The sequence below is a fragment of the Hibiscus syriacus genome, unplaced genomic scaffold (assembly GCF_006381635.1).
Source record: "Hibiscus syriacus cultivar Baekdansim isolate YM2019G1 unplaced genomic scaffold, ASM638163v2 tig00110429_pilon, whole genome shotgun sequence".
In the NCBI taxonomy this organism is placed as follows: domain Eukaryota; kingdom Viridiplantae; phylum Streptophyta; class Magnoliopsida; order Malvales; family Malvaceae; genus Hibiscus; species Hibiscus syriacus.
In genome coordinates, this window is record NW_024062733.1 from 1708702 (window position 1) to 1852880 (window position 144179).

The 144179-nt window shown below is 33.5% G+C and overlaps 2 protein-coding genes and 1 pseudogene across 3 annotated transcripts in view; 1 reads left to right on the forward strand and 2 right to left on the reverse strand.

Annotated features, from left to right (window-relative positions):
• The window catches only part of LOC120124760 (UDP-glucose 4-epimerase 2-like), a 1301-nt gene extending 1168 nt beyond the window's left edge, over positions 1–133 (forward strand). The window contains exon 4 of the mRNA XM_039143344.1: positions 59–133. Within this exon, the coding sequence (XP_038999275.1) occupies positions 59–127 (69 nt within the window). The 3' untranslated portion in view covers positions 128–133. The remainder of the gene's footprint in view (positions 1–58) is intronic.
• A 5070-nt stretch (positions 134–5203) lies between these two features.
• LOC120124761 lies at positions 5204–55737 on the reverse strand (annotated as a pseudogene).
• Positions 55738–61305: 5568 nt separating this feature from the next.
• On the reverse strand, positions 61306–63030 carry LOC120124844 (probable pectate lyase 18). 2 transcript variants are annotated; one of them, XM_039143419.1, is made up of 3 exons: positions 62904–63030; positions 62081–62809; positions 61306–61998 (listed from the first exon to the last, which is right to left on the reverse strand). In XM_039143419.1, the coding sequence occupies exons 1-3, from the start codon at positions 63023–63025 to the stop codon at positions 61638–61640; spliced, it is 1212 nt and encodes a 403-aa protein (XP_038999350.1). In that variant the 5' UTR covers positions 63026–63030; the 3' UTR covers positions 61306–61637. The 2 variants fall into 2 exon arrangements, with proteins under 2 accessions (XP_038999350.1, XP_038999349.1); XM_039143418.1 differs by having other exon boundaries at positions 62081–62821.
• Positions 63031–144179: the final 81149 nt, after the last annotated feature.

The following is a 144179-nucleotide window of genomic DNA, read 5'->3' on the forward strand; positions in this document are numbered from 1 at the left end:
TCTGGGTTCTATGTTTTGATCACTTGTGACAAAGTGGCCATTTCTTGGATCTTTTCAGGTTCGTGATTACATCCATGTTGTTGACTTAGCAGATGGCCACATCGCGGCATTAAAAAAAGCTATCTGATCCAAAAAATAGGTATATATATATATATATATATGTATATATATTGTTTACAGGTGCAACTGTTTACCCATTTTGCTACAGGTTGTGAGGTCTACAACCTGGGAACAGGAAAGGGAACATCGGTTTTGGAGATGGTTTCTGCATTTGAAAAGGCATCTGGCAAGGTATTGTTTTCTTGTCTACTGTGTGTTTTGTAATTTTAAACATAGATTTGTACATACTGGTTGGTCTTGCTATTTTAGTTTTAACATACCAATTTTGCCACTTTTTATCAGAAAATCCCTCTTAAAATAGTCGGACGTCGGCCTGGTGATGCCGAAGTCCTTTATGATTCAAAAAAAAAAAAAAAGGCCGAGACTGAACCGAAAAGGAAGTAAGGGTCGGTTACACAGTTATAATAAAATTTTCGGAGCCTTAAATAGTTGTCTTATTGAATTGTGACTTTACAGAGCAAAGTATGGCATTGGGGAATCAATGGAACTGGGCCAGTAAAAACCCACATGGATATGGCTCTTCTCACTCAAAATAGCTCAGCTTCTAACTCATTCATACCCCACAATTCTTTTTATCAGATTATATTTTCCCCCCTAATTCTCTATTGTTAACAAATTTTTTTACACTGTTAAAATGGGCATGCATTTTAATGGCAACATCCTCTCTTGTCATTTTACATATCGAGTTAACGTTTCCTCTCTACTCGTGGTCTTAAATTTGTATCCTTATTTAAATATGATACAAACCAAAATAATCGGCCTACCACCAAACTTGCAAGGATTTGAGGAATCGGAATGATAAATTTAGCATACAATAATAATATAAAAAAAACTGTTACTCGAAGACTAGAAATTGAGATATCTAATTCGGTCGAGAAATTTTTTTAAAAAAATGTAAATGAAATCAAGTATGAAATATAAGTAATTATTTTGATGATTAAAAGATTAGTTAAAGATATTGTTAATCACAAAGTAAATTATAAATTGACTTCAAATTTTTATTATTCGTTCTTGTTTTCTAAAAACGCAATTTAAAAGACGCACATCACACTTTTAAAAGCAAAATGAAAAAAAATAATAGTACTCAAAATAATGACATGTGTATTCTATTCCTTAACGCTTTAAATATTGATCAAAATAAGACTTGTTGAATTGAAATCGATAATTGACTAAAAGTTAGCCGATATTGTTGACGGAATATTTTTACATGTTTAATGGATGTCTTGATAAGTGTCATGTCATATAAATGATGATATATGTCACATCATTTAAAATAATGATGTATCATGTATCATATTATCTAAAATGATTATATGTTACGTACCACGTCACTAAAATAATTATGTAACACATGTCGCATAATCAATTAAACAAATGAAAATGTCTTGTTTTGACCGTTAGCCAATCAACGGTTTCAATTAAACAATGACTGTATTAATTAAAACTTTAGAAATTAAAATATTAAAATTGAAAGAAAAGTCATGCGTTTATTAAGCTCTCCCACCATCTTAAAACCCGCAACTACATAGCGTGTTTGATTAGGGGAATGTGGGATTATGAGGGGAATAGAATCCACATTTCCCCGTTTGGTTGGCCGATAATCTCATTTCCGGTAATGTTTTATTATCAACCGTGAATTTTTTTGGGTATATTACCGGGAATGTCATTACCCTCTTCCCTTAAGTATTATTGGATTACCGGTGTTTTGGACTAAAATGCCCTTAATTTTTTTTTCAAAAATATTCTTATTATGTCATTGAATAATAAAAATTCTACGAAGATTAAATTACAAATTTATCCTTAAACTATTTTAGATTTACAAAAAAAAAAATCTATAATTAAAATTTTATATGAAGTTCAAGGGTTAAAATAAAATTTTACCCTTTCATTAAACTTTTTTATATTTTCAATTTTGTAAAAAAAAACTTATATAAATTTTATGAATTTAAATTTTTTAAAGAAAATATATAAATATCTTATAGTAATATTATAGTAGAATTCAACTTAAAAAAACAAATATATAATAAGGACAATTTGGTCAAATATACATTCCAATAATCTTTTATTCCTTTAATTAAACACGGTAATCTTACATTCATGCTAAACCAACCAAACACAAAATATAACATTCTCAGTAATCCTACTCCCTGAAAATCTTTTATTTCCACTGATAATCTTACATTTCGTTAACCAAATGCACCCTTAGTCTTCTTGTAATAAAGCTCCATTTCTATTACCATTAATTTCTAAGTTGGGGTACTCAGTGGAAAGTTTCAACCTAACAACTCTCTTTGAAACAAATACCAGAATTGTATTACAAAAATATACTCGCTTTGTCCCATTAAAATTGTACCTTTTGCTTTTTAAAATTATTCCATTTATAATGTACAATTAAAAAAATCAATAAACAACAACATTAATATTTTATTTTTTACCCTTTTATGTTTTACTTTTTTACCTCTATCAAAATAAATCTGTCAAGTTTATCAATAATTTCTTAGGTGACGTTTGGTTCGTTGGAATCACTTGGAATTAGTAGGAATTGGAATCCAATTCTATCACTTTCCTATGTTTGGTTCAAGTTTTCAAAGGGGGAATTGGAATCCAATTTCATCAAGGGAGGAAAAATAAATTTCATCCATAACATGATGGAATTTAAATCATTTGGAGGAGAGAATGTGAAATTTGACCATACTACCCTCATCAATCTTTTGGTATTCGGGTCGGATTTTTTTTTTAAATTTCGGGATCGGGTAGGATTTCTTTTTAAAAAAATTTTGGGTTCCGGTCGGGTCGGGTTTTTTTAAAAAAAATTTCGGGATCAAGCAGGATTTTTTTTTAAAAAAAATTTTGGGGTTGGGTTAGGTTTTTTTAAGTGTGATATTCGGGTCAGGTTCGAGTTTAGGGTGAAAAATACCCGACCCGAACCCAAAAAAAAAATTTACCTTATATATTTAGGATTAATTACAATAATAACCCTCTATATATAAGTTTTTTCAATTAAGTCACTGTTTTTATTGAATAAAAATTTTTTTTTTATTTCGAGTCGGGTTTCTAATTCATATATTCGGGTCGGGTCGGGTGAAACTTTATTTTGGTTGGGTCGGGTCTCGGGTGGAGGTTCTCTTGTTCTCGGGTGGAGGTTCCCTTGTTCTCGGATCAGGTGGACCAAAAACCCGACCCAAACCGACCCATGACTATCCCTAATTGGAATGATTTTAACTTATGATGTTTATTAGTATGATTTTTATAATTTATTAAAATGAATAATCAATCAATAAAATGAAAATTTAATATTTTTTAAATTTTTATAATATATTGCTACATGTAAGTTATAAAACAAACTAAAATTAAGCAAAAAAAAAAAAAGAAGGACAATTCTATCATTTTACATTATTGAAATCAAATTCATCTAACATGTCTGCGAACCAAACAGAATATGAAATTGGATTCCAATTCAATTTCCTGCCAACCAAACAAGTTTCAGATTCAGATTCCAATTCCTACAAATTCCAATTCTTTCTCAGATTTCAATTCCCTCATAAACATTCCAGCGAACCAAACGTCACCTTAGGGATAATTTTGTCATTTTCCTCATTCATATAACTTTACATATGGTCAAACTATTCTCCTAGAACTTTGTGTTTTGTCAATACTGGATATAAATTATGAGACGGAGGGAGTACTATAAAACCATTTGCACAAAATCTCTACTTGGTTACTTTCTACATAAGAAGAGCAAGTTTCCTTATGATTGAAAAGAGAAAAAAAATGAGGCTGATAAATGTTTATGTATTCACACACATCTTCGTATCCATACGTCAGACCTGAGCATTATAGTAGGTGATGATATCTTCTGTTGGTTTTCTTCGCTCACTGCATCTTGTAACAATAATTCCGCCTACAAATATAATCGAGTTATTGGTAAATAAAAAAATAGTTTACCTTCAGTTCTGGGTTGCTGTTAGAGCTTAGATTGCTCAATCTATCATTTCCTGCTTCAACCTGGAAATTTTATTACTTTTTTTTTAGTACAACAATCATTTTATTAATATTAAAATATCACTTAAAAGTGGATTACAACAATCATCCAGCCATGAATGACCTATTCATTTCCATCTAAACTGAATCTGCTTTGAGATTAATTATAGTCTAATTTAATACAAACATGAGCACCATGAACCATTAATTGAAACCAACACCACTCTCAAACACATCTCATTTTCCACTGTCAACAACCTCCTATACATCACCTAGGTTTCACTATGACTCATCTATCTCCTTTACCCATAACACCAACCACCTCTCCAATGATTATAGACCTTCCAGCCTCCAATATAACTTCTCGTAATTGTTGGGTGCATGAACGCAAGTCCCAGTCCAAACTGTATGGGAGCTGCTAAGTATGATAATCTTTTGATTGTTACATCGCAAGTTCCTCAATCTTTTTCCTATTCTATCTTTAACACGGGGGCTCCTATAAGATATAAGATTTAACACAGGGAATTCCCGCATCTAAGACTCCTACCGTTTCTAGTTACCCGGCCCTTTGCAATGTCACTGCGAGAGAAGAAGAGTAATCGAAGAAAAATAGCGAAAAGGGAGATTAAAGAAGAGAAGAAAGGGATTCAAAGAACCTCAGATTTCATTCATTCAAATCATAAAAATCTCCCTTTTCCCCTGGTACATGTTTTATTTGTTCACAAGGTACCAATCAGGATGACAGCTCAGCTAATGTTATGATTGTAAAATCATCTTCAATGAATAAATTGGGTTGGAACTTCATTGATATGGCACGAGACAACCAGACATTATCTGTTTTTGGCCTTATACTTGGGACTTTCCCTGTCTATGCTCTCTTCTTACATGTATATGATCAAGATTTTGTTTTATATAATTTACATACAAAAATGGAAAGCCAATGAGACATAGTACTTTTAAGCTTCTAAGAATCATCCACAAACTCGCTGCAAATGTCATATGGCAGGAAACTACTTGGCAGTGGAGCAAGGGAAAACCCAATTTTACAGTATTCCTAGGTTAGAATGTAATTGTTCGAACTGGATTTAGTCTAGAATGTTGTGATGAAACTTCGATAACGTTAGTGTCATTACCTTCTTACAGGGAAATGCAGGGTTTCTGCTGCAATGAACCTCAGAGTTCTACTTCAATCTGCCAAAATGTATAACGATAAAAGTAAATACATTCACCGGAATACCATCATGCATCTTTCCAAAATGAAACAAGTAACATTTCTACACAAATTCTTACCTATTGTCGCTGTTAGAGCCATAGAAATCATAGGATTCATTGAAGCAGAGGGGGTTCTTGAAAGATGACACCCCAGTAATAGATAAAGCAAGTTTATTTTCTTCTTGGTCACTTGATGAAATCATTTTAGTACTGTCGGACAAATGCACCTTCTTCTTAGGCCTCAATGCTTTAGGGAAACAGTTTGGCAGATGATTAGGCTCATGAACAGAAATAATTTGGCATTCATGGCCTGGACCTTGTAATTGTATTTGAAGTCTCGCAAGATAAAGCCAGATCCAGCAAATCAAGCAATTCTTCAACAGAAACAGTTCCAATATGCCCCTCAAAAAAAAAAAAAAAAAAGAAGAAGCAAAACTTCAATGTCATACATTGAAAGCGAAGCACCATTCAAGATAACGAAAAAGAAAACCCCAAAGAACTCACAAGCTCATAGGTTAAGGACACTGTGATCCTTTTACCGAGCAAACTCAAGTGATCAAGCGTCATCTCAGCGTCTCTTAGAGAACCACTGGATTTAGCAGCAATGAAGTTTAAGCAACCTGATCATAGTCCAGACCTTCTTCAACACAGATTTTCTCTAACCTATTTGAAATATCATAATCTTTTATCCTTGGAAAGTGATATCTTTGGGACCAAGAAACTCCACTTCTTGGCAACAAATCGATTTCGGGTGTACTCATAACAAAAACGATATGCTGGGAGAGTTTTTCTAGATTGTTTAAAATAGTTTCCCATGTCTCACCGTGCAGCAACTGGCACTCATTGATGATGAAAATCTTAAACCGTGACGAAACCGGTGGGGCAATGGCATTTTTAACAAAGGACCTTAACCTATCAGTGCGATTGATTTTCAAAGAATCAACCTCCTTAACATCTTTGCTCCTTCCAGAAAAGAACAATATACATTCTCGACATTGATCGCATGGCTTATCAACCTCTACTGACTGACAAGTTAAAGCAGCTGTAAAAATCCTCGAGGCAGTGGTCTTGCCTGTACCACAAGGACCATGATAAAGGTAGAAAGAGGTAACCCTTCAGTTAGAAATGGCACTCAAAAGAGACCTCACAACAATATTTTGTCCTGCCAATTCATCAAAAGATTTTGGCCTGAATTTTTTACTCAAGCTCCTAGGACTGTTCGAATTAATTCCACCATTAATGCATTTCCAAAAACTTCGTCCACGAAGAGATGTGTAGAACTAATATTTTGATATAACAAATAAGGACAAAACATTTTTGGACTAAATTGAATTTATTCAAAGTTTTCATCAAAATAATTCAAAGTTCAATCAAAACCTTAAAATGAGTATTTTAACCAAAAGTTTCGAAATTTCTACAAGATTTTCGAAACTTTCCAAGACAGTTTCACAAAAAGTTTCGATACTTTTCAAGAGTTTCAAAACTTTACCTAAAGTTTTGATACTTTGTGTCCAACGGTCAAATTTTTCCAACGGCTCTTCCGAAGAGTTTCAAACTTTCCCCAGAGTTTCAAAACTTTGTGTACAGAAAGACTTCCAACGGCTCCAAACCTTTCCAAACAGCTAGAAATGGCTAGTAACTCATTCCAACATATAAAAATAAGTTGATGACACTTGAAGAAGGTTACACAACACCTATCCAAGCAATCAAACACAAGAGAAAAACTTTTCATTCTTTATTTTATTTCTCTTGTAAATAATTGTGTTTTTGTGAGCTTTAATTTGTAAACACCTTCCTTTTTAGATGTTTCTTATTTACGATTATTTTCTTTTGTAAAGGGGTTTTGGTTCTAGCTAATTCTTTGAAAAGCTAGGGAGTTTATAAAAGTTCTCTTTATCCTTGAAAAAGAAAGAAAAAATTAGTGGATTTGTTGGAAAATCCTAAGTGATGAGCTTAGGTAGTGGATGTAGACTTCATTTAGGAAGTTGAACAACTATAAATCATTGTGAAAATTTTTCTATCTTTATATTCCTTACTCCATAAATTTCAAAAAGCCAATTCACCCCTCTTGGCATATTTTGGTTGATCGAACGAGCTTCATCGAGCCTAACAATTGGTATCAGAGCAAGTCACGCATCGAAGGTCTAACAACCTTGTGAAGATCTTTGAAGGCTCCTATCAATTAGCTCTAGTTGATTTATAAAGCAATTGAGAAGATGGTTTTTTTCTCCAACGCTTACTATATCAAAGATTCTCAACTGGTTAACAAGCCACCCTATTTCAATGGAGAAAATTATGCTTATTGGAAGATTAGGATGATGCTCTTCATTTAAGCTATCGATCTAGATGCTTGGAGCTCTATCTTGACAGGCCACTCTACTCCAACTAGAGCTATGGCGGAATGAAGTGAAAGATATAAGAAAGAGTTCAAACTCAATGCTAAGGCCATGCACATTTTGTTTTGTGCATTAGGACCGAATGAATATAGAAGAGTCTCCTCTTGTTCAAATGCCAAAGAGATTTGGGACAAACTCCAAATTACTCATGAATGAACCGATGAAGTGAGGAAAACAAAAATTGATCTTCTCAATATAGCTACAAGAATTTCAAGATGAATCCGGATGAAGACATCAAATCTATGACGGATAGATTTTTTGTGATTGTTAACGGTCTCAAAGGATATAGAGAGATTATACCTAACGAGAAGCTTGTTAGGAAGATGATATATTCTTTTACAAAATCTTGGCAATCGAAGAAAACGACGTGTCGAAACGGTCCCTACAGCTTTTTAGGTTTTTTCGAGGATCGATCCAACTTAATATTGGGACACGTCTAGTTTTAAATAAATACATAAATAGACAAATTTGGAGTCGTCATCGACTTTGGGTTATGTAAGTCGAATACTTAAAAATGTCCTTTAAAATAATTTTATGAAAAACAATTTTAAAAGATAAAAAATTGATTTGCGTTTGACCAGAGATACATTTTGAAAAGGGTTCGGGAGTCGGTTACGTGTGGGGAAGGATTAGCACTCCCACAACACCCAAAATGGGTACCTACACGATTATACATCATCTAATTATTGAAATTAGAAAATTCAAATAACATTTAAATTATGACATTTTTAAAAAAAATAAAAAAGGGATATTATTTTATACAAATAATCCTTAGAAACACATCCCTTGTCAGTTAAGGCGTGCTTCTATAAATTACTCAAGTAAAATAACATTTAAACACATTATAATTAATAAAAATTAACAAATATGTAAATATAGAATTAAAATAATAAATATAATAAATTTAGGGATTAAATTATAAAACTAATAAAAGATCAAGGCCACAATTACAAAAGATTAAATATTTTAGGTATTACAATTGTAAATAAACCAATTTTATTATTTAAAATTAAAAATATTAAAATTGGAAGATTAAAATGCAAAACAAACAAAAGTAACGGCCATAGACAGAAACATCACCAAATCGAGGTACTGGGATGGTAATTTAACCATCATCACTATTCGGGATTAAAATATAAACTATTAAAATTCCAAGGACTAAATTGGATATTTACCCAAAATAAATATAAATTTCATTAAAAGGACCTCATTAAAATACACATAAATAAAATTTACCCAAATTAAAATAGAAACTATTAAAATAGTGACTAAAATATAAACAAAATAAAATTTGAAAACCAAATTAAAATACATTGAAATTAATTCAGTGACCAAATCGTAAAGATTACAAATTATAGGGACCTCAGGATAATTTACTTATACACTAAATACGTAGAAAATTCCTCCCCTAAACGACGTCATTTGGGGAAGGGTATTTATACCCTAAAAATCGGCCCTAAAGGCCTTAATCTTTTATTTTCTCTATTTCCCCTTTTTCTAAAAAGATAGAAGAGAAAATGCTCTGCCTTCTCTCTAAAGACCCTCACCGGAGGGAAATCGGCCACCGTCCGTCGGCGTCCTCCGCCGTCGCATATGGTGGTCGGAAATATAAAAACAACTCCAAAACGTAGATCTCCTTACCCTTAACCCGAATCTAACCTCCTTTCTTCCTAAAAACTCTCCGAACACAGTAGATCTATGGTTTTACCTTTGAACCCGGCACTCCGACGATGATTTGTTAACTCCAATGAAGGTAATCTTCTCCCACTCTATTTTCTTTCTTTCGAATGGTTGTTGATTTTTTTCGTTTGCCTCTTTTTTGAATGGATGCTCATGGTTCTGTTGTCATCTATTTGTTTCTATTTTTGTTATTTTTTGTTGTTCTCCGTTCTTCTCTCATTCGAATGGATACTGCTTTGTGGTCTTCTTTTGCAGGTATAATCGAGTCCCTTTTATTGTTCCATTTGAATCACCCTACGAACCGGTCAAAGGAGGGAGGCCCGGTGAGTCACCAGAGCTATGGCGGTGACTCACCTAGGGCCAGCACCGATTTATAGCTGGGTGCATTTAATACACCCATATCTTCTGGATCTGGCTGGTGGTCTTTAACGGTTGTGGCTCACGTGGCGATGATTGGATAGCCCTAGGGTTATGATGAAACCCTAGGGTTTCTAGAATCATTTGGATCGTCCTGGACCGTTGGATCTATCACAGATCTAACAACTGAGGGTTGGGGACTGAAAGTTGAGATAAAACCCTAGGTGTTGGGTTCTGGGCTTCTCTGGCCTATCCTCACTTGTTGGGCCTCTAGGTTTGGGTGTATTGGGCTTCATGGTTTTGTAATTGGGTCCGGTTTGCTGTTTTGGTCTCTGGCCTAGATTTGTTGTAATTGGGCTCCTAGGTTGTTGTTTAGGCTTGTCATAAAATTATTATTTAATAATAATAATGACGATGATTTATGTGGGATGAAATTGACTGTCAACAGCTACCCCTCTTTGCTCATTCTTGTGTTAACAAGAATAAGGCAAAGACGAAAAGACAAGGAATTTTCGTCCAACCAACTTTATGGGAAATCCACTCCACTACTATTTCAGTGTAGATCGGACTTGACATGTTCCTCTCTTTTGGATAGTCTGATCAAATATGGAAAACGAGTTTACGCCACTTTTCTTTTAGGGTGTTAAGACTTGATTTGTTCTTCTTTTTTGGGTAGTCAGATCAAATTTGAAAAATGAGTCCACTTCACTATTCTTTCAGGGGAGATCAGACTTGATTTGTTCCTCTTTTTTGGGTAGTCAGATCAAATTTGGAAGACAAGTTTACTCCACTATTCTTTCAGAGGATATTAGACTTGAAAAATCTTTGGAAAACGAATCTACTCCACTGTTCTTTCAGGGATATAAGATCTAACGGAAGACAAATCTGCTCCACTCTTCTTTCAGGGAGATAAGATCCAACGGAAGACGAATCTGCTCCACTCTTCTTTCAGGGAGATAAGACTCGAGAAATCTTTGGAAAACGGATCTTCTCCACTCTTCCTTCAGGGAGATAAGATCCAAGGGAAGACAAATCTGCTCACTCTTCTTTTAGGGAGATAAGATCCAAGGGAAGAAGAATTTACTCCACTCTTCTTTCAGGGAGATAAGACTCGAGAAATCTTTGTAAAATGGATCAGCTCCACTATTCTTTCAAGGAGATAAGGTCCAATGAAAGACGAATCTGCTCCATTTTTCTGCCAGGGAGATAAGATCTAAGGGAAGATGAATCTACTCCACTCTTCTTTCAGAGAGATAAGACTCGAGAAATCTTTGTAAAACAGATATGCTCCACTCTTCTTTCAGGGAGATAAGATCCAAGGGAAGATGAATCTGCTCCACTCTTCTATCAGGGAGATAAGACTCGAGAAATCTTTGTAAAACGGATCTGCTCCACTCTTCTTTTAGGGAGATAAGATCCAAGGGAAGACAAATCTGCTCTACTCATCTTTCAGGGAGATAAGACTCAATAAATCATTGGAAAATGGATCTCCTCCACTCTTCTTTTAGGGAGATAAGACTCGAGAAATCTTTGTAAAACGAATCTCCTCCACTCTTCTTTGAGGGAGATAATATCCAAGGGAAGACGTATCTGTTCCACTCTTCTTTCAGGGAGATATGACTCGAGAAATCTTCGTAAAATGGATCTGCTCCACTCTTCTTTCAGGGAGATAAGATCCAATGGAAGACGAATCTGCTCCACGCTTCTTTCAGGGAGATAAGACTTGAGACATCTTTGGAAAACGAATCTGCTCCACTCTTTTTTCAGGGAGATAAGATCCAAGGGAAGACGAATCTGCTCCACTCTTCTTTCAGAGAGATAAAACTCGAGAAATCTTTGTAAAAAGGATATGCTCCACTTTTCTTTCTGGGAGATAAGATCCAAGGGAAGACGAATATGCTCCACTGACTCGAGATTGATTTGCTTCCACTACTCTTCCGGGGAGACTGAATCTGAAATAAGAAAATTTGTTCCATTACTCTTCTGTGGAGATCAGACTCGAGATTGATTTGCTTCGCTACACTTTTGGGAAGACTAAATTAAACCTAATTTGCTTCATTTCTTTTCATAAATATCAAATCAGAAAGATTAACTTTTCTTCGTGATTAAGTCAAGGATTGGCTACTCTTCGCGAGGGAGTCAGGAATAACAAAGATTGACTTCTCTTCCCTAGGAAGTCAAGGATAACAAATATTGACTTCTCTTCACGAGGAAGTCAAGGATAACAATTATTGAATTCTCTCACGAGGAAGTCAAGGATAAAAAATATTGACTTCTCTTCATGAGGATGTCAAGGATAACTAATATTGACTTCTCTTCAAGAGAAAGTTAAGGATTGTCTCTTCTTCGTGAGGGAGTCAGGAATAAAAAAAAGTTGACTTCTCTTCACGAGAAAGTTAAGAATAACAAAGATTGACTTCTCTTTACGAGGAAGTCAAAGATTGAAAAAAGTTGACTTCTCTTCACGAGGAAGTCAAGAATAACAAAGATTAACTATTCTTTACGATGGAGTAAGTATTGACTCTGCTGGGGAGTTAGGAATAATAAAGATTGACTTCTCTTCACGAGGAAGTCAAGTATTGACTCTACTAGGAAGTCAGGGATAATAAAGATTGATTTCTCTTCAATATAAAGTCAAAGATTGACTCCTTTGGGGAGTCAAGGATAACAATATTGACTTCTCTTCACTAGGAAGTCAAGGATAACAAAAATTGACTTCTCTTCACGAGGAAGTCAAGGATAACAAATATTGAATTCTCTTCACGAGAAAGTCAAGGATAACAAATATTAACTTCTCTTCACAAGGAAGTCAAGAATAACAAAGATTGAATTCTTTTAACGAGAAAGTCAAGGATTGACTCCTCTTCGCGAGGGAGTCAGGAATAACAAAAGTTGACTTATCTTCACGAGGAAGTCAAGAATAACAAAGGTTAACTTCTCTTCACGAGGAAGTCAAGGATTGACTCTAGGAAAAAAGATTGAGTTTCCTAGAGAACATGTTCCCAGAAGGCCACAATTGAAGTTTCTAGGGAAATCATCTTAAGAAAGACAAAAATTTCTCAAAACATATTTTGCCTACATTATTATGAGGAAGATCCAAATTTATCATGTATGTATGAAATGATGTATGATGCAATGACATGTATCATGTATAAATACATGCTTTCTTGATCCGTTATGGGGACGAAGGTAAGAGCAATCTTCATTCTCTTCCTGATTAAGTTATCTTAACTTTTGTTTGCACCAACATGCACTCTTGCAAGTCTTGAGTTATGTCAATTTTTTTTTACCCCAAACAAATTCTTGCCCCTGATAAGCTTGGCTTTCTTTACTTGAACTTGTGTATAAATCCAATAAAGCTTTTATCTTTGAAAGCAAGATCTATCATATTGAGAGAGCATCATCTGTTCTAATTTGACTTTTAAAACACATCACAAGGATGATTTATCCTAATTCCTTTCGTGTCTCCATATTTAACCAGATTTCAAACAAGGCTATTTATACCACATTATGCTGAGAGGTTTAACAATAACCCATCATCCAACCTTAGTTGGCTCTACTATTTTCTTGCTGTTAAAATTTCACCCCCTTCCATGGAAAGAAATCTTCACCATTTCTCACTTTAGGGTTGTAGAAGGCAACCTTCATCTGGGTAAAAAATTAGAAACACATCTTTATCGTAACATCGGTTCAACACCATAGTTAATGGTTCATAAAACATTTTACAACAAAATCATCTTTTCCTGTGGCTTCTACCTAGATTTTTCAACCAAAGAAGCTCTTTGCATAGTTTTAAGAGTTTTTGTATGGCATTACAAGGAAACCGAAGAACAAAACTCAGTGGGAATACAAGTGGGATGCTTTGGTTCACCAACATTAATGCATGTGAACTCACCAGAATAATGCAACTATATGATGGACAAAATGATCATATATGGTAAGCTTCACTATCACTGTTTCACCATTTTCATTCTTTATATCTTTCTATCTCATTGGACATATGATCTTTCTGCAGGATGATATGGGCCTCCAAAAATGCCCCAACATTAATACTCCTGGCTAATAAAGACCTTCAAAAGTGCCCCAACATTTATCATTTCTTGCTCCAACACTAATTCTAAGCATGAGCTATGTGTTTAAGATGTATGTCAACTACCAAGATCTACTCCTAAGAGATTGTATTGTTCGAAAATGTTTTTCTCCTTTTTTATTTTGGAAATCAAAGAATGAAAGAATTTTGTAAAGTATTACCCCTTAATTCAGGCTCACAGTTGAATTAAATCATAAACATGAGTTCACATAATATCAAAAGATAATGTTTTAAGAGTTATAACTCTTTGACAAGTATCAAAATGGATGGGTTGACTTCAGGTTGACATTCTTATTTTCTAAGGTTTCATCCATTGAAATATCCTCATTTGGTTATATGCCCATGTGAACTTTGTAACATGTCCTTCTTTCTCTGCTTGGCATATTAAGTGGATGCAGACAAAATGAAGCAACTAGCATATTCAATTGCTAGACTTTTTGGAACACTTCATTTCAATTCTCTGAAATCTTTTATTTGTTCAAGCTTTGTAGACTCCTCTAACAAAGTTAGTGTAGAAATATCGGTCTAAAAATGAAATTACTGAGTGCTCATGTGAATTTGACTATAATATGTTTTCCTTAACTCCCTTAGTCCATCTTTTACCGAAACTTCTTATTTAAATAAATTTGATTTAATCTGCCATTTTTGGTTAGTTGAATTTAGCTTTATTGTATATATATATATTATAATCATCTTTATCAGGCTAGCTGAATCTAATCTATAAATCCAGAGCGTTTAACCAATTTCTCTAGAAGGATAACTCAAGCTTTATTGTATACATATAATATTAGATTCTAGGTATTCAGATTCCATTTCTTAAGTTTGTCAAGAAGAACCTGTTATAGTCTAAGTGTTATTAAAAGTAAAAAAATCTCATCTTTAGAGTTCAATTTCCAAGCAACTGACCTAAACTAGATTCACCTACTCGACTATTCCATCTGTGAAGATTATGATCATAATCGAACGTCATCAACAAAAGTAGAAAAAAATCAATTTTGCAATCTTATATAAAAGATGCCCCATTTTCCCCACATCATTACATACCTGAATGTCAAGCCCTTAATTGTTCATTTCCTTGCAATAGGAGAATGCAATATTGGTCCTTGTAAGAAAATGATATGGTGCTCGAGCGTATCTTCTGGGTAAGGTCAAGGGTCCTTATTTTATCAGTTTTCAACCTTTTCACTTTGTCAAAGATTTATAACTCTAATCACTTAAAGAGTTTTTAATTCAATTGATATTCAAAGAACTGCAAGATTGCAAAATTGATTCAATGCTCACCACCATAAAGTAGCATAAATTTATTTAAAATATTTTTACAAAAAAGCTGAGAAAAAACAAAAAACATGTTCAAACAAGAAGTTAAAAAATGGGATAAAGCTCCATGATGGATGAAATGATCTCTTCCTAATTAGGATGCCCATTACTTATCTAACACGACAACACCTGACTCAATCAGATCCTATACATCATGATTTGATGCCCCACTTGAGTTTGTTATCCACTGTTCCACCAATTATCGTGTCAATGTCCCATTGTCAACAAGCATCTCTATTTCCTTTAACAGTGGCCTACAATTTCCCGTAGAATGCCCATATGCACCTAAGTGGAAATCAAAAATACTATCTTGATCGTAGATATGGGCATAAAGGTTTGGTGGCACTTTCATTGGTGTTGGTTTGAGGTATTGACCTTTAATCAAATGAGGGTATAGATCTAAGATAGAAGTTTGGAATACCTCCAAAGTATTTCTCGATCGTAAGACTTTCTTTGGTCGATCCGAATGACTAATTGCTTCTTTTCTTTTGTGGTTACGGGGGCTCTGGATGTGACATTCATTCACATCATCAACTTTTACTTTTTGATATGTTAGGCTTTTGGAAGTTACTTTTCAGTTTTCTTTGCTGACTGCATTTTCAATTAATTCTCCACTTGTCACAAGATACTCGAAGTTATTCATCAAATTTGTCAGCATTAATTCAAAGAAATAAGCTAGAAGGGAATCGTGAAACATATATGATATTTCTTCATCCAACATGGGAGGTTGAACTTGTGCTGCCACTCCTCTCCATTTTAAGGCATACTCTTTAAAGATTTAATTGGCTTTCATCCTTATTTCTTGAAGGTCATTATGCTTTGGAGCTAAGCCTTTAACATACCGATATTGCCCAAAAAAATCAACTAGATCGACCCATCTCTTGATCTGCTCTCTATTCAAACGGTTATACCACACTACTACTGGCCTAGTGAGACTATCATGGAATGAGTGAACTAGAAAATTATCAACATTGAGGTACCCTTCCATTTTTCTACAAAACATTCTCAGGTGGATTAGGGGACAACTGGTGCCCATCATATTTCTCAAAATTAGGCATCCTAAATTTTTGTGGGATAACCAAATCTGGAACAAAGCTGTGCTCTATTGCTTCTAGTTGTAACACCCATTTCCTATATACGTTTCCGTATACAAGTGATAGATGTCACATAACTTTTATAAATATTTACTTATTTGTAAAACTCATAAAATTTTGTTTCGAAATTTAAAACAAAACATTTTTAATATAAGGTAAAACATTCGTTGTAAACTATTACAAAGTTATAACTTAAATACATTATATAGCATTTTTCTTGAATTCCATTAGATGCCAGTTACTTTTCAAAATAAACATGTTTGTGCTACTATTACTGACGAGTCAACCTTAAATTGTTGATAGATGCTACTGCATTCCTTACTCGGTTAGTCTTTACTTTTACCTACGCGTGAAATCAACACACGTTAAGTATTTACTTAGCAAGGCATAGTACTGTAAATGAATTACATTTCATACATAAAACATATCAAGACTACAAAAATCCGAATAATTCGCATACTTTATGAGAATCAAATAAATCCCTCTCAGTTATACCAAAATTTCTTTCATACATTCATTGAAATTATTCTTAGTATACCCAACATACCTATATCTTCTGTATATTTTTCCCAGTTATTCTTTATTTGCCCTATGTATGTTAAATGAGAAAGTAATGTACATGTATTTCACCTAAATTCCAAATTGGTCATTCATCATTTTCATTTGCTACAAAAAGCCGTTAATGCACCTTTATGCATTTTCATTTGTGGCATCCTTTCATGCTGATAATGCACCGTTATGCATTTTCATTATGGCATCCTTTCAAGTTGATAATGCACCGCTATGCATTTTCATTTATGGCATCCTTTCATGTCAATAATGTACCGTTATGCATTTTCATTTATGGCATCTGTTCATGCCGATAATGCACCGTTATGCATTTTAATTTATGACATTCTTTCATGCCGATAATGCACCGTTATGTATTTTCATTTATGGCATCCTTTCATGCAGATAATGCACCGTTTTAAAGCATTTCATACTCTAAAACTTATTCATAATATCACTTTTATATACATTATGAAAATATACCAAAATGTTGTAAAACATACATTTAGCCAAATATTCGAGGTTGACTCATTGTGAGTCTTCCTTTTTTTTTATATAAGTACAATAAATGCACTCACCTGATAAGCCTCGATAATAAGCTGTGATGATGTCCGACTATTCGACAACTTTATCTTTGCCCTTTTTCTTGCCAGACTCAAAAGCTTGGTTATGATTTACACAAGCATCCATTAAAGACACATACCATACCAATGTTAGTATATTCCCTAACATTTATACTTTAATAATACTCAAAAGTACTATTATTTTCAATTTCTATTACAATTTCAGCCTATCTTACATTTCCAGGCTAAATAGTATCGATACCCCTACCATGGTATCGATACTTGTATACCACGGTACCGATACTCCCTTTTAGTATCGATACCAATTCTACATTCTGGAATCCATGGTATCGATACTTTCTCTTAGTATCGATACCCACATCAATATCGATACTAATTGCATCAGAATCGATATTGTTCATTGTAATTCTTCAAATTTAAACTTATAGTATCGGTATTGTTATTCCCGTACCGATACCCCTACCCAGATTTTCCATTTTTCAGCTCGGTTTTCACAAAATTTTTGTTTAATTCTCTTACTTTTACCTCAAACAATCCCCTTAAATTTAACATCACTTAATCCAACTAACTTTCCTCCATTTAGCTTCTTATAACATCCAAATTCTCTTAAGAACATCTCAAACCAAGAATCATACTACTTTTTCTAACATGTTTTTAATCACATCCAAGGCTTCTAATCTCTTATTTACTTCTTTGACAAGTTAAATATACTAGTAAACCTCAATAAAAACTCATATTTCAACATCTCATTCAAAAACCCATTTTCTTCAATCTCAAGTAAATCATCCATCTCTTAATTTTTATCCTATTTAACTATTCCTTAAGCCTCTATAACACTCAAGGTTTCAAGAGCAAACAAAAAACGAAAGGAAAATATAGCTAGATGAAGTCTTACCTTTGGCTATGGAGAAAAGCACTTTCAGGGGGAAGAAGAATAGAAGATAGCTTAGTGTATTTTTTTAACTTTCCCACTTTCCCCTTTTATTTAATACCCTAATTAAAAAGAATTTTAAATCCATTTCCCTTTAAATCATCAAAATACCACTTTCATTATTTCATTCTTACTAATTGGTCTTAAACACAATTTCTAAATCATTTTCTTATACTTTACCATTTGTTCAATTTAATCCTCCAAATTTTTAAATCCTTTTAGTATAGTCACTCACCTGATATTTGGGGTATTACACTAGTTTTTAGTGGGAGGTATTAACACCTTTCATAGTTCTAATTGCTTCCTCTACCCGTTTGAATCCCTCATCATATTGCACATAATTAATGAGGCTATTTTTTTAGGTTAGAATAGGATGCCCTAGGGTAGGTTATCCTTCTTGATGCATTAGTTTGATAACACTGATATTCTTTATCAGCTATTTCTCTTTATCAGTAGCCTTGGTTGTGATCACCTGGATAATCTGATTTGATACATCTTGTAGAGATCTCGATGCTTCATTCCTCGTATATTATTATAACTAGGCCAACTGCTCTTGTAATTGATCTTGTGATTTCCATTTGTTTGCTCATGATGATGAGACAGTAATATGAATGAATAATCTTGGTATTATTGTCACAAAACCCTTCATAGATTATTTCCATGTTTTTATAACTAATGCATGTAACAATACTTAAATAAATAAATGTGATGCAAATGCATGTATGCAAAAGGTATTATTCCAGAGTGACCACCTTAAAACAACTTTCATTGAATACAAAATGTTTCGATACAACAAACCAACTTTACGTATAAGGGATAACTTTTACTCCTAACTTCTTTATCTCTTTCAAAAGGTGTTAAGTTATCAATATGCTTTAATTTTCTCTTAAAGCTAGCTAAATCAACCAGTTTATGAGCCATATTATTTTCTTGGGCAACAGCTTCCTTCATGACATTATCTTTTTCCTTTATCTTCTGTGTCAATTCCCGGAGTTGTAGAAAATGTTGCTCATTTTCCTTGTAAAAAAATCTTTGTGGTTACGAAGTTCCCTTACAAGATCTCCACAATCATATACAAACTTTATCAATGTTTTGTTTTTGGCCCTAGTGACTTCTTGTAACACCCATCTCTCGTATACCTTTACGTATACGAGCTACATTTGTCACATCACTTTTAAAATAGTTTGCCCTTTTTAAAATCTGTACAATTTTATTTCATTTTATGAAACCATTAGAATTTATTTATAATTAAAACATGCATTAACTTACATATACACATAAAAAGAAATATTCCACACTTTACCATTTTACAGTAGTTCAATTCAAAAGGTTTTACAGATCGTTTTTACTAAACCTATTACATGCCAACTAAAATATATCAAAAGTAGACAGGTATGTCATACTGTTACTGATTAGGCGACTCTGACTTGATGTCTGATGATCTCCTTACTCAGCTGGTATTCAACCTATAGGTGAAATGAACACACCTTAAGTATTACTTAGTGAGGCATACATAATCTTAAGCAGCTTATAAATATAATATAGGGTAACAATTCTAATATCGAACAACTTTTTACAATTTATTGTAAACCTCATCACTTTGCACCATTGGTGCTATTACATTCATTTTCCCATTTTCTATTCATGTTCATTTATTAAAATGCACAATTAGTGCCTATACGGAAATTCATCAACTCATGATGAATTCCATGGGTTGCATACATAGTTTCTGTACGGTGATTCATCAACTCATGATGAACTCCATGGATTTTGCACACAAGGTGCCTGTACGGTTATTCATCAACTCATGATGAATTCCGTGAATATGCACACGAAGTGCCTGTACGGTGATTCATCAACTCATGATGAATTATGTGGATTTGCACACAAGGTGCCTGTATGGTGATTCATCAACTCATGATGAATTCCGTGAATATGCACACGAAGTGCCAGTACGGTTATTCTTCAACTCATGATGAATTTTGTGGATTTGCACATAAGGTGCCTGTAGTACACATAGTACTGATATATCGATGTAATATATATATATATATATATATATATATATATTAACAACATATCTTTATAACCCTAAATATACAAAATAAATGCACTCATCTGGCTTCCCTACTATGTATCCAAAACGTAAGACCGATCACTCCGGTACTTTGCCTTTACCCTTAGTTTTACTGGTCTCGGGAGCTTGGTTCCGATCTACTCAATCATCCATATAAAACATGTACCAATCCCAATGTTAGAATATTTCCTAACCATTATACTTAAACAATACTCAAAAGAACACATCATTAACTTTCTATACCAATACCAGCCTATTTTAACGTTTTTGGCTCCATAGTATCGATATTACTACCCTAGTATCGATACTTTTATACTATGGTACTGATACCCCCATTTGGCATCGATACCAAAATTAGGTTCGATGTTGTCTGGCATCGATACCCTTACCATGGTATCGATACTACCATACTATGGTATCGATACCCCCTTCTGGTATCGATACCAAAATTAGATTTGATATTGCTTGGTATCAATACCCATTATCATGGTATCGATAGTACCTCCTCGATATCGATGTTGATTGAATCAATATCGGTACTACTCTTCTAATTTATCTCATTTTAGCTTATAGTATCGGTATTGTTCTTAGCAGTACTGATACCCTTGCCTAGAATTTCTAGTTTTCAACCCGATTTTCATCCCAATGTGATCAATTCTCGTTATATTTACCCCATACAATACCGTTAAACTCTTCTTTAACTATCCATACTAACATTCCTTCATTTAGCCTCTTAGAATATCTAAAATCTTTCAAGAACATTAAATTCTAAGAATCAAACCACTTTTTCTAATATTTTCTTAATCCCATATAATACTTCTAATATCTCATTTACCTCTTTGGCAAGTCAAATCTACCAATAATCCTCAATAAACACCACCCACGTGAAAACAACCCACAATCAAAAGGAAAAACCAAATAATTGAAACTTACCTTTGGAGCTATGGAGAAGACTTCACCCACGTGAAAGAAGAAGAAAAGGAAATGGCTCTCTTGTGTTTACTTTCCCCTTTTCCCTTAAATTTAATACTTTACTAACAAATAATTTTAAATTCATTATTTTGCAAAGGACCAAAATGCCCTCTTAATAATCTATTGCCATAATTTAGTCTAAACCATTAATCCTAATCATTCTCATCTTTATCATTTAATCGAATAAATCCTCTTAATTTTTAAATTCTTTCAATAAAGTCCTTAATACAAAATTTGGGGTATTACACTTCTAGTTCAACATCATTTTCATGCTTAAGGTGCTGATATGAAGCTTCCATGTTGGCTATATATATATTCAACATCTTGTTTTCGACCTTCATGTGTCTTGCAATTCTTTTTCCAATGTTCAATGTCGTTTTTCAGTTTAGTGACCCCTGTTGTCCACTCTTCCGAGGTATTTCCTATACCAACATTTTTAAAAGCTAAACTAATCCTTTAAAAACTATTATGCATGGCTTCCATCTCTGCACTTAGTTTATCGTTTTCAATATTCAAATGACTTCTTTGGGCCTAATACTTTAGTAAACATCCTTCCTTTTGGATGCCCCTATTGATACTCTTACCTTTGAACATTTTTTGTATCAATCTAACAGGATAATCAGTTACCACACTAGGTTGATCTTTTATCTCGAACTCTAAGATTCCATGATCCAACAGATGTTGAATTTGATGCTTGAACGCATTGCAGTTCTCAATGGAATGTCCTTGAATTCTGACATGATATTCAAAACGAACATTTATATCACACCAATTTGGATATGGAGGTTATAATGCGGAGATACCTCTCGAGCTTCTAGTAGCTTCCCGTACAACTTCTTGTATGATATAGGGATAGAATCAAAATGAGAGCCACCTCTTGGCTTAGATTGAACTTGAGTCTTTGACATTGGGATTAGGCTCTTAAATACCAGGGAGTTCTAATTGCATGACTTCTTATCATCTTTGGGTACTTCTACAATTGTCACCATTTCTTTGGCATCTCTAGACAACTTATTAATCTGAATGGTGATCGTGTGTGACTTCTTAGATTGACTAGAACTCGCTTGCTCTAAAGTAATCCCTTGTGCACATGACATTGTAGGATTGTGTTTATCAAACTCTTTCTCTTATTGTGTAGAAGTCTCTTTTTATTTGGCCAAAGCATATATTATATCCATCATTTTGGACATTTTCCCTCTTATCTCCTTTTGCTCTCCATCTGACATATGATCTTTAGGTGCATAGCTCTCCGTTATCCTTAGAGTTTCCTCAAGATGCCATTTCCTAGATGTGTTATAGCTTGCTTGATCATAAAACCCTTTGTTCATTATGAAAACCTTTTACTTTGATAACCACTCACAAATCACCTTTTTCTTATGTCATGATCATCCAATGCAAGCAAAAAGAAAACAACATAAGAATAAGTTAGTACAAATAACAAAATTAATACTCTAATGGAAAACAAAAATGTAAATACAAATAAGAGACAGAGAAAATAAGACAAAAGGAATGGTTAGTATCATTCAATTAAAATAATAGAAAAAGGTCATATACAACTTAGTATCTACCTTGACATGCTTTTATCAAATAGTAATCCTATCCATATTTGTTTTCTACCCCATGTTTAAAAATCCTAACCTCATGCAATCTAGTTCACATGCTTGTTTGAAAAATAAACCTAACCACATGATTTCTAGTTCGTATACTTTTTGCAAAACACATAAATAAATTCGAGGAAAAGGTTACAGTTAATTTTCCCTACAGACAGAAATTCAATATGAAACGGGGTACTCGAATTGTCCTTTGCTGGTGCCCCCTTAAGCCTTCTAGACCCTCGATCCTCACCCATTATAGGCTTAAATAGATTGAGTTCAATTCGAGAGGATGCATTTCCCTATGTCGATGAGAGGAAACTCGATGTTTCACTCGTAAACATGAGGTATATGTATCATAGAGTTACTTGCTAAAGCCCATAATGTAATACCCTTAACTCATATCCGACCCGAATACAAGTCCAAGGTGTCACATTGACTTTTCAAACTTTGACTCTTATTGAAAATCCCGGGAATTTTTAAAACTTTCATTAAAACGAAATACTTTAATTTACATAAGACCATAAAATACAAAATCAATCAGAGTATTTGTAATTAACACTTATTACATGCCAACACTCTATACATAACCAAGTACATACTTTGTCAATTACTTCTGATCTGATCTATTAGTAGTATTGATGTCCGTGCTACTTATATTTCCACTTTTCCTGATTCTTGGTACCTACGTGTAAATCACTTACACGCTAAGTCATAGACTTAGTGAGGCAATAAATGAATATGCAACAATAAACTTATGAATGTTCATACTTACAATTGGATCATGACATTTCAATATGCATGTATCTATCGCACGATAACATATAATGCACATACGAAACTTACCTTCTTGTATCAGTTTCACTGTAAATCGGTATTTCAATTGCATAGCCCATGTATATTATTGAGATTAGAGGTATGTGAGTGCATTGAGGTTGTGCACTAATGCTATCACCACAGCTCGTATCTATTCCCTCATGGGGCACCGAACCTTAGTTCAGTATTCGTCCCGTAGGACTCCTACATCCCGAAGGACTATTATACCCTCGACTCTTGGCATGCCAATTACACCTATAATTCTCATATCGTATACTATGGGCATTATTCTTATATTTCATATGTTCATGTACTCATATCATTTCTCTTGTGATCATGTATCTCATATCACTTCATATCATGTTCTTATATCACAGGTCATATCACATATCATATCACATGAACATATATATATCTTATGCATGTATCACAATAATTATCATGTATGCATGTTCACAACTATTGTATTATAAAAATCAACATAGGGATTAGACTTATCATAAGTCTTATTCCATTACAATATACATATAGTATGCACTCACCTTAGCTTTGCTTTGATTCGATTCTAATCCTTTGATCGTTCCGGAATAAGCTTACTTTTAGTATCTACATAATCGCACATGGATCTATATCAGTATTATAACTAATATACTCTAATGATTCACTCTTTAGACTAAGATAAAAGTCAATTTCATCTTTTAATGAAGGTATGCATCGATGCACTACTGATGCATCGGTGCATAAAAGGTATTCAATGTAATATTATTGCTGGGATGCATCGATGCACTCCTTATGCATCGATGCACGAATTGCATTCGATGTCTTTATTTTAAAAGAGTGCATCGATGCACTACCAATGCATCGATGCACATTCATACAATTTCTGGGTTTTAACCTTGATGCATCGATGCACTATGAATGTGCATCGGTGCACTCTGCCCAGAATCCTCTTTTTGAACCTGAAAGTTCATTCATTTGGATTAAATCCTTCATGTTTAATCCCCTTTTTCATTCTTAACTCTAGTACAAATCCTTAAACCAATTTATACTCATTTATTTCATCTTAAACCTTCAAATCTTATCCTTCATATATAATTCAATAATTACATTAATAAATCAACATGCTTGAATTCCGTTTTTAACACTTCGTATATCTTAACTAGATTGATGACAAGTCAAATATAACTTTCAATTCTAGTTATGAACTATATTCCAAGATTTCATTTAAGAACTTCAAATCTTAAATCTCTCCTAACTCAATCATCCTTTGATGTTAAGATAACTTAAGCTTTCTTTAAGCTTAGTTATCATCTAATAATCAAAACCCAATATTAAATTTAACAAGAAACTCAATAATCAGAAATCTTACCTTTGCTTTGGTTCACACGTACAAGGAAGAAAGAAGAAGAAGATAACTCTGGAAGGCTTTGGTGTTCTCTTTTTTTCATCCCACTTGTACTCATATATATCCTTATCCCTTCTTTAATTAATTTTCCTTGCAAATGACTCTTTTGCCCTTACATTCCTTCTTCTTTTCAATTCAATCCTAAACAATCATTTACATATAAATCTTTATACTATTCATTTATTCTATTTTAATCACCAAAATCTGAAACTTTCCAATTTAGTCACTAACCCGGTATTGAGGATGTTACAACTCTCCCCCTTAAGAAAATTCGTCCTCGAATTTTCATTATGCAAAGAGGTAGGGGTACTTAATCCTCATGTCCTCTTCACGTTCTCATGTTTCTTCCTCTACTTTGTGATTCCTCCACAAGACATTAACCAATGGAATAGTCTTGTTCCTTAGTTGTTTAACTTCGTGAGCTAATATTTGAACAGGTTCTTCCTCATAAGTTAAATCTGGTCATACTTCAATTTCTTCAGGAGTCACAATGTGAGATGGATCAGATCTATATTTCCTAAGCATTGAGACATGAAAAACATTGTGTATCTTTTCCATTTCAGGTGGTAAAACTAGCTGATATGCTACTGATCCTACCCTCTTAGTAATCTCATAAGGTCCAATGAATCGAGGACTTAACTTTCCTTTACGTCCAAACCTCAATATTTTCTTCCATGGAGACACTTTCAAGAACACTTTATCTCCGACTTGAAATTCAATTTCTTTCCTTTTTAAATCAGCATACGATTTCTGTCTATCAGCTGCAGCTTTCAGATTATTTTGAATTACTTGAACTTTCTCTTCTGTATTCTGAATCAACTCAGGACCAATAACTTCTCGATCCTTAAGTTCATACCAGTTCAAGGGTGTATGACATCTTCTTCCGTATAGAGCTTCATAGGGAGCCATTTTGATGCTTGACTGATAACTATTGTTATATGCAAATTCAGCAAGTGGTAAATACCTTTCCCACAATCATTTGAATTCAATGACACAAGCTCTTAACATATCCTCCAGAATTTGAATAGTTCGCTCGGATTGACCATCGGTTTGAGGATGAAACACTGTACTAAATTTTAACCGAGTTCCCAATGCTCTATGTAATGACTTCCAAAACCATGATGTGAATCTAGGATCTCGATCAGAAATTATGAAAATAGGTACACCATGCAAACATATAATCTCTCTAATATACAGTTCAGCATACCTATCCATGGAGAAATCAGTTCGTACTGGAATAAAATGGGTTGACTTAGTCAATCTATCCACGATTACCCAGATTGAATCCTTTTTGTTCAGAGTTAAAGGCAAACCCATCACAAAATCCATCGTTATGTTTTCCCATTTCCATTGAGGAATTGAATTTGGTTGTAACAATCCTGACGGAACTTGATGTTCAGCTTTGACTTGTTGACAAGTCAAACACTTTGATACAAATTCCGAAATGTCTTTCTTCATTCCCTGCCACCAATATCGACTCTTAAGATCCATATACATTTTGTTCCCTCCCGGATGCATTGTCATTGGACTACAATGAGCTTCCGTTAACAAATCATTCTTTAATTCATCATCATCCGGAATTACTAATCTTTCTTGATAATACAAGTTCTCATCAGACTTAATCTCATAATCCGTACCCTCTCCATTCTTTATCTGTTGTATCCTCTTTAAACACTTTTCATCTTTAACTTGCAATTATTTAATTCGATATAGCCAAACGGGCTTTTAATTCTGCACAAATTACACCATCTTCTCTTAACGATAAACTAGCATCAAGAGTTCGTAAAGCTGCAAACGTCTTTCGACTCAAGGCATCAGCTACCACATTTGCCTTTCCAGGATGGAAATCAATCACCACATCATAATCCTTGAGAAATTCCACCCATCTTCTTTGTCTTAAATTCAACTCTTTCCGAGTCATCAAGTATTTTAAGCTCTTATGATCCGTATACAAGTAGCACTTTTCACCATACAAGTAGTAACGCCAGATCTTTAAAACAAACACTACTGCCGCCATCTCTAGTCGTGTGTTGGATAATTTTTCTCGTGCGGTTTTAGTTGTCTTGAAGCGTAGGCTACCACTTTTCCTTCTTTCATTAATACGCATCCCAAACCACTATGAGACGCATCACTATACACTATAAAGTTCTTTCCAGACTATGGTTGAACTAACACTGGAGCTTCTGTAAGAATCTTCTTTAACTTTTCAAAACTCTCTTGACATTCTTGAGTCCAAACAAATTTTACTTCCTTTTTCAACAGTTTAGTCATGGGTAATGCTATAATCGAAAAGTTTTTAACAAACCTTCGATAATAACCAGCTAACCCCAGAAAACTTCTAACTTCCGATACATTCTTTGGAACTTTCCACTCCAGAATAGCTTTAATCTTTTGGGGATCCACTCGAACTCCTTCTGCAGAAATTACATGTCCAAGGAATGCCACTTCATTCAACCAGAATTCACATTTAGAGAATTTAGCATAAAGCTTCTTGTCTCATAAAATCTGTAAAACAATCTGTAAGTGTGAACTATGCTCTTCTTCTGACTTTGAATATATTAAAATATCATCAATAAACACCACAAAAAACTGATCCAAATACGGTTGGGAAATTCTGTTCATTAAATCCATAAAAGCAACTGGTGCATTCGTAACTCCAAACGGCATCACGATAAATTCATAATGACCATATCTTATTCTAAACGTCGTTTTCGAAATGTCTTTTTCTTGAATCTTTAATTGATGATAACCCGAACGTAGATCAATTTTTGAGAACACTAAAGCTTCCTTTAATTGATCAAATAAATCGTCGATTCGGGGAAGTGGATACTTGTTCTTGATGGTCACTTTATTGAGTTATCTGTAATCGATACAAAGACGCATTGATCCATCTTTCTTCTTAACAAAAAGAACTGGAGCTCCCCAAGGTGATACACTTGGTTTAATAAACCCTTTGTCCAATAACTCCTTTAATTGAATCATTAATTCTTGCAATTCTTTAGGAGCCATTCTGTATGGTGCCATTGCAATGGGCGTTGTTCCTGGTATTATCTCAATATGGAATTCTACCTCTCTGTCAGGAGGTAAACCTATCAACTCTACAGGAAATACATCGAGAAACTCTCTGACTATAGGAATCTCTTCAATCCTTTTCTCCTTGGTTCTAACATCCAGTATATTAGCAATAAACCCTTGACATCCGTGTAGCAGTAACTTCTTTGCAGTCATCACTGAAATCACATTTGCTAATGGATTCCATCTTTCACTAAATACAATAACTTCTATTCCTTCGGAACTTCTCAACGTCACTCTTTTCAATCTACAATCAACATTAGCGTAATAACGATATAACCAATCCATCCCCAGTATCACTTCGAATTTGTCAAAAGGTAATTCCATCATATTAGCAGGAAATTCAATTCCCTGAATCCGTATGGGACACCCTCGGCTCACCATATTTACCCTAGTACTGTGCCCTAATGGATTCATCACTATTACTTCATTGCTAGTAGTTTCTAAATGAATGTTCAACTCTCTTACTAACATACTAGTAATATATGAATATGTAGACCCCGGATCAATCAATACAATAACACCTTTATCAAACAATATAAAGGTACCTGTTATAATATCTGGGTCATCACAATCCTCATTGGTCTTGAGGTTGTACACTCGAGCAGTGGAGTGTATCTCCTGTTGAGCAGAGGACTCTGACTGACCTCTTCCTCTTCCTCTACCTCTTCCTCTCTGGGCTACAGAAACAGACCTCTCTGGCTGTACAAATTCACTGGTTAACATTGGACAATCCCGAACAAAATGCCCAACGTCCCCACATCTAAAGCAGACTCCAGAAATCATCAGACATATCCCTAAATGATTCTTTCCACAATATGGACATTGTCTGGCTTGACTCTGATTAGTTCTCCTAGCTCCAAATCCCACTGACTGAGTTTGTCTACCCCTCACTTAATTTGATCCTTTAGCGGAGGATGCCACTGATTCTGATCTAACCTGGGGTCGAAAACTAGCATCTTTTCCCCTTTTTGATGGTGCGGAACTCGAAGAAACACCCGTTATTTTGACTGACTAAGCTCTTGAATTTTCAAACCTCTCGTTCTGAGCTCTTTCCAGAGCCTTGGCACGGTTAACTACTTCTTGAAATGATGATAAATTCAAGACAATCAACATTTCCTTTAACCGAGGACGTAAACCCTCTACGAACCACTCACAAGCATCCTTTTCAGTAGGAACTAGCTCGATAGCAAAGCGGCTCAATTTATTGAATTCACACTCGTACTCATATACAGTGTGATTCCATTGCTTCAAATTCATGAACTCTTGCTTCATTTGACGAACAAATTGATCTCCAATGTACTTATGCTTGAATTATTCTAAAAATAATGACCAAGTTACTTGGGCATTAGATATCCTCAATGTAACATTGGTCCACCAGATCCTTGCTTGTCCTCTCAACAAGGAAATTACTCCATCCAGCTTCTCAGCATCGGAACAATGAAGTCCCGTAAGCATGACTTTCATGTCATTAAGCCAAAGGTCCGCAATAACAGGACCTTCATTGGCTTCCCCTTTAAACTCTGGAGCTCCCAATCCCTTCAACTCTTTCGCAACATTCATTTTTGGAGTTGAAGTAACAGAAGGTTGGAAACGCGTCAATACCGCATCTAACGTTCTAAAGAATATATCTTGATCATTGACAGGCATTCTAGAGGATGTCTGTTCTTCACTCTGCCTGGCCAGGGCAGGTGAATTACTATTTTTCAGCGGGTCTATCATCTCCCGCTTCATTCCTAGAACTACCTTGTTCGGACATCTATAAAAATACAACCATATAGTTCTATTAGCAAAACAACATACTTACTATTCCATCAGATTAGAAGTTTTCACTATTTTGTTGGCATGTATTCCTTATAAGACACTCTAAAATTCAGTTTATGCCGAGAATCGACTAAACCGTAGCTCTGATACCATTAAATGTAACACCCTTAACTCATATCCGACCCGAATACAAGTCCAAGGTGTCACATTGACTTTTCAAACTTTGACTCTTATTGAAAATCCCGGGAATTTTTAAAACTTTCATTAAAATGAAATACTTTAATTTACATAAGACCATAAAATACAAAATCAATCAGAGTATCTGTAATTAACACTTATTACATTCTAACACTCTATACATAACCAAGTACATACTTTGTCAATTACTTCTGATCTGATCTCTTAGTAGTATTGCTGTCCGTGCTACTTCTATTTCCACTTTTCCTGATTCTTGGTACCTACGTGTAAATCACTTACACGCTAAGTCATAGACTTAGTGAGGCAATAAATGAATATGCAACAATAAACTTATGAATGTTCATACTTACAATTGGATCATGACATTTCAATATGCATGTATCTATCGCACGATAACATATAATGCACATACAAAACTTACCTTTTTGTATCACTTTCACTGTAAATCAGTATTTCAATTGCATAGCCCATGTATATATTATTGAGATTAGAGGTATGTGAGTGCATTGAGGTTGTGCACTAATACTGTCACCACAGCTCGTATCTATTCCCTCATGGGGCACCGAACCTTAGTTCAGTATTCGTCCCGTAGGACTCCTACATCCCGAAGGACTACGTCCCGAAGGACTATTATACACTCGACTCTTGGCATGCCATTTACACCTATAATTCTCATATCGTATACTATGGGCATTATTCTTATATTTCATATGTTCATGTACTCATATCATTTCTCTTGTGATCATGTATCTCATATCACTTCATATCATGTTCTCATATCACAGGTCATATCACATATCATATCACATGAACATATATATATCTTATGCATGTATCACAATAATTATCATGTATGGATGTTCACAACTGTTGTATTATAAAAAGCAACATAGGGATTAGACTTATAACAAATCTTATTCCATTATAATATACATATAGTATGGACTCACCTTAGCTTTGCTTTTATTCGATTCTAATCCTTTGATCGTTCCGGAATAAGCTTACTTTTAGTATCTACATAATCGCATATGGATCTATATCAGTATTATAACTAATATACTCAAATGATTCACTCTTTAGACTAATAGAAAAGTCAATTTCATCTTTTAATGAAGGTATGCATCGATGCACTACTGATGCATCGGTGCATAAAAGGTATTCGATGTAGTATTATTGCTGGGATGCATCGATGCACTGATTGCATTCGATGTTTCACTATTAATGGGATGCATCGATGCACTACTTATGCATCGATGCACGAATTGCATTATATGTCTTTATTTTAAAAGAGTGCATCGATGCACTACCAATGCATCGTTGCACATTCATACAATTTCTGGGTTTTAACCTTGATGCACCGATGCACTATGAATGTGCATCGGTGCACTCTGCCCAGAATCCTCTTTTTGAACCCGAAAGTTCATTCATTTGGATTAAATCCTTCATGTTTAATCCCCTTTTTCATTCTTAACTTTAGTACACATCCTTAAACCAATTTATACTCATTTATTTCATCTTAAACCTTCAAATCCTATCCTTCATATGTAATTTAAGAATTACATTAATAAATCAACATGTTTGAATTCCGTTTTTAACACTTCGTATATCTTAACTAGATTGATGACAAGTCAAATATAACTTTCAATTCTAGTTATGAACTATATTCCAAGATTTCATTTAAGAACTTCAAATCTTAAATATCTCCTAATTCAATCATCATTTGATGTTAAGATAACTTAAGCTTTCCTTAAGCTTAATTATCATCTAATAATCAAAACCCAATATTAAATTTAACAAGAAACTCAATAATCAGAAATCTTACCTTTGCTTTGGTTCACACGTACAAGGAAGAAAGAAGAAGAAGATAACTCTGGAAGGCTTTGGTGTTCTCTTCTTTTCATCCCACTTGTACTCATAAATATCCTTATCCCTTCTTTAATTAATTTTCCTTGCAAATGACTCTTTTGCCCTTCCATCCATTCTTCCTTTCAATTCAATCCTACACGATCATTTACATATAAATCTTTATACTATTCATTCATTCTATTTTAGTCACCAAAATCTTAAACTTTCCAATTTAGTCACTAACCCGGTATTGAGGATGTTACACATAAGAAGAGAAATAATTTTCTCACGTAAACGTATCGTTCACCCTTATCTAATGGGACATAGCACAGTTAAAAGGCTCTAACCATTTCAAATGGTCATAGTGTGTGAGGGGAAACTCATATTCCTTTACCTCGATCGTAGAATAATCAACCCAAAAAAGGCTTAGAAATCTGAAACACAAAAACTTCAAATTAGTATAACTAAATGAGAATTAATTATCAAAATTTAAATTTCATTCATATTAGGTATTTTTAACTAAAAAAGATGATGTATAATCGATTACAGCTTGACTTTTTAAAGAAAAACTCCCCAACGGAGTCGTCAAGCTGTCGAAACAGTCCTCGCGACATTTTAGGGCTTTTTCGAGGATCGATCCAACTTAATATTAGGACATGTCAGGTTTTAAATAAATACATAAATAGAAAAAATTGGAGTCACCATCGACCTTTGGGTTAGGTAAGTCGAATACCTAAAAATATCTTTTAAAATAATTTTAAGAAAAATAATTTTTAAAAAATAAAAAATTGATCTGCTTTTGACCAGAGATTCATTTTGAAAAGGGTTCGAGAGTCAATTATGCGTGGGGGAAGGATTAGCACCCCACAACGCTCAAAATTGGTACCTACACGATTATACGTCATCTAATTATTGAAATTGGCAAATTCGAATAACATTTAAATTATGACATTTTTAAAAAAATAAAAAAAATTATTTTATACAAATAATCCTTAGAAACACACTCCTTGTCAGTTAAGGTGTGCTTCTGTAAATTACTCGAGTAAAATAACATTTAAAAATATTATAAATAACAAAAATTAATAAATATGTAAATAAAGAATTAAAATAATAAATAGAATAAATTTAGGTATTAAATTATAAAACTAATAAAATATCAAGGCCACAATTACAAAAGATTAAATATTTTAGGTGCTACAATTATAAATAAACCAAATTTTATTATTTAAAATTAAAAATATTAAAATTGAAATATTAAAATCCAAAACAAACTAAAGTAATGGCTATAAACAGAAATATCACAAAATTGAGGTACTGTGATGGTAATTTAACCATAATCACTATTCAGAATTAAAATAGAAACTATTAAAAATCTAAGGACTAAATTGGATATTTACCCAAAATACATATAAATATGGTTAGTGACTAAAATATAAACAAAATAAAATTCAAAAACCAAATTAAAATACACAAAAATTAATTTTAGTGACCAAATTGTAAAGATTAAAAATTATAAGTACCTCGAGAATAATTTACCCATACACTAAATACGCAGAAAATCTCTCTCCTAAATGGCGTCATTTAGGGAGGAGTATTTATACCCTAAAAACTGGCCCTAAAGGCCTTAATCTTTCATTTTCTCCATTTTCCCTATCTCTAAGAAGAGAGAAGAGAAAATGTTTGCCTTCTCTCTAAAAACCCTCACCGGAGGAAAACCTACCACCAGGCCGGCCGCCACCGGTCACAGTTCGCCTGCATCCTCTTTCGCCGCCTACAGCAGTCGAAAACATAAAAACAACTCCAAAACGTAGATCACCTTACCCTCAACCCGAATCTAACCTCATTTCTTCCTAAAAACTCTTCGAACACAGTATATCTATAGTTTTTACCTTTGAACCTAGCGCTCCAACGATGATTTGTTAACTCCGATGAAGGTAAGCTTATCTCTTTTCTATTTTCCTTCTTTCAAATGGTTGTTGATTTTTTTTTCATTTGCCTCTGTTTCGAATGGATGCTCGTGGTTAGTTACCCTCTCATTGTTTCTATTTTTCATTATTTTTTGTTGTTCTCCATTCTTCTCTCATTCAAATGGCTACTTCTTCTTGTTATTCTTTTGTAGGTATCATCGAGTCTCTTTTATAAGGCTCTTTGAATCACCCTACAGACTGATCAAATGAGGGAAGCCCGGTGAGTCATCGGGGCTATGGTGGTGACTCACCTAGGGGCGATGCTGATTTATAGTTGGCTGCATTTAACGCACCCAGATCTTCTGGATTTGGCCGGTGGTCTTCAACGACGGTGACTCACATAGCGGTGGTTGTCATAGCCCTAGGGTTATGATGAAAACCTAGGGTTTCTGGAATCATCTGGACTGTCCTGGACCGTTGGATCTATCATAGATCCAACGACTGAGGGTTAGCGGCTGGAAGTTGAAATAAAAGCCTAGCTATTAGGTTCTAGGTTTTTCGGGCCTGTCCTCAGTTGTTGGGCCTCCAGGTCTGGGTGTATTGGGCTTTCGAGTTTTGTAATTGGAACTGGTTTGCTGTTTTGGTCCCTGGCCTAGATTTGTTATAATTGGGCTCATGGGTTGTTGTTTGGGCCTGTAATAAAATTATAATTTAATAATAATAATAATAATGATAATATTAATAATGTATGTGGGACGAAAATGACTGTCTACACGGTAATCATTGAAGCGGAGAACTTAAAAACTATGTCGCTTGATGAACTTATTGGGTACCTTCTCACTCATGAGATGATGGAAAAGGAGGAAGAACAAGAAGAATAGGAGAAACAAGAAAAGAAAGAAAAAGGTGTTGCCTTGAAATCATCTACTCAATATGAAAGTACCCCAAGTGAAGAAGAGGATGAAGAGTAAGACATGGTCAAGTTTGTCAAGAAATTCAAACATTTCTTGACAACCAAAAAAGACAAGAAGCATGAATCGAGCAAGAAGAGAGGTCCCCCCGGTGTTCTTTGAGTGCCAAAGGATGGGAATTGTCAAGTATGAATGTCCTCTCCTAAAGAATAAGGGATCAAGCAAAAAGAAAGAATTTGTGGCGGCTTGGAGTGATGAAGAAAACTCCAATGATGATGAAGTAACCAATCTATGCCTCATGGCCATCAAAAAATATTTAATGGTAACTTGTAACTCTTTTGATTCAAATTTTTATTTGTTTGAAGAGTTACAAGATGTCTATGATGATTTGTATTTGGAATTTGAGACCATGAATTCCAAATATAAGAAATTAATTTCAAATTTTAAAGTTGAAAATTATTTGATTTTGAAAGCAAAAGTTGATTTAGAAAAACAAAATGAAATGTTGAAAAATGATTTTGAGCTTTCAAAAATCAAAATTGATGATTTAGAAAAAAAAAATTTGATTTGAAAGTTAAGCTTGAAAGTTTAACAAAAGAAAAAGAATTAATTTCTAAAATTAACTCATTATGTTTAAAATGACAAAATGCTCACATTGCCATTTTCATGGTCATTTGGAACATACTTTTATTTTAAAGAAAGGAAATTTGAAATTAGACAAGTATGGGTTCCTAAAGGAACAAGAGGCATTGAAACTAATGTTCTAGGATCCAAAGCAAATTGGATACCAAAATCCAAAATAAATGTCTCTTGTAGGTATGCGGGAGCAATGGTGATGAAAGTAAAGATACTCAAATGCTCTAGCCACACTTGATATGGAATGGGTAACCTCTAAGCTTATTTTGATTATATTGCATAATTGGTTGCTCATTTAGTTTAAGGATGTATGAGTTTTAAAATTTTAAATAATTTTATGTTTTTTATCTCATGTATGTTAAAAAGTGTTGTGATGAACATTTTCTAAAGTTTTAATGATTTCTCATAAATGTTTGTTCATCATAATGAATTTTCGTCAAAATTGGTTTTAATACTTTGTTTTTACAAATTTTAATTTTTGACTTAATTTAAATGTTTATGCATGTGATTTTCTTTTTCAAATGATATTTCTCTAACAATTGATATCAAATTTTCAAATGCATAACATTTTTGGATAGTTTCATGCACATACACTTTAATACAACAATTGATATTGCATAAAGTATATTAGACCTGGATATATTGAATTTCTTGTGCTACTAACTTGTTTGTTCATCTTTGTTGAAATATAATGTCTTTTAAGTGTCAAGCTTTCAAAGTCAATTTTTTTTTGAAAACATTTGTTGAGGGGGTGATTTTGTTTTTTCAAATGATTTTAATGCTAAGATTCTCTACTTACTCTCCATTGTTATTTTTGAACCTAAATTTTAAATTATTTTTTATATAACAAAAAGGGGGAGAAATATAGGTTTGAAAAATTCAATTTCAAGAATGAAAAAGGGAGAGATTTAATATTTTCTAAAATATTTCTCTTTTTCATTAAATGTTTTGATAAGGGGAGCTTTTTCCAAAAACTATAATATTTTGATATAACAAATAAGGGAAAAATGTTTTTGGACTAAATTGAATTTATTCAAAGCTTTCATCAAAATAATTCAAAGTCCGATCAAAACCTTAAAATGGGTATTTTGACCAGAAGTTTCGAAACTTCTACAAGAGTTCTGAAACATTCCAAGACAGTTTCCCAAAAAGTTTTGAAACTATCTCAAGAGTTTTGAAACTTTACCTAAAGTTTTGATACTTTGTCTCCAACGATCAAATTTTTCCAAATGCTCTTTCGAAGAGTTTCGAAACTTTTCCCAGAGTTTACAAACTTTTATGTGCAGAAAGTCTTCCAACAGCTCTAAACCTTCCCAAACGGCTAGTAACTCATTCTAACATATAAAAACAAGTTGAGTACACTTGAAAAGTGTTACATAACACCTATCCAAGCAATCAAACACAAGAGAAAAGCTTTTCATTCTTTATTTTCTTACTCTTGTAAATATTTGTGTTTTTGTAAGCTTTAATTTGTAAACACCTTCCTTTTTAGAGGTTTTCTTGTTTACGATTCTTTTCCATTGTAAAGGGGTTTTGGTTCTAGCTAATCCTTTGAAAAACTAGGGTATTTTTAAATGTTATCTCTTTATCCTTGAAAAAGAAAGAACAAATTAGTGGATTTGTTGGAAAATCATAAGTGAGGAGCTTAGGTAGTGGATGTAGAATTCATTGAGGAAGTTGAACCATTATAAATTATTGTGCAAAATTTTCTATCTTTATACTCCTTAGTCCCTAAATTTCAAAAAGTTAATTCACCCCCTCTTAGCATATTTCGGTTGATTAAACGAGCTTCATTGAGCCTAACAAGATGTCTTATTAATATCCCAGGCAATAATGGGAGGTCTTCAAAATCCAAAATCGGGTTTAATTCCCTCAGCATTGGAGCCTTTGACCAATAGCAGCTAATTCCACATCCATGGTGATTGTTATCATCAGCAAGCTTGACGTCTTCATCTGCATATAATAAGGTATTACAACCCGAAAAAATCAACTGATGAGCATGGACTTACAACATCACCATTTTCCTCATATAACTTCACCTGCTTCCAAGATTGATATTTATGTTCTAAAGCACAGTGATGAACTCTCTTCACTGATGAGGATCCATTACAAGCATATATAGAATTACAACTCAGAGACATTATTTTCATTCTTTATTTTCTTTCTCTTATAAATATTTGTGTTTTTGTGAGCTTTAATTTGTAAACACCTTCCTTTTTAGAGGCTTTCTTTTTTACGTTTCTTTTTTATTGTAAAGGGGTTTTGGTTCTTGCTAATCCTTTGAAAAGCTAGGGAATTTGTAAATGTTATCCCTTTATCCTTGAAAAAGAAAGAACAAATTAGTGGATCTTTTTGGAGAATCCAAAGTGAGGAGCTTAGGTAGTGGATGTGGACTTCATTGAGGAAGTTGAACCACTATAAATTATTCTGCAAATTTTTCTATCTTTATACTCCTTACTCCCTAAATTTCAAAAAGTCAATTAATCCCCTCTTGGCATATTTTGGTTGATCAAACGAGCTTCATTGATCCTAACAAGATGTCTTAGTAATATCCCCAGGCAATAATGGGAGGTCTTCAAAATCCAAAGTCGGGATTGGGGGACTTTAAAATCCAAAGTAAGGTTTGATTCCCTCAGTATTGGAGTCTTTGACCAATAGCAGCTAATTCCATATCCATGGTGATTGCTATCATCAGCAAGCTCGACGTCTTCATCTGAATACAATGAGGTATTACTACCTGAAACAACGTCAACTAATGGGCATGGACTTGCAACATCACCATTTGCCCCATATAATTTCACTTGATTCCAATATTGATATTTATGTTCTAAAGCACAGTGATGAACTCTCTTCACTAATGAGGATCCATTACAAGCATCTATAGAATTACAACTCAGAGACATTATTTTCATTCTTTACTTTCTTTCTCTTGTAAATGTTTGTGTTTCTGTGAGCTTTAATTTGTAAACACCTTCCATTTTAGAGGTTTTCTTGTTTACGATTCTTTTCTGTTGTAAAGGAGTTTTGGTTCTAGCTAATCCTTTGAAAAGCTAGGGAATTTGTAAATGTTATCTCTTTATCTTTGAAAAAGAAAGAACAAATTAGTGGATTTGTTGGAAAATTCTAAATGAGGAGCTTAGATAGTGGATGTAGACTTCATTGAGGAAGTTGATCCACTATAAATTTTTGTGCAAATTTTTCTATCTTTATACTCCTTACTCCTTAAATTTCAAAAAGTCAATTCACCTCCTCTTGGCATATTTCGGTTAATCAAACGAGCTTCATTGAGCCTAACAAGATGTCTTATTAATATACCCAGACAATAATGGGAGGTCTTCAAAATCCAAAGTCGGGTTTGAGGGACTTTAAAATCCCAAGTAGGGTTTGATTCCCTCATTATTGAAGCCTTTGACCAATAACAGCTAATTCCACATCCATGGTGATTGCTATCATCAACAAGCTCGACGTCTTCATCCGCATACAATGAGGTATTGCGACCTGAAACAAAATCAACTAATGGGCATGGACTTGCAACATCACCATTTGCCCCATATAACTTCACCTGATTCCAAGATTGATATTTATGTTCTAAAGCACAATGATGAACTCTCTTTACTGATGTGGATCCATTACAAGCATCCATAGAATTACAACTCGGAGACATCGATGTCAAGTTAAGACCTTCATCCTTAAACCCCATTGGTCTTTTAGTGTGGAATTCTCTCTTGTTAGATAATGCATAATCCTTAAAATATCCACTACAAGTATCTTCAAATACATGTCTGGTTCTAACAGGACAATCAATGTTTCGTAGCTGTTTAACATTCCAATAAGGGATCAACTTGGAGTTGGAATTTCCTGGAAAAGAATACAACTCAAAATCATAACTTTGTTCTTTTCTTTTTCCATCAAATGTTAAATACTCTAGAGCTTGAAGTTCATTAGGCTCAAGACCAATTTCAAGACAACCATTTCTTGAATTTGTTTCCCATTTGACATTATCAAACAATGAAGAGAATTTGGTAATGGAATTGGTAGAAGGATCCCTTAATGATCTCACTCTCCTAAGTGCTACAAGGGTTCTTGAGATTGGTAGATCAAGAGAATTTAAACAAATCAAGGTTTGAGTACACAAAACATCATAATAAAAAAATATAATTGAATTCTAGAAACATAAACGACAAACACATAATATTTTTATTCTTTGGGTTAAATTATAAGTCATGTTCTATAAAATGTCTATACCCTATCACAAGTTAAAGTCTTCATTTATAAAATTGTTTATACCTTAACATTTGGTTAAATTATAAGTCATATGCTATAAAATTTTAAGATTTATAAAATAGTTTCTAAAATTATATCTAATTCATAATTATCCAAAATTTATATGGTGGGTAGTTAGTGGGTAGGCGGATGAGGGACGAACAGATGCGAGTCGTGTAAGATATCAAATCCATCACTTACCCACTTCCAACGGCATGTATGACTTTTTATATCCACGCCGACCTATTGCCCATTAAACTTGTACTCGTCTCTGTCCCAATTGAAGCAAGTGTGGTGCTAAATACACAAAATTATATATGTTTGTCATCCCATATTTTAGTCTAAATTAAATTCTAGCAATTTAAACTATCAAGTTAATTGAATTTGAGTATTTTAATTTTTGATATACGTAATTTATTAGATTTGCTATGCTCTTTTACTTGGTTTTAATAAATTCAATTTACAAGCGTAAATAATTAAATCTATAACGGAGTATGCCAACTCAAATGCATAGCCAATGACAAAACTGTTAGCTTCCTTCTTATTTTGTAGAAGGCTGCTTTAGACATGTTAAAATGTCGTTCTCAACAAAAGTTAGATATAGTTGGCCCTTTTTGTCAAGATTGAAGCATAGAGCCTGCTCATCATTAGGGATGGGCATGGGTCGGGTTTTTTGTCCACCCGACCCGACCCGAGAACAGGAGAGCCTTCACCTGAGACCCGACGTGATTCGACCAAAACAAGGTTTTACCCGACCCGAAATAAAAAAAATTATTTTTATTCAATAAAAACAGTGACTTAATTGAAAAAAATTATATATATAAGGGTATTATTGTAATTATCCCTAAATATATAGATTAATATTATATTTTTTCGGGTCGGGTCGGATTTTTTTCACCCTAAACCCGAACCCGAATTTTTTTTTTAGAAAAATCCGACCCGATGAGTAATATTTGTCTCAATTCGAAAAATTATTTTTCGACTCGATTTAACTTGAGAAAATTCAACTCAAATTATTTCAATTCTTAATTTTATAAATTCGATTCGACTTAAGAAATTTTAAATTTAAGGCGAGTTGCAAATTAAAACTCAAATAACTCATGAGTTTTAGCAACTAGTGGATTGATTACTAAATTTAAGTCGATAACCTCAATTCTATCTGATATATGTGTATCACATATAAAAAATTTATGAAGATAATATATATATATATATAGTTATAGTTATAGAAAATCATTTAAATTAGAATCAAATAATATGATAATATTATAAATATTTATAATTAATTCTAAACATAAAATCAAATAAATTAATAAATATAAATAAAATTTATATTATAAAAATAAAAATCATCAAGTTGAATATTTAAAATTTGGAACTTAATTTAACTTGACTTGATATGGAATCTGGATTGTATTGGAATATGCGTCACCAAATTTCAACATTTTCGAGTTTGTTAAAAGGAAAAGATTGATGGTCCAAACGTACCTCTTGATAGGCAATAGTCGCCTTCTCAATTGTCTGCCACATGCTGGGTACAATAACATATGCACCATACCTATCTATCTGCCTAATAAGAGAAATAATGTTGTTAAAGAAATTGGATAAATAAAGATTATATAAAATTATTTAAGAAAAAAATATGAATATTATAGTAATTGATAAATTCGTTGATTATTAAAATTGATTTTATTTTTTATTTTTAATATTAAATTATAAGAAAATAAAAGTGTAATAATTAAAATAATATTTTTTTAAAAACAATTTCCTCTTAAAGTGAAATTGTGAGTTTAAAGAATTAAAATTTTAGTTTAAACTATAATTTAATTATAAAATTTTTGAAATGTCGTAATTTTTGCGCGGATGTTCGATTGAGCCGATTTTTTAATCTATACAATTTTTCTTATATGAAACATCAATGGCATCTTGTCATTATTTTTATCCTGAAAAATATTATTTTCGCATTTGATTTTTTATTAGTAATTTTAAACCTAATTATGTTATTTATTAATTTGTTGGACTTAAAAATGATTCTTTTGTACATAAATATATAATCATTTATAAGGATTTGAAATGTATAATTTTACTTTAAAAATATTGAAAAATTCATTTTGACCTTTGAATTTTGATTTCATTTCAATTTAATCCATTTGGTGCAAAATAAAATTACAAACAAATCGAACTAGCCCAACAAAAACCATCAATTCTGACAATATCAACAGTAAATTGAAAACGAACAAACATTATATTTGTTATATTGTACTAAATTAAATGCACAATTTTATTTTAAACTTTTTGTAATAAGTCCTTGTTGTAACGCCCCAAATTTTAGGTTAGTAATTTGAGTTGATCCGAGAGGTACGTAGATCGTGTGGAGTTTGCAATTAAAGTTGTTGGGCTTAATTAGATGGAAATTGGTCCCGATTAGCCTTAAAAAATGGGATTTTTGCTTAGAAGGCTAAAGTGGAAGGACCAAAAATATAATTATACCATTATTGCAAAAGAGATTGTTATTTTTGGATTTATGTTGGTTTCTAGGAGGGGGTTTAAGGGAAAGCTTAAAAGCTTCTATCTAATTCTTTTTATCTTTTTTCTTCTCATTTCTCCCATCTTCTTTCTCCACCAAGTGCCTTAGCTCAAAGGTCAGTGTTTAGATCTTCATTCATGTTCCTCTAAGCTTTAAATTCGCCCATTAGCCTTCCATTAACATCCCTTATGACTAGAAATTAATATTTTCCATATTTAGCTAGATAAAATGGATAAAGGACGCTTAAGTTCAAAAAGAAAGTAATTGTTGTTGAGAAAGAAGCTTTATTTCAGGATCATCTTAGCAAGGTAGTGTGTTTTTAATATTTTGTGGTGTTGTGACTTCCATAATCATAATGCTTTGTTGAGATTTGGGCATTTAAGCATGTTAGCGTTTTTGTTTGATTTATACCATAGATGATGTTATTGTTGTAAATCCTATGTTTTTATGGAGTTAGATTGCCCTATGAGACTCTCTTAAGCTTTATTTGTTAATTTGGGGTTAACTAGAGTATTTAGGAGGGGTTTTGGGTGATTTTCAAGCCTTATTTAGGGTTTTCTAGGTTGTATTGATATTGTTCACGTAGTATCGATACTAGTATCTATATTGTTAATATTAATACTATTATTATCGATACTGTTAGTACCAATATTGTTGTAGAATCAATATTGTTACTACTGATACTATTGTAGCATCACTACTATTAGTAGCAATATTGTTCTTGTAGTATCAATACTCCCAACGTCAAAAGGTCTGAAACATTACTTGTTGCACCTGAATGTGTATAGATTACTATGAATTGTAAAACTAAGCCTGGAAAAGGGCCTTAGTTTATAAAACAAGGTGCATGTAACTAACGATCGCGATCGAGGGATAATTACAAAAGAATGTATATAAGCGAGATGACATATCACATGAATAATGTAGTAGAGGAATCGTACACCACGTGAACTTTCATGAATCAAAGATGTGCAAGTTACCTCTATAGTTCAAAGGGTGAACCGAAGTAAAGTGTGATGAGAACGACTAGAGAGAATCGTTATCGGATAACCTACCCTGAGTCAGGTGCCAAGATAGAAATAATATACCAAATGGGTAATGATAAAAATAATTTTTGTAAGATAATAAAATGCTAAAGACACCTTGAAAGGTGAAAATAACTAAAAGGCCTTTGAGTGTTAATTAGCTAGAATAAAGTGGTTTAATGAATTAATAGAAGTAAAAGACTAATAAACCCTTACATAACGTTCTAGATGAAAGAACAAGCAAATAGTAGCGAGTAAAAGGATGTCCTTATCTGATTGTGATGGGTTATGTTAGTAAGTAGTCCATCTACCTTGATTTCCCCTGTGTGGAATTTATGGATGTGAGTCTCCTATAGGCATCCTTTTATGCATGTATAATTGTATTGATGTTTGATTGATAAATATCCATAATGCTTGGCTTGACGGTTGTGTGATACTGAGCCAATGCCTTGTTTAACAAGAATTTTATCGATAGTTATGTGAGACTTGGTTTTTCCATTTGTGATTGTACCTGATGACTATATGATATTGGGTAATATAATTGTGGTTTAATGATGATTGTGTGTTACATATGATGATGCACTATAGTATGGTATTGTGCTTAGAGACCCAATATATGTATTCTCATATAAAGATCTTTAACAGTAGATTAAGGAAACCATAAGACTCATACTTTGGTGATAGAATAGTTGAACTTTAAGTAGGTAGCACTTCATTATGACTATGCATGTAGCTAATGCTTATTACCATGTCTTCTAGCATGCTTATGTTTATGATATTCATAATGTTTCTCTATAATGGCGATATATTGTTTAGTTTTGTAAGCTTGACGTTTGGGTGTTTCCATTTGTGGGTTAGTAGTTTAAGCCGTTCAAGGAGTTCTATCCCAATAGGACTTCAAAGATTCCATCCAGAGCACTATGCTATTACTTTAGTGGACAAGTGTACTCATACGAGCCTTATTATTTTATTTGGATTTCTAAACTTTGGGTTATATTATTTTGATTTAAATTATGTGTCATAGAGCCTTGATTTGTAAAACTATTTTATAACAGTTGTGGATGTCTTTAAATTAATTTATGATATTTTAAATGAAAATACAAATGGTTTTGAAAATTAGTGGTTGCCCCATAGTCGAATACAATATTTTAAGCCTAATCGAGTTTAGAGTGTTACATTTAGTGGTATCAAAGCTTAGGTTGAGTTGGTTTTAGGATCTAATGGTTGGTTATAGTAAGAAGTCAGTGAATACATACCCTTAGGTTTTGTATGTACTCTTATAAATCTAAAATTCTAATGTAGCTTCCTCTCTATGATTTTGTTTTTAGAGATTTTTGTGATGGTTGAGGGTTTTGAGCGTAGTCTCGAGGGTAGGTTTAAGAGTCGTATCTTTCATCCTAATATGGTTGATAGTGAGTTTATGCCCAATACCTAGGAGCATGGAGCCCTTATGGTTGTGGGTAGGGATGGGCATGGGACCCAAACTCGACAGGTTTCAACCTGACCGAATTGGGTTGGATTTTTTAAAAAAAAATATGTTCGGGTTAGGTCGTGTTTAAAGTAAAAAATTACCCGACCCAACTCGACTCAAAAAATAATATAAATTTACCTTATATATTTAAGGATAATTATAATAATAACCATCTATATATTATTTATTGGTTAGATATTGATTTTTATTGAATAAGAATAAAATTTTTATAAATATATTTATTTTGGGTTGGGTCGGGTTCATATTTTATCTCAAAATATTGGATCAGGTTTGGGTTGGGTGAAGTCACCCTTAAACTCAGTTCGGGTTGTGTTTCGGATGGAGGGTATATATTTTTGGGTCATGTGAGTTTGACTGAAAATCCAACCTGACTTAACCTATGCCCACCCTTGGCTGCGAGGATTGAAGAGGCAACTTTCTTCAAAGATTTGACTTTTACTCTTAGAGAGATAATGTACATCATTACTAGAGCGTAGATTGCTCAGACGAATGCTTTAATTAGTGGTTCGAGTGACGATGACCCGATTTCGACCGATCAGTGGTTGGGGAAGACCATGAAGACTTTAAGGCAACTTCACCTTACCCCGGAGTATAAGCTAGAGTACGCCAATACTTTTCTCAAGGGTAACACTATCGACTGGTAGGAGACTATAGAGATGACTTTATAACAAAAGATGTCTCTGTGGGATTAGCTCCTAAGCGAGTTTAGAAGAAAGTATACCGATGAGACGCATATGGATGAGTTGAGGATGTAACTCTCCTAACTGGTTCAAGGGGATTGCAGGTGTATGAGTATGAGAGATAATTTCTTTAGTTAAACTGATATATTCTAAAGTTTTTCGGGAAACTGAGTTTGTAAGGTGCATGAGGTTCTTCGAGGGACTTGACATCGATATCCATGTGCAGCTTGTAGTAAACTCACCTAAAATATTTTTTGAGTTGACATGGCATAATAAGGTCGTGGAAAGGGTGTAAGGCATGAGGATGAGATTGATAGGCAAGATCGATGCTAAGATTAGGAGGACTTTAGTTCTAGTAGTTCTATCTTAGTCGGTGGCTAAGACGACCAAGGATTCTCACAGGTAGAGGAAAGTGACACCAATTCAATTGCATCGATTGAGTTAGCAGTCTGATGTAGGGTCCCATTGAAGACTACCAGTTTCACTGTCTGTGATGAGCATGTGATGAGGTTATGCTAGGAAGTGCTATAGATGCTATTCCTTTGAGCATGTTGTAACGTTCTATTCCAATACGACCCAAAGATCGATGGACAAAAACATTACACGGGACCATCGAAGTGGCTAACCCAAAATTTTCTTTTTTAAAAGCTTGTAAAACCTCAATGTGAAAACCATCCATTATAATTATAAAATAAAAATATAGTGTTCAAGTTTACAAATATGGGGAGCCCCCAAAATACATCCCAAATGTTTAAACCGAGTATTTCAAAATACAAATACGACTTGAATACAAGAAGGTTCATAAATAGTACATGCCCTTTAAGAAAGACTCAAGATATATACAGAAGCTTCGGTCGGTCTAGAATGTGAACTGTGCGATAAGCTCCTCGAACGCTCATTCTATAAATCTATGCATTAAAAAAATTCAAACGATGAGTTCACAAGCTCAGTGCCACACTAATAACCAAACTATACCACATGTGTCCACTACATGATCATGCTAGCAAATAGGAATATTATCATACATGGGTGCTAAGCTAAACACATATACAAAGGCAGGCATCATGATGTGGCTGGAGGGTTTCGCTTCATCTTGGGCCACACACCCCTCTAATCTAACTAGGGTGAGATCCAAAATTTCTACATCGGGAGCATTCACCCGACCAATCTACTCCTTGCAAGTACTTATGGCATCTACGCCCAGCCAACAACTGAAGTGTCTTGCGCACTAACTAAGACATGTCTCGACACTCAAGCATACAAGAAGATCATCATACTATTAAAGTAACTCGGGTGTCCTGATCATCATATTATTACCAAAAATACCTTTAATAAGAAAAACAATTCAAAGGTACCCCTGAAGTTGCATGTAACGAACGATTGAGATCGAGGGATACTTATGAAGGAAAGTATACAAGCGAGATGACATATCACACGAATAACATGATAGATGAATCGTACACCATATGAACATTGATTACGGAAAGCGTGAGACTCATACTTTAGTGATAGAACAATTGAACTTTAAGTAAGTAGCAGTTGATTATGATCATGCATGTAACTACTGCTTATTACCATGTCTTCTAGCATGCTTATGTTTATGATATTCATAATGCTACTCTAGATTAGTGATTATACTATTAGACTTTATAAGGTCGGCATTCGGATGTTTTCGTTTACAGGTTAGCAGTTTAAGCTGTTTGAGGAGCACTGTCACAATTGGACTTTCAGCATTCCTTCCAGAGTATTGTATTGTTGCTTTAGTGGGCATGTGTACTCATATGACACTTATTATTGTACTTGGATCTGTAAACTCCGAGTTATATTATTTTGATTTATATTATGTGTCATAGAGTTTTAGTTTGTAAAACTATTTTATAATAGTTGTGGATGTCTTTAAACAAATTTATGATGTTTTAAATGAAAACAAAGTTGATTTTGAAAATTAGTTGTTGTCTCGGCAGCCTAATATAACATTTTAACCCCAATCAGGTTTAGGGTGTTACAATTGTGATTTTAATGATCATTGAAAGGTTTACAATATAATTATAGTATAAATAACAATATTATAAATTTTTTAAACTAATCATAGCAATAATTTCTAAAACTTCTCGTTTTAATTCATGTACTTTCATTTTCTTATATTTTGATCCTAAGATTGTATAGAAGAAATAGAAGTGAAGTAATTCGTAACTTCCAAAGACTTTGCCAAGTACGGTCATTCATCATATTTTCCTAAATAATTTCTCATGATCTCTAGTTTCTATTTTTTACGGTATTATTTCTCTAATTTAGTCGCCGAATGATGGAGTGATATTTATTTCAAGTTATATTCCAATTCAACAATGATGGGATTTATTTCAAATTAGTATTCCTAATGCACTATACATGTAAATCCCTATTCCCGGTTTTACAAATCATTCCTTTCATTAGGATGCTTAATCACATGCCATGTTTTTAAGCTCATTTCATTGAACTTAATCCAAACTGAACTTTGATCTCAGCACATTAAATATTGTTCTGCTTAAATTCATTGAGTGGTCTCATAAGTTAAAGAAAATATTGTTTTCCCTGTATGTTCTAAGTTCAATCATTTGTTTTTGTGTGCATTCAATAATTAAAATATATTTTGAATAGACATAATCACCTCATATTATTAAAAAAAATACATTGTACTAGTTTTCTTTCCCAAGCGTTAGGCTTTCTTTATCCTTCCATTATTGAATTGTCTTTTTTGATAAACAACCAAACTTTATAGCAAATATACTCCAAGTGTAATCACAAGCCATTTTTGTTAGATAAAATAAGAAGGTAGGAAGATATGGATATATCATTTCTCAATAGACATAACTACAATAATGATTTTTAGGCCTCCAAAACAAACTTTTTATATAACGTACTTGGCTCTGGCAAAGATGGCCTGGCTTTGCTTTGAAAGCAACTATCTACATGCAACACGTTGTCTAACAAAAGCGCATAAGAAACAATTTCTAACCTTTATTTCGTAAGTTATCTCTCTTTCTATTTTAATTTAAATTCGGATAGGAATGTCACAGAAATATATATATTATGTACGAATCAAGCGATCTTAGTGGTAAAAGAATTGTTGTTATTCTTTAGGGTCCTAGGTTTGAGTATAAGAATATCAGAGAGTATGAGTGTTTAATGTCAAATAGTTGAGAGTTATCTTTGAACAAATATACTTATCTCAAATTAATAAAAAAATTGTGTGATATTATATGATTAAATTTTAAAAAAAATGTATTCAATACTTTATTTCCTGAGATTAAAGAGTCTTATAATCCAACTGGAAAGGGGTCCATTTCTTTAGGGTTTAAATGAGTCCCCAGTTGAGAATATCCATTTCTTATCCAAATGTATATGCCCCCACAGCCTTTCATGCATTAGACCATATGTCATGATCGTTTTTCAGTTATAAAATAGTCAAGACAGATTCAGAATCCAACATTGAGATGAGTTAGGTTATCGAATTTATAAAGAGGATGACGTTCAATGAGCACCGTTGAACATCTCTAATGATAAACATTGTTAAGCACCATTAATTTAATTTATAAAAACTTAAAATTCTAGATGACTCAACGGATAATTATAAATTAGTTAAAAATTTAAAAGTATTTAAAATAAAATATTAATTACATTATTTTCTATAATATTTTTTAACAATAAAAAATTTATAATTTACAAATTTAAAAAATTGTTAGAAAAATTATGAAAAGTATGTAATTAATATTTTATTTTAAATAATTTACCTTTAAATCTTTAAAATATTTATAATTATACGTTGAGTCATTTAGAATTTTAACTTTTATAAATTAAATTAGTGGTGCTCAACGGTGCTCATCGTTAATGGTGCATAGCGGTGTTTCGTCGAGCGTTGTTGTAACCCCCTAGACCCGGTCTGTGAGTTAGACCCAAACCTAAGTGGTCACATATCCCATTCAGAGGGTTTTTTTTTTCACTTATAGGACGTTAAATATAATATAGAACATAATATTAATAATACAGATATGTCCAAAACGATAATAAAATACATGTCACCAAGCATAACCGAAAAACATATAGAAATATATGTTCGTACAAAATAAAGTAGTTGATTTCTTCTGATGCCAAATCTGCTAACTTATGGTCTGCTGTTATCTGAAAAATGGTAAAAACTACAGAATGAGCTAAAAAGCCCAATGTGTTCCATACAGTGTATATAAAAACATACTGATAAAAATATTCCAGTAAAGTCGGTTTATGCAATCATGTCGTCAAAAAAAAATATGAACACTACCCCCAGCCCATCACAACAGAATGTGTAGGTTCCCCATAACCATACACCCAGCCCACACAACAAATAAGGCCCTGAGCACAAAGCCGAGGAACCTGCGGATATACTTCCTTCAACGATACCCCCCAATGATAGAGATGTTCAGATGTATTTGAATGAAAACAATGATTAAATCTTTAAAACATAAAATGTTCATGCTTAACAATAATATACAGAGATACGGAAATCAGACAAGTCAGTAGTACAGAATTTCAGATATCGAATATTCAATATTCAGAAAATCGGTATAAAATCCGTAACCAGAAATCATATCAGAAATATGTGGCAAATCATGTCATATACATAATGTTCAGATGTATATTTTAAAACAAATAATTAACACTGTCGGGAAACACACCTGTAACAGTCTGAGAAATCAGATAGGGAAGCCTATTACTGGGTCTGTCGATCACGTTCCACTGCAGCGCTAGATCCTACGAATTGGAAAATCCATATTGGAATCCTAATATAATAATCTAAATATTATTAAATAATATACAGAAACCTATGGGTAATTCTCGTAGTACGTGGTTCAGGCTGATCTAACGAACGATAATACCGGACCTAATTGATCCTTGCTCAGGTGAACACGAGTACCTTCATAAAATATTTTATTGAATAAATCCTTGACCAAATCTCATTTAAATAATCAAAATTAAAATATTAAGCCTTTTGGGTTTACAAGCTCGATTCGGGAATTTCGGGTCAGAATTTGGCAAAATGGACTTCGAATCAAATCAGGACGTCGGAAAATAAAGTATGACCTTCCGAAATTCGAATTCTTGGTCAAAATTAAGTAAACGGTTTTTGACTGACGATTTGGAGACTTTCGAGTTTGAATTTAGCAAAACGACCCCAAAAACGGATTCGGGACGTCGAAAACTATCAGGATATGTATTATCGGTCGAAAACAAAGGTCGTTTAATAGCCGGTCAAAGTTCTGGTTAAAGGAGGTCAACAAACTGTCAAACATTTTACAAAATAGCACCATTTTCGATTAATTCCCAAATCATTTTTTTCGAAAAATACTAAAATAGCACCATTTCGAATTTCGGGACGTCGAAAACTATCAGGATATGTATTATCGGTCGAAAACAAAGGTCGTTTAATAGCCGGTCAAAGTTCTGGTTAAAGGAGGTCAACAAACTGTCAAACATTTTACAAAATAGCACCATTTTCGAATTAATTCCCAAAATCATTTTTTTCGAAAAATACTAAAATAGCACCCATTTCGAATTAATTCCCAGAATAGCACCAAAACCGAATTAATTTCCAAAATAGCACCGGTCAACGGTCAACGGTCAACGGGTCGGGTCAACGGTCGGGTAAACGGGTCTGGTCGGGTAAACGGGTCGTGACCGGTCAAACCGGTCAAAACTGGTTCAAAACCGGTTAAACTGGTCAAAACCGGTTTCCAGCGTTCACTCGCCTGCGGCGCGTGTGGCGCTGCGAGTCCTCCGGGGCTCTAAAAATCACGGAAAAATTTCTAAAAATTATTTTGAGCGATTTCGAGATACTTACAAAGATCGGTTCAAATTTTTGAACGGCGGAGAGCTCGATTTTGACTCGGCCGAATCTTTGACTGATCCACCTCCCAAGCGCCGCCGTCAACGGAGGTCGAGGATGACACCGGCGGACTCGGAACGGCACAAGGAACACGATGGTGCGGGAGGTGTCGTAAACGGAGCAACGATCGGCGATGAATTTAGGATTTTTTCTAAGCGATTACTAAAAAAACGTCGATGCTTTGACTTGAAATTCACGGCGTTTGGCAGCGTTTCGCTTCAATTAAATTGAAGGGTTTGTCCTCGCTCAATGATGAACACGATGGTGGTTTTTAAATGACGATCGGAATTCGGACGGCATCGGGATCGTCGTCGGAAGTTGAGGTTGGGAGAGGGAATTTGGGAAGAATTGGTTTCTGAAATCAGAAACCAATTCACGTATATAAAGCCCTTACCTAACATTTTAGGGTAAATTCAGGGCTTGGTCCCTGAATTTTCTTTAACTCTTAAACAAGCTTCAAGTTTTAAAAACTTCCAATTTAGTCCCCAAATTTTCACCAATTACTCAATTAAAACCTCAATTCCCAATTAAAATATTTTAAAATTTCCGGGTTGTTACAATCTCCCCCTCTACAAGAAATTTCGTCCTCGAAATTTACCTTATGAAACAGATGAGGAAATTGAATCTCCATTGACTCCAATGTCTCCAAGTAGCTTCTGAGGGGCTACGATTACTCACTGAACTTGACCATTGGAATACGCCTATTCCGAATAACTCGTCATCCCTCTCTAAAACCTGAACAGGCTCCTCCTCATATGACAAATCAGGTCTCAGCTCTACCTCATCAACCTAAATGATGTGATCTGGATCTGACGGTCTCGCCTCAACATAGATACATGGAAAACATCATGATACGACTGAGCTGGGGAGGTAACTCAAGTTGATAAGCAACAGGTCCGACTTTCTTCAGAATACGATACGGCCCAATAAATCGCGGACTCAGTTTACCTTTACGTCCAAATCTCAATACCTTCTTCCATGGAGATACCTTAAGAAAAACCTGATCTCCAACCTGAAACTCGATATCCTTACGGCTTATCTGCGTATGACTTCTGCCTATCAAATGCCTCCCTTAAGCGATCACGGATCAGTCTAACAGTATCTTCAGTCTCTCGTACCAAGTCTGGACCCAAAGTTTTTCTATCATGCAACTCTGTCCAACATATAGGAGTACGACATCTACGTCCATACAGAGCCTCATACGGTGCCATGCGAATACTTGCATGATAACTATTATTGTAAGCAAACTCAGCTAATGGCAAGAAATCTTCCCAACTACCACGAAATCAATCACACAAACCCCGTAACATATCCTCCAACACCTGAATCACTCGCTCAGACTGTCCATCAGTTTGGAGGATGAAAAGCTGTATTGAAATTCAAACGAGTACCCAGAGCCTCGTGCAAAGCTTTCCAGACCTGGAAGTGATCTGGATCTCGATCAGATATGATAGACAACGGAACACCATGAAGTCTAACGATCTCAGAAATGTACAACTTAGCCAGTTTATCCAGAGAATAATTAACCCGAACAGGGATAAAGTGCGCTGATTTGGTGAGTCGATCAACAATCACCCAGATAGAATCCTTTTGGAAGGAGTTAGAGGAAGACCAGTAACGAAGTCCATCGTAATACGCTCCATTTCCACTCAGGAATCTTAATTGACTGTAACAATCCAGACGGTTGCTGGTGCTCTGCCTTAACCTGCTGACAAGTCAAACCTCGCCACAAAATCTGAATATTTTTCTTCATACCAGTCCAAAAGTAGCGCTCTTTGAGATTATTGTACATTTGTCCCCACCAAGGATGCATAGCATAAGGACTACTATGAGCCTCCTGAAGAATAACCTGTCTTAAACTCATCATCTTTGGGACGCAGGTAACGACCGTGAAAACACAAATACCATCCTGACCACAGTATACTCCGAACTCGATCCCTGTTTAACTTGTTCAATAATGGGAAGCAACGAGCTATCAAGGAGTTGTTTGGCCTTAATCTCCTCGGCCAAAGTAGGTTTAACTTGTAGCTCCGCTAACAGACTGTTATCATCAAATAAGCTCAAGTTGGCAAATAAGGATCTGAGATCTGATATCGCCTTACGGCTCAAGGCGTCTGCCACTACATTAGCCTTCCCTGGATGATATTCTATCTCAAAATCGTAGTCCTTTAAAAGCTCCAACCAGCGACGTTGTCTCAAATTTAATTCTTTCTGAGTAAGCAGATACTTCAGACTCTTATGATCAGTATAGATATAACACTTTTCTCCGTAGAGGTAGTGTCTCCAGATCTTTAAAGCAAAAACCACAGCAGCTAATTCCAGATCGTGAGTAGGATAGTTACGCTCATGAGGCCTTAACTGACGTGACGCATAAGCGACAACTTTCCTATCTTGCATCAAAACACATCCTAATCCAGAATGAGAAGCATCACTGTAGACAGAAAAATCCTTCCCAGATTCAGGCTGAATCAACACTGGGGCTTGAGTTAGAACAGTCTTCAATTTTTCAAAGCTAGCTTGTTGGTCCTCAGACCAGACAAATGGAACATCTTTCCTTAATAGTTTCGTCAGAGGAGCTGCAATAAGGGAGAACCCCTCAACGAAACGACGATAGTAACCAGCTAAGGCCAAGAAACTACGGATCTCAAAGACGTTTCTGGGTTGCTTCCAGTTCAGAATAGCCTCCACTTTGCTTGGATCCACCTGAATGCCATCAGCGGAGACGATATGTCCAAGAAAAGTCACTTCGCTGAGCCAGAACTCACACTTGCTCAACTTAGCGTATAGCTTATTCTCCCTTAGAGTCTGAAGAACAATTCTTAAATGCTCCTCATGTTCTACTTCACTTCTAGAATACACCAGTATATCATCAATGAATACAACTACAAACTGGTCCAAATAAGGTCGAAACACTCTATGCATCAGATCCATAAAAGCAGCAGGGGCATTAGTTAACCCGAATGACATCACTAAAAACTCATAATGCCCATATCGAGTACGGAAAACAGTCTTTGGAATATCCAAATCTTTCACTTTAAGTTGATAATAACCAGATCTTAAGTCTATCTTTGAAAAGATAGAAGCCTCTCGAAATTGGTCAAATAGATCGTCGATTCTGGGCAGAGGATATTTATTTTTAACAGTGAGCTTATTTAGTTTTCTATAATCAATACAGAGTCTCAATGTCCCATCTTTCTTCTTGACAAAGAGAACTGGAGCTCCCACGGTGATACACTAGGTCGGATAAATCCCCTGTCCAACAACTCCTGGAGTTGGATTTTCAGTTCTTTAAGCTCCTTTGGGGCCATACGATAAGGAGCCATTGAAACTGGGGTGGAACCAGAATAGACTTCAATCACAAACTCGACTTCTCTATCTGGAGGTAATCCAGGCAACTCCTCGGGAAAAACATCGGGAAATTCCTTGACAATTCGGATGCTTTCAATATCGGATTGTGTTCTCCTAGTGTCCAAAATATAAGCAAGAAATGCCTCGGAACCCTTCCTGATCATCTTCTCTGCTACCAAAGCAGACACAACATTCGTCAGAAATCCACGTCGTTCCCCGATCATTACAATCTTTCGATTATCTGAGGTTTTCAGAACAGCTCTCTTAGTCTCAAAATCATATTTACTCGATGTTTGTCCAACCAATCTACGCCAAGAATCAAATCAAACTCTTCAAAGGGTAACTCCATCAGGTCAGCCAGAAAAATCTCCCCATTGATCTCTATAGGGCACTCTCTAAAAATACGATCCAACACGATGGATTGGCTAAGGGACTTTGAACTATCACTGAACGCTCAGTATTCTCAAAGGATATTTAGACCCTCAGAAACGGAATGTGATACATAGGAATTTGTAGAGCCACTATCAAACAATGCAAAGTATGGAACTGAATGAATAGTAACAGTACCTGCAGTCACATTAGGCCCATCTCGATCTTGTCGAAGTCTAGCAGTGTAAACCAATGCAGGTTGTCTAGCCTCAGATCTTACTGGACCCCTACTCTGAGATGCTTGGCCTCTATTAGCCGATCCAGGTGCTCTCTCCTGAGTACGACCACCTACAGGAGTCTGAACAGTACTCTGAGTACGAGCGGGAGTACGAGCTGGCGTCTGAACTGTAGTAACTGATAATGGACAATCCCTTATAAAATGGTCACCAGAACCACATTTAAAACAGGTACCAAATTTTCTCCTGCATTCCCCAGGATGAGGTTTTCCACAATAATTACATGGCTGCGAACCAGAATCAACAGGTCTAGAAGATTGAACAGCTGGAGAACCGGATGCTACAGGCCTGGCACTTGCACTACCTCTCTGAAAAGATTCACCCCTGCCCATCTTGCTAGGATGTGCAGAAGAATTAACAGAACCAGAAGGCCTCCTGAATCGGGTTTAAGCTCGATCACTATCTCTCCGGTGCTCCATACCCAGTCGCTCTATTTCCTCAGCAGTCTTGGCTATCTCAACCAAAGCATCAAAATTCCTCTCTCAGTGAGTAGCGACTCGACTCCTGATTTCATACCTGAGTCCATTCTCGAACCTCAAGCATCGATCTGTCTCAGTATCCACAAGTCCAGGAGCATATCGGCTCAATCGGATAAATTCAACCTCATAATCCATAACAGACATATTACCCTGCTCCAGATTCTGAAACTCCTGGCGTCGCTCCTGCAGATATCTCTCCGATGTAGCGACTTCGGAAGCGCGTCTTGAAAAATCCCATGTTAATTGGTTCCTCGGAATACTACCAGAAATGGATTGCCACCATCTGAAGCTTTCTTTCTTCAACATAGTTAGGGCCCCTTTATCTTTTGCTCAGGTCTGAGGTCCATCTCATCCATAATCCTCTCTGTGTCCTCCAGCCAATACTCAGCGTCTGTCGGAGGTCACCAGTAATACCTCAAATGGAACTACACCAGCGACCAAAGAATTTGAAATCTCCACTGCAGTCATGTTACTAGGGGCTCTAGCAGCTCTCTGAATCATGCGGAAGATAGCTCTATTAATGGCGTCTTCATTCATCTCAGAATCCTCATCTTCAGTGACGGGAGGGTCTCTCACAGGAGTAAACTGATCATCATGAGAAAGAGTCGTATCTACTTGCTGAACAGGAGGATCACGTGGTGACATCGGATCATCTATCGTAACGGAAAGTTGAGCGACTCGCCCTCTACCACGTCCACGTCCAGTCCTACGACCTCTAGCAGCATTCATCGTTGGATCTATAAGGCTCTACAGAAAGAATTTGAAACATATGTCAGATTAGCATCAGGGATCTCGAGAAAACTTTAAATCACTAAGGTGACATGTTTTTTTTTCTTAAAATTCAAAGTTTAGGACCCATATACAGTCCGAGTGTTTAAAACCGAAAGCTCTGATACCACCAAATGTAACCCCCTAGACCCGGTCTGTGAGTTAGACCCAAACCTAAGTGGTCACATATCCCATTCAGAGGTTTTTTTTTTTCACTTATAGGACGTTAAATATAATATAGAACATAATATTAATAATACAGATATGTCCAAAACGATAATAAAATACATGTCACCAAGCATAACCGAAAAACATATAAATATATGTTCGTACAAAATAAAGTAGTTGATTTCTCCTGATGCCAAATCTGCTAACTTATGGTCTGTTATCTGAAAAATGGTAAAAACTACAGAATGAGCTAAAAAGTCCAATGTGTTCCATACAGTGTATATAAAAACATACTGATAAAAATATTCCAGTAAAGTCGGTTTATGCAATCATGTCGTCAAAAAAAATATATGAACACTACCCCCAGCCCATCACAACAGAATGTGTAGGTTCCCCATAACCATACACCCAGCCCACACAAATAAGGCCCTGAGGACAAAGCGAGGAACCTGCGGATACTTCCTTCAACGATACCCCCCAATGATAGAGATGTTCATGAATGTATTTGAATGAAAACAATGATTAAATCTTTAAAACATAAAAGTGTTCATGCTTAACAATAATATACAGAGATACGGAAATCAGAAGACAAGTCAGTAGTATACAGAATTTCAGATATCGAATATTCAATATTCAGAAAATCGGTATAAAATACCGTAACCAGAAATCATATCAGAAATATGTGGCAAAAATCCATATTGGAATTAAAAAATAATTAATATTATTAAATAAAACAGAAACCTATGGGTAATTCTCGTAGTACGTGGTCAGGCTATCTAACGAAAAATACGACCTATGATCCTTGCTCAGGTGAAACACGGTACCATCAAAAATATTTTATTGATAAATCCTTGACCAAATCTCATTTAAATAATCAAAATATTAAAATATTAAGCCTTTTGGGTTTACAAGCTCGATTCGGGAATTTCGGGTCAGAATTTGGCAAAAACGGACTTCGGAATCAAATTCAGGACGTCGGAAAATATAAAGTATGACCTTCCAAAATTTCATCTTGGTCAAAATAAAGTAACGGTTTTGACTGACGATTTGGAGACTTTCGGGTTTGAATTTAGCAAAACGGACCCAAAAACGGATTCGGGACGTCGAAAACTATCAGGATAGGTATTCTCGGTCGAAAACAAAGGTCGTTTAATAGCCGGTCAAAGTCGGTCAAAGTTCTGGTTAAAGGAGGTCAACAAACTGTCAAACATTTTACACAAATAGCACCATTTTCGAATTAATTCCCAAAATATCATTTTTTCGAAAAATTACTAAAATAGCACCCATTTTGAATTAATTCCCAGAATAGCACCAAAACTGAATTAATTCCCAAAATAGCACCGGTCAACGGTCAACGGTCAACGGGTCGGGTCAAGGGTCGGGTAAACTGGTCGGGTCGGGTAAACGGGTCGTGACCGGTCAAACCGGTCAAAACCGGTTCAAAACCGGTTTCCGGCGTTCACTCGCCTGCGGCGGCGCGTGTGGCGCGTGCGACGTCCTCCGGGGCTCTAAAATCACGGAAAATTCTAAAATTATTTTGAGCGATTTCGAGATACTTACAAAGATCGGTTCAAATTTTGAACGGCGGAGCTCGATTTTGACTCGGCCGATCTTGACTGATCCACCTCCCAAGCGCCGCCGTCAACGAGGTCGAGGATGACACCGGCGGATCGGAACGGCAAGGAACACGATGGTGCGGGAGGTGTCGTAAACGGAGCACGATCGGCGATGAATTTAGGATTTTTCTAAGCGATTGCTAAAAAAACGTCGATGCTTTGACTTGAAATTCACGGCGTTTGGCACGTTTCGCTTCATTAATTGAAGGGTTTGTTCCTCGCTCGATGATGAACACGATGGTGGTTTTTAAATGACGATCGGAATTCAGACGGCATCGGGATCGTCGTCGGAAGTTGAGGTTGGGAGAGGGAATTTGGGAAGAATTGGTTTCTGAAATCAGAAACCAATTCACGTATATAACAGCCCTTACCTAACATTTTAGGTAAATTCAGGGCTTGGTCCCTGAATTTCTTTACTCTTAAACAAGCTTCAAGTTTTAAAAACTTCCAATTTAGTCCCCAAATTTTCACCAATTACTCAATTAAAACCTCAATTCCCAATTAAATATTATTTTAAAATTTCCGGGTTGTTACAGTTGTATAATTTTATTTTAAAAATATAAGGTTTTGTTAAATTTATAGAACTTAAATTACTCTTAAATCAAAAAGAAAAAATTGGGAGACATGAATTTCACCCACTTCTTCAATTACATCCATATCTAATATATGATATTTATGAAAATAATTAAAATCTAATACATACCCCTGATCCGTTGAAAGTTGCATGTGGGAGGTTAGGATATGAAATTGCCTAAGAATTGGGAAATCAGTTGGTGCACATTCACTAAAGAAAAAGATGTGTTGAATCCAAACTTCTGTCAAAGATTTCTACAGAATTTTCCCAAAATTCCAACCTTCCATCAAAAGCTGTTCCATTTACCCCTTTTTGTCATTACATCTACTCTTTTTAATAGTCTCATGGTGGTTCCCTACAACATCGAGGGCTATTTCATTTCGTTATGTAATTGTGTGTGGATATTTTTGTTTGAGTTTTGTATATTTTTTATTCAATTCAAAAATATAATATTTGATTATTTTTCCTTTTTTTATTTAAGATGTGGTCACTGAGAGTTAACTATCATTAGACTTTTAATAGATTGCCGACATGATACAGTAAATTTATAAAATTAAAAAGGGTAAATTACACAAATGATCACTAACGTTTGAGTAAGTTTTCGTTTTTCCCACTAAAGTTTCAAAAGTAAAAACCAGTCACTAAATCATCAAATATGTCATTGAACAATGATTTTATAGCTAATTTATCCCAAAAGCTTTCTAATTTTAAATTTTTTCGATATATATACCTTTTAAAATTTTAAAATAAAACTTAAAAATTAACTTTTTTGAACATGAAAAAACCGAAAATTTTGAACAATAAACAAAAAATTAGAAAATTTTTGGAATAAAATAGATATATGTTCAAGAAACTATTTGATGTTTTAATGATCAATTTATTACTTTTGAAGTTTTAGTGAGGAAAATGAAAACTTACCCAAATATTAGTGATCAATTTAATTTTTTAAAAATATATTTTTTGAATTAATTACTAGTATCCGATCTGTTAACTGACTAATCTAAATCGGGTACTACAGATGCGAGGGCGACCCTCCCAACCCAGTTTGCTCTATTCGTAAACGCCAGGGTTCGAACCCCTAACCTTACTTAAGGACCTAAAGCCTTATCCCACTAGACCAACTGGTTGTTGGTTTAAAAATATATTTTAATTCTTCTTTTCCTAAACATTTTTTTCAAACCGATGAATAAAAGTAATAGATTCAATAAGTTAACATTAATAATTTTTGTTAACATAAAATTCATTATTTTAATCTTTTATTTAAAATTTAAAATTTTAAAATATTTAAAATTGTAAATATACATTTAAATTATTAAAAGTTGTATGAATTATAAAAATAATTTTTTAAAATTATTAAAAATATATTTAAAATCCCGTTACTTTTTCAATAATTGGTTCAAGTTTAAAAAAATAAAAATTCAAGGATTAAAGAGATAAAAAATGAGAATTAAAAAGATATTTAAAAGTTTACAAATGGAACAAATTAAATTAGAATGATTATCCATGATGAGTCTTAGTAAAATCTTATCGAAATAATCTACCAATAAATCAGATGTCTCAATAAAAATAATAATATTATAAAAGTTTGAGGGTAAAATGTTGTTCAATGTGTTTGACGATGTCTCGGTGAAATAGCATGTTTACCCATGGTAAAAAATATTCTCTCTTAGTGCGATTCTATTTCCTGGTTTGAAATTTGATAATTATTTTTTGCTTGCTTTGTAAACAAAACCACCATGATTTATGGAGCTGTTCGCCAATTTAATTACTGTTCATTACTGGTCGCTGAACTTTCCTACCCACTTAATTAATCAATCCAAAATTAGTTGGATTTGTAGTTTCAAAAATTATTCATCATAACAGAAATTTTAAATGTTGTAAACGGAATTGAATGGATGATACACATGATTCAAGGTGTGGTAAAAAAAAAAAAGAAATGAGAATTTTTTTATTAATTAATAAATATCACTATATATCTATATATCTATGTTATGTGTTGTTTTTAATAGTCTAGAATGATTATAAGGTAGGCAGTTGCTTGAACTCAATTTTTTTTAATTAAGTTAAGGTGATTACAAAGTAGTATATTCGATGGTGCTCGAACTCGTGACCTCTAAGAACATCAACGGTTCCTTTAATCACTGAAGTAAGTGGATTTTTGTTGTTTGAACTCAAATCTTTGTTTTATGGATTTATTTATTCAAAGTTTTGTTAGGATATGTCTTTATGGTTGGCATTATTCAAACATATTTATGATTTCCACGAGGGAATTTGGGAGAAAAAAAAAAGACAAACATAAAGATTTAACTTAGAAATTTAGTATTATATCAACACATCAGCACTTGTTTTCTCTCAAAACGCATCACGATTCTTACAAGGGAATCCCAAGATGTTCTAAGGGCAACAGGCCGACAGTTGTAATCAGACAAACAAAACAAGCCCCAAACAAAAGTAAAATTTGGAAGACAAAAAAGATAAAAGCCATGCAAATCCATTTAACTATAGGCTTTTCTTTCCCCTTCCCATATCTTCATTAGGCTTTTAAAAATCACTTCTCTCTAACTAAATTTAATGAGTTCAATGACCCACTTTGTAATAAAGTGTTGTGTTGGGCGCCATCATTATGATCAGCAACGTGCACCTTTCTTGCAACTAAGTGCACCGGCATTGGTTGTAATGGTTGCGACAAGTGATGATGGCCTAGCTCCCAAGCTCGAAGCCTTGGCGTAGCTGGACGACGACCCCACGCCGGAAGGTGTAAAGAATGCTCCGTTCACCATTAGGTCACCTTCAGATCTCCAATTCCAGCTCTTCCAATCACTCTCCGGTGCATCTTCGTGCTTCGTCACCTCTTTGCTGAATCTGTTATCAGGTGCAGTAAATCTGTTCCCTTGGCTGTTTATTGTTGGGTTTGCACTTCCTCCGATGGCATACATTTCCCAATGGGTGTAGTCATTGTTCACCACATGGAAATACCCATGTCTACATCTGTAAATCCAGAAAAAATCATCGATCTGATATCAGTAGTTAATTCAAAAAAACATCATTATTCCATAGATATGTATATTACCTTGGCATTCTTTGGACAAGGCCTTCACCAAAGTGGTTAAAAGCAATGGTGACTTGCATGTTCTTGTCTTGAGTATAGGAGTCACTGTGCCCCAATAACATGACTTTATCGTGGTGAGTCATGTAGTTATTGGAGATGGTAATCGCGGTGGACCCGTGGATGGCATCTATCAGACCATCGTTGCAGTTTGATAACGAGTTATGATCGACCCAGACGTGGCTACCGCCAAAGATGGAAATACCGTCACCGTCCGATATCGTCCTCCAACCAAAGTGCCGCGGGGAGTCCCTCACCATAGCATTCCCTCCTTGTTTACAATCATGTATGTTGAGTCCGTGGATGATGATGTTGGTGACGAACTGAATGGTAATGCATGGACCACCGGCAATGTGAACACTGGAGCCCCTGCCGTCGATGGTCTTGAAAGAGTTCATTATCAGCTCTTCTTTCAGCTGGATGGTCATGTCACGAGCGAAAATTATCCACAACGGTTCGTCTTGAATCACAGCATGTCGTAAAGTCCCGGGCTTCGGGTTAACCGCGTCGTCGTCGCCCGAATCGGTAACAACGTAAATCTTACCATCTCTTCCACCAATGGCGTTCTTGCCGAACCCAATGGCACAATCGGCTAGCCTCTGGCGGTTCTTCTCCCAGTTGGGGTCACACCTCCAGCAGTCGTCAATGGGGTTCCCGGTTCCACACGACAGATACCCAAGGTTCCTCCTAGACGCATTGATAGCTCTGCCAGAAAAGAAAAACAGAGTTATAGATTTGTAATATTACAAAATAAACGCAATGCCATCGAAAATACGAAGCGGTATACCTGTGAACATCTTGGACTACAAGCTCAGGGTCTTGAACAGGGGAAGAGGAAATGAGGAATGGGAAAAATAGAGCGATTGTGAAGAGTAAGAGAAGGGAAAGGGAAAGTGAAGGGACTGCCATTGTCATTGTTGTGCAATGAGGAAGAGGAAGAGAGGAGGGGTTATAAAGAGGATTAAAAGCCATGTTCAATGGCGTGATTAAACTAAACATGTAGGGTCGCCTTTGCTTCGGTGATTTCAGTTTTTACGGGATTCCTAAAGTGCTAGTTTTTGACTGTTATACATTGTTCTCTGTCCAATTAGTCAAAAAGATTTAGACTCTACAAGAAAAGTAAGCAAATCTAAATTATGTCAACATTTTATATTTAAAAAAAATTATTTTACAAATAATTATAGGTGAAAATTTTGAACCCATCAAGTGTTATGAAGGGTGAAAGAAACATTATTTCTAGAGGTTTTAGGTTCGAGTTGCTAGGGATGTAATCGAGTCGAGCTCGAGTATTGCTGAGTTCCACTTGACTCAACTCGAAAACTAGTCTAAAATTTTCAAATTCAACTAAAACTCGAAATTATGAATTGAAGCTCGTAAAAACTAAAAAAAGCTTAAAATAAAAAATCTTAAACTTTACTCAACTGAAACCTCAAACTCAAACTTGAACTCGAACATGAACCTTAAATACATGAAAAACCTTATTCTATATTTTTTAAATCAACACATAAATGTTAATATTATTAATAATTTTTTAAAAAAATAAAATCTTAATATATTATATTTTCGGGTTGCTCACGAGCTTTTCGAGTATAGTATCAAGTAGCTCGTTTCAGCTTGTTAAGAATTTGAGTCGAGCTCGAGCTCGAGTCGAGTTCATTCGAGTCGAGTATTTATCAAGCTTTGACCGAGTTGGTCTCGAATAGTAGCTCGTGATCTGTCTCGTCTTATTTACAATCCTACTAATAGTTGCGTTTGCAGGACGTATCTGCGTTGTCAATGATTAAAAAATATATTAAATAAATATTATTTTATAATTATCTCAACTATTAAAGAAAATTATAAGTGAAGTTTACGCAAAATTTCATTTCTCATGTCTTTGGTTTATGTAAAAATTATTTATTACAGTCAAAATTGAAAATAATTAAATATAAGAATGTAAAAAAATAAAACAAATGCTACAAATTATGAATATTTTGACCAATATAAACTGCTATTGAGACGGTTATGAAATCTTAAAATGCATAAAATTGTACTAAATTCCTTTTTTGTTATTGTAAGGTGGGAGGAGGGTTAGTTCAAGTATTTGATTACGGTAGTTATATCATACAAGTGTTTAAGGTTTGGGTGTGGTTTATATAGGATACAATAGGAATGGTGTTCTCTAATTCAAAATTAATTTAATTTGACAATTTAATTAACTCTTAAATATGCGAAATTAATTGGAAATAGGAACAAGACTTTGCTGGTTAATCCTTTATAGAGGTAGGCCAATTAAATTTACTGATGTTATTGGGCCCCTTTTAAGCATTTGGTTCCTTTAGTCGCTAAAGGCTGAAAATTAAAGTGTTCTGGTTGAAACCCACGTCAAAGGATGGAAGTAATTAAATTCAGTTAATATAATTAAATGTTTAATAAATTTCTTGCTATACAAAATGGGCTAAATAAAGAAATTAATTAAAAAATATAATATTTTCAATTTTTCATACCACATCAGTATTAGTAATTTTTAACGATCCAGTTAATTTTTTCTGTTAAAAGCAAATGGTTTAATGTCATTTAGGGTTAACTATACAGATGATCACTCATGTTTGTGTTTTGTCCACTTTTGGTCATTGATTTCAAAATACATAAGATATGACCACATTCGTTTTTATTTGATTAAGATATGGTCACTTTTATTTTTTTATTTATTTAAGATGTGGTCACCACGAGTTAATTGCCGTTAACAGTCAACAGATTAAGTGACGTGATATTTTTTTATAATCACACATTTGGTCCATATTATTTACATATTCTCTCAATTTAGTCAAATTTTTAATAAATTAATATAAATTTAATCCTCCAATCGAATGATGTCACGTGTCACTGGTGCCATGTGTCATGCCACGTGTCACCATTCGGTTGGAAGATTAACTTTATTTTAATTTAATATATTTATTTTTCATTAATTTGCTTTACTTTGTTAAAATAAAATAAAATAAAGTTAATCTTTCAATCGAATGGTGACACATGACACAACACGTGGTACCAATGACATCTGGCACCATTCAATTGGAGAATTAAATTTATTTTAATTTATTAAAATATATGACTATATTGAGAGAATATATAAATAACAGTGATCAAATGTGTGATTATACTAAAATGAAACTGCAGTTAACTCGGAGTGATCACATCTTAATTAAATAAGAATGAAAGTGATCATATCTTATATATTTTGAAATCATTGACCAAAAGTGGATAAAAATACAAACATAAGTGATCATCCATATAGTTAACCCAAAAATTTAAGAGTATAAGTGATCTGGAAAAAGGTAATAAAAAGAATAAAAGTTAGAGGTGAGTTAATTTTATCATTAAACCAAACTAATAAATCCTTTTTCTATTTTGCATTTTGGATATTAATTTCCGAACTTTACCATTAATGTTCCATGTGATTAAAAATGGACCTTAGAATAAAAGGCAAAAAATTTAATACTAAATACTTCAAGCAACGCAATAGACATGGTAATTATTTTTGTCTATAATAAACATGTGCTAGGGTAATCAACAACCAATTGATCTAGTGAGATGAGACATTAGATTCTTTAAGTAAGGTAAGGAGTTTGAATCTGACGATTACGAATGGAGCAAACTGGGTTGGAAGGGTCGCCCTTGCCTCTATAGTACCTGATCCAGATTAGTCGATTAATAGATCGGATACCATTGGTTATACCAAAAAATGTGTTAGTGTCATGGATGGATCGAGAGGGTACTAGGGTGCAGTCACATCCCTTGGAATTTTCAAATTCTCTTATATTTTAGGTTTTTTTTTTGTTTTCTATTTATTATCTAATTCCGCACCACCTAAAATTTTATAACTCTACGTCTCCTAAAATTTTTAATATATATTCTTAAGTTCACACACACCCTGACATAAATTTCTTCGTCCATCATTGGTTAGTGTGTTGATCATTTATATTGTATTCAAAGAATGATGAGTTTAATTAGAATTTTTAACATGATAATAATAAAAAAAGATAATTATAAACTTTAAAAAATAAATATCCAAAATATTAAATATAAATGTATTATAAATTTGAATTATTTTAACTTTTAATTAATTCAAATTATTTTACAGTCCTTTTTTTTTCTACAGTCGTTTTCAATTTTCAAGTTTAAATTATTTTAGAGTTTATTCTTTTTATTTTTTTAAAGCCCTTTCCATTTTTCTTTGCAATTCATTTACAATGAATCGTGACATCAGCACACGCATTTATGCTATAATTGAAAACATCACTGGACTTTGTACTTTGTAGGTCCTATTTTTCCTCTTTTAATTTTCCTTTTATAAAATATTTAAGAGTAAACTATTAAATATAACACTTTTGTTTGAATTTTATAAATATTTTCTCATTAAATTAAAAAAACATAATATTTAATCACTTCCAATTTATTTTAATTAAGATGTAATCACTTTCGTTGAACCTTTAACAGTTTACTAACATAATAAGATAAACATATAAAATTAAAATTACATTATTTTTACATAAATAATACATATTTGGTCACACATCTGATATATACCTACAGTGAAATTGTAATGCCGAATCTCAGAATTAACACATACGGGAAATAGAATAGATACAAACAGCAATATCTGAACCCAAGGCAAAAACATTTGCCGTCTTTGTCTCTAAACTTTGTCAGTCTCTTCACTGTCATGTATTAAATCTTTGTTTTCAAACTATTATTCCTTAATCGCGAGTTTCGTGTAGCTTTTGGATACTATCTTACTCTTGCATCTTTCGTATTAATATTAAAAAAATACATTATGAAAACAGCATACAATCAGTCGAGTAAGTTCATAGTTACGTTATTAAACTAATCGTATTCAACGTTTAAAAGATCAAAATGTAATAAAACGTTGATTTAAGTGATCAAAATTTAATAAAATAATAACGTAAGCGACTAATTTTTTTTTTGAAATTTGGTAAGTGAAAGTGTACAAATATTAAAGGAAAACTTAATCCACATATTAATACTTCCAATTATTAAAGTGAACTTTCAAGTACAGTTAAGCTTAACTTTAAACTTTTTAAATCGAATCAAAATCAAACTTAATAATACTCAAACCTAACTTAATTCGATTACAACTTTAATCGGACCATCTCTACTGCAAGCGGCATGGATTCCCTTGTCGGTCTCCGGTAATCATAACCATTGAATATAGATTTGAAGGGAGACCATAACCATTGAATTTGACAATGTTGGAAGTAGTATAAAACACTCTTGTCGATTCTAGATAAAACGTACTCGTTGACTATGGATTGGAAGTCCAATCATACCCGTTGATTCTAAAAACATTGGTAAAAGTATAAAGCATTCATAGAAAAGGAAATTATAATTTTATGTTTATAATTAGCAAATATTATTACATTATTTATTGATATAGAATAAATTTAAACATTAAAAGTACATCACATACAAAATTAAAGACATGAATCTTAGCTTAGTTTTGATACATTGGCCAGACATTTATTTTTCCAAACAATATTAAGAATCAACCATATATCTACCTTTTCCCTTTAAAATATATAACTACCTTTCTAATTTTGGGTTTAAAATCTATTTTTCAATCTTAGAATCTATTTCTTTTAAGGAGTTATATTTATAAGTATTACAAATACAAGGTTTGATAGGTGATTTCAAATTAATAATGTTGTGTCTCCATTTCAATTGGATCAATTTAATCATTAAATTTCATGAATTGTATCAATGTTATCCTTAGATCATCAGAATTTACTATTAATCACTACGATACTTACGTGATAATTAACTATATTGATATGATAATCTATGTGTGAATGATGATGTAGTAAGAACTTAATTGTTTTTTTTGATTGAGTTCTAGATCATAATTGATTTTTATAGAAAGTTCAAGGACTTATTTGATTTTTTATAAAGTGTTAAGAAATACTTGTCACACACTGAATTTGAGGGTTAAGAGTTTGGGAGTTTATGTGATTATTAGAAAGGGGTTAATGCAAATTTGGGGAGCTAATTGAATAAAAATTTGTTGAGTCAATGACTAAATTAAATGATGTAATGCCCTAGATTTTGGGTTAGTAGTTTCGGGCTAATCCGAGAGGGTTTTTGGATAAATCCATTAACTTTTTAGGAAAGGTTGTCCTAAGTTTGTTTTGGTTTGGGCTTGGGTTGAGCCCAAATATTGATAAAAAATGGTGTTTTTTTAACAAAATTGGAAAGACCAAGAAAGTAATTTACCTATTTTATGATTCAAAGGCAAAATCCATTAATTGTTATGAGGTCACATGTCTGAGAAGGGAAAAAGCTATCATCTCTTCTACTTTTCTTCACCCAAGCTTGTCTTCTTCTCCCATTCCCAAGGTTCTTTTGTAATCTCCTCACCATTAGCTTCATTTCAAGATCAGAAAAAACACGGTTTGTCTATGGTAGCCATAAATGGGGGTTTAGTGGGGGTTAGAAACCCATATGTTTTTAGCTTATTTTTAATAGATTCAAGCTTTAGGAAGTGTTCTTAGTTGGTACTTGGTTGAGTTGAGGATATTTTTCAGCAACCTAGGATTAAGGTAACACATTTTTAACTCTTCTATACCACTTGTGAGTCATTAGATGTACTTGGTGGCTTGTATGAGTTCATAGAGCATGTAAGTGCATCAATGGTAGAATATGACATTTAATATATACAACATGTAACATGAGTTATTATGACCCCTATCAGCTTACATAAGACTTAAATAAGATTTAAGGGTCTTAAAGAGATTTATGGACAAAGTTGGGTGTCATTTTTGTGCTCAAATAGAGCATTTCTAGGTTTTGACATTGGTACTTATGAACAATATTGATATTAATCTTCAGTTAGTCAATAACAAGGGGATTTTGGCTTGTGGTATCGATACCCTGTTCATAGGGTATCGATATTGTCCATTGGGTGTCGATACTCAAAGGAGGTATCGATATCATCTTTAGAATACAAATTCCATTAGTTAGTTTTGGTATCGGTACTCAGGGAATATCGATACCATACGAAGCAAGGGTATCGATACTCAAAGTAAGGGTATCGATATTGAATTTAATTTCCCAAATATCAAACCTAATTTTGGAATTGATACTTAAGATGATATCAATACCTTAATATACAAGTACAAATACTCTAAATAAGGGTATGGATGCTGTCAGTTTTCCTCAAATTCTAGTAGCTAATTTCGATATTAGTACCAAAGGTTGGTATCTATACTGAAGGGTTAGTATTGATACTAAAGGGATTAGTATCGATACCATCATCCTAAATTGGGCAAGAAAACCACTTTGATCAGGGGGTTTAGGAAGGAGTATAACAACACCAGAACTTAAATGAACTTACAAGTGAGAAAGTTAATGAAAACAAGAGTTGCGAATAAAATGAGATAAGAATGTCATAAAACTAGCTATTGTGTGATGCCCATAAAACAGTAAGGACACCCATGTTACTATACCAGTATGACGATAGTCTTGTATGTTAAAATATCAGAATATATCTTAGCTAGTGCCAAGGCACTTCAGTCACTGGCCAGGCGCAGATGCCCCTTGTACTCACGATGAGTAGGTCGACTGGGTTTACATTTATGATGAAGAAATTTTGGATCTCACTCTAGGTGGGGTAAAGGGTTATGTATCCTGAGAAGCAGTGAACCTTTCGACCACACCATAAAGAGCTTCAAGAGTGAAATTCTCACAAAGAAAGGCTTTGATTAAAATGTATTATATGCTTATAAAATTCCAAATGAGTGGCTATTTATTGTTGTCAAAGGGGTTTGGACGGATCTCCATGTAATGGTTAAACAAAGATATGTGTCCCTTTGAAATTACACGTTGCTTGAATGAAAGCTAATGACTCTTCAATTGTCTGAATAGAGAAGTTTAGGTTCTTCTAGAATAGATGCTTCCATCGAAAACACATGATGCTTGACACATGGCCTTTCATTTGGTCAAATAAGTAGTTTACATAACTTCTCTTTTGGTGCCAAGATGAATGATGCAGTTTGGTTTGAAGGCATGTGACAAAGTATGTCCTTAGGTTGAAGCGTAATGTCCTTCTAGCTCCTTAACTCACTCCTTAGCTTACTAGCAGCTAGCTTCACTCCATTGTTCAACTCACCAGGTTTAAGCTCCCTTGCAGTTGGTTCTAGCTCCAATCCTTATCTTTAAGCTCTTTTCTAGCTGGTTCAACTCCTATCTTGTGATGTTGAGCTAATTGAGCTTTCATTCCTTAGCCTTGAACTTACTAAGCTTCTATTCCTTAGCTATTTGTACATATATATCATATAAGTAAACCTAAGAACAAATGAGAATGCAATCATAATCATATGAAAAGATGTATAACATAAGGTAAACATGCAATAACATGACATTAGCTAAAACATATATATTTGGATTATGTATGCGTGGAAATCATATAATATGCATTGTATAAGGACTAATGAATGAAAACATATAGCCTAATACATAATGTAAAGTATGATTAAGGTATAGATATAGAAGATATGAATGATATAAATGACTAAATGTGAAATGATATATTCATGCATACTTAAGAATAATAACAATGTATAATCAAAGTAAATATGTGTAAGGATAGTATAAACTCTCTCCACTTTCATCCCTATGAATAAAGATGAACGAGTGATGACTAAGAGTAGGTGTTTGAATAGGATCACATCACGTGTTAGCAGGTTAAGGATGAGCACCAAGTTCCATATGGGTTACTTCAACCGATTCAAATTCTGCAATGAAAGTGAGAGCAAGTAGGGGTGTTCACTATTCGATTAAAATCGAATTAATCAAAATTTCAGTCAGTTAATCGATTGATTAATTTTGGGATTGATCGGTTAATGGTTAATGGTTTTTTTAAATTTCGATTTCAGTTAATTCGGTTCGAAATCGATTAATTAACCGAACTAACCGAATTTAAATAAATTATTAAATATTAAATATTATATATATTGTTTAGCTTTAGGGGTGTTTGAACTCGATTTTTACCGAATTAATCGACCAAATTAACTGAATAAACTAAAAAATATTAAATATTAAATATATAATATGTATCATTTATAAAATTTGGCTAATTTGGTTAATTTAGTTAACCGATCAATTAACTGAACTTAATTCGATTCAGTTAAATTTTTATAAAAAAATCGATTCGGTTAATGGTTAATAGAGAAAAATTTTGGTTAATGGAATTTGGATAATTCAATTTGGTCGGTTAACCAAATTACTCATTCGATCACCCCTAAGATCGAGTAACTATGGACTTTGTGAGCGGGTTACTCTTTACCCCTAAGAAGAATGATTATATCTAGGTCATTGTTGATAGATTAACTAAATGTTCTCGCTTATTGCATGTACTACTGATTATACACTTCAAAAATTGAAAATATTATATATTTCTAAGATAGTTCGACTGCATAGAGTTCCATTTTCTATTATTTATGATTCTGATTGTAATACCCCAAATATCGGGTCAGTGATTATAGTGAAATGATATAAATTTGGTGGCTTAGTTTGAATAAATTGAAAAATATAAGGATTGATTTAGGAAATTGTGTTTAAGACTTATTACTAAGAATGGAAGAATGAAAGGGCACTATGGTTCTTTAAAAGGTAATGAATTTAATATTCATTTTAGGGATATTTATTAAGGGTTGAAAAAGGGGAAATAGGATAAGCTGAAAATCAGTTCTCTTCTTCTTCTTCTCGTCCCCGTGCCCTCCATAGCAAATATCGTAATCAAGCTACTGAGTCAAGCAAGCAAAAGGGAAAGGATAAAGTTGTCGAATAATCATTCATCATTAAGGCATAATAGTGAGGCATACCAGGTGAGTGCATTATTATGTACTTATATGAGATGATGATGAGTTGTGATGAGTCAACCTCAAATATTTTGATAAAAGTATGTTTTATATTATTTTGATATATCTTCATAATGGTTATGGAAATGATTTTATGAATAATTTTAGAGTATGAACTGCTCTAAAATGAATGGATAAACTTTTATATTATTTTAACAGTTGTTGATGTTTCATAAATAAATGTTTAATATGTGAATTTGACCTAAAAACCCATTGTATGTGCATTGAGAGTCATAGGTGCATTTTGACATACTTTGTATATGATAGTTATCGATCGATTTTGTTTAATGCATATGTTACATTTTCGTATCAATACTATATGTACTTTTGGTACTATGTGTGTATCCATGGAATTCTTAATGAGTTAGTGAATTTCCATTTCATCACTTAGGTGTAACTCATGTACCTTGCATTTTCATTCAACATACATTGGGAAAAATAAAAAGAACCTCAGGAAAAATACTGATTGATAGGTATGTTGAACATACTAAATATGATTTCATATATTATGTAAAAAAACTTGGTTTATCGAGCCGATTTTATGTATTATTATGATTTGCACGATTCAATTCGTATTTTGATATTTTATGATATACTTATGTTAGATTTATCCTCATTTGTATTATTATATTACCTCACTAAGTAAATACTTAGCATGTATTGGTTTCACACGTAGGTAATAGCATACTAGCGGAGTAAGGAGTGCAGTTGATATCATCAATCAAAGGTTGCCTCATCAGTAACTGTATGACAAATATGTCTACTTTTTGATATTATTAGATGGTATGTACTAGAATTATGAAAATGCTCTGGAATGTATTTGACTTATGATGATTGTAATAGTTAATATGTAAAACTTTAAGACTATTTTACACTTTGAAAGTTAACGAACATTTTATTATTATTACATTAAAATGTTTTATTTTTTAGAAACAAAATTTTATTGGTTTAAAACTAAGGAAATGTTTTAAAAGTCACATGTGACACACATGTGACTTGTTTACGGGAATGTATACCGGAAATAAGAGTTACATTTATTGGTATTAGAGCTACAGGTTTAGCCTATTCTCGGTCGAAACCGGATGTATTTTAATTTAAAAAGGGTTTATATGCAAGTAAGATGTCAAGGTTATTGATATGGTGTCGTTAGAATAGGATTGATGTCACTCCTACTAACTTGATTTATTATTAGTATGTATATCGTATTAGATGTCGGAATCTACGAATTTGCAGAGAGCAACTGAGCAAGAAGTTAGTGAAAGGTTTGGTAGCGAGATCAATGGAGAAAATAGTGAGCATTCGATCCAGTCTGAAAATGCTAGTGCATTGGTACATCAGGGTATGGAGTGCCAAAGTTTGGAGCTTTTATGCAGGCTCTTGATGTAATCTTGACTCGATTTCAACCTCCTCCGCCTTCCCCTACTCCTCCAGTACCATGGATATTGATCCTATGGATGCTGATTTATGGTTAAACAACGTTAAGCTGAAGTTTGAAAGTCTTCACTGCTCATATACTGAAAGGCTGGATGGAGTTGTATCTTTACTTCAAGGACCAGCTCGAGTGTGGTGGTCAAATACTACTATGTATGCACCACTTGAGCAATTGACCTGACAGTTCTTTCAAGATGAATATTGATAACTAGTTTATATGAACGATGCTGCTGAAGTTTCTTAATCTGAAACAAGGTGATCGAGAAGTACATGAGTATGAGGCTGAGTATAACAAGCTGAGCCATTTTTCTACTGAGGTAGTTCCCAATGATAAGGCTCGATGTGATTGGTTCATCGAGGGTTTGAGGCCTAAGTTGAAAGAGATGATGTTGGCTTGCCTAGCCTGCAAGAAGTCATAAACCAAGCTAAGGCTATTGAAAGAGCTTAAGAGGAGACTCTAGCAGCAGAGCAGGGTATGCAGACGGAGAAAAAGAGTTGGAACATTTTCAACTTCCTATTATGCTAAAAGATACAAGGGTTCGAGTTCCCGATACAATAATAGAGACGGTTCTGCTGCAGCTTCACAAAAGAATAAGCAATCACAATCTTTTACTGCTAGCTCCGGTAGAGCATTTGGAGAATGAACTACTCAATGTAAGACGTGTGGCAAATTTCACCGTGGAGTATGTAGAGTTCTCATTGAAGCTTGTTTCCAGTGTGGTGGAACTGGTCACTACGCTCGAAATTGTCCTAGGAGATCCATGGATAATTCAGTACAAAATGAGAGATCAATAGCAGCATCTAATAGAGGCATAGGAAGAGGTAGTTCTGGTGGACAATCTGAGTCGATCCATCGACAAGAGATATAATACCCCAAATATCGGATAGGTGACCATAGTGAAATAATTTAAAATTTTGGTTGGTTAAATTGAGTAAAATTTAAAAGTTTAAGGAATGATTTATGAAATTATGGTTGAGACTTATTGGTAAGAATGGAAGAATGGAGGGGCAATTTGGTCCTTTAGATGGAATGAATTTAATATTCATCTAAATTTGGGTTATTAAATAAAAGGGAATAGGAGAAATAAGGGATAAGTCTGAAAGTTCTCTCATATTTTTCTTCCTCACGTCCCAAGCCCCTAGCAAAGGTAAGGCTTTAATTAGTTCAATTTTCCTTTCGTTTTAGGTTGGTTTTGAAACCTTAAGTGTTTTTAGAGTCTTAAGGAAAGTTCAAGGAGGATTAAAACTAAGAGATGAAGGTTTTAATTGAGAATTAAGAAAATGCGTTTTTGAGTGATATGATGAAATATGAGTTTTTATTGAGGTTTACAAGTAAATTTGACTTGTCAAAGAAGTAAATGAGAGAGTAGAAGCATTGGATGTGATTAAAAACAAATTGGAAAAAGTAGTGTGATTCTTGGTTTGGAGTGTTCTTTGAAAATTTTAGATGTTATAGGAAGATTAATGAAGGAAAGTTAGTTGGGTTAAGTAATGATGAGTTTAATAGTATTGTTGGAGGTAAAAGTAAGAGAGTTTAATGAAATTTGGGTAAAAATCGAGCTGAAAATTGGAAAATATGGGTAAGGGTATCGATACTGGAACAACAGTACAAATACTATAGGTTTAAATTTGGGGAAATAGGATGAACAATATCGATACTGATGCAATTAGTATCAATACTGCTCTGGGTATCGATACTAAGAGAATGATATCGATACCATGAATTCCATAATGTAAAAATGGTATCGATATTAAAGGGAGTATTGGTACCATCATATAGAAGTATCGATACCATATTAGGGGTACCAATACTATAGAGCCTAAAATGTTTTAGATAAGGTGAATTTTAATAAAAATTAAATATAATAGTACTTTTGAGTATTATTAAAGTATAAATGTTAGAGAATATACTAACATTTGTATGATATGTGTAATTATGGATGCTTGCATAGATCATAATCAAGCTCCCCAGTCAAGCAAACAAAAAGGAAAAGATAAAGTCGTCGATTAGTCGGATTTACATCTTGGGTATAATAACGAGGTAAACCAGGTGAGCACATTTATTATGTACTTATATGTTATGATAGTCATAGATTCATTTTGCTTACTGTATGTATTGCATTTACCATATTGGCACTATGTGTTCAACTTAAGAAATTCATAACGAGTTTATGAATTTCTTTATTGGCACTATGTGTGCAACTTAAGAAATTCATAATGAATTTATGAATTTCTGTATTGGCACTATGTGTGCAACTTAAGAAATTCATAATGAGTTTATGAATTTTCGTGTTGTCACTGTGTGTGCAACTTAAGAAATTCATAATGAGTTTATGAATTTCCATATTGGCACTGTGTGTGCAACCCCATGTAATTCATAATGAGTTTGTTAATTACCGTATCGACACTACGTGTGCAAACCATAGAAATTATATTGAATTGTAATAGTCAATTGGTATTTGGATTGTTGTAACATACACGTGTTTAGAATTTACCTAATTATTGTTATGCCTCACTAAGTGATTATTTAACGTGTGTTAATTTCACACGTAGGTATTAGTATGAGCGGAGTAAAGAGTGCAACTGACATCGTAAATCAAGGGTCACCTCATCAATAACTGTACAACAATTATGTATACTTTTGATATTGTTAGTTGGCATGTAATAGAATTATAAAAATGATCTAAAAATAGTTGACTCATGATGATGTAATATTTTAATATGCTCAAACTTTAATATTTTTTTATGTACTATAAGTTAATTAAAAGTTTTATAATTATTAAACTTAATGTTTTAAGATTGGAAAACAAAATTTTAATAGTTTTTCAGAAGTGGAAAGTTTTAAAAGCTATGTAACATCTCTGACTCGTATACGGAAATGTATATAGGAAATGGGTGTTACAAGAGACACTTGGAGTATCCAGAATTTATAATATTAAGACTAACAAAGATCGGGATGACCCAGAGAATTTAAGAGGTACATTCCATCTTTTTGATGAACCTGTATTTGATTTGGTTGACTCTGGTTCTACACACTCTTATATTAGGACAAAGTTGGTTAGAGCTAGAGGAATTCCTTTAGAACCAATCTTTAGTGAGATGATAACGGTAAAAATTATGGGTCATAGTGCAAAGGGTAACTTGGGTATGTAGAAAATTCCCGATAAAGATTCAAGGGGTTGTGTTTTCGGTAAACTTTATGGAATTGCCTTTCGACGATTTTGAAATTATTTTGGGAATGGATTGGTTGTCTCCACATCATGGATGGGTTGATTGTCGCAAGAAATGATTAATTTTGAAGGATGCAGAAGGCTCAGAAATAATAGTAATTGGTGAAAAAGCGAAATCACCATCCAATGTGATATCAACAATGACTGCAATGAAAATGATATCGAAAGGGTGTATAGATTTTCTAGCTAACATGGTAGACTCTAGAATATCGGAAGTGAGATTAGATGATATTCCAACAATTCAGGAGTTTCCAGATGTTTTTAGGAAGAATTATTGGAGTTACCTGCAGAGCGTGAGGTGGAATTCTAGATTGACGTTTACCCGGGTACTGGACATGTTCCTATGGCTCCATATCAAATGGCTCCAACTGAGTTAAGATAACTAAAGGCCCAATTGTAGGAGCTTCTCGATAAGGGATTTATTAGACCCAATGTTTCACCTTGGGGAGCACCTGTGTTTTTTGTGAAAAAGAATGATGGGTCTATGCGATTATGCATATACTACCAACAATTAAATAAGGTAACAATAAAGAATAATTATCTTTTTCCGAGGATTGATGATCTATTTGATCAACTGAAAGGTGCAACAGTGTTATCTAAGATAAATCTTCGGTAAGGATACCACCAATTAAAGATTAAAAAGGAGGATATTTCAAAAAATGTTTTTCAGACTCGGTATGGACATTACAAATTTGTGGTGATTCCATTCGGATTGACTAATTCTCCCGTAACATTTATGGAATTGATGAACCAATTTTGAAATTATTTTGGGCATGGATTGGTTGTCTCCACATCATGGATGGGTTAATTTTCGCAAGAAACGATTATTTTTAAAGGATGCGGAAGGCTCAAAAATCATTTTAATTAGTGAAAAAGTGAAATCACCATCTAATGTGATATCAACAATGACTGCAATGAAAATGATGTCGAAAGGGTGTATAGATTTTCTAGATAACATTAAAAACTCTAGAATATTAGAAGCGGGATTAGATGATATTCCAACAGTTCATGAGTTTCCAGATGTTTTTTCGGAAGAATTATTGGAGTTACATGCAGATCGTGAGGTGGAATTCTAGATTGATGTTTACCCGGGTACTGAACATGTTTCTATGGCTCCATATCAAATGGCTCCAACTGAGTTAAGAGAATTAAAGGCCCAATTGCAGGAGCTGCTCGATAAGGGATTTATTTGACCCAATGTGTCACCTTGGGGAGCACCTGTGCTTTTTGTGAATAAGAAGGATGGGTCTAAGAGATTATGCATATACTACCGACAGTTAAATAAGGTAACAATAAATAATAAGTATCCTCTTCCGAGGATTAATGATCTATTTGATCAAATGAAAGGCGCAACAATGTTATCTAAGATAGACATTCAGTGAGGATACCACCAATTAAAGATTAAAAAGGAGGATATTTCAAAAATAACTTTTCAGACTCGGTATGGACATTACAAATTTGTGGTGATGCCATTCGGATTGACTAATGCTCCAACAACATTTATGGATTTGATGAACCGAGTATTCCAACTTTATATGGATCAATTTGTGGTGGTATTTGTCGATGATATTTTGGTGTATTCAAAGTCAAGAGAGGGGCATGATACTCATCTTCGTGTTGTTCTTTAGGCTCTTCGAGAGAAGAAGTTGTATGTCAAACTATCCAAATGTGAATTATGTTAGTAGAGGTTTCTTTCCTTGGCTATATAGTCTTCGCAGAAGGCATAAGAGTAGATCCCAAAAAGATTCAAGCTATTGTGGATTGGAAATCCCCAAAGATTATTTTTGAAGCTCGGAGTTTCTAAGGGCTTGCTAGTTATTATCGAAGGTTCATGAAGAACTTTTCGATGTTAGCTTCACCGCTAACTAAATTGTTATAGAATGATGTGCCTTTTGTTTGGACGGAGAAATGACAAGAGAGTTTTGAAATATTAAAGAGGTTTTTAATAGAGGCACTAGTACTTGTACAGCCTGAGTCGGGTAAAGACTATGTAGTTTTTAGTGATGCATCTCATAATGGGTGGGGATGTGTGCTTATGCAATAAGGGAAAGTTGTGGCTTATGATTCGAGAAAATTGAAGACTCATGAGAGAAATTACATGACGCATGACCTAGAATTAGCAGCGGTCATGCTTGCTTTGAAATTTGGTGTCATTATCTATGCGGTGAAATGTGCTATATTGATATAGATAAAAAAAGTCTAAATTACTTATTGACTCAAAAGGAACTAAACTTGAGGCAGAGAAGATAGATCGAGCTTTTAAAAGATTATGATATGATCATCGATTATTATCCAAATAAAGCTAATATGGATTGATGGAAAATGTTTGGCAGGAATTTCACAAGTAGAAAAAGGTAAGGCCAAAGACTTTGAAATCAGGATTGATGGGTGTTTATATTATCATGGAAGACTTTGCATACCAGATAATAAAGAACTAAGGAAAAATATTCTCTCAGAGGCACATTATAGTCCTTTGACTATGCATACAGGTGAGAATAAGATGTACCAGGATATAAAGTGTCATTATTGGCGGCATGCCATGAAAAGAGCTATATCAGGGTTTATTGCCAAATGCCTGACATGTCAGCAAGTGAAAGCTGAACATCAAGTGCCTTCTAGATTGCTACATCGATATCCATTCCTGAGTTGAAGTGGGAACGAATTACAATGGATTTTGTTTCAGGGCTACCTTTTACAACGAGTAAAAAGGACTCAATATGGGTAATCGTGGATAGATTGACCAAGATAACTCACTTTAATCCAGTTTGGGTAGATTACTCAATGGATAAATTTGCAGAGTGTATATAAAAGAGATAGTTTAGATACATGGTACCTGTATCGATAGTATCCGATCGAGACCCAAGGTTTACTTCAAGATTTTGGAATTCCTTGCACGAGGCATTGGGTACTCGATTAAATATCAGTACGGCTTTTAATCCACAGGCAGATGGTCAGTCAGAGCGAACTATTCAAGTATTGGAGGATACGCTAAGTGCATGCGTGATTAAATTCAAAGGATCATGGGAAAGATATTTGCCTTTAGTAGAATTTGCCTATAATAATAATTACCAATCGAGTATTAAGATGGCCCCCTATGAAGCCTTGTATGGGAGGAAGTGTCGAACACCATTAAATTGGTTTGAGCTAAAAGGTCGAGATCTAGTTGGCCCTGATTTAATGAAAGAAATAGAAGATAAAGTGAAAGTTATACAAGATAATCTTAAGATATCTTCCAATCGAAAAAAGTCTTATACTGATCTAAAGAGAAAAGACATTGAATATCAAGTGGGAGATAAGGTATTTCTAAAATTATCGCCTTGGAATAAAGTATTACGGTGTTTGGGCGCAAAAGAAAGTTGAGTCCGAGATTTATTGGACCTTATGAGATTTTAAAAAAGGTCAGACCACTAGCTTATCAATTAGCTTTGCCTTTGGATATGGACAAAATCCATAATGTTTTTCAAGTGTCGATGCTCAGGAAGTACCGATCATATCCATCGCATATTATCACACTAGAGGAAATAGAGATCCAACCATATTTGGCTTACGAATAAGAACCAGTACCGGTTTTAGCTCGAGAAAAACAAAGAACTGCGTAATAAGAAAATTCCTCTAGTTAAAGTTCTTTGGCAAAATTATAAAGTCGAGGAAGCTACTTGGGAAAGAGAGGAGGTCAAGAGGTAGCAGTTTCCACACCTATTTGCATGAGGTACATCTTAAAAATTGAGGACGAATTTTCTTAAGGAGAGAATTGTAATACCCAAAATATCGGGTCAGTGATTATACTGAAAGGATTTAAATTTGGTGGGATAATTTGAATAAATTGAAAAGTATAAGGATTGATTTAGGAAATTATGTTTAAGATTTATTAGTAAGAATGGTAGAATAGAGGGGCATTATGGTCCTTTAAAATGAAATGAATTTAATATTCATTTTTAGGGATATTTATTAAGGGTTAAAAAATGGAAAATAAGATAAGCTGAAAATTGGTTCTCTTCTTCTTCTTCGTCTTCTCGTCCTCGTGCCTTCCATAGTAAAGATCGTAATCATGCTACTGAGTTAAGAAAGCAAAAGGGCAAGGATAAAGTTGTCGAATAATCAATCAGAATTAAGGCATAATAGTGAGGCATACCAAGTGAGTGAATTATTATGTACTTATATGAGATGAGGATGACTTGCGATGTGTGAATCTCAAATGTTTTGATAAAAGTATGTTTTACTTTATTTTGATATATCTTCATAATGGTTAAGGAAATGATTTTATGAATAATTTTAGAGTATGAAATGCTCTAAAATGAATGGATAAACTTTTATATTGTTTTAACAGTTATTGATGTTTCAAAAATAAATGATTATTTGTCAATTTGACCTAAAGATCTATTTCAAGTGCATTGAGAGTCATAGGTTCATTTCGACATACTTTGTACATGATAGTTATTAATTGATTTTATTTAATGCATATGTTGCATTTTCGTATAAGTATTATATGTACTTTTCGTACTATGTGTGCATCCACGGAATTCATAACGAGTTTGTGAATTTCCATTTAGACACTTAGGTGCAACTCATGTATCTTGCATTCTCATTCAAAATACACTGGGCAAAATAAAAAGATACTTAGAAAAAATGCTGATTGATAGGAATGTTGGGCATACTAAATATGGTTTCATAGATTATATAAAAGAAACTTGGTTTATCGAGCCAGTTTTATGTATTATTATGATTTATATGATGCAATTCGTATTTTGATATTTTATTATATACTTATGTTCGATTTTGCCTCATTTTTATTATTATATTGCCTCAATAAGTAAATACTTAGTGTGTGCTGGTTTCACGCGTAGGTAATAACATACTAGCTGAGTAAGGAGTGCAGTTGATATCATCAATCAAAGCTTGCCTCATCAGTAACTATATGTCAAATATGTCTATTTTTTTATATTATTAGATGGCATGTACTAGACTTATAAAAATGCTCTGGAATGTATTTGACTTATGATGATTGTAATAGTTAATATGTAAAACTTCAAGACTATTTTACATGCTGAAAGTTAATGAACGTTTTATTTTTATTACATTAAAATATTTTATTTTTAGAAACAAAATTTTATTGGTTTACAGTTAAGGAAATGTTTTAAAAGTCATGTGACACCTGTGACTTGTGTACGAAAACGTATACAAGAAATGGGTGTTACATTGATCCTCGATTTACATCTCATTTTTTAGGGTAAGCTTAATGAGGCTTTGGGCACTCTCATGATTTTCAATACAACTTATCACCCCATTTTGATGGCCAGTCAGTCAAAGAGGGTGATCTAGATTTTAGAAGACATGCTTTAAAGGTGAATTATTGAGTTTTGGAGTAGTTGGGAGGGCTATAAACCATTAGTTGAGTTTGCGTATAATAAAAATTATCTGTTGAGCATTCAAATGGCGCCGTTTGATTCCCTCTATATGCGAAGATTTTGTATCCCTTTTTGTTGGGCTTAGCTTAACTATAGGAAAGTTTTAGGTTTAGAATTGATTCAGGATACTGAGGATACATTAGGTTGATTCAAGATCTTTGTAGAAACCTATTTTGTCCAAGTTTTAATTATTATTATTATTATTTATTTTTCTTTTTTTTATTTTGCAGGCCCAACATTCAAGACCCAAACCTGGTTCCAAATTACATTAAGCCCAAACCGGGCCCAAAACCAAAATAAAGCCTAATCTACCCTTGCTAACCTAATTTTCCTTTAGCCATCTGCTCCACCGCTGGAGAAGACAAAAGCTGCTCTTGTTGTCAGAATTCTGCTTTGTCAGTTACTTCATTTATTTATTGTTCAAACTTAAACCAAACCAAGCAAAATCAAATCAAATCATGACAAATCAAATAAAAAAAATTGAAAACAAATCTAACCACTTCCAAAAAATCCAAGGAGCCATACCCCTCTGCCCCTATCACCATAGCTCCGCCAAATCTTCACCATTTTAAATCATCAAGAAAGCATAACCAAAAGAAAAAAAAATAGAGGACAAATCGGGAGAGAGAAAGAAAATCGAAAATGAAAAAATTTATCAGAACCTTACCTTCTAGCCTTCAAACCAAAGATCCATGCAGTGAAAAGATCCATCTCGTGGCCGACAAGCACATATCTAAAATACATCACCATCGAATGGTGATTTTCACATTTAAGGAAGGTAGTTTTCGGTACTTCTCCATTAGATATAGGCTTTTAGGATTAGTTTTAAGAAAGAATAGCGTGAGATTTGGGTTTAGAGCACTAGGGTAGTCCTTCTAGGTATTTTGCCTCAGCTCCGGCCATTGTGAGCGACGTTGGAGGACACTAGTGAGCGGTGGCTTTGCCTCCGGTGAAGGAGAAGTTGAGAGAGTTTTCTCTCTCTCTCTTAAGAAATAAAAAATGAGGACTAGGGTTTCCACAAAGCCAAAATATGGTTTATAAATGCGCTTTAAATGTAGTTTTGGGTTTCTAAACCCTTGTGCATGGGTAAACTACTCAACGAGCCATTCAATGTTTGTAACACATTCATTTTAGTCACTAAATGTAGCTTTTAATTTTTTGATTCCAAGCTCTAAAGTTTTATGTATTTATATTTTAGTCACTATGTGTTTTATTCATATGTTTGGGTTAAATATTTGATTTTAGTTGTTAATTTTAGATTTGTTATATTTTAGTCCTTCGTTTATTATATATAAGAAAATGCATGATTTTTCCTTTAGACCCTTTTTGGGTTGTTGTATATTCATTTGGGTTCTGCCTTATGGTTATGTGCTTATTTGCATTTCTAGTCCTTAGACCTTTTGATTTGTACATGTTAATCCTTGCCTTTCGTTATATTCGTTATTAAATTCTTGAAATTGCTATGTTTCTCTTTGTTGGTGAATTTATGCGCATGTGTATTATATATTGTATATACCGTGATTTTATTTTCCACTTATGGATTTACCTTAACGTCATATGCTAACATGTATTATTTTTATATGTTTGTATTACTTATATCTTATATGTAATTTTTTTTAAGAATATAACATCAGCATATGTGCGCATATTTTTTTAAATTAATGTCTAAGTGTATGTGTATGTAGTAAATATACTTTGTATGTCGTTTCATGGAATTAATCGTACATATGTGTTATATTATTAACCTTTGTATGCTAAGTATAATATAATATAATAAGTATTATTTCATTTGTTGATATTAATTTTGCAAATTTTATTTGCTTTCAAATAATATGTATGTAAATATATTTTGTTTGTACATATAACTCTAGGGTTTATTTTTAATTGATATATATGATTTCCTCATAAGCATTACTAGATTCGAATCAAATAATGGGATTAAAGGTAATATCTTTTTATTTTAAGTTCATTGTAAGTGATTATCATAACGAATAAGAGGTCACTTCCAATGGCTTAAAATAAAAGGGTATCCTATCAAGCGGAATAAATAAAATTGATTTTATTTAAAATTTAGGAAAGAGAAAAAGATTATGTTCTTTTAATTAAATTCATTGAGAAAAGGTTAGAATGAATCTAAGGTCTAGTCTTTATGTCTTTAAATAATTGAACATACTTATTCTCATTAAAGGTTGGTAAAATAGTTAATTAATTGTATTCATTTTTTAATTTTTGTCTTATTTTGCATGTGTTTAAAAAGGATCTCAAAATAAATTATAGTTGAACGTATACGTTTAATTCCAAGGAAAAACTAAATAATTAATTAGGTAGCAATTTAGGGTGTTGTGGGGTGCTAATCTTTCCCATACGTAACCGACTCCCGAACTCGGATTTTTTATAACGCAGACCATAAAATTGTCGTTTTAATTAAAATTAATGTTTTATTAAAATGACAAATATCTTTTTGGGTTCCCAATCACACCCTAATCAAAGATAGGTGGCGGCCCCATGAATTGATTTTTTTGTTTTAAAACTCAAGTCCGAAATTATTCGAGGCGAACGTTTTTACAAAATCTTGATTTTTAATCGACACTAGATTTAAAAAAACATCTCGACGGCTTGGCAACTCCACTGGGGATGTTCAAAGTCAGACCATTAATTAATTAATTAGTTGTCCTTGCGATAAAAATTATAAATTCGTCGTAATTTAATTTAAGATCCCTTGGGTATTTTGATTTGTTTTATGTTTATAATTTGACTAACCACTAAATAGTTGTACTGAGTTGACAACTCCCTTTATGCTGCCAACTTATATTGGTTTTTTCACTTTTCCTCACACACTGTACAACTGCATTTGCATAACATGAGCTAAAACCCCACTCCATCTCGTTTAAGTGGGAGTGAGAAGCTAATCCCTCGTGATGTTTTCATCTCTGCATGGAATATGTAACATCCTAATCCAATTCAACCCAAAGGTCATCGAATTTTGATGTCACCCGAAACCATGTGAGTGGCTAACCATTTTTTAAATGTTTCATGAAGGCACCAACCATAAAATTTAATTACTAGAAAAATATGAAATAAAAGTGTTTAATATGGGGGAACTCCTGACATAAGGCTCCAAAATATATCATTAATTTAAAATTCAAAGTTTACGACTCAAGAAACAAATAAGGGTCTGTGACAGTACATGCCCTCTAAAACTCTTAAAACATACTCAAAATAAGTTGAGTCTGGAATCCAAGTCTAGTGAAGAGCTCATCAGCTGGCACCTATTGACATGTGTATGAAAACATATTCCATATGTTGAGCTCATAAGCTCAATTTCACAAAAAATAACCAAGATGTACTACATGCATCCAACATATAAGCATGATACAATATACTTATAAGAAAATGCAACAGTCAAGAAAATTGTAAGTAAAATGGTGTAGTTTGGGGTCAAACAACATCGTAGAACTCACACCCCTCTTTACTTACAATCTTAAGGAAGACCTGGGTCATCTAGCATCAGTGTCTCCTTAACACTCGGGTCAAGTCCGGGTCACGAAGCATCGACACATACCTGACTAGTTTACTCCTCTAGAGTACTCAGGATGTGTCTGGGTCACAAAGCATCAACATAACATCCAACTAGCATTTAAAGTGCCCAGGCATTAGATTAGAGATATTCAAATATTTTATACACATAAAACTCACGTTGTTAAGTGACTCGAGTGTCCTCATTGTTTCATCGAGTATCAAACAAGGCTAGTTTTATGTCAATTTATTTCATAGCGTTATTAGTCGAGTTTGATCATTATTATTTGTATTTGGGTTTAGAGTTTAAGCAATTGAGTAAATCAATTAATGGACCAAACTGAACTCATTCAAACATGCTGAGACCAAGACAACATTTCATAACACTTTAGACCTCTACTGAATGATTTTCTATCTTTTCCCATCAGTAAAACAACGAAGGGATCAATCATTTCTTTAGAGGGATCGATCTTTTTCCTTGAGGGATCGATCCTTTCTCCTGAGGGATTGATTTTTTTTTGAAAAGGGGTCAATTCATTACACAATAAAGAGTTTGGGATTGATCCTTTAGGTCGAGGTATCGATCATTTTTGGTAAGGGATCAATTCCTTCCCTTAAGGGATTGATCATTTATGGAAAAATTTCTATTTCATCGGGACATGCCTATTTGAGTCACCAATTTCCATACAATTATTTACAGGGACAACTTGAGTGTTTGAGCATTATAAAATCACTACATATCTTTAAAATACACAACAAAACCTTTTTAATTCCTTAAACCGCATCCAAATGCAAACAAAGGCTTATACACACAACATGCATCAAAGCTTAACATTTTAATCTACAAGCAGCACGAGAAAGTTAGAAATGTGTTACCTCGCTCCTAAGAGTTGTAAAAATAACCTCAAAATCACCCAATGACTTCTTTCTCCTTTCCTTTTCCCTTGGAGCTTTCATATTCTTCTCCCACTAGAACACATCAAAGAAGTGATTTATAAACTCATTTAAGGATCTAATAAGGTTGGAAATAGGGTTTTTAAGCTTCAAAATTGGATTTGGAGTCCTAAGGGGTTCTATAACTCAAAACCCCACTAAACTCTCACTCAATCTTCCATGGCCAAACTACCAAGTTGAGAGCTCAAAATGAAGCTCTAGAGGAGAAGATTATAAACCTTACATTTTATATTTCGGACTAAGAGTGTAACCTAACAAAGCTCTCTCATTTTCTTTCTTTCTAGCCAAAGAGAGAAGAAGAAGAATGAAAGAATAAGACAAGGAAAAGTGGTGGAGAAAAGGATATAGAAGAACCTCTCCCAAATTTGTATAAGCCTTCTGCCATGAATTCGTCATGTAATTAAAGAAATTCAACCTTTTTGACCAAGCTTGGTAAAATCACACTCCTAGTCCTCCTTACTTGAAGTTCATTATAAAAATATCATTTTTAAGCTTGATTGGGCTCAAGCCCAATCCAAGACAACCAATCAATTACTAAAAACTTTTAAATAACTTCCTTAGCCCAAATAACTCATTCCGGTTTCACCCAAACTACTAACCCGTAAATCGGAGCGTTACAACTCTCCATTCCTTAAAAGAAATTTCATCCTTAAAATTTACCTGAGAAGAACATATGCGTAAATATGAGTTGCATGTCTTCTTCGGTCTCCCATGTTACCTCTTCGACCCGATGATTTCTCTATAGAACTTTCACCATAGGAATCTGCCTATTCCTCAAGTCTTTGACCTCTTTATCTAAGATCCCTATCTGTTATTCCTCATAAGTTATATCTTAACGTACCTAGATCTTCTCTAAAGGAATAATGTGGGATGGATTCGAAAGATCTCTCATGAGCATCGACACATGAAAAATGTTGTGGATTCACTCCATCTTAGGCGGAAAATCCAAACGGTAAGCTACAGGTCTGACCCTATCGAGAATCTCATATGGTCTAATGAAATAGAGAGCTAGTTTCCCTTTTATACCAAACCGTAGTACTTTTTTCCATAATGATACTTTAAGAAAAACCTTGTTACCGACCTCAAAATATATTTTCTTTCGATTCAAGTATGCATATGATCTTTATCGATTGAAGGTCTTCTTTAGTCATCCTTGAATCAGTCAAACCTTTTTTTATGTCTCACTGATCAAATGAGGCCCAACTAGCTTCCTATCACTGAGTTCTGTCCAACATAAGGTTGTAATACATTTCCTCCCATACAAGGACTCATAAGGCGCCATTTGGATGCTTGACTGGTAGATGTTATTGTAGGTGAACTCAACCAACAGAAGATGATCCTCACAACTACCATCGAGATCAATCACACAACATCAGAGCATATCTTCCAAGGTCTGGATCACACGCACAGATCGTCCATCAGTTACGGGTGAAAAGCGGTACTAAGATGTAGTAGGGTTCCCAAAGCTTCATGAAATACCTTTTAGAACCTTGATGTAAAGCGTAGGTCTCTGTCGGAGATGATCAATGTCGGAACCCCATGTAACCTCACTATTTCTTGAATGTACAACCTAGCCAACCTCTCTAGGGTGAAGTCCATATGAACAGGTAAGAAATGAGCAGACTTGGTTAATCAGTTAACCACTACCCAAATAGCATCATGCTTTCTTCGTGTCATAGGCAATCCTGTCATGAAATCTATGGTTACCATGTTCCACTTCCACTACGAAATATGGATGGGCTGGAGTAACCATGATGGAACCTGATGTTCTGCTTTCACTTGTTAACACACTAAGTATCTGGACATGAACTTAGATATTTCTTTTTTCATGCATGACCACCAATATAACTATCGAACGTCCGGATACATCTATTTTCCTCTCGGTTGAACTGAAAATGGATCAAAATACGCCACACCCAAAATCTTGGCTCGTAACTCACTGACTGATGAAACACACAACCATCCCTTATAGTACAATATATTTCTTTCTTTCGGAAAGGAGAAACTGACCTGACTTGCCTATCATTGCTTTGCTCAACTTCTTACTTCTCGAAACCTACATGTGAAACACTCACACGCTAAGTCAAAGACTTAGTGAGGCATATCAACATATAATGGAAACTTAACTACCTAACAATTTATAAACATTTCATAGAATCTTGTCATACAAAACCATTTAACATTTCATATAACAACTACATATATGTACACATATCTCATCATTATCATTCTAAACCTTCTTATGAATTATTCTTATCATTTAATATTGTACTTTCACTTACCCACATCATATCATACATTTTACACAGCAAACACATAACAACACATGTACTTTATTTATGTTATATCTTTTAATTACCCATGGCACACTTGTGAAAACTAAAGATATGTGAGTACATAGAGGTTGTGAAAATATGTTGTCACCACAGCTTGTATAAGGTCCCACTAGGGGCATGTAAAAATTTGTCCCGAAGGACCTCATGTATGTCCCGAAAGACCTCGTATAGATATCCCAAATGACCAAATAAAACCCTCGACTCTTGGCATACAAACTAAAACCCTAGCTCTTTTATCACATAACATGGGCTTTATCACTTATGTCATTTCACATAATCATATAAGCACATAAATCACTTACACGTAGAACATTTTCATATGATTCACATTCACATGTCACATGGCTTATATCTTGTTCTTATGTCTTCTCATATACATATATTCATATGTTCACATAGTCAACCAATTCATCACATATACATGTACTCGTAGAATTCATAACATTTCTTGTGTAATCACATATACTGTATCATATAGCTTATACTTTGTTCTCTTATGTTCATATCATATAACTTATATCATCTTCTTATGTAATCATATATATCATTTATATTAGTTCACATAGTTTATCTTACAAATATACTTTCACATAGATAATATAATACATACTCACATTCAATTACTCATACACACATAATAATTGTATTCCGCATATGCTTATGATCATGAATTCAAGCATCCTAATATAGGAAATAGACTCATCGCAAGTCTGATTTGCATAAAACATCATATAACAACTAGTATGCACTCACCTTTGCCACACTAGTCCAAGCAATATACTTATCTCTTTCTTGATCGATCGTATCTCGTTGACTCATCTGGTACTTGCTTCTGTTAGATATCTACATAATTCATATAGTCTATATGAATATAGAAATTTGAATCACTTATAATCAATTCATATAACTTAGGTCTAAAAGAACCACTTAATTTAGCATTTCAATCTTAATAGTATCGATACTCTTACTATAGTACCGATATTACCCTTTTATGGTATCTATACTCCCTAGGTACCGATACCATTTTGACATTCTACTTTTATAACTCGATAATGGTATCGATGATATACACTTGGTATCAATACCCCTTTAACCTGTACCGATACCACCCTTTAAGTATCGATACCTCTTGAAGATTTCATCCAATATTTCCTTATGGTATCTATATTGTTCCTTCAGTATTGATACCCCAAGCTCAAAATCTACTCATTTTGCTTTGGAAGTATCGGTACTGGATAAACATTACCAATACCCCATTCCCTTAACTTATTCATTTTACCCTAAAATTTACCAAACTTACTTAAATCTTCTACTTTAACCTCCTTTTAATCCTTTAAACTTAACTATACTTATCCAAATCAACTTAGATCACTTTAATTCATCCTAAAATCCAATATCCCACATACACACTTGAATTCAATAATCATGCCAATTCATCAACATGTTACAAATTCATTTCTAACACTTCAAATTTCTTATTTCAACTCATGACAAGTCAAATTTAGCCTCAAAATTCATTTACAACCCCTCTATTAACAAACCACTTAAAAACTCTTCATATTTAATCCTTAATGGCTTATCCACCTTTAAGTTTCAACACACTTTAATCTTTCATTAAGTTTTCTTAACACTCCAAGAATCAAAACTAAACTTAAAACTCAAAGAATAATCAGCTTACCAAGACTCACCTTTGAAATGAAACTCACGACCATGAGGGAGAAGATAAAATGGTTTCCAGAATTTTCTTTCACATTTTCTTTCTTTCTCCACATGATTTATATCAATAAAAGGAAAGATAAAAATCTTTCTTATCAAATGATCATTATACCCTTTCTATTTACAAATTTTAATACTAAATCCAACACCAAGATTATTCAATTAAGTACTTGAATTTATCAAATTTTTGAACTCAGACACCAAGTTTCAAAAACTTATGTTTTAGTCACTATTCTGGTTTTTGGGATGTTACACCATTTCTTCTTGGTTGAAGGTGAAGTAGTTGTACCCCAGATTTCAAAATTGTAGCAGGGCACAGATTATAAGTTTATCTACCTTGACATAGAGCAAGTGTGCGATATCACCGTATTGCTGGTAAAACTATATTTCCTGTCATTTTTCAGCTATCTCGAATATTTTGCAACTCTTGAGTATCATTATGATTGAGAATGATGGAAGAATAACCAGCCAGGTCTTACACATATTTATCTTGTTGACCATCCATTTTTTCCTTCTAAGCCATTTCTGACTATAATCGTACTTCTGTATTTTTAACCTCTTGCATTATAACCCCTTTGTTCATTAATGCAAACTATTTGAGTTTTAATGAATACTTTGTAGATCAACATCTCTTTAAATGATACAAATGATAAAAAATGAAATAAAACAAAAAATGAAAGGAAACAAGTTATTAAAATAGGAATAATAATCAAAATAATAAGAAAATGAAAATTCCTATCCCACATGATATTTTCCCCACATGTTTTTTATTCCCACCTGAACATGATCTCTATCTCGTATGTTATTTTTTAAACAAATCCTAACCGCGTGTATTTCTAATTCGCATGGTTTAAAAATAAAGCAGGAAATAAATCAAGCATCCTAGGTTTTGAATGAAGTTTTAGGGTGGGCTCTAATTCCTTGCAGCATCACGATTTGGTTCTAAAAAAGATACATGAGTTCTTCTTGTTGGTTCCCCATTGGGCCTGCCAGACCCTCGGTCCTAAGCTCATCACAGGCTCATGTGGACCGAGTTAAACTCGAGAGGATGCATTCCCTTTTGTCTGTACGGAGAATAAATCCACACGAAGACATAAGGTATATGAATCCCGAAGGTTACTTGCTAGGCCTGTACGGAGAATAAATTCCCATTAAGGCATCATTTTTACCCCCCACTTAAAAAGGGTTTGGAGCACGGAAATAGAGCCTAAGATGAATGATTATTTTGAAAAAAGCTAAAATCATTAGAAAATCATCAGTACAACTATTTATTTGAAAAATAATAATAAAAGGTAAATAACAAGGAACAAAAGGATAAATTATAATCCAAACTAACAATTTTCCCTTAAGAAGACAACCAGAAATCAATTTTGGCTTAACTCTCTTACCTTTCCCCAGTGGAGTCGCTAAGTTGTCATAATCGTCATTCGGGTGGTCCCGAAATCGGGTTCTGACTTAAATTTATATGTTGGAGCCGCCATCGATCATTTTAAATTAGGTTGATCGGGCACCTTAACTTACCACATATCTGATCTGCATATTACCATAAATGGATCGGATTCGGGAGTCAATTACAGTCAAGTAAGGATTAACACCCTTGTACTGCCTTTTCGGTACCAATTTGATTTCCCAGTTGTCTTAATTGCGAAAGTTACAATTGAAATTAAAACTTCAAAATTTGATTTGAATTACTTACCTTTGACAAATTTAAAACTGCTCTAAAAAGGGTAAAATTAATGTTAAACAATAAAATAAAATAAACATTAAATTTAAAAAAGAAATGTTAAAGAATGATTAGAATGAAAAAAATCAAAAGATTAGGGGTCAAATTGATGCAAAAATGAAAGATGCAAGGAAAAATTAAAAAGTTAGGGGGTCGATTTACAAAATATAAGAAATATAATCAGGGATTAAATTGAATTAATTCAAAATTCAAGGGCAAAATTACAACAGGTGACCAAAATGTACTACACATCAAAACTACAAGGACTGCGGAAATAATTTAACTATTTCATAATTGCATAATAACTCTCCCTATAAATAGCCCTTAAATAAAAAAACATTTCAACCATTCTCCCAAAAAAAAAATTTCCACTCTTTCTTAATTTTGTCAACCTCCCCTTAACTGGCCATATATCAACCACGCTTTCGCCGCCCGGACTACCATCGACCGTTGCTCTGACCACCACCAGCGGTGGCAGAAAAACCTAAAACCACTCCCGAATACTCCTCTCAACACCCAGACATCGAATCTAGGCCCTAAATTTCCAAAATCAACTCTAAACGACAAAGATCTAAAAAAAACTCTCGATATTTTTACCTTTTTCGATTATGTCTTTTCAACTTCTGGTAGCTCTTCCTTTCCCCACGAGGCTTCTACGCATTTCTGGCATCCTTCGATGAAACAAATCTTTGAGCTTTATTTTTGCTTTAGATTTCGAATGTTTTTGCTTTTGGGCTTTCGTATATTTGTTGTGTACTACTTTTTGGTGTTATTCCCTTTGATGGTTTTCTTGGTTTTTTGTTGTGTTGCTTGGTTGCTTTGATTTCTCGATGGATATTTCTCATGTTATGCGATGCATTTTGTTCGTTTTCTCTTGGTTTTATTCATGTTTTGCTTCGATGGCTTTCAAGGTTTATATAACACCCCGTCGGTGGTTGTTTCCGAGTATCTTGGGATGGTGTAATACCGTTTTACGATTTATTCAGGCTAGCTTGTTGTTCGTGTTGGTGGGAAATCTCGAAAAAAATCATTATTCCTGATTTTGCGATTTTCTAGTTTCAGGTGACGAAAATCTTGGTCGGTTGGTAACCATGCTGACGCGTGGAGCCGTTGGTTGGCTATCTAATACATTTTCGACCGTTGGATCTAAAGGTCAGATCGAACGGCCTTGGTTGATTGTGGCGCCAATGTTAAGTATAGAACCCTAGCATGTTGGGTAAGGTGGCTTGGACTTCTCGCTGGATTGGCTTGCTGGTTCAAGACTTCCTACCTAATTAGCCTTCTTTTTGTACCATATTGGACTATAACTTTGGACTTGGTGCTGAAATAAATAAAATAAAATTAAAGTAAATAAAAATAAAAATAAAAATAGATAAGAAAAAGGAAAATAAGATACTAATAATAATATATAATAATATGTATATATTAAAAACTATATAATATATTATATTTCAAAAACAATATAATATGTTTTCAAAAATTACATATATTATATATGTTTTCAAAAACCGTTTTAAAAAAACTATATATTATACATTTTCAAAATTATATAATATGTTTTCAAAAACTATATTATATATTTTCAAAAAATCTATATATTATATATTTTTAAAAATATTATATATATATATATATATATATTATCATATATACTATATAATATAAAAAATGTACTAAAGACCCTTGAAGTCTTTTTTTTTTTTTTACGTTTAAGCATGTGTAAAATAAAAGTGCTTTGCTCACAGTGGATTCATGTAGGACCCAGTTACTTTACAAATGGAAATATCCTAGCCCTTGGACAAAAACAAAGAAAGTTCCTAGCCATGCAGATCAGCGGAGTCCACAAATCCAAAAGTAGAAGACCACGGCAGTGAGAGAATTGGATAAATGATTATATGTTTTGTACTTGTTTAGTTGGTGATAAAAATTATATTTTTAGATTTATTTGTTGTATTTTTTAATTACTTCATATATTAAATATTATTATTATTTATCTAGTATAATATTTTTCTTCCTACAGTATTAATATATTATTATTGTAATATTAATTTAAGTATTGATACTGTATATCAATATCAACTTTTGCTAAAAATCCCAATTTTTCATTTTTACTCTAACTTAAAACGCCATGCCGCCGTCGAGAGCCCCTTCACCCCTCTCCAAAATCAATCATTTTTGGGTCGATTCTTCACTGATTTTTCTCTCCTAATCTTGCATTAGTCATCAATCTATGCTACTTTCGTCCTTTTCCTCCTCAAAACATAAATTCATGGTAAACTTTTCTTAAAACTTGTTTTTGTTATCTTTCAAAATTTATTATTCTTACGTTAAATTAGTATGAAATAATGATTGACCTTGATTTTAATCCTATTTTCGTGCATTAATCCATGCATATAATATATAAATTTTACAAATATTCAAGAATTTTGAAAACCTAAATTTTTTAATTTGGAATTTTTAACTATTTTAGTTCATTGTTCATAGATATATATATATATATATATATATATTTGACAGAAAGTCGCTAGATTAATTAAAAATAGAAAATATTCAAAATTACAACGAAGATTTACAAGTATAAGCGCAATCGTAAACTAAATTATAATTATGATATTTTCTTATAATCATTGACACAAAAACTAGCTACCTAGATCACAAGGACCAAAAAGAGAAAAGACTAAAAAATCATATCAATGCTCGAACAAAATAAAGATATGAACAAATCTATTGCATCGACAAACGAACCACAAAAGAAGATAAAGCTACTGAAGACCACCGAAAAATCGCAAATCACAGTCAAGCAATGCGAGAAAACTATCTACGAACACAAAACGCGTATCCAAATCAATCTAAGGGTCCAAAGTAGAGAAGATCAACATGATAACAAATAAGTGTCATCTTGATCAATTGTGGCGATGCCAAATTCAACCCTGATAAAAAGATAAACGAAAAAATGGAAAAAGACCGTAAGCTACCGAAAGGTAGAGAAAAACATGCCACAAACATAGAGATAAACGTGTCATAAAGGTAGATAACATGTCACAAAGACATTATTATTATTATTATTATTATTATTATTATTATTATTATTATATAAAATCGGTTTCATCTTATACAAATGTATACTAATACTTATATACTTATAAGTTCTTTTTATCGTCATATACACAATATACACATATATACTAAATACTAGTTTCATCTACTTTTATATATATATATATATATATAATCAGTTTCAAATGCTATAGTTTCATCTATCCATCCATCCATCCATCCATCCATCCATCCATCCATCCATCCATCCATCCATCCATCCATCCATCCATCCATCCATCCATCCATCCATCCATCCATCCATCCATCCATCCATCCATCCATCCATCCATCCATCCATCCATCCATCCATCCATCCATCCATCCATCCATCCATCCATCCATCCATCCATCCATCCATCCATCCATCCATCCATCCATCCATCCATCCATCCATCCATCCATCCATCCATCCATCCATCCATCCATCCATCCATCCATCCATCCATCCATCCATCCATCCATCCATCCATCCATCCATCCATCCATCCATCCATCCATCCATCCATCCATCCATCCATCCATCCATCCATCCATCCATCCATCCATCCATCCATCCATCCATCCATCCATCCATCCATCCATCCATCCATCCATCCATCCATCCATCCATCCATCCATCCATCCATCCATCCATCCATCCATCCATCCATCCATCCATCCATCCATCCATCCATCCATCCATCCATCCATCCATCCATCCATCCATCCATCCATCCATCCATCCATCTATCTATCTATCTATCTATATTGACCATATGTTTTATATATTTATATGTATTATACAAATTATTTTATTATATACCATATACTTATATACTAATCATTTTAAAACTTTCAGTCATTAATCTATGCATTTTAAAAATATATACTTTGAATATTGTTAAGCATATTGAGTTTTGGGATTGATTGGTTGCAAATATATATATCATTTTCTTTTTTAGGTTCCTTATCCTAATTTAATTTTCAAATGTCTAAACGATCTTGTACTTCTTCTTCCCAAGCAAATCCACCTCTTTGAGCCTCTCCTTCTCCAAATCCTATTCCTAACCCAAATCCAGACCCAAATGACTTAACCAATCAAAACTCTTGATTTCATGAACTCGGTCAAGCAAACCTTTACGGTGTTACATGAGACCTTTCCAATTCGAAGTGAGTGTATTCCCTCCCCTCTACCATGGATGAACTGAACTTTAAATACCTTCCCATTATCAAGGCCTGAAAAATTATATAATACCTTTAAAATCAATCATGTTGTCTTCCACTAGTTTGTTCACATATTTTATTCTATTGTTGTGTGTGTTCAGGATAAAGCCCAACAATACACTACCAGTATACGCTCAAATCTTATTAGGCGATACATTATCATCAATGTTTCCTCCATAGCTAAAGACTTAGGTCTAGTGTAGCCCCCTAGACCCGGCCTGGACGTTTGCCCATTTCTAGGTGATTACGTATCATATTCAGAAATTCTTTTTATATTTAAAACAACTTTGAAATCCATATGTCAATGATATATGAAATTTATCCATAATAATGTTTTATACAATAACATATATTAATACATATTTTAGAAAACAATATAAAATACATACATATCAAAATACCAGAAATACAAACATATCATGACGGTAGTATCACATGTCACCAAAATATAGCAGAAAAACATATAAAAATATATTTTTTACAAACGTAACAGTAGTCGAGCTCCCTTGATGCCAAGTATACTAGTTTACGTTTTGCTGTTATCTGAAAAGGTTAAAATTTACAAAATGAGCTAAAAAGCCCAGTGTGCTCCATACAGTGTATACAATAACATACAGATAAAATATTTCAGTAAAATTAGTTTATCAAACATGTTTTAAAAACATGAATACTACCTCCATCCGATCACATCAGAATGTGTAGGTTCCCCAAAACTATACACCCCTACACATCAGTAAGGCCTTGAACACAAAGCCGGGGAGTCTGCATATATACTTCCTCCAACAATACCCCCCAATGACCATGAATATATTCAAGTGAAAACGATGATTAATTCTTTAAAACATGAAAATGTTTCATGCTTGGAAATCATATACAGAAATACGAAAATTAGAAGTCAAATCAGTAACATACGATAAATCATATATCAGATAAGCCATATTCTGAAATCAGGTATAAAAATATACCGTAACCAGAAATAATATCAAAAGTGTGCAGTAAATCGGATATCAAATAAACAGTATTCAGATAGATATTTTAAAACAGTAAGGTAACACCTTCAGGAAACACACCTGTAACAGTCTGAGAAATCGAATAGGAAAGTCTACTACTGAGTCTGTCGATCACGCTCTGCTGCAGCGCTAGATCCTACGAATTGGAAAAATCCATATTGGAATCCTAATATGAATAATCTTAACTTTTATTTAAATAATTTACGGAAACCTACGGGTAATTCTTGTAGCATGCGGATCGGGTGGATCTGACAAACGAAAAACACAAGACCTAACTGATCCTCGCTCAGGTGAAACACGAGTACCTTCATAAAATATCTTATTGGATCACTTCCATAACCATATCTCAAATAAATAAGCAAAATTGCTAAAAATACTAAGCATTTTTGGGTTAACGAGCTCGATTCGGGGCTTTCGGGTCAGAATTTGGCAAAACAGACTTCGGAATCGGATTCAGGACGTCGAAAAACAAAAAATATGACTTTTCGAAAATTTTGACTTTTTGGTCAAAGTCAAAAGACAACGGGTTTGACTGACAATTTGGAGGTTTTCGGGTTCGAATTTGGAAAAACTGACTTCAGAATCGGACTCAGGACATTAAAAATCACAAAATATGACTTTTCGAAAATTTTGACTTTTTTGTCAAAGTCAACGGTTAACGGGTCGGGTCAAACTGGGTCGGGTCAAACCGGGTGACTTTTGAAAGCTGTCCACACACGCCAGACATTCGCCACGCGTAGGGGCGGCGCGTGCGGTGTCCTACGGGCTCGGAAAAATTACAAAAAAATTCCTAAAATTATTTTTAGGGATTTTGAGACACTTACCAAGCTTGGTTCACAATTTTGAACGGCAGAGAGATCGATTTTAAAACGTTTGAAACTTTGACTTCCTCACCTACCTCATGCGCCGGCGACGACGGAGACAAGAAGGACACCGGTGGATTTGAAACGACACAAGGAACACGATGGTGCGGTAGGTGTCGAAACAGAGAAACAGTTGATGATGAATCGATGATTTGCACGGCGGTGGTGTTAATTTTTTTTGGAAACTTTGAATCGAAATTCACTGCTTTAGAAAATGTTTCACGAAGAGAGGTTTATGGGGTTTTGTTCACCGGTTGACGATGAACACGATGGTGGTTTCAGATCGACAAAAGGTGGTCGGACTGTGGAGAAATCAGACTTGGAAGGAGAGGTGCGGGGAATGAATTTTTGTGAAATTGGTTTCTGGTTTTCCATAGAAACCAATTTTAACGCAATTAATAGAATTTCCTACCGACACAAAATGGTAAAATTTAGGGTTGGGTCCCTGAATTCCCTTCAACTTCTAAAATGGCCTCCAAGTTCTAGAAACTTTTAATTTAATCCCCAAATTTCACCAAATTGCTTATTTATTTATTTTTTTCAGGTTGTGACATCTAGATCTTATCGATATCAATAATGAGAGAGACTATGTAGACTCTCACTTAGAGATCGAAAAGAGTGCTAGTATCTTAGATATCCATGAGTGATTCTTGCACCTCATCATCCCTTGGTGATTTTTACCATCCAAACTTAAATACTATTTCCTACGCACTGTTGATATTTGGTGGCTCCATTGTTTTGGGCACAATAAAAGAATTAACTTTGTCCAAATTATCTTCGGTGAGTTAGTTAACACCATTAAAACCTTTCTTCTAAGAAAATTGATACCCTTGTCTATGGTTTTCTTCTAAGTCCTTTTCTTTTCAAAGTCGGTATCAATGTTGATCAAGATCCTATCATTCTCTTGACCTTTATCATTTACCTTAAGTCTCTTCGAAAATCGGAATGGGAGAAAATTGGCACGACTTGGAAAATAAAAGGGAAGATATGTTCTTGTTCTTCCAAAATGGCTTTAGTTCAGTCTTACCCCAGGATGATGATGTGATGCACGATATCGACGATTCAGTGAATCGTGTTCCTAACTATTCTCCTAGATTTGGTGTTGAGAATGTTGGTGTTGAGAATGTTGGTGAGATGCTCTTCCCTCCTAATTTTCGGATGATAGAGAAGCTTGACATATGCTTTGTGTTTGGTGAAGTCTCACTTCACCGTGATACGGTCTCATCTCATGGAGATTTATTCTCAGGAGTTGGCAATAGAGTCTCGTGTCTCGAAGATGTTCTCTCAAAAAACCTCTCTACAGTCGATGTACATGGATTCAAGGCACGATTATCACGCTCAATTCAACACTTTAACGGAGCAGATCGATACAATGTCAAGTAAAGTTGAGGCTGTTGCTCATGACTTCTCGTCTTTTTGTACCTCGTCTTTTTCTGTTGGTTGTCTTTGGTTATTTCAAAATGTTTCTCATACTTTGATATTTTTGGACTTTGATGTTTTCATTGAGATATTTGAAATTATGTTCATTTTATGGATATTTATGCATTTTATATTTTGAGACATACTTCTTTGATTATGGCATTTTTATTATATTTATTCATGTTGACTAACTTTATTTGACACTTTGATCTTCACAACTTCTATATATCTTGTTAAATTTTAAAGCTTTTTTATTTAAAAAGTGTGAGAAATGTTAAATTAACGAGAAGTGTTTTTTTAAAGAAAATCTTCAAAATCTTCAAATGTTTTAGTATCTTAGATATCGATGAGCGGTTCATACACCTCATCATCTCTTAGTGGTTTCGATAATCCTAAAGTAAATACTTTTCCCTCTATATTATTGATATTTTTTGGCTCCATTGTTTTGAGCTCAATAAAAGAATTAACTTTACCCAAATAGTCTTCGGTGAGTTAGTTGATATCATTAGAAATTCTCATCTAATAAAATCGATAGCATTGTCTATGGTTGTCTTCTAAGCCATTTCTTTATCAAAGTCAGTATTAATGTTAATCAAGATCCCACCGTTCCCTTGACCTCTGTCGTTTACCTTAAGACTCTTCAAAATTTAGGATGGTAGAAAGTTCGGACGACTTGTCAAAGAAAAGGGAAGCAAGGTGTTGGTTCTTCCAGAATAACTCCAACTCAACCTCTACCTCAGGACAATGATGTGATGCACGATATCGATGATATGGTGAATCAAATTCCTAATGATCCTCCTCAAGTTAGTGTTGAGGATGCCAATGAGATATCTCTCTCTACTCATTTTTGAATGATAATGAAAACACTTGACATGCATTTTACATTAGTTGAGTCTCACTTCACCACGATGCAATCTCATCTTACCAAGATTTTCTCTTGGTAATTGGCAATAAAGTCTACATCCACTACCTTAGCTATCCACACTAAGGATTTCCCAACAAATTCACTATTTTTTTTCTTTTAAGGACAAGGAGTAACCTTACAACTCCCTCAAGAATTATACCTCAAATTCTTGAGAATACTCTATCCCAAAGAGAATAATACAAATTTCGCAAACTTACAGAAAAACCTCACAAGGCAAGTTGTTTGCACAATTCTAGAACAAAGAAAGAACACTCAAAGATAAATACAATTGAGCACAAATGGTGTTATTGAAAGCAAAATGAATATTGAATTAAAAATAGGCTTGAAAAGCTCAAACAATAAGTTTAAGGCTTTCTCTTTGATTCTCTCTCAATTCTTGTTTCTTGCTGTTTCTTCTTGTTGATCAATGGCTCCTGAGCTTGTTTAAATACACCTTGGCTCACTTCTGAACATTGGGGGATCATTGGTGAAGTCAATAGAGCCGTTATTGTGTAATTATAATTTAAAAAATATTTTGGGAGCGTAGGTTTATCGGTACACTCTCAAGGTGTATCAGTACACTCAGTGTAAAATTCAAATATTTTGACTGTTAGTTGACCTAGTGTATCGGTACATCCCATGTGTATCGATACACTAAATACATTCGATGTTTCTCGAAGCCAGGAGAGTATCGATACATCGGCTGTGTATCGGTACACTAATTACATTTGAAATATGGGGTGTATCGGTACATACAAGAGTGTACCAGTACATCCCTTTTAAAACTTATTTTTGGCTCGAGTAAGGTTCGAAATACTTTGTAAAATTATTTCAAAAATATTTTAAGACTAAATCATAATTTTACACTTAAGTAAGGATTAAAGTTGTCATTTGAAAACTTGGAGTAATATTTTTGATATTCGAATAATTTAATCAAATATATATTTTAAAATTGAATATAAAATCTTAAAATTCAATAGTACTCTATTTGTTATATCGAAACATCAAAATGTTTTCAACAATCTCCCCCTTTGATATAACAAAACATTTTAGTAATTTTAAGATTTTCTTTGAAAATCATTTTTGAAATCAATTTTGAAAATTACTCCCCCTTACTTTATTCTCTCCCTTTTTGTTAAATCAAGAAGACTCTATAAAATGTTTTTAAACAAGTTTTTTAAGAAAATAGCTAATTTATTTATATAGATATAACTTAACCTGCTAAGATCACAGTCAAGAGAAAGATTAGCAATTAGTCCATAATCAATATTCATAAATGTGCAATGGTAATTGGTCATATTTAACTAAGATGTAAATGATGCAAAAATTAATAAAACCAATATAAACATGAAGTGCAAATTAAATATTCAAACCATTCAAACAAATATGTCCAAACATCCAAAACACATAAATCCAAAATCATTCAAAATGTTTTAATAATAAGTTCTAAGTTCAAGTTCAACCAAGAAAACTAAGCAATAAAAGGTCTAATCATCCATAGGTGGACCGGGAGGAGGAAAATGTGCTCGTAGAGCAGCCATTTTTAGTGTGAGCGCATTGAGTCTTTCATTAATAGTTTCTTTGTTAGCTCACATCACCCTTTGAATTTCTAATTGTTGAGGCCCCATAGCGGTTAAATGGGACTCTATGGATGCAAACCTCACATAAGTATGGATGCATTTGATCCTCTTGCTGGACCGGCTCATCCTCGGGTACGTGATCATCGATATTTCACATAAGTTCTTCAAGCTCTGGATCATCATCAGCTGCCGGTGCCGGTGCAACTCATGAGGAACTAGCACCCGATTTCTTCAAGGTTGTGAAATTTATTTGGTTTTTAAGAGGGATGATTACATCAAGCTGAACCCTAAGATTGGATTTGATAAATAAATTACTAAGAAGACAACCATAAACTAAGGTTTCTACATATTTGGAAGGAACGTTGTTTACGGTTTCAACTAGTTTAGCAAAAATAATCTGTGGAAAGTTTATTTTCTTTTTATTTTGGATACAATGTATCCACCAAAGGTCTAGTACTATAAGCGTAGAATATCTACCTCCGGATGGTCTAAACCACCAAGAGATGATTAAGTGAAGAAAACGCTCGTGATGAGTTAACAACGTACTCGTGCTAGCCTTGGCTCTATAAGGAGTAGCCACGATTTCTCTTTCATTATCTAAACCAAATGTCCTAGCGGTTGAGTCAAATTCTATATGAATGTATTGGTCTAGGAGATAAGACCGAATACTAACGGTAGCAGTTTAAGACTCGTTTTGGGCACAAACCACATTGGAATAGAAAATGCGGACGAGTTTGTGATAAACGATAGGTTTAAGCTGAAAAAGTTATATTAAATTTCTAAGATTTAAGGGTAGAAAGATATTGAAATTTTATATCGATCATAGCTTGGATTGAGGGGATACACTCTTCCCGGATTCTCTATGACTTGAAATGGTCAACAAACCTAGTGTAGAGATTTTCTCGACGACCAGGTTCATTAAAACAAGAATTTAGGATAGTCATTTCGAGAGCGTTTGGGTTTGGATTTTTAGGTGGAATAGGAGGTCGGTTTTGAGGTTGGTTTGACCAACTAGATGAAGTCCTAAGGCATTTGGAATGAGACATGTTAAAAATTGGAAAGGATAAGGATACCTGCAATTTTAAAACACATGTATGCAATAAAATCAATCCCAAAACTCAATATGAGTCCTTAATATTCAAGGTTCTCTAAATCGAATCCTAATGGGCAATTTTGAAAACCATTTGAAAAACTAAGTTAGAAAATCATTATATAGTTTTCAAAATAACATAATTAAATCAAAAACAACAATTTTGAGAACAAAACATTTTTTTATTCCAAAAATTAAGAAACATTTAAAAAAATTGTGTTTTTGATGAAATTAGGTGTAGATTATAGTTCTAAACTAAAATCTAACAAATTCCCGACATGTATTTCAGCCTATAACTAATTAAAACTAGTCTTATGTTCAAAAATCAATAAAATAGAGTTTTAGAAAAATTACCTTGAAAATTTCGGATTGAGTGAGATGTGATGTAGTTTGCAAGATTTTGATGATTGTAGTAGGATTTGGAGTTTAAAAACTAATGATTTTTGATTTAAATCATTGAAAATGAGCAAAGTGAAGATTTGGAGTAGAGAGGGGCAAAATGGCGGGAGTGTTTTTGAGTTTAGGTTTTGAGAAAAATAAAGTTTTTAGGGATTTAAACCCAAAACCCGACGAGTGTATCGATACACTCCTGATTGTATCGATACACTCCTGATTGTATCGATACACATTCAAGGAGTGTATCGATACATAGCGAGGGTGTATCGATACATAAGTATCGATATACTTTGCACAAAAATGTCAAAAACTGTTTTTAAAAACTTAGAATGCTAAATTAATTAGCTCTAGTGGTATTGGCAACTCATAGATCGGAAATTAACTATGTTAATCAATCAAATTTATCCTTAAAATTTTATTAGAACATATTATTAATTTTCACTAAAATTATAAACTCCCCCTAACTATTAGCATAGATTGCATTCAAAGATGTTATTTTTATGAGTAGTTTTCATTTTCTAATTAAAATTATTTTAAACACTAAGTCAAGGTAGGTTGGTTAAAACTAATTCTCTCCTAAGTGTCTAAAATCTTTCTTTATCTAAAGGTTGTGTAAAAATATCCGCTAATTGATGCAAAGTATCAACGTATTCTAGAACTACATCTTCTTTAGTGACATAATCTCTAATGAAATGATGTCTTATTTCAATGTGCTTAGTTCTAGAGTGTTGGATGGGATTTTTAGTGAGACAAATAGCACAAAAAGTTGTTTTTTCACCATAAAACTTGTGCGTAACAACTATCGACTGAAATGTATTCCACTTTAGTTGTAGATAATACTACACAATTTTGTTTCTTTGAAAACCATGAAATCAACATATTTCCTAGAAATTGACAAGTACCGGAGGTGCTTTTCTTATTTATTTTGTATCCTCCATAATCTGCATCAGAGAAGGCATTCAAGCTAAAGCTAGAGTCTCTAGGATACTAAAGTCCTAAACTATGAGTGTTATTAAGGTATCTAAAGATTCTCTTAATGGCTAGTAGATGAGATTCCTTAGGGCATGATTGAAATCTAGCACATAAGAAAACACTAAACATAATGTCCGGTCTACTTGTAGTTAGATAAAGAAAAGAGCCAATCATAGACCTATAAAGTTTAACATCTATACATTTACCTCATTCATCTTTGTCAAATTTTGTAGATGAGCTCATTTGTAGTGGCTTGAGGTTTGCCATTTTCCAAACCAAACTTCTTGAGCATATTCTTGACGTACTTTGCTTGATTGATGAAGATGCCATATTTTCTTTGCTTGATTTGGAGCCCCAAGAAAAATGAAAGCTACCCCATCATGCTCATCTCGAATTCACCTTGCATTAGCTTAGAAAATTCTTGGAAAAGAGCATCATTAGTAGAACCAAATATTATATCATCAACATAAATTTGTACTACTAATAAATCTTTACTTTTTCTCTTTAAAACAATGTAGTGTCAACCTTCCCTTTTGAAAAACCTTTTTCTATTAAAAATTTGACAATCTTTCGTGCCAAGCTCTAGGAGCTTGTTTTAAACCATATAAAGCTTTTGTCAATTTAAAAACATGATTTGGAAATTTTGAATCTTCAAAACCAGGAGGTTGTTCCAAATACACTTCTTCTTTTATAAAACCATTTAAAAATGCACTTTTAACATCCATTTGATATAATTTAAATTCATTGAAACATGTAAATGCTAATAACATTCTTATTGCTTCCATCCTAGCTACGGAAGTATATTTCTCGTCAAAATTTATTCCCTCTTCTTGAGTATACCCTTTAGCAACAAGTCTAGCCTTGTTTCTCACTATATTACATCTTTCATCAAGCTTATTCTAAATACCCATTTAGTACCTACAGTAGATTTATTACTAGGCCTTTCAACTAATGTCTATACTTTACTTCTCTCAAACTGATTTAACTCTTCTTGCATAGCCATAATCCAATTTTCATCATTTAATGCTTCTTGGATATTCTTAGGCTTTATGCATGAGATAAATACAACATAATTACATGCATTTCTAAGAGAAGATCGAGTAGTTACCCCTTTGGATGGATCATCTATAATTTCACCATCCTTGACATAGTTGTATTCTCTTGGGTAAGATACTTCTCTTTCTTCAATGGTTGGATTCTCGAGAACATCATGAGTTTTCTCATCGTTTACTTCTTCCTGTGATGATGGTTCTCTAACGTCATGTCCAACGTCATGTGTATTTACAATACCTACGTCATCATCAACACAAGAATCCTTCATCGGAAGGGGATTATTATCGGAAACAACATGTATAAACTCTTCTACCACTAAAGTTCTTTTATTAAATACTCAATAAGATTTAGAATTTAAGGAATAACCAAAAAATTCCTTCATCACTTTTAGCATCAAATTTGCCAAGGTTTTCTTTGTCGTTGTTTAAAACGAAACATTTACATCCAAAAGGATGAAAATAGCTAATGTTAGGCTTTTTATTTTTGAAAAGTTCATATGGAGTTTTCTTCAAAATAGGCCTAATCATTACTCGATTAATAACATAACAAGCGGTATTTGTGGCTTCTGCCCAAAAATATTTTGGCAAATTATTTTTACAAAGCATGGTTCTAGCCATTTCTTCTAAAGTTCTGTTTTTCCTCTCAACAACTCCATTTTGTTTAAGGGTTCTAGGTGCTGAAAATTTATGGCTAATCCCAATTGAATTACAAAAATCAGTAAATCCAAGATTTTCAAATTTAGTACCATGATCACTCCTAAAACTAGTTATGGAGTAACCTTTTTTGTTCTGGATTACTTTTGAAAACGTCATGAAAGTTTCTAATGCTTTATCTTTAGTACTTAAAAATAGAACCCAAGTATATCTAGAATAGTCATCTACCAAGACAAATGCATATTGTTTTCTACCCAAGCTAGTAGTCCTAATTAGCCAAAAAAGATCTATATGGATCAATTGTAATACTCTACTAGTCAATACATCATTAATGGATTTAAAGGAGGCTCTTTTGTGTTTTCCTTTAGCACGTGCATCACAGATTTTATCATTATCAAATTTTAGTTTTGGAAATCCTCTTACTAGATTTCCTTGAATTAATCTTTGTAAAACACTCATGCTAGTATGTCCTAGTCTCCTATGCCATAACCAGCTTTCATGTTCATCCTTAGCAACTAGGCACAAGTTAGTCATATTTATGGAATCTAAAAGCACCATGTATATGTTTCTTATTCTATGACCAACAAGCATAATCCGATTAGATGCAATGTTAATCCTTTAATTTAAAATAAGGCATTTTATCTTTTGTCAAAATCACAATTTAAAAGATTATGCCTTAACCCATTCACATATAAAACATTATGCAATGTCGATTATTAAGATTAAGTGCATATGCATAAATTTTTAAAAATGTTATGCATTAAAAATTTGATATCAATTGTTAGAGAGATATCATTTATATCTTGAATTACTTGCATAAACTTTAAAAAAACTAAGGTCAAAAATTTATAAAATCAAATTATTTGATAAATTGATATCAATTGTTAGAGAGATATCATTTACATTAAAACCAATTTTGACCAAATTTTTATTATGATGAACAAAAAATTTAAAATTTAAAAATGTTCATCATAAAACCTTTTTAAAATTCATGAGATTAAAACAATAATGCATAATTATTTAAAATAAAAACTCATGCATGATTTAAATCAAATGAGCAACCAAATAACCAAAATTAGAAGCACTAAACTTAGAGGTTACCCATTCCTTTTTCATGTGTGGCTAGAGCATCTTGAATATCATAACCTTCATCACAATTGCTCTCACACACCTACAAGAGACATTTAGGTAGATTTTGGTATCCAAATTTCTTTGGATCCTTGAACGTTAGTTTCAATGCCCCTTGTTCCTTTTGGAACCCATACTTGTCTAATTTTAAATAGTTTTCCTTTCTTTAAAGGACAAGTATGTTCCTTATAACAATGATAATGACAATGTGAGCATATTGTCATTATTGAACTAGATGAATTATTTAAAATGATCACTTTTTCTTTGTTAAGCGTCCAAGCTTAACTTTCAAATTGAAAATTTCTTTTTCAATACTTTAAAACTTCATTTTTGAAAGCTCTAAATCCTTCTTCAATATTTCATTTTGATTTTCAAAATCCATTTTAGTTTCTAGAAAAAGTTTCTTTAATTCAAAAATTTCTTTTTCAAAGTTTTCAGTTTTCATTTTTGAAAGCTCAACTCATTTTTCAACATTTCATTTTGATTTTCCAAGTTTATTTTAGCTTTCAAAAGAAGGTCATTTTTAGCTATAAATTTAGAAATCAATTTTTTATATGCGGAGTTCATGGTCTCAAACTCCAAAAATAGTTCATCATAGGCATTTTGTAACTCATTAAAAGAATATGAATCTAATTTATTTGAGTTTGAAGATACCTTGGGCTCTTCTAGAGCTAATAGAGACATCACCGGTATTTTTTCTTCTTTCTCGTCTCTAAGGATTTCCTCAAGCTTATCCCACAATTCATTGGCATTTGAACAAGAAGAAACTCCTTTATAGATATATGGATCAATTGCATAACATAACATGTGCATAGCCTTTGAGTTTTGCTGAGCTTTCTTTTGTTCTTGATTACTCCACTTATTTTCCGAAGAGTATCATTTCTTGATTATTATCCATGCTTCAGGATCATGCGCTTGGATAAATACTGTCATTAACCTCTTCCAACGACGATAGTTTGTTCCATTGAAGTTAGGAGGCACGTCAATTGGTCGTGAGTCTTCCATGGAGAAAGAACCGGAAGTGGACGCCATCTTTATTGATTTAACTTTTCTCGAATCGACTCAAAAGGTGGTTAAACCTTCAAATGAGTGTGGCTCCGATACCAATTGTTGAGTTAATCGATCGATGAAATAGCCAAGAGGGGGTGAATTGGCAATAAAAATTTTGTTGGAAGCTTTGCAGAAAATTGAAAATATTTGCACAACGATTTAGAGTGGTTCGACTTTCTTAACCAAAGTCTACGTCCACTACCTTAGCTATCCACACTAAGGATTTTCCAACAAATTCACTTATTTGTTCTTTCTTTTGAGGAGAAAGAGTAACCTTACAACTCCCTCAAGAATTATACCCCAAATTCTTGAGAACACTTTAAAGAGAAGAATACAAATTTCGCAAACTTACAGAAAACCCTCAAAAGGCAAGATGTTTTCGCAATTCTAGAACAAAGAAAGAACACTCAAAGATAAATACAATCGAGCACAAATGGTGTTCTTGAAAACAAAACGAATATTGAATGAAAAATAGGCTTGAAATGCTCAAACAATAAGCTTAAGGCTTTCTCTTTGATTCTCTCTTAATTCTTGTTTCTTGTTGTTTCTTCTTGTTGATCAATGGCTCCTGAGCTTGTTTAAATACACCTTGGATCACTTCTGAACGTTGGGGATCATTGGTGAAGTCAATAGAGCCGTTATGGTGTAATTATCATTTAAAAAATATGTTGGGAGAGTAGGTGTATCGGTACACTCTCAAGGGGAATCAGTACACTCAGTGTAAAATTCAAATATTTCAACTGTTAGTTGACCTAGTGTATTGGTACATCCCAGGTGTATCGGTACACTAAATATATTCGATGTTTCTCGGAGCCAGGAGTGTATCGGTACATCGGTTGTGTATTGGTACACTAATTATATTCGAAATATGGGGTGTATTGGTACATACAAGAGTGTATCGGTACATCCCTTTATAAAACTTATTTTTGGCTCAAGTAAGGTTCAAAATACTTTGTAAAATTGTTTCAAAAATAGTTTAAGACTAAATCAAAATTTTACACATAAGTAAGGATTAAAATTGTCATTTGAAAACTTGGAGTAATATTTTTGATATTCGAATAATTTAATCGAATATATATTTGAAAAATTGAATATAAAATCTTAAAATTCAATAGTACTCTATTTGTTATATCGAAACCTCAAAATGTTTTCAACAATATAAATTCTTTTTAAAATAAAAAACCTCTATTTTACTCCATTCTTTATTGAAAAATTGAGTCATATACTGTAAATAATTTTCAAATAGGGTTTTGGACTTTAATCTAGTCAAAAATTATTTTTAAACCCAACATTACATGTATTGCAAGAATAGTGCTGATATTGTTCATGTGGTATTTATACAACATCGATACAAATAACTTAAAAATACAAAGCAGTATCGATACTCCATGAACTTTGCAAATTCCAGTAAGGAATTTTGGTATCAAAACTATATGCCAGTATCGATACTAGCATCAATACTCCAAGTTGAAGTATTGATACTCCCCTTATGTTTTTGAATTTGTTAAAATTCATTATACCATATTAGTATCATACTCTTCCAGTATCAATACTACTTATAAAAATGGTATTGATACTTCCTTTGTCAATATCGATACTCACTTTTCCGCGATAACTATATTTTTGTATTTAATGCAGGTAGTATTGATACTTCAAACACGAGTACCGATACTCAAGGGATCTGAGGAGCATTTATTGTAGGAAACTTCATCCCAACAAATCTATTAACTTCTGCAACTACCTAAACAACTGGAATTGAATAAAGATGTATAAAAATAATATTTCAAGTCATATGTGAATACAAGAGATTATAAAGAAAGCCTAAGCAATCAAATAAAGCTAAATTCAAGTAACATTCTTCACTTTCCTTTTGCTTTCATAGAACATTTGTGTACCATCTTTGTATTAATTGTTACAAATGTTCTTTTTGTTCTTAAATTGTGCAAACACATTCCTAGTGAGATTTTTCTAAGTTTGTAATTTGTAAATTTCTCTTTGATGGAGTTGTAAGGTTACGCATTATCCTCAAATGTTGTTACAAATTAGTGAATTTGTGAAAATCGTTAGTTTGTATAGCTAAGGTAGTGGTTGTGGACTTTGGTTTAGAAAGTCGAACCACTCTAAAATTCTTGTGTTCATTTTTTTAAATTTTTCTTTAAGCTTCCACAATTTTTTTATTTTTTGATTCACCCCTCTTGGCTATTAGGTGTGTTAAACGGTTAATTTGTCAATTGACCGAACCAAATTTCTATTAACCGAACTTTTTTCCTTTAAGCGTTAATCAAACCAAACTTTTTTTTTAAAATATTAACCAAACCAAATAAAGTTCGGTTATTTCTGTTGATTAACTGAATTAATCGAATTGTTTTTAATAAGATTAATTTGAATATAGTAGAATTTTTTTATTTTAGTTAAAATTTAATTAGGTATTGATAATTTAATGAGTCAAATGTGGTTAAAAAAATTGAGTCTTAATTATTAATAGGTTTGAGCTTAAAATATGTATTAATATTTAATAATTTTAATTAATTTGGTTAATTAATCGATTTCTAAATGAATTAACCGTTAACTAAATATTGAAAAAAGTATTAACTATTTCTCGACCGAACTAATTCAATTCGATCAATTAAAACCGAAAATTGAACACCCGTATGTATATATATATATATATATATATATATATATATGGATCAATTAAATTGTGGGCGAAAGGAAAAGATAGGTATAATTAAGCATGAAACTCCTTTATCATGTTTAGTGATATAAAACTGGGTAATTGTTCAGGTTTCAGTCGGATCCTGTCAGGTCGAGTAAAATCGGATACATGTCAAGTCAGGTAAATTTGATGCTTCGACTCAGATCAGGTCGGGTTCAGGTCAAATCAGGTGGGGTCATTTTCAGGTTGATTTGACACCAAGTACAGTTTGGGTTCATGACGGGTTACTTTCAGTTCGGATCGATGTCAGTTCAGGTCAAAACAGTTCAGGTCTATAGCAGTAAAAGATCAGGTTAATTCAGGTTCAGATGGACTTCAGGCTGATCTCGTTCAGATTGGGTCACATCACTGGTAGATAAAATTCAGGTCAGTTCTCTATCAGATACGAATTGAGTTCAAATCGGGTTAATTTTTATTTTTGGATTAATTATTTTCGTCTTTCGCGAACGTTGAATTGCAATTTGTAATTGTATATGATTTATAGTAAATTACTAAGAATATAAATAATCATGTATCAATTTTATGAAAACTAAATATTTAAGAACTAAATTGAACAAATATGAAATTACAAATAAAAATCTAAATAAATTAAACAACACGCATTGATGAGGGATCAAATCAAAATAATTTTAAAATGTGAGGTTGAAATTAATACAAAAAAGTACTAAATTATACTAATTTAAAAAGTTATGGGCCAGTTAAAAAATATAAATAAGTAATAAGTATGGGCTAATTTCATATGCAAATATAATTTTAGGGACTAAATTGAAAAAATATGAAATTATAAATAAAAATTTAAATAAATTAAATAACACAAAAGGATCAAATCGAAATAATTTTAAAATGTGAAGAAAATATGTAAAATTGACTAAATTGCATTAATTTCAAAAGTTGAGAAAAAAACTGAAATAACTATAATATATATATATATATATATAAACTATATATAAACTATTGAACTATGTATAAACTATATGGTTTATTAATATAAATTATATAGTTTATGTATAAATTATATATGAATTATATATAAATTATACAATTTATATTTATATATTATGTATAATTATAAATAATATATACTGTGTATAAATTATATAGTTTATTAATATAAACTATATATAAACTATATAGTTTATATATATAGTATATATGGTTTAGGGTTTAGGGTTAATTTATGGAATTATATATATATAGTTTATAGATAGTAGTATTTAAACTATATATAAACAATATATACTAATTTATACTATATGTAAACTATATATACTATATAGTTTACATATGAACTATATGTATAAACTATATATATAAACTATGTAAACTATATAATATATATAGTTTAATAGTTTGCATATGAACTATATAAATTATATAAACTATATAGTTTACGTATGAATTATATATATAGTTTATTAACGAACTATATAAACTATTTTTATAGCATATAATACATATATAAACTATATAGTTTACATATAAACTATATATTATATATATAACTTATATATAGTATATAGTATATAGTATAGTTTACATATGAACTATATATAAAAACTATATAAACTATAGTTTATATATAAACTATATACTATAGTTGATATTTATATACTATATAATATAATTTATACTTACATAATTTATACTATACAAATTCAAATTATATATTATATGTATGAATACTATATAGTTGAATACATTAATAATAAACTATTTGTATAGTATATACTACATATATAGTTTATATATATACTATATAGTTTACATATGAACTATATATAAAAACTATATATACAAAGTATATGGTATATATATAGTTTATATATTATATAGTTTATTAGTATATATAAACTATATGGTATATATAAACTATACATTATATAGTTCATTAGTATATATAAACTATATATTATATAGTTCATTAATATATATAACCTATATATTAATTTATTAATATATACATATATATATATATATATATTGATTGAAATAATTGGAAAATATACAAGGATCAAATTGTATAAATTTTAAATATGAAACTTAAATTAATAAATTGTAACATTTAATTTGGATTAAATTGAACAAGTTTTAAATATAAATCTTAAATTAATATATTACATCATTAAATTTGGACTAAATTGAACAAATTTAAAACTAGGAGAACGCTACATGCCAAATGAAGTAAAGAACACGCGGGTCAAAACCCAAACCCGAAACCCAAACGAACCTGTATAAAAGGAAAATTTTTCATTTTTCAACCATTTTCCTTTCTTTTTCTCATTTTGTTATTTTGCTATGTCTCTAACTCTCCGATTCTCTCAAAATTCTCTGGCTTCTCTTTAGAAATTCATCTGTGTTCATCCCAAAAACCCTCATTTGATCTTCACAAACACCAAAACAAAACCATTTCGTGTGTTTTTTTATTAAACACTCAAAATTTCAACCCTTGTTTATCCATGTTGATCCCAAAAACCCTTCTTTGATCTTCACAAACACCAAAACCCAAACTATTTCGTGTTTTTTATCAAACACCCAAAAAAATCAACCCTTGTTCATCTGTGTTCATCCCAATTCTTCCCCAAACCATTATTTGATCTTCACAACACCAAAACCTAGACCCATTCCTTTTTTTAATCAAACACCCAAAAGTTAAACCCTTATTCATTTGTGTTATTCCCCAAACCCTTACAAACACCCAAAACTTAAAACCAACTTGTTTTTTCCGATCAAACACCAAACCCAAACATCAGTTCATCATTATTCATCCCAAAACACTTTTTTTGATCCTTACAAACATCAAAAACCAAAACCCAAATTGTTTGTTTACATCAAACCCACCAATGTTCATCTTCTCTAACCCTAACCCAAACCCAAAATAGAATCGAACCTAATGTAACCCCCTCAAACCGATATGGGTAACTCGATCTGATCCGGGGTGTCACATTAGGGACATCAGAACGACCCACCATAAAAATCACGATAAAATTAAAATTTATGTTAAAACACGTAAAGTCATAAAACCATTTATAAATACAAAAGTAAAATTTACCAATATTCAGAAATAAAACAGATTTCCAGACTCAGATATAAAAACAAAATACAACATATATGTATCCTAAACACATACATCGTACTCCGTAAGTAACACCGATGGAACTCCCTTACAGATGTCGATAGTTGCACTGGTTCAATCCTTTTTAACATGAAATAGTGAGTAACAAAGTGAGCTTTGGAAAGCTCAGTAATATAGGACTACCAATTGATGCTATCGAACATACATATAAAGATAAACATATATTTCCTTATTGATTCGGACATATACATATTTTTATGCTGAGCTGAGGTTCCAGTGATATCTCAAGTAGTAACAGACATTAAGCTTTCAGTTCAGAGGGAAATATTTTGGATGTTTGGTTTCAGGAGATCAAAATAGGGTGTCTAGTGTGTTCCCACAAAACAGTGAAAATATACAAATCTTTTTAAGCTAGTAACCATTTAAAACATGTTTTCAAAACCATAGTAGTCCCTCTAACCGAACGCCATATGCAGCTCCCCTGAACTGCATAACCTAAGGGAGCTCCTTGGGGCTTGAGAGCCTACCCAAGAAAGATTATCGAGGCCTAAGAGCTTACCCAAGAGACGCCTTAGGTCCATAAGGAATTACCAGTCAGTGTTGAACCTATAAAAGGAGTTACCAATAGCGACTGAACCTGCCAGAGATAGGAATTACCAGTCGGTGCAGAACCTATACAAGGAATTACCTGTAGCGACTGAACCTGCCAGAGTCTTAATACCATATCCCAAAGTACCCCATATAAAACATTTTCAGTCAGTAAACAAAGATATAAAAAAGCAGAGCAGAGATTAGAACAAAAATCAGAGAAAACATCCATATGACCAGGGAGCATACTAGAGGTTCCATATATTATTCGGAGATTCTGATATTCTTATCGGGTAGAGAAACATGGATCTTCAGTATACCAATAGAATGGCGGAAATTAAAATCTCTATTAAAACAGTTCATTAGTTGAAGGGATCATTAGTTATTCAAAATGTGATTTATCATACTCATATAATATTCAAACATTTTTCAGAGGCACTATATAATCAGATAGCTATCCAGAATCCTTTGCATCTGAGTTACTTGTGCTTTCAGGTATGAACAGAGTGATTCAATTATTTAGGAAAATCAGAAGCATATTGGGTACTAGTTTCTTGGGGGATTCAAGTGACTTGAGTTGATAAGGGAGAAACGAAGATTCAAGGCACTTATGATTTGTGTCGATCTATCAGAATATCGAGTTAACTCAAGCTGAATAACTCTAAGAAATAATGCATGACGACCAATCTATTCGTTGCCCTTCTAGGGTATTCACTCTTTAATACCAACAATTCTTGCCCAATTATCACTTTCAGAATCATAGATGAATATATCTTAAGGAGACGAACAGATATTCCAATGGTCTTTATTTCATTTCCACTTTTCAACAATATTAGGAAATGTCGACGTACTTGATTTATGGTTCAAAATCATAAGGATAGTACATCATGTAAGTTCATCAGAGTTTCCAAACTTATCCAAATCACTTACTTAATCCTTAGTCATTGAGGTTACTTAGTTCATTTATTACTCAAGTCTATCTCGATCACTTCGAATATTTCCAAAGAAATTCAGTCGTCTCTGAAATTCATATACCTATAGAACTTTCGTTCAATTTTATTTGGTCATAATAATAAAGTCATGTTGGTATTCGAGGTTGACTTATTCATTTCATAGCTATAGGTATTAGTTATTCCAGGGTTTAGAGGTACTTTAGGTTATTTTATACTTTAGGGGCATTTTGGTCATTTTACACTTTATGGGTAATTCTATAATTCAAATATAGATTCGGAATTTAATTCAATGATTCCAAGGTTCTAGTGAATTAAGGTATGAGTTCTCATGTCGTCTCTATTATCATAGTCAATCATATTTCATTTTACACTTTAGGGTATTATCGTAATTTTATTCAATTTCGTCAATGGCATTACTTCGGGTAAATTAGGCTTGAAAGTATTCCATTTCCATTAAAGTTAAGAGTACTTTGCTCATTTGCTTACTGGAGGTTAATTTCACCACTAGGGGAAGTCTTTGTCCTTTTTCAGTATAAGGGCATTTTTGTAATTTATCTATGGCGCTCTTTTCGATAATTTCATATCCAAATATTTCCAAAATTTAACCTATAACGATATTAATCAAAATTTATGCGTTCGGAGATTTATTAATTTATTGATTAAATCATTAAACTGAGGTTTATTCTCGGTCATTTTACCTATTTCTTTTTCGAGTCATCTGAGGTTTTATTGTGTTCTGTCCTTAATCCAATTTACGTTTGAGTCCAATGATAATTAATTACATCTAATGGACCAATCATTTCTATTCAAGCACGTACTAAATATCAATGGGTTCTGAAAAGCATACAAAGGGTAGTAGAGTATTACCTCGATTTCTGTGCCATATCGATAGACCCCTTTAAACTCCATTCGATCACTCTCGAACTTGAAGTCAACGTCCAATAATCCATTAGACGCCAAATAATCCATTAGACGCCAAACAACCAAATTTACATCAAAAACTAAACTTAATTTAAAAACCAACTTGAATTCGAAGATAAAACATTGAAAAATAGCTTATCGGGTGCAAATTTGGCAAAACGGACTTCGTATTTGGACTCAGTACATTAAAAAACATAAAATATGACATTTTAAGAAAAGTTGACTTTTTTGGTCAAAGTTAAAGTCAACAGTCAAGGGGTTGACTCGGTCAAAGTTAACGAGTTGACCTAGTGAGTTGACTCGGTCAGGTCAAGCGAGTCGGGTAGACCCAATTCAAACCGGTCTAGACCGGTTCTGGAAGATTTCCAGGGCAGGAGCAAGCCCCATATGCAACGGGTAGCGCATAAAAGCGACGATGAGGTCGGGGAGACCGACCGAGCATCCCGCGATCAAACACAACCCAATTAATATCCATTTCAACATCAAAACAAGCAGAGACCATATTTAAATTAACCAAAACAATGATCGAAACTTACCCACACCGGTGGTTGGTGAAAACGACGACGGTGAATGTAAACCACGGTCAGGTTTTGATCGAAATTGGCTGGGGAACACGATGCTAGGGGTGGTGATGCAAGACGGTCACTGGATCGACCGAAATTGACAGAATCGAAATGATGATCAGGGGTTTTAGGCATCAGTTTCTCCTCTCGATTCGGCCAAACGGTGGTTGATTTTGAAATGGGGTTGGTCGAGGTTACTTTACGGAGGTCAGACACACCTGATGGGGGTGGTGGTGAAGTGCACTGTCGGCCAGAGAGGCTAACCGGAGGGGAGATGGTGGAGTAGCTTGGTTTGGGGTTTGGGTTATCAAGGTTCACGATTAGGGAAAATAGTTTTTTTTTCCTCAATTTTTTGGGATTTTAGGGGGATTAATCAGATTTATTTTGCAATGCTAACGAAAAATGGGTAAATTATGAACTAGGTCCCTATATTTCCTGTATTTTGTAAATTTGTCCATAAGTTTCATAAACTCATAATTTAACCCCAACTTTAGGGTATTACAACCAAAAGCAAACTCGAACCCGAACCTGAAACCAAACCCAAACCTGAATTGGATCTCAAACCCGAACCCAAACATGAACCTGAACCTGAACCCAATCCCAATCCAAACCCGAATATAAATCTGAATCAAAACCCGAATCCAAACTATTTGAAACCTTTATTTTTTTTCTACGGTTTCATGGATAGTTTGTATTACGAGTTGAATTATCTAGGTAGTTTTCATTCCCTTTTTTCATTTTCATTTTAATGTTTGAATTAATATATTCTTTATTTGTTTTGTAGGAGAAAAACCAACAGATCAAAATGAAGAACATTCTGAAAGAGGTAAACTGCCTATTCCTTTTTTGTATATGCTTTATATATATATATATATATATATATATAAAATTTATTTTTATATGCTAACACTATTTTTTTTTTACAATGTGATGTAAATGATCTACTATCAGAAGCATATGATATCAATAAATCATCTAAGAGGAAGGCTAAATGTTCAGGAGAAGAACTTCTCCTGTTTGGGATCATTACACCTTCATCAAATATGTCAATGGTTCTTTTTATGCCGAGTGTAAGTATTGCAAATATAAAAGGTATAAAGCTGATTCTTATATTGGTACATCTAACCCTAGAAGGCATACTGAGAAATGCCAATCTTATAAGGAATATCTTGCTGAAAATCCTGCTTTGGTAAGTTCTTTTGATCAAAACAAATACTTTGAATTATTTGTTGAGGCTATTCTGTGTCATGGTTATGCATATAGTATTGTTGAGCATGAAAAACTTAGGGATTTACATCGTTACCTTAATTCTTCTGTTAAGGATATATCTAGGTATATTGTTACTAAGTATTGCATGTTGGAGAATGAAAAGCATAAAAAATTTCTACTTGATTCAATGCATATTGTTTCAAGTCATGTTTGTTTTACATGTGATGGTTGGTCTGCCTACACTTTACGTTCTTATTTTTCTCTTACTGCTCATTATGTTGATAATAACTGGAAACTTCAGTCTAACATACTTAATTTTCATCGTTATCCTCCTCCTCATGATGGTGAGTTAATCTTTAAGTTTGTTAAAAAAATGTTATGTGAGTGGGGTCTTGAAAAAAAACATTTACCATTGTACTGGATAATGTTTTTGCAAATGATAAAATGGTCAGGAAACTGAAAGATGATTTGAATGTCATTTCTCCTCTTCCCTACAATGGTAAGTACTTCCATAGAAGGTGTGTTGCCCACATTTTGAACTTGATAGTTCAAAAAGGTTTGAAGGTAATTGATTATTCTATTATTAAATTGCGTGAGATTGTTAAGTTTATTGATTCTTTTGACTCTCGACTTTGTGCATTTGAAATAGTTGTTAAAGACTGGTAAGTTAGTATTGGATGTTCCTACTCGATGGAATTCTACTTACTTGATGATTCATAGGGCACGTGAGGCTAGATTAGCAATTAAATTGTTTATTAATAGGGAAAATGAGTTGAATTTCATTACTAATCATGAGTGGGAAATTGTTCAAATAATCTGTGATTTTCTTGAGCCTTTTTATGAAATTACTACTATGTTATCTGGTTCTAAGTATCTTACTTCTAACTTGTATGTGGCTAACGTTGTTGCAATTGAAAAATTATTATGTGATGCTCATAATGATCCCTATGAAGGTATTTATTCAATGACAGGATCCATGCTTGAACTATATGAGAAATATTGGTCTGATCACTCAATGATTTTGTATTTTGCTATTTTACTTGATCCTTGATATAAATTATAACTTTTGAAAGAGTTGTACAATGTTCTTTATGTTGAGGATGAGGTTCAACGGAGGGTAAGTCTCATTTATAATGAGTTTCTTGAGTTTTATGTATTTTATTCAAAAAAATGCACCTTGTGGTTCCTCATCTTCTTCTTTTGTCCAATGTAACGCATCATTAGGCAAAAGTGACTCAAGTTCCAATTGACCTCAAACATTTAGAAAATCAAATCTATTTCAGGTTAATTAATACAATTTTGAGTTGAATTTTATCTTATTTATTTACTATTTTCATTTACTAATTTTTTTCTTTTATTTTTTTATAATTTTGATGCCAATTTAGCTTCTTCAAGGAGTGGACAATCTGATGTTGATTCTTACATCAGTTTGCCTATTGTCCCTCATACTGGAGAAGCTGACTTTGATATTTTGGAGTATTGGAAAAATCAAAGTATTTTATATCCGATATTTTCTCGCATGACGAGAGATATATTGGCTATTCCAATTACTTCAGTTGCATCTGAATCGTCCTTTAGTATGAAGGGTCGAAATTTGAACAAATTAAGAGTTAAACTCTTACTTGAAAATATTGAGATTTTTGTAACAACCCGTAATTGGTAATATGATTTTGAGTTGGAGGTTAAGGATGAAGAATACCTTACTGTGGTTAATGAGTCTTCTATGTAAATGTATGTCAAATTGTTTTTTATGTTAATGTCATTAATATTTCAAATTGTTTATTAATTATTTTAATTTTCCTTCTAAATTTTTAGGGTGTCTAACGGTTACTAAAACCATTGGAATTGGAGATTCTTTCATGTTTCTTCCCTTCAAAGGTAACTTAATATTTTATATTTATTATGTTTATTTAATAAAAGTTTCAAATAGTTCATTAATAATTCCATTTTTTGTAGGGTGCCTTACAAGAAGCAATAGTTGTTTGATTCTGCTTGATATTGCTTGATTCTGTTTTATATTGTTTGCTTCTGTTTGATATTGCTTGATTCTACTTGATATTTGTAAGGGTTTAGTAAAGTCGTAAATGTTTGGCACTGTTGGCCATCGAATTCCCTTTGGCTTTACCACTGTTTGTAAGCTTTCTGAATGCATGATGCTTTCTGAATTGATACTGCTTTTGTTTATTACTCATTGATCCCTTGTAAATTGTTGTTGTTGGTATGACTTAAATCAATTTTTGTACCTTGAAATTTCTTATCTAAATAGTTACTCATGTTAAATTGTGTTTGTGACATTTTGACTTTTAAAACTAGAAAGTTGCCCATAATTAAACATGTTGGCAGCATTTAGGTATAAAGGATCGATGATGATATTTCTGGTAGTAAATTTAGGCTGTTAGCCTTGTAAAACCTTAGCTATAAGATATGAGAGCATTTATTTTAACATAAATTTATTTTGTTTAGTTGATTTTATTGTAATTTTAGTGAATTCAAGTGTGATAAAATTAACTTATTCATTTATAAATTTTTTATTTTAGTAATAAGTTCATCATTTCATCTTATATATATTTATTTAAAAATTTTAAGTTCAGTTATACATACATTATTAATCAATTTTCACTTTAAAAGTAAATTAGATTTATGAATATTTTAACTCAATTTATCAAATCTAATAAAATTATGTTCAATAAGACAATAACTAAATTTCATATTTTATAAAAAAAATTAAATTAAATTTAATGATTATAAATAAAATTTATAATATAAGAATTATAAAAAATATAAAAAATTGGAATTAATATAAAAACCAAATTTATAATATACAAATTATAATCAATATAAAAACTAAATTTCAAAAAGTAATCATATTAATTTAATTATCATAAGTTTATTATAAATTTAACATAATTATATTAATTGTAACTTATTACTTATAAGTCAGGTAAATATCAGATAATTTCAACATGTGAGATCATTTACATGTTTAGTCAATTACAAGTTATGTTCATAATAGATCAGGTTGAAAACAGGTCGGGTAATACCAGTTATTTACCAGGTCAATCTCGGGTTCGGGTTCATATCAGCCGGATGCAGTTCGGGTTCGGGTATCATATTTTCGGTTCAATTCGAGTTCAGGTCGTTCTCAGGTCAGGTGCAGGTCGGGTTCAGATCCACAATCTCCAGGTCCAACTCGGGTTCAGGTCAACACTAGTTTCGACTCGAGTCAGTTTCTAATCGCCACAGCACATGTCAAAAACAATTTTGACTCGAGTCGGTTTCAGTCAATTTTACAAGTCGTGTCAGCTTTTTACACCCCTAATCATGTTTGTCACAATTTATATGGTTGCCATGTACTTTTTCGTTATCACTATCATAATTGCAAAATTGTCGTTTTCAATTTGTTCCATCCATACAATTATATCCCCCCACCCCCAAACTAAATCAAGATATTTTAAATAATAAGTAGATAATAAATCTTAATATATTGGAAGAATAAATGATGTATGTATAGAAGGTAAATTCACAAACTTGTGAGTTATTTTTTATCTATGGTTAGGACGTGTGAAAATCAAGCAGATGCTTTTGACGTAATGGTTGGTTGGTAGATTAGAGACGAAGTTTTTTTTTTTTTGGGGGGGGGGGGGATTCGTTTGCTTTCGGCTTCAAAAATAAACAAATAAAGCGGATGGAAAAATTAATTAATAAAATAGGATACCATACATTTATTTTGAGATTTAAATAATTTATTTAGTACATGTAAAATTTGTTACGTAAAAATGATAATTTCTATCAAATATATTTAAAAATAAAATTCATCATATGAAATAAATAAGAATTGTATAAAATTCATTACCTTCAAATATGAAAAATTTCACGATCATCGTAACAAATAATTTAAATCTTAAAATTTATTTTAAGGTACTCTATTTTACTAATTAATTATTCGGCTTATATTATTTCCCTAATTTTACCTTTGCTTTCCACTTTCTCAACTCATCTGCGCCACGTTTAATCTGTCATGGAACGTCAACCTTTCATAAACTCACTTAATATCACCACCATACACCATATATGTATGGAACAAAATATCTTTTTTTAATAATAATTGCCTTTTAATTTATTGTATGTGTAGTTTTGCCCTGGTTTTCTAAGAGTTTTTGCGCCGCTAGCTTTTTCTTCGTCTATCTTTTTTTACCGTACACGATGTTAAATTAGATTATTGGTAGTTTTTTTAGTAGTTTAATTTTCTGTTATGTTTTTTATCGATTTAGTAAGATTTATTTGTATATATATTTTCTTTGAGTTTTTTAAAATAAATTTTAACATTTTTTCTAAGTAATCCTTGTATAATTTCAAGTAAGTAATTTTTTATGTCAAACCATTAATAATTATAAAAATATTTTAATTATATATTTAATTAATATTTATTATTATAAAATTTTATAATAATTTTAAATTTTTATTTTTTCAATAAAATTAATGCTTTTATTTACATAAAAGATTTACTATATGTATATGTGTGTAAACCCATGATGTATGAAAGTACCTAAAATTATTAAACCCTTACTAGGTTTGATGTTTCCTTGAATAATTATGATTGAAAATTATTATAATATTTTTCTATTGGAACCATGGATTAAATGAAGACTTTATTGTAGATTTGGTGGGGGAGATAAAATCATTTACTTGTATATTTCTTAAGATCTTTTACCAGCAGGGTTAGGTCACCTTTAAAAAATACGCTAAGGAAAATCTATGAGATCTTTATCTATCATTATAATTTTGTTAAAATTTGAATTTATCATTCAAATGATAATATATACACTTATAAAATAAGTTTATATTTAATTTTTTAATCAGCCACAAAACTAAAATATTGGGGAGTAAATAATACAATTCTAAATTTGAGATAAAAATATGATTTAATTTATATAATTTTGAAATTGATATAAAATTTGATAAATATTTAAACTTTACAATTTAGAAGGAGAAATGTTTAATTTAATTAATTTTAAAATTGATGAAAATTTAAAAATATAATTAGACAAACAATGGATAGGCCCTCCCACACTCTATGCTTAAATAATATATCAAAAATAAAATGTGTATAACTAAATAAAGGGTAAAGTATACAAATTGTCCCTGACTACATGGTACTGCTTTGTTGATTCCTTAGACAATTAGAAGTTACAAAATGATCCATTGATTATAGAGCGTTACTTTGTTGAGTTCTCTAATTATTAAAACTTATAAAATGATCATCCGAGTATTCATATATTACAAACTCGTTATTTTTCGTTAAAAATTTGGTGGAAACTTCTGAGCTGGACATTAACTTGTTGACTGAGATATAATAAAATCTAATCCCCAAACCGTTTGAGTTGTATTTTATGCTCAATGTCCAATCTTGCTAGAGATAATTAGGTGTTCCTTGTTTCATGCTGGCTAATGTGCTGTTCGTGATGAAGATAACCGTGAAGTTTTTCTAGAAGGATGTGAGAAGGATGGCGTTTATGAGTTTGATCCTATACTATTAAATAAATATGTAAAAGTTGAGAATAATATTGTTGAAAGTAATGTGGTATCCACTGTTATTTTCATTGTTGCACAAACGGTTAGGGCACCCCTCTCGTGAGACCTTGTTGAGGTTTTGTCGTGAGTGTAAAATTGTGCCTTAATGGTGTTTCTAATAACAACGTGTGTTCCATGTCACCTTGGGAAAAGTCATAAACTCCCCTTTGATACTTCTAGCACTACATATTCAGCTCCATTTTAGTTAATTTTTACCAATTTATACGGACAACCGCATGTAATCTCGAATGATTATAAATATTATGTCGGTTGCATGTATTTGGCGTACGTGGTTATACTTATTGAATGAAAAGTTTCAGGTTGTTCAAGCATTTCAACAGTTTCACATGATGGTTCAAATGCAATTTGGTGTTGAAGTTAAAGAGGTTCAAAGTGATTGTGGATGTGAGTTTCAAAGCTTATCGAAAGTTCTTCAAGAAGAAAGAATATGACACCGTCTCACGTGTCCCTATACGTTGGAGTAAAATGTAGAGGTTGAGAAGAATCAAAGACATATTCTGGAAATGGCGTTAATGTTGCTAGCGTAGACATCCTTACCGTTGAAGTTTTGGTCATATATCGTAGTAACGACTGTTTATCTTATTTATTGGTTGCGTACAAGAGTTCTTCATGGTGAAACACCGTTTGGGAAATTATTTGGTGAACAACCTCAATATTCACATTTACATGTTTTGTATTGTCGACGTTTTCCTTATCTTCGATCATTTTAGTCTTACAAATTGGTTTTTTTCCTCAATATCATGCATGTTTCTTGGTTATAGTGTGCATCATAAGGGTTATATGTGTTTGGCTCCCGATGATCGTATATATATCTCACGACATGTTATGTTTGATGAGATTATATTCCCTTTTACAGACCAGCCTGCTCAACCAAGTCAGTAGTCTCAGTATGCACCTCTACTTACTTTGAGCATTCCTATAATACTTGGAGCAGGTGAGTTCCTTGGTACTACTAGCATTGATTCTTCATGTGATTTGCCTCAATAGCAAGGTCAACCTCTATCATCTCATTCTATTGTGTAAGGTGTGTCTTTGAGTGTATTGTTTTTAAATGAGACGAGATCTCCTTGTTATGTATGGCTCATAAAAAGTCTCGTTGTGGGGTTACGAATTATGTGGGTTGGGGGTGTGGGGGCGCAGCCCCCACGGTACGGTACAGGGTTGATTTTGTAATTATGTACCAGGGTTTTCTATTATAAATAGAGATGTAACCTAGACCTAAAATATCATTGAATAAAACTTCTAGCGCCGCCTAGGCACCGAGGACGTAAGCACATTGTCGAACCTCGTAAAATTCTCGTGTTCTTTCGTTTTCTTTACCCGTTTTCGTCAACAATTGGTATCAGATGTCAGAAGCAAAATTCGAAGTCGCGAAATTCGATGGTCAGGGTAACTTCGGATTATGGCAAACGAGAGTGAAGGATCTATTGGCGCAGCAAGGGATCTTGAAGGCTTTGCGACCTACAAAGCCGGCGTCGATGGATGAGGAAGATTGGGAAGAATTGCAGCAGCGAGCGGCAGGAACCATACGATTATGCTTGGCGGACGAGGTCATGTATCACGTCATGCATCTATCGTCTCCAGACGAAATTTGGAGGAAGTTGGAAAGTCAGTTTATGTCCAAATCCTTAACGACAAAACTGTATATGAAGCAGCGGTTGTATGGGCTGAAGATGCAGGACGATCACGATTTGGCGCAACACGTGAATGTCTTCAATCAAATCGTTTCTGATCTGGCTCGGCTTGATGTGAAAATTGAGGATGAAGACAGAGCGATGATTCTGTTGTGTTCGTTGCCTTCCTCTTACGAACACATGGTGACTACTCTTACATATGGGAAAGAGACTATCAACGTTGAGGAGATTACTGCAGCCTTGTTGGCTCACAACCAGCGGAAGCAGAATGCAGGGGAAAGCTCTCAAGCCGATAGCTTATATGTCAAGGGTAATCGAGATCGTGGACGGAAGCCAGAGAAGGCAGGGTCCGGGAAGCGGAATTCCAGATCCAAATCCAGGGATAAGAAGACGATTCACTGTTACAAGTGCAAGGAGGCGGGACATATGAAGCGAGACTGTCCGAAGTTGAAAAAGCAGACCGATGAGAAGCGTGATGGCTCATTCAAGTCTGTGAACGTGGTCGAGGATGATACTTCTGATTGCAGTGAGGGTGATATGCTTTCTATTTCAATGACACAATTGACGGATGCTTGGATTCTTGATTCTGGATGTTCTTATCACATCACGCCAAATAGGGAATGGTTTTCGACATACAGGCCGGTTAATTCTGGTTCGGTTTATTTGGGTGATGATCGATGTTGCAATATTGTTGGTATTGGTGATGTCAGAATTAAGATGCACGATGGCTCCGTTCAGACGTTGAGTGGTGTTCGACATATCCCAGACTTGAAGAAGAATTTGATTTCCTTGGGCACTTTGCACAAGAATGGTTTTATCCCTAAGGCTGACGAGGATAGGGAAACCATTCGGATTGTTAAAGGAGCATTGACTGTGATGAAAGGCAAGATGACTGCAGGGAATATCTACAGATTGTTAGGGAGTACCGTTGCAGGTGGAGTTCACTCTGTTGAGTCCTGTGATGATACGACAAAATTGTGGCATATGCGCCTTGCTCATCTTAGTGAACGTGGTATGGCAGAATTACACAAGAGAAACTTGTTGCATGGTGTCAAAAGCTGTAAGCTCGATTTTTGCAAGTATTGTGTTCTTGGTAAACAGACTAAAGTCCGTTTCAAGACTGCGAAGCACACAACTCAAGGGATTCTTGATTATGTGCATTCTGATGTATGGGGGCCTTCCACGACATCGTCTTTGGGTGGATCTAGGTACTATGTTACTTTTATTGATGATTTTTCACGGAAAGTTTGGGTGTATTTTTTGAAACAGAAATCTAAAGTTTTTGAGAAGTTCAAGTTGTGGAAAGCTGAGGTAGAAAACCAAACAGGACAAAAAATCAAGTGTTTGCGGTCTGATAATGGTACGGAGTACACAGATTCACAGTTCCTACAATTCTGTAAGGAGCATGGGATTCAGAGGCATTTTACAGTACGCAAGACACCACAACAGAATGGTGTTGCGGAACGAATGAACATGTCATTGAATGAAAGAGCCAGATGTTTGCGGTTGAATGCGGGGCTTCCCAAACACTTTTGGGCTGAGGCTGTTAACATGGCGTGTTACCTTATCAACAGATCGTCAAGGGCATCGCTGGCTGGTAAAGTTGCAGAAGAGGTATGGACTGGTCATGATGTTAGTTTTGATAACTTACGGATTTTTGGTTGTCCTGCTTATGTGCATGTACCTGCTGATGAGAGATCCAAACTTGATGCAAAATCGAAGGAGTGCATTTTTCTGGGTTACAAGAAAGGTGTCAAAGGATTCAAGTTCTGGGATCCAGTTGCGAAGAAAGTTGTGATTAGTAGAGATGTCGTTTTTGATGAACAGTCTATGTTGCAGCAGAAGCAAGACACGACAGTGGTAGATTTCGAGCAGTTTCCAGTTGAGAAACCAGAAACTTCTCAACCGACTTCTGGTGGTTCCACTACGGATGATTTGCAGGATTATAGTCTCGCCAGAGACAGGGTGAGACGGACGAATATAAAGCCTCCGAACAGATTGGGTTTTGAAGACTTGGTATCTTTTGCACTTACTGTTAGCAGTGATGATCCAGTTACTTTTCATGATGCCGTTACTAGTCAGGAAAACGACAAGTGGATGGCAGCCATGGTTGAGGAGATGGAGTCTTTGAATCACAATCGTACATGGGAGTTAGTTCCCCTTCCTGAGGGTAAGAAGCCGATTGGTTGCAAATGGGTGTATAAGAAGAAACCAGCAGTAACAGAAAAAGAGGGGGAGAAGTTCAAGGCTCGTTTGGTAGCGAAGGGTTTTTCACAGCAGAAAGGAGTTGATTATGATGAAATCTTTTCTCCTGTGGTCAGGCACACTTCAATCCGAGCAGTACTTGCATTGGTGGCTAGTTGGGATTTGCATTTAGAGCAGATGGATGTTAAAACTGCTTTTTTGCATGGTGATTTAGAGGAGCAGATCTACATGCGGCAACCTGAAGGTTTCACTCAACCTGGAAACGAGCATTTAGTTTGCAGATTGAAGAAATCTTTGTACGGGTTAAAACAGTCTCCGAGACAGTGGTATAAACGGTTTGACTCCTATATGATCAAGATTGGCTACAACCGATGTGAGTATGATTGTTGTGTCTATGTTAAGAGCCTTGATGATGGTTCTTTTATTTTTCTATTATTGTATGTTGATGATATGTTGATTGCTGCGAAGAACATGGATGATGTTATCGGTTTGAAAACTTTATTGAGTCAGGAATTTGATATGAAAGATTTAGGTGCTGCAAAGAAAATTCTTGGAATTGAAATTTGCAGGGACAGAGACTCAAGGAAACTGCGGCTATCTCAACGGGGTTATGTTGAGAAAATGCTAGAAAGGTTTGCGATGAGCAGCGCGAAACCAGTTAGCACTCCATTGGCGAATCACTTTAAGCTCTCATCAGAACAGTGCCCTAAGACAGATAAGGAAGCTGAAAATATGGCAAAGGTTCCGTATTCTAATGCTGTTGGCTGCTTGATGTATGCGATGGTATGTACTCGTCCTGATTTAGCTCATGCTGTTAGTCAAGTTTGTAAGTACATGTCTAAACCTGGTAAGCAACATTGGGATGCAGTCAAGTGGATCTTTCGGTACTTAAAGGGTACTGTGGGACATGGAATTGTTTTTGGGAGTCAGCGGGATAATCCTTTGGTTGTAGGATATGTGGATTCAGATTATGCAGGTGACTTGGATAATAGAAGATCTACGACAGGGTATGTGTTTACTCTTGGTGGAGGGCCTATTTGCTGGAAGTCTACTGTTCAATCTGTCGTGGCACTATCTACAACTGAAGCTGAATACATGGCAGCGGCTGAAGCTGCAAAAGAAGCTTTATGGCTTACTGGTTTAGTGAAGGAGTTGGGTGTTCAACAAGGTGGAGTTCAGTTGCTTTGTGATAATCAAAGTGCTATTCACTTGGCTAAGAATCAGGTGTATCGTGCTAGAACTAAACATATTGATGTAAGGTTCCACAAGATCAGAGAGTTGGTTGCATCTGGAGAGGTTTTGTTTCAGAAGGTACATACTGATGAGAATGCCGCTGATATGTTCACCAAGCCAGTTACGACAGACAAGTTCAAGCATTGCTTGGACTTGTTGAATGTTTCGAGTTGTTAAAGAAGCAAGGTAACCCAACCCACATTGAAGTTTCCAAGGGGCAGGTTATTCGCCAAGGTGGATATTTGTTATGTATGGCTCATAAAAAGTCTCGTTGTGGGGTTACGAATTATGTGGGTTGGGGGTGTGGGGGCGCAGCCCCCACGGTACGGTACAGGGTTGATTTTGTAATTATGTACCAGGGTTTTCTATTATAAATAGAGATGTAACCTAGACCTAAAATATCATTGAATAAAACTTCTAGCGCCGCCTAGGCACCGAGGACGTAAGCACATTGCCGAACCTCGTAAAATTCTCGTGTTCTTTCGTTTTCTTTACCCGTTTTCGTCAACACTCCTACTCTTGGGTTATAACCTCTATCATATTGGTGTGGCTCCTTCTACGATGCATGTACATGAATAGCTAAGGGAGAGTGAAAGTCAGGTTTCAACAGAAAATGGTGGTATAATCTCCCCACAATTGCATGATAAGGTTGATGAATATGTTGCTGGTACATGTTAAATGCTTTTGGAAACTAATACTCATCCCATGGTCACACATAGCAACGCAAGTATGTTTAACCTGAAGTCTTGCTTTTCAACAACATTGGCTAATGGACATGAACCTTTCACAATTCATTAAAAACTTGTTGTACCAGCAAGGTTAGTTCCTTGGTACTACTAGCACCGATTCTTCATGTGATTTTCCCTAACAGCAAGGTCAACCTCAACCATCTCATTCTGGTGTGTAAGGTGTGTCTTCGAGTGTATTGTTTTTTTAATGAGATGAGATCTCCTACTTCGGTGTTTCAACAGCTAGATATTGGTGTGACTGCTTCTACGATGCCTGCACATGAAGAGCTAAGGGAGAGTGAAAGTTAGATGCATGAGGATCAACATGTTTCAAGGGAAAATGGTGGTACAACTTCCCCACAATTGTATGATGAGGTTGATGAATCTGTTGCTGGTACAAGTTAAATATTTTTGGGAACTAATACTCATCCCATGGTCACACATAGCAAGGTAGGTATGTTTAAAATGAAGTCTTGCTTTACAACAACATTGGCTGATGGACATGAACATCTCACAATTCATTAAGAAATTGTAGTACCAGTGTGGAGAGCAGTAATTATTGATGAGTATGAGGCTTTTCTTCAAAACAAAATAAGGCAACTTATTTTGTTACCTGTAGGGAGAAAAGCCATTGGCTACTAATGGTTGTTTAAGACTAAAAAGAATATTGATGGGTCTATAGCAAGCTATAAGGCGCACCTTGTAGCGAAAGAACTTGCGCAAGTCCTAGTACGTGGTTTTCTTGATACGTTCAACTTGGTTGTTGATCGCGTGTAAATGTTTCTGTTGTGGCACGCAAACTTGTGCAAGTGTACACAATCAATGCAAGTAATATAATAGTGAGTGAGTTATCATCTCCACAGGGATTGGTGAGAATTTTTTACGTTTGCAACAACTAGAACTAGGTGTCACTACCTAATCCTACAATTTGTCTCAATTGATATTCACAAAGGACAAATGAGTAGTATATAATGATATGAACAGATAAAAAGTATTGTAGAGGCAAGACAAATTTTAAAGTGTAGTGAGCAGAAAAGTCGAGGCAATAAAAATATGCAAAGGTAATAAATAAAAGTTGTCAAGGCAATAAAAAAATGTTTGAGTGTAAAATATTCAGAAAAACCTCGCACAATCAGACTTCTAACGGAGCACTTGAGTTGGACTTGCTACGGTGACAAATTATTCTACGTCTAAGATGATTCAGAACGCTATGCTTGTACTGCCCGACAAGGTTTACTAGAGTATTCTAGGACCTTTGCTACGGTAATACTACTCGGCGTGAACTATAACCTTTGGTTTGTCAAAGTCTTGCTGCGACAATACCCCTCAGTGTAAACTGTAGCCTTTTGTCTATCTTACTCAAGTATTTACCCTTTTTAGTTTAAAAAACCATCTCCTTATCTCTAAAGCGGATTAGAACCTCACCATCTTGGATTAGTTCCCTTGTTCACATAGATCTACCCTAACTCTCTCGATATTAGACATCTACTCCTAAAAAAATGATAATCTCTCAAAAGCTCTTACAAAGACTAGGAATGTTTTACTGTGGCACCAAGCAATCTCTCAAAAGATCTTACAATGTCAAGGTAAAATATTAAAACAATGAACAAAACAACACTTAGCATAAAGAAACCGCATCATTCATTAGCAATTGAATAAAGTATCTTCCAAGCATCATCCAACACCAAATAGAACAGTTTATGGTGTGGTAAATAGCATCCAAAAATCAATCTTTAAGTACAACCCTTAAAATGATATGAAAATGAGAAAAAAATGAAGAAAAACTATAACACACCCAACTCGTATCCGATCCAGATACAAGTATGAAGTGTCACATTAACTTTTCAAAGCATTTACTTGTACAAGATAATGATCATTTAAACTTATTTTAAATAAAATTGCTTAATGTGTGCATTTTCAACCAAAAGTTTTACAAACCGATAAGAGCGTATACAATTTAAATCCTTAATTACATGCCAACTACCTTCACTATAACAAAAAAAGTATAATTACATTCTTTTCTGATCTGATCTTCGGAAAGTAGATTCCAACCTGACTTGCCTATCATTGCTCCTTTCTCTTCTCGGAACCTACGTGCGAAACATTCGCACGCTAAGTCGATGACTTAGTGAGGCATAAATAAAATGGATAATGTAACCTTAATTATTTAACAATACAATAACATTTAATATTATCATATCAAATAAAGTTATATAATATTACATATAACGAAATGCATACTTACACATCTATCGTCATTATCATCATCAATATTCTTATCATTATCAATAATTCTTTTTATCATATAATCTTGAATTTATTATCTATGCAAAGCTTATAACACATTTCACCAAGAAACACACATAACGTCACACAAGGTTTATTTCTGTTATCTCTTTTATTAGCCCATGGTACATTTGTGAGAACTAAAAATATGTGAGTGCATTGAGGTTGTGCACAAATGTTGTCACCACAGCTCGTAATTCGCACCGAAGTGCCACATAATTATTCTGAAGGACCCCATAGGTTTGCACCGAAGTGCCACATAGGTTTGCACAGAAGTGCCACATAAGTTTGCACCGAAGTGCCACATAATTGTCCCAAAAGACCGTGTAGGTTTGCATCGAAGTGCCACATAATTGTCCCGAAGGACCACATAGAACCCTTGACTCTTGGCATGACAACTATACCCCTAGCTCTTATATCAGATAATATGGGCATTATCATTTATTCTTGTCACATATTCACATAGTCACAAAATCATCACATAACTTATTTTATTTCACATGTAGTCATATGGGTCATATCTCATAACATATATCACATGGTTCATGTAACATTTTCGTGTAGTCACTTAGATCATTGTATTATAACTTCATATCATATAACTCAATCTTTATTCTCTTATGATCACCTTTCAACCCATATCATTTAAGCAGGTACTCTTATACATATCTTAAAATAATCAGTATATCAATACAATATAGCTTATCTTACAGATTTCCATGATCATCTATATCATATAAAGTTCATACTAGTCTCATAAATTCATTTAGTTCAGCTTTATATATTTTGTTACCTAAACATGTATTCTCATATGGTTTACTATATAATTACCATACAACTAATATTACATGCTAATATAATTACTTATGCCAATACTTCCTAGCTTATATCTGATTCTCATATGCAATGCTACTTAACTTATCTCATTCTTCATTTAATCACATAAGTCCAGTATATCACTTCACCTAGATCTAATTCATATAACTTATATCTTGTTACCATATATTCACCTAAATCATTATCGTACAAAATAATATATGTCATATAGTTCCCTTAAACTTAAAACATTTCATAGTGTTCATATTCACATGTCACATGTTCACATAATTACTTAAATCGATAACACCTAGCTACGAAATTCCTATTACTTGGTTAACATATTATTCTTATATCTTCTCATAGACATATAGACACATATATCCTCATTACCTAACTTATATTATATGTCCATATAATCATTGATATTTATACCACTTCCTCTTGTTATTACTAAATTCATTGATATTTACATAATTCATGATCACGTAACTTATATCACAGAGTCACATCATTACATAAATCATATCACATAATATAGCTACCAACTACACTTATTTTCATGCATTCATAAAATCAAAACATGGAAATAGACTAATCGCAAGTCTAATTTCCATATAATCATATACTATAATCATATGCACTCACCTGAGCCTCACTAGTCAATACAAACACTTATGAATCTTGCAAATTCTTGTAGATTCGATTCTTCTTGAACTTGTCTTCGATCGATATCTATACGAATATACGATTTATGTGAATATCAGAGTTTGAATTACTCGAAAATATTCTTACTAATATAAACTAAACAAAGCATTGATTCCTTAATTCCAACTTATGTAGTATCGGTACTACAAGCACAATATCGATACCTCTATGCTTGTAGTATCGATACCATCCCATGGTATCGATACCCATTTTGAATTCTGAAATTTCATTGCAAGAAATGGTACCGATACCTCCCCATTGGTATCGAAACCCATGGTACCGATACTATCACTTCAGTATCGATACCCCATGAATATATATCCTACTTTTTCCGTATGGTATCAATACTATTCATGCAATATTGATACCCTACACATAATTATCACATATTTTACCTTGCAATATCGGTACTTACTCAACCGGTACCGATGCTACTAGCCCAAAATATGCTTCACTAACCCAAAAATTTACCAAAACTTACTTAAACCTCTCATTTTGAACTTCTTTCATACCCTTAACTTCCACTATACTTACTCATACCATTTTATATCCATATAACACATCATTATCTTTAATATCTCATTATAATTCTTGAAACCAAGAATCTTACTAAATTTTCAACATGTTCCAAATTCATTTCTAACACTTTGAATCTCTTATTTCAACTCATGACAAGTCAAATTTAACTTCAAAATACATTTACTCTTTCTTTTTCAACAATTTACTCAAAAACTTGTTTTACTTAATCTCTCAAAACTTGTCCATTTTTAGTTTCTAATTCTCTTTAAGCTTCCTTAAGCTTTCCTAATGATTCTAGAACCAAAACCAACCTTAAAATGAAAGGAATAAACACTAAGAAACATACTCACCTTATGCAAGAACCCAAGGAGGAGAGGAAGAAGAAAGCTAAAGAAGGCTCTAAATAAGCTTTTCTCATTTCCCACGTGTTTTATATCACTTAAAGAGGGAAGATAAAAATCTTTCCTTCGAAAAGACCATAATACCTTCCAATAATCCAACTTTGATATCAAGTCCTAAATAAAATTTCTAAAAATGCATCCTTGAACTTTTTAAGTTATTCTAATTAAATCACTAAATTTTGAATTCTTATAATTTGTTCATTGGCCTTGTTTTGGGGATGTTAAAAAAACTCCAAAAACTAGAGCTCTGCCATGACATTCTGACCACCACCATGCTTGCTCCGAGGACCAGCCTCTCTCGAGGGCCTAGCCACTACTCTAATGAAACCCGATTATGGAGGGCACCAAGGACAGTTTAGCAGGGAACGATGGAAAAGTAAAGTGCTGCAGCCACTTACTCCATGCCTAGGGTATATTCACCTCTCCTTAATTCCCTTTATGAAGAGTTATAATAGGGTATTTATAGTGGGAATTTCTAGGGTTTAGTGCCCTTGGAAATTTTTTAAATACCCTTGATGTCTTATCCATTTTATGAATGATATAACAGCTGACAGTGGTCTCAATTAACTTAATGAGGGCATGATTGCACGTGAGGTTGAAGTTGGGCAAGTGATGTCAACAATTTCGTTAAGCTACGTCAGACTTGCAAGATGTATCTTGCCTAGGCAAGAAAATATGTTCCTCACTGACGTCTTCTTATGTTCCACTAGCCCTAGCAAATTGATTTGTCTCGGTAAATGAATTTTTCCTTAGTCATTTCTTGCATCAACACAACCAACAAACAACCTTCCTCCTCAACAGTATCAGTCAATCCAAATAAATTTGCCTTGGCAAAACTTATCCACCTCATGCAAATATGTCCTAAATGCAACTATATGCAACTAAAATGCTATGACAAATGGCTTTTATACAAACAACAACCTAAGTAAAAAGATAAAGAACATAGTCTTTTACGGAATTATCACACCCCCAAATTAAGCTATTGCTTATCCTCAAGTAATGGATAATAAGCGATGGAAAAATTAAGTATCACGAAAAAGTAAAAATTAGGAAAATCATGTGGTTTAAATTTTTGCCCTCAGGAAAAGTTTGGCCTCAACTGTAACACCCCTAACCCGTACCTGACCCGGATAAGAATCCAAGTTGTCACATTGACTTTTCAAATCATTGACTATTAAAAAGTAGGGGAAAATTTAAACTTTTATTCATATTAAAATGATGGAACCCTTGAATTAAAACAAATAATAAAAACTCACATTAATATTTAAATAAACAATTAATAATTTACATAAATACAAAAGTATAAGTTTACAAAATAGATAAGAGCATTTCAATTTAACTTGTAGTACATGCCAACAATTTACAATTTACAAGAAAACTACATTTAAATTGTTCTGATCTGATCTTCGCGGGAGTGTGTTGTCCTCGCCTAACCTCAATCCTCTGATTTCTTCAAACCTACGTGTGAAATAATCACACGCTAAGTCATTTACTTAGTGAGGAAAATATGAGTCAAACAAAACTTTATAAACCAAAAAATTCTTATTCATGTCATAAAACATTTCATAAGGGATTCAAATTACTTTTCATAACAAAAATATATTTTTTTTATTCATTGTTCGGTTCATATAACTTTTTTTTAATGGCCCAATGTATATTACAGAGAACTATAGGTATTTGAGTACATTGAGGTTGTGTACTAATGTTGTCACCACATCTCGCATAATTTGCATCGAAGTGCCACATATCTGTCCCGAAGGACCACATAGTTTTGTCCCGAATGACCACATAAAACCCTCGACTCTTGGCATGCCAACTATACCTCTAATCCTCATACATATACCTTGGGCTTTTAACCATATAATTATTTATCATTTCATTATTCAAAGGATATCTTGTTCACATAGGCACTTTCACATCGAGTGTTTTCGTATACACAAGTTCACATGTCACATTTTCATAATCATGTACACATAATCATCAAACATAGCTTAAATAATAGGACTTGAATGAAACATTGTAAAAATATAACATAAAAGAAATTGAAAGGTTTTTGATCGAAAACTCTGAGGTTCGCTTATCGCAAGTCGCCCTCGAATCGAATATAAACAAATGAGTTGCACTCACCTTTTCCTCACTGAAGTCCTAAACGAATCCTTATCACTTTTGATCGATAACTTATAACGTCGAAGTGTTAGTAACTTGTCTTTCTTCGATGTCTACACAAGAACAATTGACAATGAATATCACAACTTACATCGCTTATAACTACACATAATAACTTAAGTTGAAAGAAACACTTAGTTTATCATTTCAGGCGCATTAGTATCGATACTCCTACTACAGTACCGATACTTCCCTTCTATGGTATCAATACCCACTCCGGTATCGATACCATTTCGGCATTCTGGAATTTTAAACCTTATAATGGTATTGATACCTTAATCTTGGTATCGATACTCCTCTTTCAGTATCGGTACATTCCTCAATCAGTACTGATACTGGTCCTTGCACTCAAACTAGTTTTGCCTTCAAGTATCGGCACTGTCCTTCCAGTACCGATACCCTAGCCTAGAAATTACCATGTTTATTTCAAAATTTAACCAAAACTTCCTAAATCTCCTACTTTTATCTCTTTTATGTGTTTAAACTCAACTTCATTCATCAAAACCAACTTTTCTGAATTTACTACTCCTAAACATCCAAAATCTCACTAGAACACTTGCATCTCAAAATCATACCATATTTTCAAACACGTTCTTAATCATTTCTAATCTTTCTAACTCCTTAATTAGACCCTTGACAAGTCAAATTTATCAATAGAAATCCAAAAACTAAACAATATCAACAATTAATTTAAAAACTCACTTTACAAATTCATCATTATTTGACCCCTCCCTTTTTTTAAGCTTATATAAACCCTAAATATTCAAAACCAAACCGAAAATCGAACAAACAAACATCTTTGCAATCACTTACCTTTAAAATTGGAGCTCTCAGCAATAAGGAAGAATACAACAAGGTTCCAGACTTTTCTTTTTCCTTTCTCCCTTTCCATGTGTTTCATATCTATAACACCCCCAACCCGTACCGACCCGAATACAAGTCCGAGGTGTCACCTTGACTTTTCAAAACATATACATTCATAAAAACTATACGAAACTTTAAACTTTTATTAACACAAAAGCCATATATACATACTTAAATCAAAACATTACAAAATTGATCATAGCATACGTAAATTACACTTTTGTACATGTCAACCCTTTTGACTCAACAAATTACATAATATGAATTTACTTCTGATCTGATCTTTAAGTGAAGATATGTTCCTCCGCCAATCCTAGGGCTGATCCTCTTGTTTTCCCGTACCTACGTGTAAATCACTTACATACAAAGTCGTCGTCTTAGTAAGGCATAACCATATAGTAATTTCTATAAATATGAACATGCAATTAGCTATCTAATGACAATTATGCTTATCAAAAAACCCATAATGCCATATATGAATCAATATCAACAACAATAACATATTAACATGCAAACATGCACATACTCTTTACTTCTTTTATAAGCCCATGTACATTCCCGAGAACTCAAGGTATACGAGTACTATGAGGTTGTGCACATATGCTGTCACCAAAGCTCGAATAAAATACACTAAGTGGCATATAGAATCCATATCCTGAAGGACTTATCCATATGTCTTGAAGGACATAGGTAATCATGTCTATATATCCCGAAAGACATAGGTAACCCTCGACTCTTGGCATGCCAACTATACCTCTAGCTCTCATGACTCATATCGTGGGTATTATCTTTTATCATTTCACATATTCACATATTCATCTATTCACATCACATAACTTATATCATACTTTCATGTAACCACATGTCTCTTTTAACATGCTTTATATATTATACATCATGTAATCATATCACTTATTTTGACATACTCATAGAGACATATGGTTCATTTCTATATAGAGCATTTTCATATGATTCACATTCACATTCGCATATTCATATAATATCTTATATCCCGTCTCATGTAACTATATATATATATATATATATATATATTATCTCATATCATATATACGCATAAGTTCTTATGGCACAATTTATATCTTATTCTTATATCACTGATCCATAATATAATTTAGGGCTATATCATTTATCTTATATTATTTTTCCACTTATTCTTATAACTTATTTGTATTTCACAATTCCTATAACCTTCTCATATGATTTCCTATATCCTTTGTACTATACTTTATATCACATAAGAACCCTACATATTTTAGATCATAATTCCATTTAACATAAAGAACTTCTTATATGATTTATCTGACTTATTCATGTACTCCTCTATGTTAATATTTCCTAAATTAGATTTTATTATTAGGAAGTTACTTATATCATATCATATAGTTTATAATTTGTCATCTTATGTTATCATATACCATTTAGTCTATAAAGTCACGTACCACCCATTTATACAATTCCTTATGTCTCTATTGTCATTTATCATGTCACATAGATTCCACACATTAAAATATGTTCACACAATCATGTATAATATATAATCACATATCCTCATATCATTCACATGGTCATATTCATTATTCATGTATACTACTATAGGAAATAGACTCATCGCGAGTCTTATTTCCATTCACCATACATCACTAATATGCACTCACCTTGGCCTTACTTGTTATCAATTACTTCTAGGACTTCCTTTCTTTATATCGAATCCTAACTCGGTGGTTGTTCTCGAACTTGTTTACGCTTGATGTCTACATAATCATACATTTAGACATATCAGTATTCTGAATAGCATACTTTGATTTCTTATCACTTAAACTAAAGGAAAAGTCTATTTTCATTTTCCCTTTGAAGTGGTATCGGTACCCCCTATAGGGTATCGATACTACGCCTAGCTGAGGTATCGATACCAAGATGGGTATCAGTACCGAAATTAAAGTCGATATTTCCCTGGTATCGATACCTCCCTTATGGCATCGATACCTATGGTATCGGTACCACCTTCCCATGTTTCGGTACTTTTTGAATGCCTTTGTTAATTCTAGACTTGAGGTATCGGTACCTGATGAAGCAGTATCGATACCCTATCCGCAGATTTCACTTTTTAAGCCCAAAAATCACTCCAAATCAACTTAAATCCTTCATATCTTAAAAGCTTTACTACTTTTAACTCGCATATACATACCCAAACCAATTTCTATGCATTTAATACCTCTTTATCCTCAAAATATCATCCTCCATATGGAATTCAAGAATCATACCAAATTTTTTACTTGTTCTAAATTCAATTCTATCACTTTATATTTCTTAATTCAACCATTGGCAAGTCAAATTTAGCTTCCAATTCTACTTATCAACTATTTTCCAAAATTTCATTTAAATACTCCTAATATTTAATCTCTCCTAACTCCTTTATTCTTTGATTTAAAGTTAACTTAAGCTTTCCTTAAGCTTAAGTATAACTTAAGGATCAAAACCACTCTAAAATTCAATGAATAATTACTTAACAATGAAACTCACCTTAGCCACTTGGTTCCACGGTTGGAAGAAAGAAGAAGATGAAGAGAACTCTGGACTTTTCTTTTCCCTTTTCCTTATCCCAAATGTAACATATATATATCCCATCTTATACAATTATCTCGGTGGTCAAATGACCATTTTTCCTACAAATTAATCCTCTTAAATAAAATTCCTAATTAAGTCCTTAAACTTTCAAATTTTCATAATTTGATCACTAAATTTCAAAAACATCCATTTTAGTCACTAACCTGGTTTTTAGGATGTTACAAATCTCCCCTCCTTTAAGAAAATTCTTCCTCGAATTTTCACTACACGAATCGATAAGTACACTGCCTATATATATCTTCTCATATTCTCTTATTGTTTTTTTTACCTTCTTTTTCCTATTCACTACTACTAAACTTACCTTTTCATTTACTCAATTCTCTATCTACATTCGTTCTTATAGATCTATATAATGTTACTCATCATATATATAGAAATTCCAATCCTTACTATCCACGATCATGTTTTAATTGATTTCTTTCATCCTTTCCCAATTGTTTTGTCCCATAAACCAAATCTTTCTCCTGTTATCATTCGAAAATAACAGGCTTTTTCCTTACCAACTTGATCAAAAGAATATAATTATTAGACTAGATCTTAAACTTCCTTGATACGTATAACTAAATTTTTATTTTCTGAATACATCCAATTAACCAAAAAACACAACCGTAAATCTTTATCAAATATGATTAAACATATACTATATAGAATCAAACAATTTTTTGACATTACCTTGCACACTTTTCTTACTTCTATATAACCCTTGTCAGATTGATTCTTTTTAAATTACCTTTTTAATTTAATTTCATTATCTATTTAATCCTTCATAAATCAATATCTCATTATATCACATATCATATCTTTTTCCTTATGCTCCCAAACTCCTTTCTTATTACTTATACTTATCCTTAAACAATACTCTTCTTCATATTTTCATAACTCTAATAGTTAACACTATTTACACAAACTTTATTCTTTGTGAAATCCTCATTCAAATCACAATATACTTATCCCTTTTTATCTTTTTAAACTTTTATGTCTATTCTCAACTTCCGTCAACATACCAATCCTTTAACTCTAATACTCTCATTATCACATTACTTTGTCAAACTAGAGCCTAAACCTTCGTCAAGCTCTTCATATATATTCTTTACAGTCAAAATAACTCATAATCCATTTACTCAACTTATCAAACCTTTATTCCTAATAATACATAATACAATTTCCTTAATTTAAATTCAAACATTCTATCTACCTTTTTCTTCTAAATTGATCCCTGATTTATACATTCTAAAACTCTTCCAAAACAATATTCCCATTACTTGCTCTTTTAATATTTTCCAGATAACATCTATCCCTCTACGCTTTTTCAAAACGATGGAGATCTTCTAACACTATAATTTCCTATCCGTCTGAAATAATTAGTGTTCTCTTTCACTCCACAATCAATATTGGCATGCTAGTGATATAACCAATTCATCCCTAGGATCACTTCAAATTTGTCAAAGGGTAATTCCATCAGCTTAGCAGGGAATTCAATTCTCTGAATCCTTATAGGACGCCTTTGAAACACTCTATTATCCCGAGCATTGTGCCCTAACAGATTTGTCACTATCACATCATTACTATTAGCTTTTAATTGTATTCTCAATTCTCTCACCAATTTACTACTAATATATGAGTATTTAGACCCCATATCAATCAAAACCATAACATATTTATTATACAATAGAAAAGTACATGCAATTATCTCTGGGTCATTCCCATCTTCAGTGGTCTTGAAATTATACACTCGAGCAGTGGAGCGTACTTCCTGTTGAGTAGAGGATTCTGGCTGACTTCTACCTCTTCCTCTACCTCTTCCTCTCTGAGACATTGAAGAAGACCGCTCCGACTGTACAGACTCTCTTGTCCCCAATAGACAATCTCTCATAAAATATCTTATTTTCCACATCGAAAATAGGCTCCAGATTCAACTCTACATGTCCCACCATGATATCTTCCACAAGTCTGACAGTGTCTCTATCATGCTCTTCCATCACCATACCCTACTGAATGAGTCTGTCTAACTCTCATTTGATTTGATCCTCTAGCAAAGGATGCCACCGATTCAGGACTTGCTTGGGATCGAAATTCAAAACCTCTGCCTCTCTTGGGTACTGTAGAACTTGATGAAGTCCCAAATCTTTTGGATGGTTGGGATCTTTGCTCCCCAAACCGTTCATTCTGAGCTCTTTCAAGAGCTTTTGCACGATTTACTACTTTATGGAACGATGAAAAATTCAACATGATTAACAACTTAACTTGTTAAACTCGCACTCGTACTCATACACGGTGCGGTTCATTTACTTCAGGTTCACAAATTCTTACTTCATCTGCTTGATGAATTGATCTCCTATGTACTTATGCTTAAACTCTTCAAGGAACAGAGACCATGTCACCTGATCCTTTGTTATTCTCAAGGTGATATTCGTCTACCAGATTCTCGCTTACCCACGGAGCAATGAGACTACTCCATCTATCTTCTCCTCATCAGAGCAGCGGAGTCCCTCTAACATGATCTTTACATCGCTAAGTCAAAGGTCTATAGCAACAGGACCTTCTTCAGCTTTTCCTTTAAACTCAGGAGCTCCTAGCCCTTTTAACTCCTTAGCTACATTCATCCTCTGCGTTAAGGAGGCAGGAGGTTGGAATCGGGTCAATACAGTATCCAACGTCCTAAATAATATATATTGATTACTCACAGGCACTCCAGAAGGTGCTTGTTCTTCACCTTGCCTGGCCAGAGCAGGTGAATTACTACTCTTAGCAGGCCTATCATCTCCCGCTTCACTCCGAGAACTATCATGTCCAGACATCTAATAAGATATAACCAAATATCTCTATTAGCATAACATCATACTTGTTACACTTATCAGATTAGAAGTTCTTACTATTATGTTGACATGTACACTTTTTAGGACAATCTAGACTCCGGTTTATGTTGAGAATCGACTAAACCATAGCTTTGATACCATTAAATGTAACATCCCCAACCCGTACCCAACCCAGATACGAGTCCGAGGTGTCACCTTGACTTTTCAAAACATATACATTCATAAAAGCTATATGAAACTTTAAAATTTTATTAACACAAAATCCATATATACATACTTTAGTTCAAAACATTACAAAATTGATCAGAGCATACGTAAATTATACTTTTATACATGTTAACCCTTTTGACTCAACAAAATACATATTGTGAATTTACTTCTAATCTGATCTTTAAGTGAAGATATGTTGCTCCGTCAATCCTAAGATTGATCCTCTTGTTTTCATGTACCTACGTGTAAATCACTTACACGCTAAGTCGTCGACTTAGTAAGGTATAACCATATAATAATTTCCATAAATATGAGCATGCAATTACCTATCCAATGACAATTACGCTTATGATTAACCCATAATGTCATATATGAATCAATATCAACAACAATAATATGCAAACATGCACATACTCTTTACATCTTTTATAAGCCCATGTACATTCCCGAGAACTCAAGGTATACGAGTATTATGAGATTTTGCACACATATGTTGTCACCACAGCTCGAATAAAATCCACTAAGTGCATACGAAATCCATGTCTTGAATGACCTATTCATATGTTCCGAAAAA

What these genes read in the sequence shown, in the direction of transcription:
- LOC120124844 (XM_039143418.1), bottom strand. Translation starts at nt 63,025, where the DNA reads ATGGCAGTCCCTTCACTTTCCCTTTCCCTTCTCTTACTCTTCACAATC. An exon ending in GTAGTCCAAGATGTTCACAG is followed by an intron (nt 62,822 to 62,903) that starts GTATACCGCTTC and finishes CTTTTCTGGCAG; the next exon opens with AGCTATCAATGCGTCTAGGA. An exon ending in CTTGTCCAAAGAATGCCAAG is followed by an intron (nt 61,999 to 62,080) that starts GTAATATACATA and finishes CTGGATTTACAG; the next exon opens with ATGTAGACATGGGTATTTCC.